The sequence below is a fragment of the Pinus tabuliformis genome, chromosome 6 (genome assembly GCF_031772625.1).
Source record: "Pinus tabuliformis cultivar Carrire ecotype Pingquan chromosome 6, CPIR1, whole genome shotgun sequence".
In the NCBI taxonomy this organism is placed as follows: Eukaryota; Viridiplantae; Streptophyta; class Pinopsida; order Pinales; family Pinaceae; genus Pinus; species Pinus tabuliformis.
Window position 1 is genome coordinate 1,263,837,786 of NC_142292.1, and position 144,179 is coordinate 1,263,981,964.

The window sequence follows — 144,179 nt, forward strand, 5'->3', positions numbered from 1 at the left end:
CCCATAAACCCCTCATAGTCCATTGAAATTGATCAATTAAGCATTATAATTGTTATTTTACATTAAATTTAATTTGTGGATTTTTATGTTAAAAATTAGAAATTTTCAACAAAATTACGGGATGTCATGACTTCCTGTAATTGGTTTATGTTGTGACACGTGGCATGGCAGGAAAATCAAACAGAGGATAAGGATGTGATCACAGATGTACATACATGGTGAAAGATCTATTCAGCATTGCATCTGGAGCTCCTGGATACATGGTCAATGCTGGTCAAACCCAGCCTTTTTGGTCATAAAAGCAGCAAAAAGCCAGAGCTACCTAAACTGATTTTGTTTTGTTTTGGAAATCAGTTAAGATTAGAAAAAAAACAAAAATTGCCTTTTTGACTGTAAAAGCAGAAACATCTGCGTGATAATGTATGTACATTCTATTGCAAATAGGATTGCGTGATAAGAGACATTGAGCGGACTTAGGACTGCGTATTGTATTGTATTGTATTGTTACCAGAACTCTGTTCTTGCATGTAATTGATTTCCAGACTTTAATCACATGCAGCATTTCATCATTCCAGTGTTTTATGTGTTAACGGTTTCATCATCTGAAGTTTTCTAAGTGTACCATCAACGTGTGGACAAGCCCTACGTGGGGACTGGTATACTTTCATTTCATTTTCATAGCATTTATACTTCAGATCTGAATAGTGTTTGATGCCATTTCTTTGCTTGTGAATTAATTAATTCGATTAGAAGTTCTTGCGAAGTGTTATTGTATGATTCATGGTGATAGTTGAAACTTCAATTGCTAAATTATTGAACAAGATCTTGTAAAAGATTTAATTGAGCACTGAATTTCGAAGTATCTCTGTGGACTCCATTTTCATGCATTTGAGTTTTAGTATGCTTAAAAGAGTCTTTAGTTTTCATGAATTTGATTGTTAGGATGCTTAGTGTGTTACTGAGAAAGAGTTTTTGTGAACTATCCTTGTAATAGGATTGAAGACTCAGACTAGTAACACTTTGTTTTAGAATAGTTAATTAAATTAGATGATCTGAGTGTTTAGAGTGTGAAAGGAAACATATTCCAATCTCTTGTAAAAGAGTGTTATAGCCTGTCACAGTAGACACTTATCTAGGTAGATGAGATCCTTTTAGGTCTATAGATTGTAGACACGTGCCTCTAAGTTTACCTACCTTGGTTGACATTAAATTTAGTCTAATCTAGACCCCTGGATTGGTCACTACAATGTTACACATGACAAATCTTAGTATAACAATTGTACTAAAATGGAAGATAATACTCACAATAAAATATGACCATTCATCCAAGCACTACTCTATTAATCCACAAAAAGTTCCTCCATTCAAAAAATATCTTCCCCCGAGACAATTCGCCTCACTTGAAATATCCAAAGCCAAATTTAGAGGGAAAAATTGCATAAATTTCAATTTTCTATGGGAGTTATCCCCCAAAACTCCATGATAAAATGAGAGGAATTGCACCTCTATTTATATAAGAGGTGCTAGAATTCCCCCGTAGTAAAATATTATTTTTCAAAGCTAAAATCCATTAAATTAGCCTAAGGAGGGGTAAAAGGAGCCTCAAGGGTTATGTTAGGGTCCCACCCTAACCCCCTTATTTATGTAATGGGATCATGTCATAGTCAAGAGTCAATAAAGCCCATATTAATAATTGTAAGTGGTTAATCCGCAATTAATGACGGAACCACAGTTAGTTGCAAATGGGTCGTAGTATTAGATAGATGGTATTAATAAAACCCACGGTATTGGTCTGTGGTATTGCATGTATGAGTCACATATAAAGCATAGAGACTCCCTGCGAGGAGCATCGTGTCTTATTTTGTAATCGAGCTCTGCTCTGTTGGAGATTGCCCCCTCGAAGAGGCAAGTCAACATTACTCTCTGAATAATAAAATCATTGCTATTCTGTGATTCTGGGTATCTTTTCTTCGCATATTCTGCATTTGGGTATCATTTTGCAGGTTAAGTGCATAACAAGTGGTATCAGAGCACTTTCTAGGGCCGGTGGGATCTCCATTTCTTAGCAAAAAAAAAAATTGGCTAGAGACGTGTTCCGGCGTCTTTAAACCACGGGATCTTTCGTTGAGTGCATAAACCTGCAAATTTGGGGAGGCATGCACGCAAGAAATACAAGAGATGGTCACGTCTGTTGGACTCCCTTGTAACCCCTATGGGTACCACTTCGAGTAGTAGCGCATTAGACAGAACCACGCACGAACTGTCTTCCACGTACCCTCTGGGTATATCGGAAGCTCCCTAGGCTCCCTTGAAACCTCGCCATAGATAAACCGTCGGCTGTCTTGCGGCTACAGTACACCGAGAACAGCACTCGGAGAGATTACTCGCCCGTACGATAGGGTAGTCGAGTTGCACGGCTAAGGGTACGGTCGATCCTCCTTAGTTAGAGCCCTGAAACATTGGGCTGAGTACTACTGCCATACCCTTATGTATATTGCGATCTGTAGCACCTGACACTCCTCAAGACCATAGTTCCGTTTTCTATTGGGGGATCACACATCATCTCTTCCAGATCCGCTTGTGCAAAGGGGTGCAGCAGTAGCAGACATCAGTCCCGAAGTCTCGAGTTCGAAGATCAGCCATTCCGATCTATTAGATCCATCAGATCCGCAGAAGCAGTCTGTTCCGCCGCCCAGAGCTATCAGATCCGCCATTCAGATCTCTCAGATCCACCAGATCGGAGTCGTTGTGAAGGGTTCCTATACCGGGGTATAATTTTCGCAGGACTTTTGGCCGCATTGACATTTTGAGGATTTGGCGACTGCAGTATTGATAAGGAAGGAGTAAAACTCCGTTAGGAGTTTTTAGAGAAAAAAAAAAATCAGGACGACGAGCTGAGCACGGTGGTACCATTCACTTCTTAGTTGAATCTTTTTTTTAGGCGGTCCCAATTTTAAAAAAATCAGGTTGGTGTATGGTAGAAACTAGAGCTCAAGCGATGGCCAATGAAAGGATGGACAAACTTGAAGAATCAGTGCAAACCCTCCACATTCAGCTTAGTGGACTATGTAGCATGGTCGAGAAAATAATCCCGAAGGGCAAGGAGCAAGCCCACGAGGAGGAGTATAATGGCAATGGACACAATGAGGGTGAGTCTAGCCACTCTCCTCACGTCTGGCACACCCACCAACAACCCAGTCAGCGACCTCCCAAGTTGGATATGCATAAATTTGACGGTTCTCACCCGTTGGCATGGATAGCACAAATGGAGCAGTATGAGACTCAGCTTATGTTGGGGAGCATGTACTTGGACAATGAAAGGTGGCAATGGTGGGAATGGCATCAACGTTGCACTAGACCTTTTAGGACTTGGACCAAATTCACCAAAGCTCTTCAAGGTCGCTTTGACCAGGAATCATCTTTTTTGGGTCGTCTTACTAAGCTCCAGCAGACTGGTACAGTGGATGAATATATTACAGCTTTTGAAGCCTTAGCCTTCTGCACTTGGGGTCTCTTAGATGTGTTCTACACGGAATGTTTTATCAGCGGTCTTAAAGAAGCCATCAAAGCTAAAGTCCTACTGCACCACCCTCCCACATGGACGGAGGCTTGCAAGGTAGCTCGTAACGTGGAACGTGCATTAGCAGCCCAATACAGTCGCCCAAATTTCTCCGCTAAAGGTCGTTCCCCACAGGCTCACAACACGACTCAAATACTTAAGGTCCAAAAGGTGTCCCCTGCGGAAATGGCCGACAGAAGAAAGCAAGGACTATGTTACTACTGTGATGAAAAATACTCCCCAGGTCATAAATGCAAGGAGCCCAAATTTTTTCAAATTGATGCCACTGACTACAGCTCAACAGAGGAAGATCCATCACTTGAGGAACATGAGCCGCTAGAAGAAGACAACCAAAAGGACAATGTCTCTCACGAACCAGTTATTTCGTTGCATGCTTTGGCAGGGATTTCTTCCCCTCAAACTCTCAAAATCAGAGGTTTTATTAAACATCGCCCAGTAGTAGTCTTGATTGATAGTGGAAGTACACATAATTTCATCCATCAAAAAGTTGCAGAAGCAGTGCATTGTTTTGTACGAGCAGTTTCTAACTTCCAAGTTCAAATTGCAGATGGAGGCACAATGAAATGTGAAGGCCGTTGTGAAAATGTCAAACTTCAAATGGGGGATTATCAGTTGAAAACCCACATGTTTTCCATACACATGGGGGGTTGCGACATTGTCCTCGGCGTTGAATGGCTCCGCACTCTTGGGCCAATCACAATGGATTTCCAGGAGTTATATATGAGTTTTAAGCAGAAAAAATACACACATACCCTCCGTGGACTCCAGGTGGGAGCCCCCTCTATCATCAGCTCGCATAGGATGGAAAAATTGTTAAAAAAGGGCAATCATGGAGTTGTAGCTCAATTTAATGCCATCCAGGCAGTCGAAACCAAGCCTCTGCCAATTCATCCTGAGATGCAACAAATTTTAAATAACCATCTGTCGGTCTTTGACAAGCCTCATGAGCTTCCACCCTCGCGAGGGGAACATGATCATAGCATCACCTTGGTTCCAGGGGCCCAACCACCAAATGTTTGCCCATACAGATATCCGTTCACCCAAAAGAATGAAATAGAAAAAATCATCAAGGAACTTTTGGAAGCAGGTGTCATTCATCCCAGCATTAGTCCTTATTCATCCCCAGTGATCATGGTGCTCAAGAAAGATGGGGAGTGGCAGATGTGTCCCGACTTCAGGGCCCTCAATAAGTTGACAGTCAAAGATAAATTTCCCATCCCGGTGGTTGACGATTTCCTGGATGAACTCAATGGGGCTCAATTCTTCACTAAGCTGGATCTTCACTCAGGCTACCACCAAATTCGCATGAAGAAAGTCGACATTCCCAAGACTGCTTTCAGAACTCATGAAGGCCATTATGAATTCCTGGTCATGCCATTTGGTCTTTGTAATGCCCCCTCTACTTTTCAGAGCCTTATGAACCACATTCTCAAACCATATCTCAGGAAATTTGTCCTTGTCTTCTTCGATGACATCCTCATCTATAGTTGCACTTGGGCCGCACATCTTCAGCATGTAGATCTACTCTTGCAACTGCTCCGCAAGCATAAATTATTTGTCAAGATGTCTAAGTGTTTGTTTGGCATGGCAGAAGTAGAGTATTTGGGCCACGTTGTGGGGCGTGATGGTGTCAAGGTGGACCCCAAAAAGATCCAGGCAATGCAGGAATGGCCTCAACCTAAGACCTTGAAGAGCTTGAGAGGATTTTTGGGTCTCACAGGCTATTATCGTAAATTTGTCCGCAACTATGGTCGCATAGCGAAGCCCCTCACCCAACTCCTAAAGAAAATTTCATTCTTCTGGAATGAGGAAGCACAACAGGCCTTTACAGCTATAAAAAATATCATGTGTTCCACTCCAGTCTTAGCACTACCTGACTTCACCAAATCTTTTGTCATTGAATGTGATGCTTCGGGTACAGGTATTGGGGCGGTCTTAATGCAGGAAGGGCAACCGTTGGCCTTCACAAGCCAACAACTAAGTGGGAGGAATTTGGGCCAATCTACCTACGAGAAGGAAATGATGGCCATCTTACATGCAGTCGAGACCTAGCGACCTTACTTATTGGGGCGACGTTTCCAAATCCGCACAGATCATCATAGTCTTAAATATTTTTTGGAGCAACGCCTATCCTCCCCACAACAAAATAAATGGCTCGCCAAAATGCTGGGATATGATTATGAGATAATTTACAAGAAAGGGAAAGACAATAGTGTAGCAGATGCATTATCTCGCCAATTTGAGGAGGAAAGTACTCTGCTAGCAATTTCCCTCCCCATTCTAGAATGGATTGAAGAGGTTCGCAGGGAATGGTTTTCACACCCCGGGCTCTCCCAACTCATTTCTCAATTGCAGGTAGATCCAAATTCCACCAAGGGCTACTCGTGGCAGGATGATATTCTTCGCTACAAGGACCGAGTCGTATTATCACCAACATCCACCTTCAAAAGTCGCATTTTGGCAGAATTGCACTCATCTCCCATTGCAGGACATTCGGGCTTTCAGAAGACGTATGCTCGCACCAGAAGATCATTTTTTTGGACAGGCATGAAAAAGGACATCCTTACTTTCGTAGCAGAATGCGATGTCTGTCAACGCCACAAAGGGGAAACCGTCAACACACCAGGCACATTACAACCATTGCCCATTCCGGCATCAATTTGGACGGAGGTTTCTATGGATTTCATTACAGGTCTTCCTAAGTCAGGCAACAAGTCAGTCATCATGGTGGTTGTGGACCGACTGTCGAAGTATGCTCATTTCTGCGCCCTACCCCACCCGTTTACACCAACTTTGGTCGCTCAATCTTTCATGGATTAGATCTTCAAATTGCATGGCATGCCCACTTCTATTGTGTCCGACCGCGACCCGATCTTCACCAGTAATTTTTGGCAGGAACTCTTCAAGATACAAGGCACTCAACTAAAACTCAGTACTTCCTATCATCCACAAATAGATGGTCAAACTGAAGCCGTCAACAAATGTCTAGAAACCTACCTTAGGTGTTTCACTTTAGAAAAGCAACACCTTTGGGTATAGTGGTTACCTCTGGCTGAATGGTGGTATAACACCAACTATCATGCCACCACCAAAATGACTCCCTATGAAGCAGTATATGGTCAACTCTTGCCTTCACCTACTTCGTATCTCAAGGGGTGCTCAAAAGTACAAGCAGTGGATCAACTCCTACAACACCGCGCAACCATGCTCGCCCATCTTCGAGAGAATCTTCATCAAGCTCAGAACCGCATGAAGCAACAAGTAGACCAGCATCACTCCGAACGCCAATTTCAAGAAGGGGATCAGGTCTTTTTACGGCTACAACCATATAAGCAAACATCACTCAAAGACAAGGGGTGTCAGAAACTATCTCCCAAATTCTACGGACCATATCAAGTACTTTAGTGCATTGGAGAAGTGGCTTACAAGTTGGCCTTGCCACCTACTACAAAAATCCATCTAGTTTTCCATGTCTCATGCCTCAAGAAAGTGATTGGGAACAATTGCAGAATTCAGACTAGTCTACCTGAATTGGACGAAGAAGGGTCCATCTGGCTTCAACCTGAACAGGTCCTAGACACACGAGACAAGCAACTATGCGGCCGCATGATTAAGGAAGTCCTCGTCAAATGGAAAGACACCTCTCCGGAAGATGCAACTTGGGAACCAGCCACTATTCTTCAGCAGTTTCCGCAGCTTCAGCCTTGAGGACAAGGCTAGTCTTAAGGGGGAGGGAATGTTAGGGTCCCACCCTAACCCCCTTATTTATGTAATGGGATCACGTCATAATCAAGAGTCAATAAAGCCCATATTAATAATTGTATGTGGTTAATCTGTAATTAATGACGGAACCACAGTTAGTTGCAAATGGGCCATAGTATTAGATAGATGGTATTAATAAAACCCACGGTATTGGTCTGTGGTATTGCATGTATGAGTCATATATAAAGGATAGAGACTCCCTGCGAGGAGCATCATGTCTTATTTTGTAATCGAGCTCTGCTCTATTGGAGGTTGCCCCTTCGAAGAGGCAAGTGAACATTACTCTCTAAATAATAAAATCATTGCTATTCTGTGATTCTGGGTATCTTTTCTTCGCATATTCTGTATTTGGGTATCATTTTGCAGGTTAAGAGCATAACAGGTTAGCTCAATTGGTTAATTCCCATTGTTAAAGTGCATTTGCTATTGAGAGGTCACGGGTTCAATTCTTTCAACACTCTTGGGTTTAGGCTTCGTGGTTGAGCCAACAAGAAGTGGTACCTTCGTGTGCATCTGCTTGGTACAAATATTCTATGGATGTAGCGATGACCGATCTTCGAACTCCATGAACCAAAAAAAAAAAAAGAGGAGCGGAAAAAGGCCCTATCTGCAAAATAATTAATAAAAAATAACACAATCTGGGGCTTGCAAAGCCACGTGTACAAAATATATGGGTGCAATCCCTCAAAATATAGCCATTTTCCGCAAACAAAGGGAAAATAATGGGTGTTGAGGTAGATTCCATCTTTCAAAAGCCAATCAAATGCATGACTTGCTCCAACAATCTTCTAACCTGCCACCTAAAGCCTCTAAATTTGGGTACACAACCCCCAAATGGCTTCCAACATGGGTATAAGGGTTCCCCATCTTCCATACTCATCCCCACAAAGTGGAAACTCCACTAAATAATCTACTAGTGTTCCAAAGTGGGTGGAAAAGCCATCCATAAATGGTACAACATGCCTAAACAATGGGGACATGTGAGGATCCAAAATTTCCATGTGTCCAGTTTACCAATGATCAATCCCCTTAAACTCTTCATCGACCTTCCAAAAATGAAACGTGTGGTTACAGTGTGGGCCTACTAACCTTGAGGGCCAAGAAATAGCAAACCTCGTCTTACTAATATATATTATATCATTATATTGTTTTTCATCCATATTGATGTTTTTAGAGTGGAAAATTTGGAGGAATAAACTTAGAAGGCTATTTTAACTGGCAAGTCCTCGTTTAGTTAATTATGGTGTTAATTATTCTAGAGGTAATTTAAGGAATTTCCTAAAGTTTTGGTGATCCAAAAACTCTTGCTTCTGTGAGACCCCTCACTGATGTTCTATACTCAAATACCTTTCCAACAATGCAAGAAGGACCTCAAACAGAGTTTGTATGCAAAAGTTATGCCACTTAGAAGTTAACCTTCTTGTTTTGACCAACATAATTAGAGAGGATGCCATGTCAACCCCATTACTCATGGAAAAGGGGGTAGACATAAGAGGACGATGAAGAATACTTTGGAAGGGTCAATATTTTAACTCATTAAGAGTTGAAGGAGTCAAAATTAACTACCCATAGGTTATCAGGGCATGTTAAAATCAAGCCACTAGGAGGAAAATGGGTTCCATTCTATTTTAGTGCATTTTTCTCCATATATGAGCATAGTGGTTGTGAATGGATAGAGAGAGAGAAAAAGTATAGAGGGTTTATTTTCTATAGCATCCCACGGGCCATAGGTCTCACTCCTTTGTACTTGCATCCAATTTTGTTCAAAGAAAGAGAGAGTAGAGCAGGCTCACCTTCCAATTGGGTTTTCTCTCGTAAATTCTTTCCATAAAATATCTTGTGTCATTGTGGTTTGTGAGTGTTCATTTTGTTATGTTAATTCATTTTTTATTTTATGAGTTTTCAAATTTTTACCCTTCTATCCATCTATATATTTTATCAGATTTTTTGTGATGAATTATCTAATGGAATATCAATGATATTTTACAAATCGTATTGGTATCAGAGTTGGTTTCTTTGGGTATATTGTGGGGAATTGCAACATATCCAAATCGATCAAGTTGAAAGTGATAAAACCCCAACCATGGGTAAATCTATTGACAACCCTCAAGATCTGGTAGAGGAGAGATTTTCAAGGCTAGAAGACTAGGTCATATATATAGACATAATATGAACCTTCCCATGGCGGATCCGACAAATAAGCTTGGAAATGGAGAAGACAAAGGTTCCAACTTGGATGTTATGTCAGAGGGAAAATTTGGGGATCAAGAAGAAGGAACGAATGATGATAAGAGAGAACCTAAAAGAGAACAACCTAGTTCAAATAATATTAACCATTCATATTCTTATTTAAGATGGAAGAAAAGGTCAACATCGAGCCATATCAAGATAATATTGACAATTTGTAATTAAATTGTTGGTTGCAGTAGTTAGAGGTTTATTTGATTGTTAATCACATAGAGGAAGAGCAATAAGCTTATTTCTCCAGTTTGAAACTAGAGGGCCATGCCCTAACCTAGTGGGAAATCCATACCGAAACCTTGAGGTTGGAGGGGGGTCCTCTAATGACTAAGTGGGAGGATTCCAAAACTCTCATAATGTCCCAACTCTACACAATTAGGAAATTAGAGGACTAGTGGATCGAGTGGCATTACATCGAGTAGAGATAGGGGCAAATCGTAAAGGAGTACACCATACAATTCAGGAAGATTTCCCAAGAACCTAAATGTACTCCTCAAGTATCTAGGAGGTCTACACAACCATCTACTAAAGAAATCAATGTTGTTCAAACCCAAAATGGTGGATGAGGCTTATGTGTAGGAGCCTGGAAAATATAGGCCATAAGAAAGGGTAATCAAGCTGGCCGAAGTAGAAGGAACAACAAGATGCTTCCCAAGAAGGGAAGAAGAAATGGAAAGGAGGGAAGGAAAAAAAAGATAACAACGACAACACACTAGTGTAAATATCATAGCAACCACTACAACCATTGTAACATTAATGGTCATACACGATTAAAGCGTTGGAAACTACATTCAGAACTCAACCTAAAAAACTGAAAGAAGTATAGGAAGAAGAAAAATCTCATGGCCACAGACTCAAGTACTCAAGTGGAAAAAAAACTCGAATGTGGCTGAGAAGAGTGTTTTAACATCATTGCAGAAAGGGGTGAATTTAAGTATCCTTCAACAACAAGAAGAGAAGGAGATGACCAAACTCTTCCATATAAATATAAAGGTCAAGAAAACGAAAATCCATGCTCTATTTGACTCAGGATCATAGGCTAATCTTATTATAGTAGAGTTGGTCAACAAATTCAAATTGGAGGTCCATGAATATCCTAGCCCATATCCACTAGTATGGGTCAAGAGGTTGAAATAAAGGTAAACAAACAACATAAAATCAGATTTTCTATCAGCATTGGCTTTATTAATGAAGTAGAATTGGATGTAGTTACACTTTATGTATAGGGAATTGTGCCTAGAAGTCCCTATATGTACATGCAGTATGTTATCTTGATGCAGAGAGACAACCAGTACCAGAGAGCCTCATCAAGGATGAAAAATCCTTCATCATCAACTTGCACAATGGAAAGTTAAAGATCTTCAAGGTAAGTGCCAACTAGGCAAAGAAATGATAAATTCTAGCATGGAGTATTTTATGTTCTTTTTACGAGGAAAATAATTTGTATAAGAGTCAATGAGGGCCAAGTCATCCCTAGAGGGGTGTAATAAGGAAAAGAAAACAATAACTAGAAGAGTTACAACAACCATAAACTGGTGTGTCTTAGGATCCTGAAGGGATACCACCCAAGAGGGAAGTGGAGCATAAGATCTAGTTGTCTCCAAACAATGGGTCGTACATGAAATCCATCATAGTAGTAAACAAGGTGAAGAAGTAGTTGCAACAACTACTGGAACAAGGTGTCATTCAACCAAGTACCTCACCATGTGAGTCACCCAATATAATTGTGCCAAAGAAGGATGGGACTTAGCATATGTGTATTGATTACAAGGCCTTAAATAAAATTACACTCAAGAATAGGTACCCTTGTGCATGATAGATGACTTGTTGGACCAGTTGCACCAAGTAAAATACTTCACCAAGTTGGACTTAAAGTCAAGGTATCATCAAGTTTGAGTGAGACTAGGAGATACTTTGAAGATTTCCTTCAAATCCAAACAATGTATATATGAGTGTTTAGTTATGTCATTTGGCCTATGTATGCACCAACTACATTCATGAGATTGATGAATGATCTATTGCACCCTTTATAGATTCATTTGTTATTGTTTATTTGGATAATATACCAGTATACAATGTTACTTGGGAAGAGCACATCTCACATTTGATGGAAGTGCTTGCAATGCCCCATATTATCAACTTACTAAATAATAATAACAACAACAATAAAATAAATAAAATAATAAATAATAAGGGAAACTACAAAAATAGTAAGCATAAACTTATAGAAAAGTCATGTTAATATAAAGTAAAAAAATAAATAAGTAAGAGTGAATTATGGAAAAAAGTTAAGTTAAAAAAAATTAAGATAAAAACTATAAATTTGCATGATGACATATGGATTATGTGGATGAAGATTTTCCTTCCATTTTTTGAACAACTTGTTCTATTTAATTGATGAGAAGTAGGATGGGAGGCATTATTTTCTCAGGAGAATTATGGGATAAGAAGAATTCACTAGCATAAGCAGTTGATTAAGGACTCAACTATGGCCAAATGTAGAAATACATAGTGCACCTAAACCTACGGTTGGGTGAAGAGTTGTCCCAAAACATTGATTGCGGTCAGTTGGGTCAGAATAGTTCAACGATTATGGAATCTCAAGTAAGCTAAGTTTTTCATTCTGCAGGTAATGATCTCATGACTCATTACTCTTGTAGATTATATACTATTTACTTGAAATCTTCCTTTTGGTTGATTTTTAATGACCTAATTTCTATAAGTAATTTTGTATTTGTATATGTTTTAAGTTTGGGCCATTAGGGGTGGCAAGAGGAGGAGTGATACTCAATGGCCCTGAGGAAGACAAAGTGTTTAGGTACTCATGGGGTCTTGGTCATATGACAAATAATCAAGCAGCGATAGATGGCCTCTGCCAAGGACTTTTGCTATCCAAAGAACATCAGGTAGACACACTTGTGGTTATGGAAGATTCTCTCCTAGTCCTAAATCATCTAGTAAAAGGATCCTCCCCAAAGGAGAAATCTATGGAAAACATCATGAAAAGAATCATGAAAATTGCAGAAGATATCCCATCCAAAGCATATTTCCATGTTCTAAGAGACTTCAATAGAAAAGTATACAAGTATGCTAACGAGAGGTGTAAATTGAAGATATGTGAATTAAAGATTAATGGCAAAATTAGGTATGCTAGGATTCCCTAATGGCAAATGAAGTTTATTAAAATAAATTAGTTGATACAAGAAAATATAAAAATTTAAAATTAGGGGGCCCAAGTGACTTCATGACAAGCCCGAGGAAACACATGCTTGCAAACAAGCCATCATGAAATATTTCATAATCAATTATTAGCATTATGTGTTGTAAATTTTATTTTTTGTTGGGGCATTTTTGTAAGGTATTCACCTACAAAACCCATTTTTTGTCGCTTAGATATATTTTCCTCAAGAAAATAATGTATTCCTATTGGAAAGGAGAAAAAAATTGGAGTATTTTGATGAATTAGTTCTATAATGACTGATGTATTTACCGCGAACAAGACGTAGAATTATACAATACAAATACTCTTTCCAATGAAAAAAAAGAAAAGATAACACATGGTAACAAAATTGCAATTATATAAGATAACAACCATAAGGCCAATTTATTTGATGATCTTGTTGGAGCCCATAACCACGAGGGAGAATATGTAACATCTTATGGGCTAGAGACAAACTCAATCAACTACTTATGTCAATGTTTCTTTTGCCTTGTAGAACTCTGAATAGGTTACGGGACTATCTTGAGAAGGTTGAGTGCCTAATATTGGAGTTATGATGAAAAATTCTAGAAGTGGGATGTAGTTGTGAGTGGGACTTCGATGCTTAGGGTTGTAACTAGTAGGAGTAGTGGAGGGAGTATGGGTTGGCCTTTCAAAATGCTTGGTTACATGAGTACCAAACTGGATATCTGCCTTAGAGCGGATGAGGTTTGAGCCTTGCGGCTCTAGTATAAATCGATGGGGTTTAAACCTAGTTCCAAAAGTTCGAAAAGAAGAGCTTGAGAATACTCGTGCTTTCTGTAGAAATTTTGAATAATAAACACTTATTCACAAAGGTTATCCCGATTATACACTATTGCGGAATACATGCATAATACATAACCTCCTCTACGTTGATCATCAATTTAGCAGCATAAAAAATAATGAAACATCAATCGCATGCACACATTAACACAGTATGTAACCCGGGGAAAGCTTACAGCTGAAAACCCCACACTATCTGTATATTAATGATTGAGAACATGTAACAATACATAGTACAATACTCCTCATAAGTATCCAGCACTATCTCCACCTGTTACACAGAAAACTAGCTCAGATCCGAACAAGTCACAGGTTCAAATCTTCTCCAATGCTTTGCCTGCCTCCACTGCACAATACCTGCTGAGAATCACTCACATTGGAAATCACGTGAGCACAGGCTATTCTACTGGGCAAATACTACGCAATACTCATTGGCATAACTCAATCCATGCTTGTGCAAATCCTCATGCACAACTGATAGTCACAACTCACCCTTTCACTTACCTCTAACACCTGTCTCCGTTGAACTGTCCATGCACTGAGTTAACTAATGTATTCTTCAGTTACTTTATGAGTTAATAATTAGTGAATTGATTAACAATCAATTCACACAACTCATCACTAGTGTATTCTCCAGTTAGACTGAATACAACTAGTTCAACTGAACACAACTCCATCAACTCCACATCCAACTGCACAGAACTCACATGCATGAGTTCTAACTGAAGTCCTCCATGCAATAGCTCAACTAACACATAAGAAACCACGTGATTCCTTCTTTCAGTTGCATGTGCCACATCCGTAGCTCGAACTGAAGTGATCCAAGAGAATAAGATAATGTTTAGAGTCCAAATATTACTAAGGGCTAATAATATTTGACTGTTTCTATTTTTAGCTTGGCAGTCTAAAAATAGACTCTGATCACTCCGCTGTGAACCAAAAATAGAAGTCCATCTATTTTTCCCAACATGACCAATCACATAAACAACATCCTGCAACTCATAAACCATGATCCATATGTCTAAAAATAGACATGGTCTAAAAGTAGACTTTGCGCCAAAATTTGCCTACGGGCCCACTAAGTGAAGGCGACTCCTTTCCACTAAGCTCCATCATCTTGTTGCATTCTCAACACTTTCCATGATGATGCGACGTAAATTTTGATGTTTGCTATGGTCACTTTGGTACCCCTTATACTAGTTACAACAAAGGGTGTTGGATAGGAGAGAAGAAATGAATAAATAAATAAATAAATAACTTATAAGTTATATGATTAAACTTAACTTTGGGATGAAGTTATTTGAAGAATGGGAGTATGTAATGCCCCATATTATCAACTTAATAAATAATAATAATAACAACAATAACAACAAAATAAATAAAATAATAAATAATAAAAGTGAGAATAATAATAAATAAATAAAATGATAAATAATAAAGTGAAGTTGATTGAACTTGAGGAAGGAATTTCGCATTTTTGGGTAGCTTGAAACCCTAATGATGGTGATAGGGTTCGAATGTCTGCAGGGGAATGGTAGCGGAGGTTGTACGTTATGGTGACTGCGACACTTGGAGGTAGGTGTCAGGAGACAACAGACAACTGGTCAGTACCTGTCACCAGGTCTGGCTGCATCGGGAATGAGGACGGTGGTAAACAGGGGTTTAGGGAGAAAGGAAGATGGAGGAGTTTTTTTTTACTGTTTATTTTCATCTTGCTGCCGACAGTAAGCGACTGCATGCGCCCACAGAAGGAGTCTACAACTACCATTTTCTGGGGAGATTCCAAACAATAGACAGGGGGAGAAACCATGGTCAACCAACGAGACTCTGTTGATCTAGATCCCGAACTTGGAGACATTCTGTCGATGTGGGGCTTAGACGTCACAAAACAAAATATTGAGAAATTTATTCATCCAGTTGGGCTACCACGCGGGAAGATGCGAGGCTCGGGGGAGGGCTGGAGGCAGGGAAGAGATTTAGGGCTTATGGAAGAAAGTTTATGCATGACAAAACAAGAAGGTTGGGGAATAGACAAGGAACCAGAGGGGAGGTAGGAACAATTACTTCCATTGGCAGTCTGCATAGGAGGAAGCGGGTGGAAAACAAGTAAGTAATTTTCATCTAGTTTTTACAAAGACCAAGTTTTCTTTTCAGGTAGGCTAGAAGATATTGTCATTAGTTGTGGGATCAAGGGAAATGAGGGTTTGAAATATTTTCTGGTAGAGGATTTAGGGTTGTCAAAAGTAATAAGGGGGAAACGATTGGACAATACAACTACATGCAGGAGTCCATTGCATTTGCGGAGTGGGGAGACCACCCAAAAAGAAGGAAATCCCAATTCAGAGGTTTTAGGGGAAGTTAGTTGGAAGGAGGGTTTGAGGAGTTTTCAAAAGGTTTCTGAGGCCGAGTAGGGGGTTAGCAACGAGCAGTTTGGAGGGGAACTATTTTCATTCCTCTCAACAGATCAGTAAGGTTTCAATTAGACAATGCAACATCTGGAGGTGGGGGAGATAACCCGCTTTGTGGGAGAGGAGGGCCAAACATGGGAAGGTTTTTTCTCCATCCACTGAAGTAAATGGGCGGAGGGACGTTTAGAGCCACTCTCTATAGCAGGTACCAATGCGAAGGAGACCTCACTAGGGACTGGGGAAGGGGGGAGGAAAGGGATTATAAGGGAGAAGCAAAAGAAAAATAAGATGATAAAGAAAAATGAGATAAGCCTGAATCTGGTGTTGGGAGTAGACTTACAGATAGACGAAGCAATGGAGGTGACAAAAGTCACATTGGTCAGGAGGGACAAAGGTAAAAAATACTCAACAAATTACAACAAGGAATGGACTACAACGACTTGCAAGTAGGCACATGACCAATTTTTTGAGGTATCCACCCTTGCTAGGGGATGGTTCATGATAAAATTCAACAAGGGTGAAACCCTTGAATGGGTTCTAAAACATAATTGGTGTTTTGGGAAAAGCCCAATTTTATTTAAAAGATGGAACCCCCTATTTGATGCCCAAATAGAGAAGGTGGAGGAGACTCTGGTTTGGGTGAGGCTTCTAGGTTTACCTCCACCCTTCTGGACATAGTCAGTCTTCAGAGCAATTGGGAATACATTGGGTCAGTTTCTCGAGGCTGATATGTCCTTCCTGCATACCATGGATAAAGGATTAGAAAGAATTCTGGTAAGTTTAAACCCAAGGGAAGGGTTGGTAGAGGAAATTCACCTCAAATATAAGGAGTTAGCCTTTACCTAGATGATTGATTATGAACAACTGCCTTTCCGTTGTCATCGATGCCACATATACGATCATCTTACCAGAGAGTGCCCTTTGGGTTTTAGAAGAAGAAGAAGGTAGAGATGTGAAGTGGGAGTGGCAGAGAGAAATCAGGAGGAGGAGAAGGGAAAGGGCTATACAGAGGGGAAGGGGGATAGGAAGGAAGGGGACAAGATGCAGATGGAAGTTGAAGAATCACAGGACATGCAAATAGAGGAGAGACATGTTCAGGAACATGAGCATCTGGGGGAGTCGACTCAGGCAGAGATAGTGGAATGTGAAGAAGTTGTTTCTGTGCCTCAGTTGGAGGGTACGGTTCTGGAACCTATCCCTTCTTTTAATTCATCCTTGTTGTCTATGCTCAATTCAATTTTGAGGCCTGGTCCTTCCAGGCTTTTGAACATGGATAATTTACATGTTGATTCTGTAAATGAAGCTCTTGACAACATCATAACATCTATACCTGAGATTCATCTAAACCATTCTTTAGTTTCGAGCCTTGAAATCCCTAGCCTTTCATGTTCTCCTTTAGAGAAACCTCACTATAATATTAGGCCTCGAGAGAAGAAAATTATTCCCTGGGAAGTTGTGGGTGGGTTGGGTACCCATCCAATTTCGGTTGGCCCTTGCAAACCTAGAGGAAGGAAGTCAAATTTATCAAAGACCCAACAAAGAGCAAAAATTTACATTGCAGATGGGAAACAACTATCACTTTCATGGGTGCTTAGAGCATCACATAACCCCTTCCATGGTTTTAAATGATTATAATGTCCTTTAATTGTCAAGGGTTTGCTAGTGCCACAAAAAAACTAGCTCTAAAGGCATTAATAAAAACCTATGAACGTGATGTGATAATGCTACAAGAAACCCTTGGAGTTGGAGAGGAGATTAGTGGGGTGTTGAATAAAATGTTTCCAGGCTAGACTTTTTAGTCTATGGATGCTAAAGGAAGATCTGGGGGTTTGGCGACTAGAATCAAAGAAGGAAGACTGAAGGTTTTAAACAATTTAGGATTGGAACAATCTTTGGGAGTAGAGATATACTCGCTAGAGTTATGCTTGAACTTATTACTACTAAACATATATGGGCCTTGTCAGGACAAGGTCTCTTTCTGGAATAACCTTTTTTCAAAATATTTTATGGAGAGTCTGAACTTGGTGATAAGTGGGGACCTGAATCTCTCTTTGGGCCTTTCGGAAACCTAGGGACCCTCAGCTCATGCCAACCCTCTGGCATATTTTTTCATGAACAAGATCATCTCTAGGAAGCTTATAGAGATCAATCTGATTAAGTTAAGGCCAACATGGAGGAATAAGAGAGTAGGGGAAGCTAGGGTGGCAAAGGGATTGGATCACTTTCTACTTAAAGAAGAACTTGTGTCTAGACTTCCGATTTTTAGAAATTGGGTGGGGGAAGGAGGAGACTCGGACCACCTCCCTCTCCTGCTAGAGATGAAAGGCCAAAATAAAAAACCTAGCTCTCCTTTCAAGTTCAATTTGTTATGGCTCAAGGATTAATATTTTAATATCCTATTCAAATCCACATGGAGGCCAAGGGCTGATGATCAGGTCAGGGACAAAGTTTATTTCTTCATGGATAACCTAAAACATATGAAAAAGGCAACCATTGAATGGGAAAAAATCAAGAAAGTCTCAGAAGAAGCTGATCTAATAAAGATAGGAGAGGAATTAGACCTTCTAGAGAGCCCAAAAGAGGATGGATATGAATCAACAGAGAAGAGGGATAGGATTAAGCTGCTGGAATGTAATCGAAAAAAAATTCTCACTAATCGGGAAGAGCAGTGGAGACTAAAAAGCAGAGCAATTTGGTTGGCAGTCGAGGATGAAAACACAAAATTCTTCCAGAATTATGCCAGAGGAAGGAAAATATAAACACTATATGGGGCCTAAAATCGAAGGAAGGTGATACTGCAAATTCTTTCGAGGATCTGTCCCTTCTGGGAAGGAACCATTTCAAAAATATCTTTAAAGCCCCAACTGAGGTTTCTATCGATGAGGTGATTAGGGTTGCACAAAAATTCCCAAGGTATATAGAGGAGGAGGAGAATGATATTATCATGGGGCCAGTGACTAAAGGGGAGGTAGAAGGGATTTTAAGGTCAATGCAAAAGGATAAGAGCCCAGGCCCGGATGGGTGGACTGTGGAGTTCTTCCAACATTTTTTTGGGACCATCAGGGATGAACTTACTGGGGTGGTCGAGGAATCCCGTGACAAAGGATAGATATATGAACCTTTCAATTCCACTTTCTTGGCATTAATTCCTAGGACGGAGGATCCTTCATCTTTTTAGGATTTCAGACCTATCTCTTTATGTAATTGTATTTGTCAAATTGAAACCCATACTATCAAGGAACATTTCAAAAGAGCAATTTGGGTTTTTGGATGGTAGATAGATCCATGAAGCAGTGGGGGTAGCACCGGAGACCTTACATAGCATAAAAAGGAGTAAAAAAAAAAATGAGAAATTGTTAAAATCGATCTCTCAAAAGCATATGACAATATCAGTTGGCTTTACACTAGAATGCTCCTAACTCACTTGGGGTTTAACATTGGATTCATAAACTAGGTGATGGTATGTATCACAAACATCAGTTTTGCAGTCCTGATCAATGGGGTGGCTACTTCTTTCTTCTAGAGCCAGAGAGGTCTTCGTCAGGGCTGCTCTCTATCCCCCCTTCTCTTTCTCCTAGGAGTATAGGGCCTTAGTCAAATGATTTTAGAAGCAAGGAGAAGAGGTGATATAAAAGGAATTGAAGTGGCTGTCAACTTACATACATCTCACTTGTTGTTTGTCAATGACATACTTCTTTTCAATGATGGAAGTAGGAGTGATATCCGCCAGATAAAATCAATACTTGATCTATTTCTTATAGCCATTGGAATGTGCATTAATGCACAAAAATCTTCTTTGATCCTTGAAGGATTCACAAGGGCGGAAACTAGAAGGATATGAGAGGACCTCCCTTTCGAAACAAGAGAATGACAGGCAGTTTTAAATATATGCATTTCCATCTGAAGCCAGATACATACAGGATTCATGATTGGTTCTGGCTGGTGGCGAAAATTGAGAACAGGGTAAAGCACTCAAGCTATAAATGACTATCAAGAGCGGGAAGGCTGGTATTGATTATGTCAGTGATCATAGTGATCTCAGTCTACTGGTGCGCATTAACATTGGTACCCAAAGGAATACTCTCGCGAGTAAGGTAAGTTTGCAGTAGATTCCTGTGGACCGGAACAAAAGAAGACTCAGTTCTCCCATGGGTGGCCTGGGAGAAAGTGGTTAGACCTCAGTAATGGGGGGTGGGGTATAAAATACCTTTTAACATTTGCTCCATCATGGGGCACCTGGTTGGCTCGGAATATGAGTATTTTCAAGGATCTGGTTCCTTCCCATGAGCACATTACGGTTGAATGTGCATCAATCTATGAGAGTATCCCTTTACCAAATCCAAAAAAGAAAGAGAGGGATCTAATGGAAGAACAGATCAGGTGAGACATCCCTTGGGAATTTTTTGATGGTGACTCTGATCAACAGAATATATGTGGGGCACGAATAATTATCCATACAAATGCAAAAGAAAATTCAAATCCTCAGTGGGCCTTGGAGTAGGAACCAATAATTATGTTGAATTACAATCCTTAAAACTGTTACTATGCTGGCTTATACATTTGGGTTTGAGATCGGTTCAGCTATTTGGAGACTCACATAATGCTATCAAATGGTTTAATGGAGATTTCAGATGTCAAAACTATATGTTGATTCCCTTGTTAGAAGAAGTCTTGCTTTTGAAACAACATTTTAGTTTTATTATTGTGTGACATATTTACAGGGAACAAAATACTGACGCAAACCTCCTAGCTAAGGAGGGTGTACAACAAGCCGTGGACATCTAAAGTATAAAAGAAACATACAAGGATATGATCTGTATGTTCGATCAGCCACCTTTTGTGCATTGAAGTTTAAATATATCTGCATTTTCCTTTATATGGTTTTCAGTTTGTATCTCCATGCTCATACTTTGATCTATATGTAACATGGATTTTTAGGACAAACAATTAAAAATCTCTGGTTATATTTTTGTTTTTTTATTTTGCAACATGACACTTAACTGTTTTGGTTCCTGTTTGGGCTATTTTCCTCACAGATGAGGAGCCCGGGAACCAGCATAAAGTTTTTTTGCATATTTTGGGGTGTGGGAAGTATTATGTTTTTACTTTCAACCCAGATTTACACTCTATGTTTTTTGATGAACATACTGTTTATCGAATGCTTTAGTGCATATATTATGTAACTTTTTATTGCCTTAGTATAAAGTTCGATTTTTTCTCTGGAAAAAAATAGAGTGAAGTTCAAAATAAATAAATAAAGACAACTATAAAAGTAGTAAGAATAAACTTGTGGAGAAGTCAAGTTAAGAAAAAGTAAAACAATAAAATAAGTGAGAGTCAATTATGAAAAAGGTTAAGTTATGAAAAATTCAAGACAAATAATATAAATTTGCATGATGACACATGTGCATGAAGATTTCCCTTCCATTTTTTGAACAAATTCTTTTATTTAATGGATGTGAGACATTCTTTTCCTAGGAGAATTATGGTATATGAAGGATTCACTCGCAGAGGTAGTTGATTGAGGCTTAGGGGTGGCTAGTTGTAGAGAGACATAGTGCCACTAAGTCTTCGGTTGGGCCAAGGGTCATCCCTAAAACATTGGTTGTGGTAAGCGAGAACATAATAGCACACCAACGATGAAATCTCAAGTAAGCTAAGTTTTTCGTTCTGTAGGTAAAGATCTCATCACTCATTACTCTTGTAGATTATATACTAATCACTTAAAATCTTTAGTGTATTTGATGTTTAATGGCCTTGAATTTCTATAAGTAATTTTGTATTTGTATATGTTTTAAGTGTGGACCATTATAGTGCTAAAGAAATTGAAGAAGCACCAACTGTTGGCAAATCTCAAGTGTGAGTTTGTACAATAGTCTTTGGTGTATTTAGGATATGTGTTAAGTGGAGGAGAGTTGAAGATAGATCTTGCCAAGATGGAGGCCATAATGTAGTGGTTAGTACCTTCCAAAGTTCATGAGGTCAGGAGATTCTTTGGAGCAACATAGTACTTGAGGAAATTCATAACCTCATGTTCAACAATAGTAACACCACTCCACACCATCACAACGAGGGACAAAAAATTCTAGTGGGGAAAGGAAAATAAGAAAATTATTCAAGCATCAGTTATTGCATTGCTGAACTTGCTAAAGTGGATACAAATTCAAGTGGATATGCTATGGGAGTGTCCTTGACGTAGGGAGGAACGACTGGATGTTATCATTTCTAAGTGTTTCATGGGGTGGTTCTCAACTACCCGATATATGTTAAGGGGCTATATGCTCTAATGCAAGTTGTTAAAAAGTGTAAACACTATTTGATAGGAAAGGAGACAATAATCCACACAAATCACCAACTGCTACAATACTTGTAGGCCTAGAGTAAGTTTCAACAGACTAGGCATTACAAGTGGCTAGGGTTTTTACAACAGTTCATTTAGCAATCAAGTACAAGAAGGGAAACATAAACAAGTTAGTTTACATGCTTTCAAGGCCACACACATCAAAGATCACAGATTTGGGAATTGTGATACACATGGAGCCTTTCACCCATGATGCATATAAAGAGGCATGCACAAAAGATGAGGACATCAAGAGGTGACCAATAGTTGTAAAGCTAGAATCATGTATGTGATGGTGACAACAAAGTTGACTACCATATTCAGAATGGGTTACTTTGTAGGCTTGACAAGGTAGTTGTTCCTAAAGGTGAATGCTTGTAGCTAATGAGAGATGTTTACATCTCCAAGGTTGTAGGGCCTTTTGAGGTAGGGAAGACAGTGACCAAGTTATAGGAGTTCCTTTGAATGCCAAGGAGCATTATTTCATACAAAGACACAATATTTCTTAGTGCATTTTGGACTACATTGTGGGAGAAGGTGGACGCAAAGTTGAAAAGGCCTACAACATTCAATCCCCAAATAAATGGGAAAACATAAATATTCAATTGGACTTTGGTGTAGCTTTTGAGGGGTTACAATTAGAAGCATCCAAAGACTTGGGATGAAAATTTGGTATATATGCAACACTCTTGTAATAAAGCAATCCACACTTTTATTTGTAAGTTCCCATTTGAAACTTGTTTTGGATATTTTCCATCTTCACCTTTGGATGTTGCATATGGACAACGAGGAGGAGTGAGAGAGGATCTTATAGAGGATGCATTAAAGGTAGAATTTTTTTTGAGAATATCATGAAGATATAGCTATAGGCATAGGAGATGTTGTAAAATTCACAGGAAAAATACAAGGCTAGGCATGATTAACATAGAACAAAAATGTCATTCAAAGTGGGAGACAAAGTATGGTTACAGCTTAACAAGGAGAGGCCACAGGGTCTTGGTAAGAAAATCAAGGCTTTGTGATATGGTCCCTTTGAGATGTTGTAACTTTTTCTACCCCCATACATGCACATTTACTTGATGCTGAATGTAGAAAAATTGAAACTATATGAGCCTTCCATGTTGGATTATGAGGAGGAACATGTCCTACCTTTTGTAAAGGATTCAACACCAAATTCTCAGGGAGAGTTGACAAAGGATACATTTTTGCATAAGAGGTCCAAAACCATAGGACAAAGGCAACATGAGCTTTGGAAGATTGATTTGAAAGGACAACTTCCAATAAAGGCTAATGGTACTTCGAGGAGAAGGTATAAGAAAAAATTCCTCACCTTGTTTAGTAAAAGTTTTTGGAGACCAAAATCGTCCCAAAATTGGGAGGTATGGTTCAAATTGGATCATTATATCATTTTTTCATCCATCTTGATGTTTTCAAAGTGGAGAAATTGGAGGAATCATCTCATAGGGCCATTTTTATTAGTGGGTCCCAATTTGGTGAATTAGGATTTTGAACATTCCAGAGGAAGTTTAAGGCACTTCCTTAAGTTTTTTGTGGTCCAAAAACTCCCATTTGTGCTAGGTCCCCTAGAATCATTCTACACTTAGATACCTTTCCAACGGTGCAAGAAAGAACTCAAACGAATTTTGTATGCAAAAGGCATGCCACTCATATGTTAAATTTATTTTTTTGACCATCATGATTCAAGAGAATGCCATGTCATCCCCATTACTCATGGAAACGTGGCTAGCCATGTGAATGATTAAGAAGACTTTAGAAGGGTTAATATTGTAACTCTAGTTAAGAGTAGAAAGAGTGAAACTTAAGCACTGGTAGGCTATCAAGTTGTGTGTTATTATCAGGTGACTAGGAGGAAAAGGGGTTTCATTCTATTCAAGTGCATTTCGCTCCATTTTTGTGAGTGGAGAGAAATAGAGCGAACAAAGAGGGTTTGTGTTTTGTTGCAATCCACAGGCCATAGATCTTGCTCCTTTGTACTTGCATCCATTTCCATTCAAAGAAAGATAAAGTAGAGCAACCTCACATGCCAGTTGGGTTTTCTACCTTAAGGGTTTCCCAAAGCATATCGTGTGTTATTGTGGTTTGTGAGTGTTCATTTTTTGATTGTTATCTATTTTTTGAATTTAATATATTGCATGCATACACACACACTAATTTAATTAATCTGTCTAAGGAAAATTAACCCTCATAGTATAGCTTTTGGATTTTGGATATATTTTATCAAATTTGTTGTGACGAACTGCCCAATAGAATATCCATGACAATTTATGGATCACTTATAAGCAATAATTTCTAGTGGGGCAACCTAGGCTTAACAACATTCAAAGCTCTCCAAAGGGTAGAATTTCATCCCATAACATGGACATAATGAGCCTTTCAAGTTGGGGCGCTTCTTCAAACAAGTGGCCCTTCATGTTTCCTTTAGAACTTGGCCTAATAAATAACCCCCATCCATTTATTATACTTGGACATGTGGGTTCCCAATTAGCCAAATTTGGTTCAACCTTCAAACATGGACAAAAAGAAATCTTGTATTTTTATATGGGTGGACATGGGCTTTCAAAATGAAACCCTACCCTTAAACCTCCAAATGATGGGCCTTTCACACATTAATCATTTAAGATGGGCTTGTCCTCTAAGTTTCCAAATATTAATCATCAAATTGCAAGGACAGGTCGAGACAATTGAGGTCTATCTTATATAGGCCATAACTTAATGCCATACATGTCAACTCCAATTTAGAGTAGCTTGTAGACCTATACATATATATATATGTGTACACACACATACATATATACACATATATACATACACACATATGTGTGTGTGTGGGGGTGTGTGTGTGTGTGTGTGGGCACACACGTGTTATTTTCTAGGCGTTTTGTAATTTTGACCTCTTATTTAGGCCAAATTTCCATATGTTGGACAAACTTTAGATTTGCTTTGATTTAATGCTAACTCGACTTGCTTTGAATCTAAACCTGAGGCCTATTTCAGATGAGCTTCTAGGGGGAAAAGATGCAACTACATTTTGTACTACTCTGATAAAGGCAGTTGAGGGATTCCACGTGCACATTATAGTCTAAAAGATGGAAGGATTAAGCCCTTTCTGCCTTGCCTTTCAGTTATAGGCCAATGCAAAATAAAACATAATTCACCATGTCATCTACATAAGTGAAATCAAGCAAAATGAGGAATGGACTCTTACTAATGACATGGAGTGTGGAATATGAGCTAGTATGACTAGATGTAAGGTTAGAATTTACATGTCTAAGGGTGATTGATTACCAAACATATGCTAGGTGGCCTATGACAGACTCACTGAATAATGAAAACAAACTGGCGTAAATCCCCTTTTATGACGGTTTTTTTTTTTTTTTTTTTAACAAAAATCACGTAATTAATGAAGAGATCCTTTATCACAAGATAAATCATTTTTTATTTCACCAAGTTGCTGAAAATGACACTTCTTCAGTGATGAAAATGGGAAAGGGTAGAGCTCATTGTGGAGGATGGGACTTTTTTCCAGCACCGTGTCGCATCAAAAGGGACTTCTTTATTGACGTGTCACCAAGAAAGTAACTTCTCCAATAATGTGTCATCGAGAAAGCAACTTCTTAGTGAAATGGTAAAGAAGGTTGGAGATTGACGAAAAATGAAGCATGGCTAGCTTCTTATCCTAAGGTTGGCTTCACCAAGGAAGTGACTTCTTTTGCAGTGTGTCGCTACGAGAGTATATTTTTGTGTGTGATGTCACAAAGAATAAGTCTTTTCTGGCTATGTATCATAGAGAAAGCTACTTTTTAAGTGGTGATTCATTGGGAAAGAGTATTTCTTTACATTGTGTTGCAACAAAGGATATTTCTTGTGCACTGTGTCACTAAGAAAGAGACGTCCTTTGCACTCTATCATCGAGAAGTATCTTTTCTAGTGATGTATTACAAGAACAATGAATTTTTTCTTGTTTTATATTGCTTAACATAAAAAAAAGAAAAGAAAAGAAAAAAATAACTTAAGAGAATATTTCCTAAAAACACAGTTAGAGAGAAAAAATAAGTTCATTAACACCCAGAACATAGCCCAAAATAAAAATAAAACTTACAATAAGGAGAATCGACTTCAACTTTGATCAAAATAATCTTGCAATCCACCAATAAAGGAGCCCCCTTTACTATTTTTTAGATACTTAAAATACATCATTATAAAAAAGTAAAAGAAAGGTGTCGATGCCCACACAATAGTTCCCTATGGTCAATCTAGGTTCCAATAAACACTAGACCTAAGAAAGAGGCTACGTTTTTAGAGTGCACCATCCTCAACAACTAATAATAATTTCATTTGAGTTGTTGCCAATAGTTTGCAATTGTCATTGTGGGTCCTTAAAGCAACTCAATTTAGTAATATTCAATTTCTTTTATATCGATAATAAATCACAAAAATGACCACCAATAACTTTGGTGTTTCTCATGACATTTAACCTTGGTTAGTGTGTGTCTCAAACTCAGACAATTTACATCATTAAATAACCACCACATCACCAAGTAAAAAACAAAGTACACAATTTTGAATATAACATCATGACATTATTGTTAGTAATGTCATTATTACTCATGAGGTGTAGGTCACATGGTTTGTGTGGAGTTTAGTCCCCTTCAAGTCATTGGTTCAAATCTTATGGGAAGGTGTTGATGGTGGGAGACACTTGTGTGGGGTAAAAATTGTCCCACTGGGTGTTTAGGTTCAACCGAACCTTACACAATCTTGGTGGCAACGTCCCACATGTGGCTATATTGTTATTCCATCCAACATTCGCGTTGGTCTCGACCTAATTTTATGTTTATTTTTTAAATCACAACATTATTATTTATGAAATAAAAATGAATTATCAACCATTATAAATAAAAATTTAATAAATAATCATTTAAATTTTTTATAAGATAATGTTTATGTATTTATTTATTTTAAATATACCAAATTGATATAATTTAAAACACAATTATCATAAGATGTGAGATATATGATACTTATTACACTTTATGTTTGTTACTCATGAGGTGTTGATTAACTGGTTTGTGTGGGCTTTAGTCCCCATTATGTCACTACTTCACATCTTTTGGAGAGGGGTTAAGGGTGAGAGTCTCATGGGATGTCCAAACCCAACCGAGCTCCACACAATCATAATCCTTTGGTAAGTCCAACATTGAGATTAAGGTTAGCCTCAACCACAAACAATCATAATCCTTTGGGTATATTCAGCATTAAGACTAAAATATTAATCCTTTGGGTAAATCCAACATTGAGACTAAGGTTAGCCTCAACCGCAAATTGAGCTCCACACAATCATAATCCTTTGGGTAAATCCAACATTAAGACTAAGGTTAGCCTCAACCACAAACTAAGCTCCACACAATCATAATGCTTTGGGTAAACCCAACATTGAGACTAAGGTTAGCCTCAACCATGAATTGAGCTCGAGCTCCACAAAGTTTTTTTTTTTTTTTTTTTTTTTTTTTTTTTTTTTTTTTTTTTTTTTTTTTTTTTTTCAGAAAGAAAAATCAGGATAGATTATATTGAGAAAATATAAAGTTCTTGGGTACAAAGAAGGCCGAATGCCTCAACCTGTATATCTGATCATGGAGAGCAGAAAATGAAAGACCATATGAGCATAAGAAGCTATGCCACAGCCAATCTGAACGTGGTGCAGAAAATGTAAAACCATATGAGCGTAGGAAACTATACCATAGCTGCATTGTCGGAAGTTTTAGCACAAAGAAGGCCCGAAGCCTCGTCCTGTATAGCTGTGCATGGAGAGCAGAAAATGTAAAAGCATATGAAGCTATAACCACAGCCACAATGTCGAAATGTTTAAGATCCGCGCCAAAAGGAAAACGAGCCCCATAAGGAGAGGGCAGGTAAAAAAGCCAGAAGAGAAAAAGATAGATCCAAAGATACAGGAGCGCTGTTGACCATATGACAGAAAGAGAATGGCGAGAGGAGCCAATTAAATCGGAGTGGGCATAGACCCCAAAATAGAAGGAAGAATGGAGACAAGCGGCAGGCAGGAGGCCTGGAAGATGCGCCTGTTCCTCCACTTCCAAATGTTCCAGCATGTGAGGCAGAAAAGAGCCTGCCAAATGGGGCATTGAACGCCCCACCATGTAAAAGCTTCCTGAACAGAGGAAAACAAACAGTGAGGAAAACCATATAGCAATGAGAGTTCATACCAGATTGCAGAGGAGGCGGAACAGTGAAAGAACATGTGATAGTTTGTTTCAAACTCCGCAAGGCAGAGTTGACATCTGCCTGGACCGTGCCATCCTTTTCTTTGCAGAACATCCCAGGAGAGATTCTTATTGGAGAAGAGAAGCCATGAAAAAAGGATGGATTTGAGGGGGCAAGGGGCTTTCCAGAATTTGACAGGAAAGACAAAGGGGATAGGAGGGAAATCAGCGATTAAGACAGAGTATATGTTCCGGACAGAGATGGGATGAATAGAGTTGTCAGTGGACCAGATGAGGTTGTCTTTTGTGCCAAGTTGGAGAATCCCACGATGGGTGAAACGGGAAGTGAAAGAAAGCCATAGGGGACGGAGGAGGGGAGGGATGGCTAACTGAAGGTCAGATTTCCAGATTGGTTCAAGAGAGGACCAAGAGTCAATAAGAGTGTTCCAGGTAAAAAGGCCTCTAGAATGAAAGAAAGAGAGTAAAGAGGGGGGGATCATGGACTCAAGGTTGTATAGAGTGGGATCTATACCAATGAGGACGCAGGAACCAGAAAAAAAGTCCATTTTAAATTCTTCAGGAAGAAAGATTGGATCTTTTTGAAGCTGTGCCAAATGGGGGATCCATTCCTGATTCCAAGAGAAGACCTTTTGAACCAGTAAACCAAGGGACGGCCTTTAAGGTACTTTTGTCTGATCAAGGTGCTCCACGGACCGTGCCCAAATAAGCCCCTGTGCAAAGATTTGCAGATGAGCGCTTTACCAAAATGATTCATATTAAGAAGACCCCAACCACCCTTTTCTTTCGGCCTTGTGATTGTATCCATCTTGACAAGGTGAATTTTTGAGTGGAAGGGACGGCCACTCCACAAAAAAATGGCAGCAATGGACTTCATTTGCTTGATAACAGATGAAGGGAGAAGGAAAAGGTGGCTCCAGAACACCGCAAGTTGAGAGAGAACCGTTTGTACCAAGATATATCTGCCAGCAAGAGACAGGAAGCACATTTCCCAACGAGAAATCTTGAAGTAGAAGCGGTCCACCAGCCAAGCCCAGTCCAGACAACGGTACCCCTTTGCTTTTAGACGGAAACCCAAATAGGTGAAGCCATCCTTTATCTGGGCAAGATTGATCTCAAAGCGATCTGCAATCCACTGTGCTATAGCAGGGTTTGAATCGTTGTGATAAAGCACTGATTTCCCGCAGTTGATCGAAAGGCCTGTGGCAGCTTGAAACTTCTTGAAGAGCACATAAAGGCAGACCCAGGAGGGTTTGCACAGTAGAGCAAAAAGTAAGATATCGTCGACGAAGAGATTATGGGAGAGGGAGATGTCTCTGCAGATCCTTACAGGCTTGCATCTACCTTCGGCAACAGCACGGTTGATATGCGAGCTGAGACAGTTCATCACCAGAATAAATAGAAGCGGGGAGAGAGGGCATCCCTGGTGGAGCCCTCTCTCTGCATGGAAAAAAGTAGATGGAATACCATTTATGATTACAGAGTAGTGGACCGATTCCACGCACGCCATGATCCAGCTGATTGCCATGGGTCTTAAGCCAATTTTTGCCAGAAGAATTTTGAGGAAGCTCCAATCGACGCAGTCAAAAGCCTTTTTGAGATCGATTTTAAGAGCAGCGGCGTCCATTTTCTTGGTGCATATGGAGTGGAGGCACTCCTGTGCCATAGCAACTGCATCCATGATAAGCCTGTCCTTGAGGAAAGCGTGCTGTTCCTTAGTTATAAAAGAGTTGAGAACTTTCTTCAATCTTTCAGCTATAATTTTGGAAATAATCTTATATAGCGAATTGCATAAAGCAATCGGCCTATAATCCCCAAAAGAAGTAGATTTTTCTCGTTTTGGAATTAAAGCAATAAAGGAGGCGGAGAGAGCGCTGTTAATACTGCCGGAGAGACGGGATGCATCAACCATGCCGAGGAGATCTATTTTGAAGAGTTCATAGAAATGAGAAAAGAATTCCACCGGCCAGCCATCTGGCCCGGGGCTCTTGTCTTTGCTAAAGCTCTTAGTTCTTGTCTTTGCTAAAGCTCTTAATGGTCTCGGAAAGTTCGAGCTCCACACAATCATAATCCTCTGGGTAAATCCAACATTGAGACTATAATCTTAATCCTTTGGGTAAATCCAATATTAAACTAATGTTAGCCTCAACCACAACCACTTTATGTTAATTATACTAACTAATACCAAGCATAACACTTAAAATTCTAAAAGAAAACAAAACACTTTATTTTGGTTATTTTAAAATTCCAATCGAAAGGAAAAACACTTCATTTGGGTTATTTTTGCTAATAAGAATGAGCATAAGACTAAAAATTCCAATTGATCCATTGAAATAACCATGAATCACAACATAATTTTGACTGAATTCTCTCCGGATTTGAAAAGCGAGCTAACTTTATTGCTTCTTATCCCACGCTAGCTATGTAACTATGCTAATAAGACTAAGCATAACACTTCAAATTTTGAATGGAAAAGCAACACACTTTATGTTTGTTATTTTGTGCTAATGAGACTTAAGCATAACAATGAAAATTCCAATTGATCCATGAAAATAACTATGAATTCACATCATAATTTGAAAAGAGGTAATTTTAATGCTTTGCCGGATGCAAGTGCTTCTGGAATGAAGCTGGATTCCTGCTCCTATGAGTTCTCGTGTTGCACTCTCAGAATGCACCATTTCCCGTACTAGTTATATATATAAACCAAACTGAAATTGGAAATCAAATGATGAAATCTAGTTTCAGCTGGGGCCATGGGCTTCTCACAATTGTACATGCAAATACATCCCTGGCACTGCAATCAAATCAAGCCAGAGAGCGCAATATGTTATATCAGCTGGAATTATCAGAGATCCCTTAGACCCTACTTAAATCTCTCAACTGTCGAGGTACAATGAGAGGCGTTGGTCGTGTACTGAGAACTAACAACTTCCCCTATTCTTCTTCTACGGTGGTATGGAGTTCCCCATTTTCGTCGGGGACTGGCAGAGGTCGAGGATCGATCCCTCCAGGCGGCAGCAGCAGCAATGCCATCGGCAAGCCACCTGCAAAGCTAGGAGAGCAACAGCAAGAGGAAGACGATGATGAAGAGGAACCCTCGCGGAGCCAATTACCCGTCGGACGAGGCCACGGAGGAGCATTGCCGAGACAGCAGGCGAGCAAGGTTTCCGCTCGTGTAAGCCAAGGGAGAGGCGGAGGATTGGTAACCCCAATCCAGACGCCGGGCGATGGCTCCTCCTCTGCTCCAGAAGGTGCTGCATACAATCCTTTCAAAGCATGGGGAGCTGAACTTTCCCCTGCTTCCGGGGCGGGCCGCGGGCGAGGAAGCGGAAAACCCCCATCTGCAGAAGAGACTGAGTCAAGACCCCTGCAAGAAAGCCCTTCCCGGTCTCCCACGAAGGCCATCTTTCTCAAACGGTCGGAGCAACCCATAATGCCTAGCTCAGAAGAACCTGCAGAAGCGCTGCCTTCAGTGCCTGGATTTAGAGGAACGCCGGGTTATGGACGAGGTATGCCTGTTTCCCCTCGGCCAACACAAACTGGAACAAATTTAACTGAAGAAAATCGGCACGCCCGTCCTGTGAGGCGAGTCATAGGTGGGCAGCAGGCTAGGCCAGGCCCGGGGCCTGTGTCTGCCACTCCTAGACTTGTGGGCGAGGATGCTGTGAAACAGGCACTGAACATATTGACCAAGCGGGCGGAGGAAACCGGGATTACAGGTGGGCCTGGTGCGCCTGGCGGGCCTGGCGGGAGGGGCAGAGGCAGGGGCAGGGGCAGAGGTAGGGGTGCAATGCAGGGTAGGGGAAGAGGCAGGGGACGGGGCCGTGGCCGGGGCGATGCGGGGAAGATTTCTGCGGTTGATGATACCGGGGACCTGTTCCTTGGGGACGATGCCGACGGTGATCGGTTGGTGAAGCGGATTGGGGAGGAGAAGTGGAACCAGATTGCCGAAGCGATTGATAGTGTCAGTGGAGACATTGTTCCAGATCCAGCAGAAGATATCTACGAGGATGCGCTGCATACCAATATGATGGTAAGTTTGTTACATGATTGCAGATGGCTTCCCCCCCCTCATGTACCAGCCTTCATGTGTGTAGTGCTATAATGCATTGATAGTGTACGGATTTTTGTCATTTTTAAGGTTATTGGACACCCTTGTTTGGGGACAGAGTTTTGAGAATAGAGTTGAATTCAATGGAATTGAATAGTTAAAAAATGATAGCGTATTGCCAACATCTCTCACGAGAACACAGGCTGATAGGATTGGATACCCACGTACAAACACTGGCTCAAATCTAAACTGTTTACCTGAGCATCCACTTCCCACATACAAATGGCCTTTTACCGGCATATCACTACTACAAAATGGAATAAGCTAATTTTGCAAACGGATCCTCTTTCTGGCCACAAATCTAATAAGAATCCGGCAGAAATTTGAGGTTCTACTATGATCCAAGGCCTGTGCATAGTGGAACAATGTGGACCACTGGGGTTTTGCCCAATTCTGAATCGTCCTAGATCGTCAAAAAATTGATTAGAGTTCTGGATTGATGGAAACTCTAACTTTCTACATTTCTAGGTTCCAGCAACTGGAGGGAACTACAATACTAGACGGCTCTCTGTTAAACAATAGGGATATTTTTAACTAGCATTTGCACCACATGTTGCAAAGGAAACGCCGTAAGGCAATGCTATAAAAAACAATAGCATAGAAGAAAGAAGTCAAAATTTTATGCAAATGACATAAGAAACAACAGCATAGAAGAAAGAAGTCAAATTTTTATGCAATTTTGTTTCTTTACCGGTGTTTATTTGTTATCATCAACAAATGGCTAGATCATCTATTCATATTACCAAGTGCTTTCAGTTCATAAGGTTTATCCTAAGGTCCTTGATGGATGCCAAAACTGTCTTCTGACATTGCTTGATGAACATTTGACAAAGGATGAGAACAATGATGTAATTGAAATTCAAAGATTATGAATAAATAAGGAAGACCTTTATATAAGGGAAATTAACTCAATATGTTCATTTTAAAGATATGCTATCACCAATATTAATATTCATTAGGTTGGGGACAAATAGAAAATTAGCATTAGGTTTCTAACATCCAAATGGTCTCACCATTGTTTGAATTAAGCACTCCTAGTGATAAAAAGAGTGAAAATATGTTAAAAATTGGATTCTATGAGCTTCTAGAGGCCATTATGTTGTCAAAGATTGCCCGAGGTGAGAATTAATCAAGTGTCGGATACCCAAAAAACCAGCCATTGGATTTAGTAAATTACAAGTAAAGCTTGTTCAAGGTGTAAGATCGAATTTACCATAATGAGCATAGACAAACTAATTAGTGGACAGGTAGTCGAACAAACTATGTGCTTCTAAAGGCATTATGTCGTCAAATATTGCAGATGCCCCAACATGAGAATTAAACAGGTGGATGATACTAGAATTAGGTGGATGATACTAGAATTTGAATGTGTAACATCAAAGTTCCAAATGGCTAGTTTATAAAGAGAAAATTAGTAAGAAAGGAGTAGGGTAATCTTATATAATTTCATTGGCTTCACATTTGAACATTATGTTGTTCTAAACCATGATACCCTTAATTCATATATTAATTCAATGGAGTTGCCCTCTGTCAGGCTTGCCTGGGCATGTATTTATTTATGTGAGGTTGTGGCTAGTATCACAGTGACATGTCTCTGCCTTTCGTTTGCATGGATCTATGCTGGGCCCTGGCCGACCAGTAGTCTGCTCTACTTTCCATTGGTGCAACAGTGAGACAGAGCCTTGAACAAAAGTTCAGTCTGGTAACGTAATAGAAAAGGCATATGTTCTTGACTTAAAGGGATGGCCGGCTGGTGATCTCATATGTCGTTTTCCCATTTTCTGAGCATTCACATCCACCACTTCTTTAAGTATCGCTTGTGTTACAAGCGAAAGTTAGATTGCTTCTCTGTGTTGAATGTTCCACTCAGGAGATTAATTTGGGTGTTAGGATGTTTAGCCAGTTTATAATTGAAATCGTGTAGAAAATTAATGAGAATTTGAAATCACTATTTTATTTTTGAAACGAAAAAACGATTTAAACACATTAATTTTTTTCACCATATTCCGATGAGAACTGGGCCGTCGGGGCAAAATTGTAGTTTCAATAGATAATGCATCTCCTCAATCGCGTTGTCTAAACAAATCACAATTTTGCTCGAAAAAAAATAGAAATTCTAATATGATTTTGAGAAAATTTCACAGAATTTTTTGAGAATCTCGGATACCACTGTCAAGATTCAGGATTTTGGGGTGCCCTCCTCTGTTTTCAAAGTCTTAATTTATATTGGAGAAGGGAATGACCAATGTCTTTTTATTTGCATTTTTGTTATACACTAAAAGAACTACTAGTACCCTTTTATCCACAATTTCTCTATACAAGGAGCATAGATTTAAATTTCCCAAAAAAAAATAACCTGTTACAATTTTACAAAATGTTAAAAGACACAACAGCATGAATACAGGGTATGCCAGCTTCCTTTTAAAAGCTGTGCACATGAAATCGAGCTCGAAACCAGATCTGCATAATCTTATATAATGTGCCCATGATCTTGCAACTGATGCATGAACTCCCTCTCCTGGGTAACAAATCTGGCTAAAGCAAACTTCCCAGCACTTTTATAGGCATCTATAACTGCCTTGAACATGAATTCGTTTGACTGAAAACCCTTATGTTTCATTTTGTAAAACATTCTCCTAACACCGTCTACCAACCCTAGCTTCCCATAGCTAATTGTCATACTTGCATAAGTAATTGTATCTGGTTCAAGACCTTTGGCTTGCATGATCATGAACATGTTGTAAGCTTCATTAATCCTCCCTGCACTACCAAGTGCATATATAACAGCATTGTAAGAAGACACATCAAAATCCAACCCAGAAGCTCTCAGTTCATCACAAGCTTCCAAAGCTTCAGCATGCATCCCCACTGCAGAAAAGATTGTCATTCTCAAGGCCTGAATACCATGTGGAAGCTATACAAGGAGCATAGATTTAAATTTCCCAAAAAAAAAATAACCTGTTACAATTTTACAAAATGTTAAAAGACACAACAGCATGAATACATGGTATGCCAGCGTCCTTTTAAAAGCTGTGCACATGAAATCGAGCTCGAAACCAGATCTGCATAATCTTATATAATGTGACCATGATCTTGCAACTGATGCATGAACTCCCTCTCCTGGGTAACAAATCTGGCTAAAGAAAACTTCCCAGCACTTTTATAGGCATCTATAACTCCCTTGAACATGAATTCGTTTGGCTGAAAACCCTTCTGTTTCATTTTGTAAAACATTCTCCTAACACCGTCTACCAACCCTAGCTTCCCATAGCTAATTGTCATACTTGCATAAGTAATTGTATCTGGTTCAAGACCTTTGGCTTGCATGATCATGAACATGTTGTAAGCTTCATTAATCCTCCGAGTACTACCAAGTGCATATATAACAGCATTGTAAGAAGACACATCAAAATCCAACCCAAAAGCTCTCAGTTCATCACAAGCTTCCAAAGCTTCAGCATGCATCCCCACTGCAGAAAAGATTGTCATTCTCAAGGCCTGAATACCATGTGGAAGCCCACTTTTACGTGCAACATCGAGCTGCTCTACTGTATCCCTTGGAATGCCTCCTCTCTTCAGAAGAATGCCCAGTGTTTTATATGTATTCTCATTGGGTGAAGCCTTTAGTTTTAACATTTGATGAAAAACTTCAGCAGCCTCTCTCAATCTTCCATCTGCAATGAACAGGCTAATGACGCTATTAAAAGAAAGAACATTAGTAAGAAATCCCGTTTCTAACATTTCCTTTGCAATTTCAGTGGCTTCATTAAGCCTTCCATTCTTTTTGTATAAGGACAACATCATGGAAAAAGAAAATTCATTTGTCTGCTGCTTTTCCTTCAAGACTTTGAATACTTCTTGTGCTTCAGTCACCATATCAGTGCGAGCATAAAGGTCAAGCACACAGCCTGATAAAAAGGCATCTGGTTCAACACCCAATTTCTGTATGCGTTTGTACGTTTCTTGTGCTTCCTTCAAAAAACCACGTTTACTATAAACCTTAATCAAAGAACTATACACCACAGAGTTCCCTGCAAAACCAGCGTTTTGCATTATTTGAAAGTAACGTACAACTTCTTCCACACATCCAGCTTCAGCAAATGCATTTATCAAGGCACCATAAACAAAAACATCTAGCTCCACACCTGCGTTAACCATCTTTTCAAACATCTTCTCTGCCTCTGCAACTCGACCCAATCTTCCATAGGCGGCAATAACAGCACAAAATGATGAACCCTGGAGGTTGGGAGTGGATCATAAGCTCCCGGAAGAAACTTGGAAACTGAGGAGGCCAGGCTATAATGACACTGGGTAGCAGACCCCGCAATTACAAAGGAAAAGAACATACAGTAGGTAATGTTAAACGTATGTAACTGGTAAACAAGCTGCAATTATTAAACAGAGATCAGGTTGGCCGATACCACATATCCAAATCGAAGATTTATAACTCTTTATAACGTAGACAACTCCTTGAAATATGTAAACGATATAACATACGGGCAAACACGAGTAAGCAAGGAATTGAGTATACATCACATAATTATCTGAAGATATAACCGAAGACGCAAACCCCGAACTGGGTATACATATTTAGCAAAGATTCAAAAACAAATTTAAGCAAATGTGCCGTCGACTGCTGGCCATGGTAGCCATATCAAACCACAGAATAATTAACCGGCACAGCTCTATAAACCTTCATCGTCACAAAAGAGAATAACAGGAAACTACATAATTTCAGAGCAGAATAAGCTCTGGGTAACATCTGAAATGATAATCACATTGTCATAGCAAAATTTATTTACATTTGGGAAAAAACCCATTAAAAGCTCTAACCCTCTTCTAAATTGAGCTTTTTGGCTATGAAACAGGCATCCCATAGATGCAGAGAGCCATAACCACGCTTTAAGTTTCCCCTCCAACCAGGGCAAGTTCTTACCCATAACTGGAAACTCCGCCACTGTAGACACGTCGCCCTACCAAGCAGGTTGAGCCAGCTCCGAGTCCCAACGTCCTGCGTTGCATTTCAAATACAGGAAAACTGATTAGGGTATCTGATAGGGCTTGAACGCCTACAGTCACGAAGAGCAAGGAAATAAGAGCAGAACAAGAAAATAAGAGCAGAGAACCAGCTGAAAGATAAAACCAAAGATTTTACCTGTAAGCATTTCTGATCCACCGCCAGACCATCAAATAGGACCCAAACAGAGTTACCGACCACTGAAACAGCACTGCGGAAAATGGCCGCATCAGAGAAACCTTCGCGGGTGGAATGCAAAACAAATGAAGTCATTCTCTCCACAGTTGGAGATGAGGAAACTCTGGCAAAAGCTCCATCGTTTAAAAGACACAACAGCATGAATATAGGGTATGCCAGCTTCCTTTTAAAAGCTGTGCACATGAAATCGAGCTCGAAACCAAATCTGCATAATCTTATATAATGTGACCATGATCTTGCAACTGATGCATGAACTCCCTCTCCTGGGTAACAAATCTGGCTAAAGCAAACTTCCCAGCACTTTTATAGGCATCTATAACTGCCTTGAACATGAATTTGTTTGGCTGAAAACCCTTCTGTTTCATTTTGTAAAACATTCTCCTAACACCGTCTACCAACCCTAGCTTCCCATAGCTAATTGTCATACTCGCACAAGTAATTGTATCTGGTTCAAGACCTTTGGCTTGCATGATCATGAACATGTTGTAAGCTTCATTAATCCTCCCAGCACTACCAAGTGCATATATAACAACATTGTAAGAAGACACATCAAAATCCAACCCAGAAGCTCTCAGTTCATCACAAGCTTCCAAAGCTTCAGCATGCATCCCCACTGCAGAAAAGATTGTCATTCTCAAGGCCTGAATACCATGTGGAAGCTATACAAGGAGCATAGATTTAAATTTCCCAAAAAAAAATAACCTGTTACAATTTTACAAAATGTTAAAAGACACAACAGCATGAATACATGGTATGCCAGCGTCCTTTTAAAAGCTGTGCACATGAAATCGAGCTCGAAACCAGATCTGCATAATCTTATATAATGTGACCATGATCTTGCAACTGATGCATGAACTCCCTCTCCTGGGTAACAAATCTGGCTAAAGAAAACTTCCCAGCACTTTTATAGGCATCTATAACTCCCTTGAACATGAATTCGTTTGGCTGAAAACCCTTCTGTTTCATTTTGTAAAACATTCTCCTAACACCGTCTACCAACCCTAGCTTCCCATAGCTAATTGTCATACTTGCATAAGTAATTGTATCTGGTTCAAGACCTTTGGCTTGCATGATCATGAACATGTTGTAAGCTTCATTAATCCTCCGAGTACTACCAAGTGCATATATAACAGCATTGTAAGAAGACACATCAAAATCCAACCCAAAAGCTCTCAGTTCATCACAAGCTTCCAAAGCTTCAGCATGCATCCCCACTGCAGAAAAGATTGTCATTCTCAAGGCTTGAATACCATGTGGAAGCCCACTTTTACGTGCAACATCGAGCTGCTCTACTGTATCCCTTGGAATGCCTCCTCTCTTCAGAAGAATGCCCAGTGTTTTATATGTATTCTCATTGGGTGAAGCCTTTAGTTTTAACATTTGATGAAAAACTTCAGCAGCTTCTCTCAATCTTCCATCTGCAATGAACATGCTAATGACGCTATTAAAAGAAAGAACATTAGTAAGAAATCCCGTTTCTAACATTTCCTTTGCAATTTCAGTGGCTTCATTAAGCCTTCCATTCTTTTTGTATAAGGACAACATCATGGAAAAAGAAAATTCATTTGCCTGTTGCTTTTCCTTCAAGACTTTGAATACTTCCTGTGCTTCAGTCACCATATCAGTGCGAGCATAAAGGTCAAGCACACAGCCTGATAAAAAGGCATCTGGTTCAACACCCAATTTCTGTATGCGTTTGTACGTTTCTTGTGCTTCCTTCAAAAAACCACGTTTACTATAAACCTTAATCAAAGAACTATACACCACAGAGTTCCCTGCAAAACCAGCGTTTTGCATTATTTGAAAGTAACGTACAACTTCTTCCACACATCCAGCTTCAGCAAATGCATTTATCAAGGCACCATAAACAAAAACATCTAGCTCCACACCTGCGTTAACCATCTTTTCAAACATCTTCTATGCCTCTTCAACTCGACCCAATCTTCCATAGGCGGCAATAACAGCACAAAATGATGAACCCTGGAGGTTGGGAGTGGATCATAAGCTCCCGGAAGAAACTTGGAAACTGAGGAGGCCAGGCTATAATGACACTAGGTAGCAGACCCCGCAATTACAAAGGAAAAGAACATACAATAGGTAATGCTAAACGTATGTAACTGGTAAACAAGCTGCAATTATTAAACGGAGATCAGGTTGGCCGATACCACATATCCAAATCGAAGATTTATAACTCTTTATAACGTAGACAACTCCTTGAAATATGTAAACGATATAACATACGGGCAAACACGAGTAAGCAAGGAATTGAGTATACATCACATTATTTTCTGAAGATATAACCGAAGACGCAAACCCCGAACTGGGTATACATATTTAGCAAAGATTCAAAAACAAATTTAAGCAAATGTGCCGTCGACTGCTGGCCATGGTAGCCATATCAAACCACAGAATAATTAACCGGCACAACTCTATAAACCTTCATCGTCACAAAAGAGAATAACAGGAAACTACATAATTTCAGAGCAGAATAAGCTCTGGGTAATATCTGAAATGATAATCACATTGTCATAGCAAAATTTATTTACATTTGGGAAAAAACCCATTAAAAGCTCTAACCCTCTTCTAAATTGAGTGTTTTGGCTACGAAACAAGCATCCCATAGATGCAGAGAGCCATAGCCACGCTTTAAGTTTCCCCTCCAACCAGGGCAAGTTCTTACCCATAACTGGAAACTCTGCCACTGTAGACACGTCGCCCTACCAAGCAGGTTGAGCCAGCTCCGGGTCCCAACGTCCTGCGTTGCATTTCAAATACAGGAAAACTGATTAGGGTATCTGATAGGGCTTGAACGCCTACAGTCACGAAGAGCAAGGAAATAAGAGCGAGAGAAGGAAATAAGAGCGAGAGAAGGAAATAAGAGCAGAGAACCAGCTGAAAGATAAAACCAAAGCTTTTACCTGTAAACATTTCTGATCCACCGCCAGACCATCAAACAGGACCCAAACAGAGTTACCGACCACTGAAACAACACTGCGGAAAATGGCCGCATCAGAGCAACCTTCGCGGGTGGAATGCAAAACAAATGAAGTCATTCTCTCCACAGTTGGAGATGAGGAAACTCTGGCAAAAGCTCCACCGTTGGGTCGCATTGGAGCCACGCTCTAAATTTCCCCTCAAACTATGGCAAGTTCTTACCCGTAAGGAAACTCCGCCACTGTAGACACGTCGCCCTACCAAGCAGGTTGAGCCAGCTCGGGGTCCCAACGTCCTGCGTTGCATTTCAAATACAGGAAAACTGATTAGGGTATCTGATAGGGCTTGAACGCCTACAGTCACGAAGAACAAAGAAATTAGAGCGGAGAACCAGCTGAAAGATAAAACTAAAGCTTTTTACCTGTAAACATTTCTGATCTACCTTCAGACCATCAAACATGACCCAAACAGAGTTACCGACCACCGAAACAGTACTGCGGAAAATGGCCGCATCAGAGCAAACTTCGCAGGTGGAATGCAAAACAAATGAAGTCATTCTCTCCACAGTTGGAGGATCTGAATCTGGCATCTTCGTTCATAATCCAGTCCGTCCTCTGTCTGTAAGGGGATTTTCCTTCATAAAACGCGGGAAATTTCTTGTGATCGATGCAGGATTTCTCTTCCGATGGAGGAAATTTGAAGCCCTGAAGATCCATTGAAAACTTTGCCTGCAAAACCCTCACTGGAGATAAAAGCTCATCAAGCTCCAAGCTCCTAGAGTCGGATGCCCAGAGACGCTGCCTGCTCAGTGAGATTTGAAGTAGCGAAAAAAACTGTGCGGCGATTTGAAGCTGCGAGAAAAACTGTGCCGAAAAAATATAAAAAACTAACCTAAACTACATCCAACGGTTTGGAACGTTTCAATCCTCTAACATCTAATCTGATGGCTCAAACAAGGACACAGTGGCAATTAATCTGATGGCTCAAACAAGGACACAGTGGCAATTGGGGGAGTTGATTTCAAAGAGAAACGCCTTACGGCGTAAAAATGTGTATCACAAAAAAATTAATTATTTCATTATTTAATCAATTTATCTAATAAAAAGACTCAAAATTCATTACAACCCTAAATTCTAAAATAAATTTGGACTTACCTCTCAATGTTACCTCAAACCCCAAATTCTCAGATAAGATTAATTTGTTTCTCAATCCCCAAATTCTCCGATAGGATTAATTTGTTTTTCAATTCTTCTTCAAACTTTCGATAAAAAAACTCAATTATATGGAATAGTGCTAGAAAAAGGGAATAATGTTAGGAAGAGGTAAAACTAATAATTCATGTGCCTCAAAAGGTTAGTGTGAAATAAACATGCTTATTTTGATTCATTAACTTTGAGGTAAATAATACTTATTTGTTTTGATTCATTAACTCTGAGATGAATATTTCTGAAAATTACTCCAATGCAATTCTTTCCCGTACTTCCCTTTGAAAATACCTAATAAAATATATCGGGTACTTTTTATAACGTCTAAAAGTTTAAATTATTTTACCACAAAATCAACCCTGGTATCGAGTTATATGGTGGTGATAACCAGATGAACAGGGGTTTTTCAAAATATATCTTTGGATCCAAGATACTGTTCCAACGCTTACTGGCATTTATACATGTAAGGGGGAGTGGATTTGGAGTTGATAAAGTGAGTACCCTTTCCGTTTACAAGAACGGATCTACGAGCGCTGAGAGGATTGAAAATTTTTATTTGAGCCATCCTTCTTGATGACCATCAAATGAGGGTGGAGCCGAGTAGGGCAAATCGATTTCACTGCGTGTATAACGAACATGATCATAGATGGCTGTATGGTATACATTACCAATCAAATGAACTCTGAGATGTTGGACGCCAGTGTTTTTTTTATGTTTGTACACGCCACTTCCAACCGGGTATGAGTTTTTCTCCACTTTTTAAACATTTCCAAGTTCGGAGTTCCCTGGTGCATAGAAACCAATGAAAGCAATTCAATTAAAACTCCATACAAGACTTCCGCACAGTATTTATTACAACACCCACCTCAACAACAAATTTTACTCCACAAGTGCAGTAAGTGAAACCCTATCTAAAAATGAATCCCAAGTGGACATGGGCAACATTCCAGATTCAGAATTCATTCAAAATGTCTTCAAAGTGGTTATGGAGGGGACATGGAACTGTTTGTCCAAAGCCCAAATCGCCTCCAGGCTAAATCCCTGCATTATGAGCGAGATCCTTCTGCAGATTGGCAGGCATGATGGAAACCTGGCATGGAGATTCTTCAAGTGGGTTGCCTACTTGCCACACTACCAGCACGCCACCCGCCCTTACTGGACCATAATCCATATTCTCACTAAGAACAATAAGTTCAAAACTGCTCAGTCATTGTTACAATCCATTTCCCATAAAGGCTTCCTATCTTCTCCAGTAGTCTTAGATGTTATGATAAATGATTATAGCAATTTGGGCACCAATTCTGCAGTTCTGAGTATGCTGATCAATTCATATGCGCAATCCGGAATGACCCAAGATGCAATCCAAGTATTTAATCAGTTGGGTTCTTATGGAATCAACCCCACCGTACACTCTTGTAATATCCTTCTAAACAGTCTAGTCAAGGCCAAATTGCCAACTATGGCCTGGAAAATCTATAGGGAAATGTTGTGTAGAGGGATCGAGGCTGATTCTCGGACTTTCAATGTCATGATCCATGCCTGCTGCAAACAAGGTGATCTGCAAAATGCCGAAGAACTTGTAAATCAGATGAAGAAGCATGGATTCAATCCAGATTTGTTCACATATAATAGTCTTATTTCCCTTCTTTCCAAGAAAGGAATGCATTATGAAGCTTTAAGCATCCAAGACACGATGTTAGAGAAGGGCATTCAACCCGATATTGTAACATATAACACTATAATACACGGGTTTTGCAAAGAGGGCAGATTGAGGGATGCATTGAAGATTTTGAACGAAATGGGTGATCTGGTTATGGAATCAACCCCACCGTACACTCTTGTACTATCCTTCTAAACAGTCTAGTCAAGGCCAAATTGCCAACTATGGCCTGGAAAATCTATAGGGAAATGTTGTGTAGAGGGATCGAGGCTGATTCTCGGACTTTCAATGTCATGATCCATGCCTGCTGCAAACAAGGTGATCTGCAAAATGCCGAAGAACTTGTAAATCAGATGAAGAAGCATGGATTCAATCCAGATTTGTTCACATATAATAGTCTTATTTCCCTTCTTTCCAAGAAAGGAATGCATTATGAAGCTTTAAGCATCCAAGACACGATGTTAGAGAAGGGCATTCAACCCGATATTGTCACATATAACACTCTAATACACGGGTTTTGCAAAGAGGGCAGATTGAGGGATGCATTGAAGATTTTGAACGAAATGGGTGATCTGGTTCCAAATAATGTAACATATACTACCCTGATTGATGGTTATTGCAGAGAAAATAATCTGACTGAGGCTTTCAGACTGCGGGATGAAATGATAAGGAAAGGGCTGGTGCCAGGAACGGTGACATACAATGTCCTCCTCCATAAGCTCTGCGAGGAAGGGAAATTGGAAGAAGCAAATGATCTCTTGAATGAAATGGCGGAAAAGGGTCTTGAACCTGATCACTTTACATGCAATACCTTGATCAATTCGCAGTGCAAGAGAGGTAACATTTCTGATGCCTGGAAACTTCGCAACAAGATGTTACAAACCGGGCTAGTTTTTGATTTGTATACTTACAAGGCTCTTATTCATGGCTTTTGCAAGTCTGGGAAAATAGATGAAGCAAAGGATGTCCTGTTTGAAATGATTATTGCAGGTTTGTAATTTCCAACAAGATTTTATAATTAAAGAATTTTACTTCCTCTTATAATCCTGATTTTTACCCGCAACCATAGGTCTGGGTTTTTTTCATGTACAGTGACCAACTTCACCAATAGGATTTGTTGTATCCATTTCCGTTTGTGAGAAATGGGCCTGTTGCAATACTGAACATTGTATATTAATAAATCAGTTTGTTGTCTGTTGAGTACAGGTTTTATGCCTAATTTTAGTGTGTACTCATGGCTAATTGATGGTTATTGTGTCCAACACAATGAAGAGGAAGCCCTGAAGCTGCCTGATGAATTTGTCAAAAGAGGTTTATCTGAAGATGTTTTTCTCTATAGTAGCATCATTCGAGGTTTGTGCAGGAAAGCCAAGCTGAGAAGTGCCGAAAAAGCATTCAATAAAATGTCTAGGAGGGGTCTTGTTGGTGATGCCCTTGTTTATACTACTCTTATTTATGCATACTTGGGAGCAGGTGAGCTAAATAAAGCTTCAGAACTTTGCGAAGAAATGGCTTCAGAAAGGATTCTGATCAATCTTAAAACATTTTATGTATTTGATAAGTATTCTCTAGAGATGGATGGCAGACCTGAGGTGTTCTGGAATGGGATGATAGAGAGAGGCTTAGTTGTGAAAAGTGTTGCTCAGAAAGTGAAAACTATTGCACAAGCTTCCACTTCCAGTATGCTATTTTGATATGTAACATTAAGGCTCTATGACCTCTTTTGAGTAAAATATTTGAGGTCCAATAGCTTGGGATGCCTCTCTGGAATTTTCTGAATGGTGTTTCCAACACAGAAGGAAAGTGCTTGAATATTGTTGAAAAAAAAGAAAGTGGTTTAATGATTCCAGAAGGGAATTGTAAGTAATGTTGCACGCTTAGGCACTTTAAAGAACGAGATACATGAACTTGGGCTTCCGAAGAATATTAAAATAAGTCCGTGCCATCCACATCCATTTATCAGCATTTGACATGGGGCGCTTAGTTTGCCCTATTTTTGGTTAGCCCTGTTTTTCTGGTGAGTCTCATTTCTGCACATTCTGATCATGTTTTCAGAAATCCGACGTTCTGGGTTGTCTTAAAATTGGCCAAAATACCTAGGGCCTAGTTTCATGGACAAAACTCCCCTTGCAGAGGTAGTACTCGGAGTTCCAGGATAGTTTCAAGTTTCAACGAGATTTAGAGTGAAAATTAGCCGGAAAAGTGGGGTACTTTGAGTGCCAGATATCCCATGCTCCATTTATCAGTTTGGTATGTAGACATCTATGTGATTCAAGTTTACATAGAGGCTGATATAATGTTTGAAGTTCTCATGCTTGTGAAATTGTATTTCATGCAATGTATAAACAAAAGTCCCCTGGAAAAATTGCAGCATGCTCTTTGGGCCAGTTTTAATGTTTCTCTTGAGTTTAAAGGAAGCACTTTCAAAAATCCAGGAGGTTGTCACCGCAAAATATAAACTTCTTTCATGGTTATTCTGTGTATTTCTCTAATAGAAGAAATTGTCACCTGGGGGCAGGGGGTTGCACAGAACTTTGAAATAGACAAGATATTCTATAATGAAAGATCAATATTGTGAATAGACCAGTCTGTACAGAGTAAAACTACAGGGGAAAAAGCAACGGTTTATCTCACAACCAAGTAATTCCTGTAAAGTACAATTCAAGATCATAATGATCCTGATAATTCATCTGACAAAACCTTTCCTTCAGAAAAAATGATTTTAGTGGAGAAATTTCCTAGTTTCCATCCTTAATTTGCATATTGAGACCAGGAAACTCCTTGACCCACATAATTTGCAAACAGGATTAGCAGTGATCCAGTTGCAAACAGACACATTTGTTTTTTTCAGGAAACGAAAAAGCATAATTATATTATATAAGCTATATAATGAGCAGATAATACATTGCCAGATATAAACTTCATATGGGCAGAAGACGGACGCATGGACAATCCGTAGCAGAAGAGTCTGAAAGGAGGAGGGAGACTAGTCCCAAACAGAAAGTTTCTGGAGTTCATCCTGATAGACACATTTGTTAGGCTCACCTTTTCTATCGCTCTCACAGATTGTAATCTTGGCAAGGTAGAACTGACATGTCTAGAATCATAGTGCTTTCACAAGTTACAATTCTTTGAACATCGCCAATTTCGTAGCTCATTTCTATATTGGCAATAATATGTATATTTGAGCAATCTGTGACATTTTGGCTGTCATTCTCCGGTTAATGGTTCATTTCATGATTCCACACAGACAAGTTACACATTTGATCTTAATACACTAACGACGGAGGACGACTGATCTATGCTATACGAATCGTATTGCAAGAAGAAGTGCGCCACAAACAACCGCGCCACCATCACAACAATGTCTTGTTGTCTTTGCCCCCACACTGCTTGTTATCGGCGGACGTTTCATCCGTTTCGCGGCCGTTGGACCAGAGAACGTACTTGAGCATCTTCTCCCCTTCCGAACCCATGAACCGACGGGGCACAAACTCATCCGCTCTATTGAACAGCTTTGGATCCTTGGTCGCAAAAGACATGAAGAGTCTCATCGCCAGCAGAGCAGCCTGGCCTTTCATGGCCCATTATCATGGAAAAAAACTAATTTTCTATGAAAAGATAGATTAAACGAACGGCAGAAAACACCCCAATCATCTAACACACAAAATCAATGGCTCAGGATTGCACACGTCACATTTCAGGGATGTCTTTCTCAGAGGGAACGCCTTACGGCGTAATTAACCTTCACTTGTATGATGATAAAGTTGATTGAAAATGAAAACGATGACGTCATTTCAGGTTGATTAGTCCTCCTTGTTTCTTCCCTTGAAAATATGTTGGAGTTTGTTTGACATGTAAGTGTTTGGAATAGAGCTGAGTGAGCTAAGAAGGGTAGTTTAAACCGTTGTTGCATTTATTGCGATAATATCGGCAATATTGCAAGATTTTCAAGGTATGATAATATCACACACACAGATATATATATATATATATATATATATAAAAAAACTGAAACTGGGCAAATTATATTATCAAAAGGCTGTAGCAAAGCGAGACAACACTGTTACAGCATACTGAATGTCCATTGGTTTCAAAGAAGATGCAAAGGTCCTGAACAAAATACAAAATTACATGTCTGCTGGCAAACATTCTTAGTACTTACTGCTATTACCGATTCTATAATAGGTGCTTAATATATCGATAACTTTAAAAAACATTTACTTAATGAAATATATGATGGCTTGTGGCCTCTTGCAAGCCTATGTTGGTTCGAATGGTTTCTTGATCCCCAGTCTCCATATTCTCAAACAGCTAGTGCAGAATCCTCTTCCTTTAGAACCCCTTGACTTGAATCCACAGAGAGCTGCCAGTTGGATGTCCCAGAGTGAGCTTCTTCGTGCAAATTCACCATTAGGTTGTTAGAAAACCAGAAAGGCAGAAATATTTTCTTGTCTTGACAATTACTTGTGATATATTTATGTTCTTACTTACTTTCTTTATATTCTTCTTTTATCTTCTTCTCATCACGCAATCATCAAAATAGAGCATGAAGACCAAGGACACCAGATATAGGCATTTAGCCAGGGCTAAAACCCCTAAGAAGGGGAAAACCCAATCAAATTCTTCCACTAGTAGATTCAAATCAAACTTGAGACAATCCAAGACCTTAGACGAGACCAAAAGACGTTCCTCCTCCACCAAGAAAACCTTTCAAGATGATGAACCAAACACTAGAAGTCAACTTTTGTCAAACTGCTTCAAGTCAGAATTTCAGCCCTACTGCAGCCCTGCAACTTCGGCCCTCCTTCAGCTTCAGATTTTCACACATGTGAGACACAAGAGAGAGAAAAATAAGGTTCTTCTTTCTTTGTTGAGTTTCTTCTTCTTCTAGGCTTCTTCACTCATTCTTATTCCTATTTCACACTTCTTTTGTCCTCCTGCAACCGCAGATCAAATTGCTTGGATGTATGTTCAAAATGAGGTCGAGTTGCTGCCTTTATATAGTGGATTCTGCCTCCCAATTAGGCTGACTTGTTTAGGTTGAGGCTGAATTGGTGGAAGAGGCCTCAGTAACTTAGTTTACATAAAAATAAATTTCTTTCAAAGCCCAAGAAGGATCTATTACATGATGACATGGACAAAGACTCTTGACATAAACCCTAGAAGCCTACAATGGAGGCTTTAACCTATTAATCATTGACCCAAGCATGAAACCCATGCTTTAATAAGGTAATTTCTCTTACAATAATTTCTTTTTTCTTTCTTTTGACAAATAGATCACATTATGACTCAAATACAATTATGAAGACCAACACTAGTTACATTCTTCAACACTGCCTCTTAACTAGGGAGGTATTCATAATTACATATATACAAAAGTACATGGAAGATCTCAAAATGATATACTCTATGAAGAGTCATAGCACACGCAGTGCTACAAATTAGATACATGACTAGGTACCTAACCATGTGGGACTAAGTTGTGTTCCAAGCTTTAGCCACTCGAGGTACCATCAGACTTTAGCTCTAACACCAACGTAGGGATCTAGGTGCGTATCCAAAGTCAGAGCTCCAAGACCAATGCCACCCTCCCTACTTCGGGATCTAGACATCATAGCAAGCTGACCAGATGTCCTCCCAAGCATCTTGTCGCCCCAAGATGCTTCATCCCTCCTTATTAACTAAACTAGATATATCCACCAATCCAAGCATGCTTCAAACATTCAATCTTCTTATGGAGAGATCCTCTACAATCACAATCCCAATTAGCAACAAACTTTCAAATATATATACAAGTTAACACAAACCTCTGGGATCTTCAAATATTTGAATTGATGTTTCGAGCCATCCACTGTCGATTCAAATAATTATGGATGCGGGAACTCCAGAAGAAAACTACACACAGTACAAATCTCAGAAGCCTCAAAACAATAATCTTCAAATATACTGATGTTGCTTAGGTCATCATCATATAATCCAAACATATCTTCGTCAGAAACTATCTTCTTTAACTTCCTCAGCAGCACCCAACTCAGCTTCAACACTTATTTCAAAAACATCTAACTTTATTGATTATGAATAACCATTAATAGTGCTTAAGCTATTTTTCGATTGCAAACATCTTCATGGCCTTTTTCATCAAGTTATTCACTTCTCTTTAAGCTCCCTCTCAATTAGGGAAATATACACTTTCCTTTACCCAAGGACAAGTCCATCAACTATCTGATTCTTCTAGTCATACAAGCTCTTCCTTTTGAAACAACAATTCATTGGAGAATTTAGATCTTCCTTCACATGGCAACAAGATCATCTATCGAACTTTAATGTAATCGAGGTTCTCACAACTCCCTCTTTTCATCATGCTCAACATCATCATCAAATTATCATCAAATATGAAGTTAGTATCTTCATCATCTTGAAGACTATGTACTTGTAAACAAGAAGTGCAACCAAACACAAATATATATGTATAAGAGCATGAAGCATGTCATTATAATAGGAGCATAATAAATCAAATTTTAGACATTCAAGACCTAAACCTAGTTAGGTTTTATCAATCAAGAAATTCATCCATTAGTCTTCTTGTAGCAACATTTACTAGTGTTTCACCATAATCCCTAGATTTTATGATGAAAACTAGATCATATCAATAATAAAAAACATTATAATTCTAGAATTTCATTTTGATGCCCTAGAAAATTAACTACTAGGGTTTTATTAAAACCCTAGATTTCAAAAACTAAAACATGAATATCAACCATCAAGTTAGCATATTATCATTTCATCTCTAGGGTTCCATCAATACTTTCCAGAAACTTATATCAGTCTCATACTAGGCTCTTATTGTAATCCCATCAAACTCCATAATTAGATATACAATAAATCTTATCTAGGCTAGGGTTTCAATTATATGGAAGTACATATGCCCAGGATTTTCATTCGTAGGATTGACTATTGCAAGGGTTTAGTCATAATCCCTAATATACCAAACTCTAAGAAAACTAGGGTTTTTAGACATCAACAACAAACCCTAAAAGGCTAGGGTTTACCATAACATAACCAAAACCCTAATCATTAAGAGAGTAGGATTTTCGACAAGTGATAAACCCTAAGAAGATTAGGGTTTCATCATTAGCATACCTTAAGCATCGAAAGGCTAGGGTTTTACAGTGAACCCTAAAGGTTAGGGTTTCACCAAAATGAGCAAATAACAAGAGATAGAGTGATAAGGGTAGATTTAATCTAAAGATTAATCACCCAAACAAAGAATCCTTATGCTTCAAAAACCCTAGACATAAGAGAGTTAGTCATATATAAAGCAAATTTCAAACTTAAGAGCATCCATACCTTCTTCTGCAACAAATTAAATCAAATCAAACATACCTTGAGTTGTTATTTAACAAACCTTGTAGAGCTTCTTTAGCAACAAGCCCACTTTCATGACACAAGTCCTTTCTTGAAGTTTCTTCCACAACCTTTGTGTATTCCTGCAAGCTTTTCTACCAAGGAAAATACAAAGAAAAGATTATGAGTATACAATACAAATAAATCTAAGTGTATGGAGGAAATCAAACATGAAAAAGGAAACAAAGAACAATTTACTTATCTTTTGGTAAATTGGTGAAGGCTCCCTCTTAATCCAATATTTTTGAGGGATACCTATAACTTAACAAAACAAATCAAGAATTTATAACAAAACATATAAAAGACAAACTTTACAGAACTTAGAATAGTGATCTAGAAGGATATGCAAGGAAAGACTTAATATTATAAGTCTTTTACTTCGGGTTCCTCAGTCTTGTTCTTTTTTGGTGGAGCTTCATCAACAACATTTGCATGTTCTCTTTTTCTCTTTTTATTCCTTGGATTTTCAAGACATTGACTCTTGTAATGTCCCATCTTATGACAATTGTAACAATTAATCATTGATAGATCAACCTTCTTCTTGTGATTAGCAGAGTATGCATTGGAGGTGTTGTCCTCATCTTCTTCCTTCTTATTGTTTGCGAATGAAATGCGGGCTTCTTCTTGATTGCAAGCATTCCATATTTGTTCAAAAGATGGTGTGTCCTTCCAACTACTAATACCTGATGCAAATGAGCTCTATGATTTTGGTAGTCCTAATAGTGCAACAATCACAAGTTCTTTTTTTGGTATAGCTTCATCAATGGCTTGGAGCTCATCTCTTATTTAGGAGATCCTCACAAAATATGAAGAAACAATATCATCTTTTGTCATCTTCATTGTTCTTAGTTCATTATTGAGACTGGCTATTTGTCCAATGTTCTTGATGGTGAATAATTTGGAGAGAGCTTCATACATCCCTTGTGCAGTATCTATGTTGGATATGTAAGGGATTAAATTGTCCTTTACTCCATCGACAATTAGATTAATGGCCAAGATGTCAGTTTCCCTGTACTTTTCTTTTACTGCATCATTTGTTGGTTTTTAAACTTTCCCTTGAACAAATTTTAATACTTTATGTTTTGCAAGGATGAGATCCATCCTTTTCTTCCATGCTCTATAGTCGGTAGCTCCTTCTAACTTATTCCCCATCTTCATTGAAGTTGCCATAGATTTATAATGTTTTCCTTACTAGATAATAGGTCTTCCTTTTCTTATATGATCCTTCTCTATTAAATTTAGGTATGTTCTATGCTAGAGCAATTTATTTCAATTTTCACAGTTAGCTCAATATCTTTTCCAGATTAGTAATCACATTAAAGTAAACCGCAGATAGAACATAAATAGAAATCGCAGAAGACAAGCCAAGACAAGAGGACACAAGATGTGGCGCTAGCCAGAGACAAACCCCAATGTGGGGAAACCCTTCGTCAATTCTTCTTATATGATCTTCAATAGTTCAACAGAGAGAGAGATATATAGAGATAGTACATTTACAACAGAAGTCAACACTTTGACTTATCTAGATAAGAGCATAGATCATCTCCTAGGATGATGATACATGAGATCAGTTGAAGACATGTTGCTTCAACTGATTCTCCAAGGTGACTCCTTCACCTATCATAGTGCTGCATCTCGTCATCATGCTGCACCTCACCGTGTTGCACCATGCTGCACCCATCATCACAATGTTGGACCTCATGCTGCTGTTGTCCCAGTGTTTAGCACTGCTGTACATAGTGCCACTGCTGCACCATGCTTACTGCTGTCCCAATGTACTTGCTGCACTGTACTTGCTGCTGTCCATGCTTTACCATGCTGTTGCTGTCCATGATTCTTCATGCTTGCAGCTGTCCCATGTGTCACCAAGCTTGCAGCGGTCCCACTTGCAACTGTCCTAGTGTCATTGTAGTTGTCCCATGTATAAGCTTGCTGTATTTAACTGCTGCATGAAGACATGTAGCATCCAACCATGTAGCTGCATCATACATAGTGCTGTACTATGCATCATACCATGCTGCACCCTTTTTACATTATGCTGCATTGCTACCCATCACTATATGTTGATAGCACTATGCTGTACTATGTATACAACTGTCATATACTATGCTGTCTATGTCACAACATTCATCACATCAGGTTGCACTCCTTTGGGGTATTCAACACTCCATGTTGACCCAACATGTGGCTCCCACAGGCTGTTCCAAGTCTGATCCAAATCTGGTCAATATCCTTGACCCAATGCACCTCTAACATTGCTTCAAATTTGCTTGACACTTTGCTGTTCCTAACTGTTCTGTTTAGGGCACTTGGGCATACTGTTGCAGCCCTAAGTTCCTCTCAACATTCCTCGAACAACCCTCCAAAAACTGCGGACTAGGCAAGGAGAGATGCTCCTCCTCCACGTTGAAGGTAAGGGCTCAAGACAACCCTCAAATCTGCCCATGCTAGGTTTGCTGTAGTGGTATGGCATGTGGCCTACCACACAACACTACTGCTGCTCATGACACCCTCCAACAATGATACAAACCATCCGTTAGCCTTTAAACAAGCTAGCGTTCAGCTCCCAAGGCCTCGACCTAGCACAACAAGCATCACGACTTCCTACAACAGACTTCGGACTTTGTTCAACCCATGAAACAGTCCTCCAACCCATGCTGCCCTAGCCTCCCATGTTGTGGCCTCAAAACAGAGATCTCCCTTTAGACCTGCGGCTAGGGCTAGGGCTTGAACGCATAACAGTTTAGGGCATATAGTAAACCCTTATAGGACAACGAGGGAGCCTACTTCAATCTCCTTCATGACAGCGGTGACGGTCCCCCTTTGACTTGCGTAGAGCCTTCTTTGATTAACTGCGTTAGGGCTTCTTCATTAGGGCAACGTAGAGCCTTTCTCCATTAGGGCAGCGTAGAGCCTTTCTCCATTAGGGCAGTGTTATCCCTTAGGATCTTTTTTCCTACTAAAACCCAAAGACAAGTAGAGAGGAAGAGATCCCAAGTGTGTGTAGAAATGACTTGAAGGCCACCTCTATTTATACTAGAACGTTGAGCACAAGTGGGGTTTATTTGGTTGCTGGCCGACCTTGACGAATTGTCCCATAACACTAATAAATTCATATCTCCATGAATACTTATCGGAATCGAATGATCTTTAGATCAATCCTACACCTCTCGATGAGAGGGATCCAAGAAAAATATCAGTGGCCATTAATAAGATGACCCACATGGAGTTTGGCCCTAGGTGCCAATTTTAACACTCCCTCTCAACTAGGGAGAACTCCATATGCTGATCCATATGTCTGACTGTACTATCTCTGCCATCAGTGCCCTGCACTGCTTTGCTCTGCTCTGCTGAACCATGAAGAAGAAGAATTGATTGAGAATGTCTCATACCATTCTCTACTGACTTGAAGTCAGTTTCATTTGAAGAGAGTGTGTCATATCACTCTTACTAGCCCAAAGTCAGTTTTATTGATCCCAGATCAATATCACAAGAGAGTGTCTCAAACCACTCGTACTGATCCTAGATCAGTGTCATTGATCCTAGATCAGTGTCATTGATCCTAGATCAATGGAGTTCATCCTAGCATAGGGAGTACGGTAGATACAAGTACAATGATGCGTCCATCGATAGTACTACTATGGTCCCTAACCCCATTTCCCTGCTCATTGATCAGATGAGAGGTACTTCCTATGAGTCATAGACTACATGGGTAGGATGCCTGGACATGAGAACTAATCATCCTGTCCCACAGGAGAACTAATCATCCTGTCCCAAAGTCACCACGGGGTATCACAGGGGAAGGTTGAGCCATTTACCCTATACACAACGCACCATTAGGGGAGGGTGAGTTGCTCTATGGTCGTGTGTTGCTCCAGTAAGTACCCCAAGCCCCCAGAGCTCCTAGAGCTCAATGCATGCAACATGCATGACCCTTTTAAGAAGGTCTCTCAACGACTCCAAGTCGTTCGGGAAAGTCACAGGTATTGTAAAGTTTTGTAGATGTTCTATGCTAAGAGCAATTTCACTTTTCTCACAGCAATCATACAAGTAGATAAGTAAAATGCAGATAGAACATATAAGCAGATCTTATAGAAGACAAATTAGAAACAAGAAAAATGTATGTGTTCGTTTCGGCGGTCAGTAGGATGCTTCAACCAGCAAAGTCTCCTTTGGTCAGCCAGCCCAGCATGTGTCACAACAACCCTCTAACCAGCATGTGTCACAACAACCCTCAACGCTGGTCAAATTTCTGCGAAACCCTAGCAGCAGAAACCCTAGCATGTGAGTTGTGTTATCATCAAATTCTCTCCAACTTTACCTGTATATATATCCATCAATGAGGGTGTGTGACACATCTGTTGGGCATGTGAGCCTACATTACAAAACTGGCTGACCTAGCACATATAATTTATTAAGAATAATAAATTCAAAATATAAGTTCCGCTCATCGGATTAAGACTATTTTTATATGGATTTTACACCTCTCAGAAAGAGGAATCCAACAAAAATATTAGCCTCTTAATCTGAGCATCAGAACATGGAGTTTGGACCTAGTTGTCCAAATTTAACACTCCCTCTCAACTAGGGAGAACTCCATCTATTAGTGCAATTAACATCGTGAGTCATCCCGCCGAAACTTGCTTTGCTGGCTTCTTTATTTCAGAACAGAAGTGGGTCAGTCACAAAGACATCATTCCCCGACTGACATAATCAGTCTAGAGGTCCCAGACCTCACAAATCTTGATCCCAGATCAAGTGGTTGGACCATGCCATCCTAGATAGAGAGTACGGCAATCTCTGATGCGTCCATCAGTGTTTGCTAATAGTCTCTAGCTTTTCCACACCTCATTGGCCAAATGAGAGGTACTTCCCATGAGCCCTGAACTCAATGGGTAGGATGCATACGGGGCACAGATTAAATGAGTGGCGAACCAGCTCAATAATCACAAGTGTGGGGCAGAAGCATTATGAGTGCTTATAGCTCCGAGAAGCTATCCCCAAAGCCCCCCAGAGCTCCCAGAGCTCATCGTCCAACAAGACCCACATCATAGGGTCTTTCCACGACACCAAGACTCTCACGGAAGGTTAGGAACTTGACCTTCCCCAGGGGCTTAGTGAGAATATCCGCGACCTGCTCATCAGTTCCTATATGATCGAGCCTTACGGTGCCTCGCTGTACCATATCCCGGATAAAGTGGTACTTGATATCAATATGCTTGGATCGGTCGTGGAACACAGGATTCTCAGTCATATGAATCCCACTTCTGATTATCACAGAGTATTACAGTGGTATCTAGCACATGTTGGAACAGCTCACTAAAGAGCTTCCTCAACCAAACTGCTTCACAACAGGCCATACTAGCAGCAATGTATTCGGCCTCCGTGGTGCTCAAAGCCACCGACTTCTGCTTCCTGCTCATCCATGAGATCGAAGCAGAACCAAGATTGAAACAGCATCCAGATGTGCTCTTACGATCCACCACACTGCCAGCCCAATCGGCATCAGTATATCCTCGGAGTATCACACTCCGGCAGTGTATCTCAGCCCATGGTTTATCGTGCCCCGAAGATATCTCAAAAGATTCTTGGCACCAACCCAGTGAAAATGATGAGGCTCAACCATCTGTTGACTCAAAGTATTCACTGCAAAACATATGTCCGGACGGGTGTTCACTAAGAACATCAAAGCTCCTATGAGTTGACGATACTCAGTAGGATTGGCCAAGATAGGCCCTGCAGCACTGCCACTCAACTTCTTAAAGTTGAGTTCCATTGGTGTCGACACGGACTTACAGTCCACCATCCCAAATCTTTCCAGAAGCTTCACAATATACTTTCCTTGAGAAAGGAAAATCTCTCTAGGTCTCTGCCAGACCTCCAGGCCTAGGAAATAGAGCATCAGTCCTAGGTCTTTCATCTCGAACTCAGCAGCAAGCTCCCTCTTTCATTGATGAATGAGAGGGTCATCACCTGTCAGGAAGAGGTCGTCCACATACAGTACTAGAATGAGAGGCTTTCCTTCCACAACCTTAAAGTAAAGGTTTGGATCAGCATTGCTTCGAGTGAAGCCCAGCTTCATCAAGTAACTATCCATCCTCTCATACCAAGCTTTGGGTGCTTGCTTTAACCCATAGAGGGCTTTCTTCAACCTGCAGGCATAAGTGTCTCGATCTTGAACTTCAAATCCCAGAGGTTGTTCTACATACACCTCTTCCTTTATTGCACCATGCAGAAAAGCGGTCTTGACATCCATCTGATGAAGACTCCATCCTTGCGTAGCAGCAAGGGCTATGATGGATCGGATGGTGGTATATCGAGCCATAGGTGCAAATATATCGTCATAGTCAATTCCTTCCTTTTGAGAGAAGCTACGGACAACAAATCTTGCCTTAAACTTTTCAGCACTCCCATCAGATTCATGTTTAATCTTGTAGAGCCATTTAGCGGTGACAACAGATTTGTCCTTCGGTCTCGGGACCACATCCCAGACATCATTCTTCATAATAGCCTCATAGCATCCTTCCAGACTTCCAGGTCTTTCTTCATGGTTTTCATCAGATCTAGGAAGATCTACTACTTTCTTCAGGGAAGCATCTTCGTCAAAAGTGACATCATGGCTTATCTCTACTTCCCTTTGACCAGGTACATAGACTCTATATGCCTTAGAAGTCTCACTGTAGCCCACAAACATTCCTTTCTTCCCAGTAGCATCCAGCTTACTTCTCTTTTCTTTCGGCACATGAAAATAGACAGGACATCCAAAAATTCTAAAATGTGAGACATCAGGTTTCTTACCAGAGAAAACCTCTTCGGGAGTTTTGGAGTCCAAAGCGGAATGAGGGCATCGGTTTTGAATGTACACAGCAGTATTTCTTTCATTATCAAATTCCTTCATCCTTGTTTCATGTGTGGGGAAACCCTTGATCAATTCTTCTTTTATCTTCAAGGTTCAGCAGAGAAAGAGAGAGAGAGTACATTTACAACATAAGTCAACACTTTGACTTGTCTAGATCTGAGCATAGATGATCTTCTATAACGATGAGATCAGTTGAAGACATTCTGCTTCAACTGATTCTCCAAAGTGACGGCTTCACCTATCATAGTACTACATCTAGGTCCACTTGCTGCATCACTGCATATGACGCCATGCTGCAATAGTTGTGATTATCATCATGCTGCCCTATATATCATTGTCATGTCACAGCCATATAAATCACTGTCATACAAGAATCACTTCCTTACATCAAGAAACATTGTCCAAATATCACTAAAGTCGCTGCCCAAACATTATTGTCATAGGAACAAATATCTCTTCCATATATCATCTCCATTCTTCACTTGTCAAGAGAACAATATCACTGCTATGCATAACTGTCATAAGAGTAAGTGACACTACAATAAGTGCAGAAGATCACTGTCAGAAAACTATGTCATATTGTCATATTTCACTACAGAAGATAGGGTCTGATAATAAGCCCACTTGACTACCCTTAAGCTCTTCCATATATCCATTTTTAAGACTCCAAAGCATCTGCCTTCTAACAGCCCTTGTTGTCCTTCTCAAGGGACTATACTTGGAGCTTTACCAAGCATCTTCTTACAGCCCATTATACCAGAATTGCAAACTGTCTAATCTGGACCATAATATCTGGCAAATTCATCATTATAAAAGACAAGCACATACCTGTGATAGACGTCATATTTCTGTCCACAAATACATTTCGACCAATGCACAGGACCCTGAAATTTCGGCCCTGGTTAGGGCTTTCTGTGGCTGCTACGACAGCCCTACTATACAGCCTTCAAACTTCTTTTCAATAATACATGTACATGAGTATGCCGGCTAACACACGGCCATACTCATAACCAATACAACAAGGCACGAGAGGCCTTAATAATAATACATCAAAACTGCAGCTTTCTATGTAAGCGGGTACCCACCGAGACGCTTACATAAACCTGCACCAAACTGTGTATAAGACTGTCATAAACCAGTCTACAACCAAGGCTATAACCTGTCCACGTGTTATCTCAGCAAACCCGCGTTATCTCCTTCGCTGTTTGCTCCAAACGTCTTGTCACATATATATATAACCCAGCATATATATATATCACTGCCCACGTGTCTATCGCTGGTTCTGTAGTTATTCTGGTCCACGCGTCCACCGCTGAACTGTTACATTGAACCCAACAGTTGTCACACCTCCAGAGCTTTGCACGCTGCCCTACCGTATGCTTACTACTGTCGGATCCTTCAACAGATCTGCCACGTCGTTCGCTTTTATATGTTACTGATCTAAGTGCCCAGCACTTATGCGAACTTCACCATATAAATCCCCGTCTACGTGCATTCTTGGTAGACCCGCGCTGTATTGTAACCTCCGTCCACATGACAGTCTTCTGCACTGTATTACAGACCTCTGTCCGCGTGGCCGTTCCACAACAATCTGTATAAACCTCGCTCCGTTACTTCAGACATTCCACGTCCTCATAACACCTGCGCAATGATTCTTCGCAACTATCCAAGTGTCAGTCTTCTAACAGACCTGCACTTTCTTTGCTGCTAACCTTTACGCACCAGCTTACATATACGTAACCCCGTGACTGACCACGTGCCGCCTATATAAGCCTGCGTATTTTATTGCCCACGTATACCTGCGCTATTTCTTCAACGCTTCGGTATATATATATACCTGTATGTATATATTTCTGTCCACGCGTCTGCCTGTCAACAATCCGCGAATATCACCGACCCTTGTCCGCGCGTTGTTTCATACATAAACCTGTATTGTTTTATTTACTGCCGTCCACGTGACAGTCTCACAGTCATCCGATATGCCAATTATAGCTTACTGTCCACGTATACGTCCTGCGTCACTCCTTTAACGCACCGGTCTATATATATTCAAGCCCGCGTCCATACATATCTGTCCACGCGTTGCTTCCCGCTTCGACGTCCCAGCAGATGTATATTCAACCTGCGTTTATAATCTCTGTCAACCGTGTTCATAAACTGTCCCAATCGTGGCCTTAAAACAGCCCTCAACCGAGGCTTATGGAACAGTCCTCGATAGTCTCCGACCGTGGCAAATATCAGTCCACAAACGAGACTATACACTGTCCGCAACCGTCCTCAACCGAGTCCATAAGCAGCTCACAACCGAGAACATATAACACCCAGGTCGAACTGAAATATGCGCAGTCTTTTACAAAGCATACGCTGACTTCTTCAAGGTAGGAGCGTGCTCAACCTGCGCACAGAATCTCCTCCTCTTAAGCTTAGAGGAATCCATTTCCTTCGATGATGATTGCTATAGATAGAGTTTGTCTTCACCTAAGCTCTGATACCATGTAAAGTTTTGTAGATGTTCTATGCTAAGAGCAATTTCACTTTTCTCACAGCAATCATACAAGTAGATAAGTAAAATGCAGATAGAACATATAAGCAGATCTTATAGAAGACAAATCAGAAACAAGAAAAATGTATGTGTTCGTTTCGGCGGTCAGCAGGATGCTTCAACCAGCAAAGTCTCCTTTGGTCAGCCAGCCCAGCATGTGTCACAACAACCCTCTAACCAGCATGTGTCACAACAACCCTCAACGCTGGTCAAATTTCTGCGAAACCCTAGCAGCAGAAACCCTAACATGTGAGTTGTGTTATCATCAAATTCTCTCCAACTTTACCTGTATATATATCCATCAATGAGGGTGTGTGACACATCTGTTGGGCATGTGGGCCTACATTACAAAACTGGCTGACCTAGCACATATAATTTATTAAGAATAATAAATTCAAAATATAAGTTCCGCTCATCGGATTAAGACTATTTTTATATGGATTTTACACCTCTCAGAAAGAGGAATCCAACAAAAATATTAGCCTCTTAATCTGAGCATCAGAACATGGAGTTTGGACCTAGTTGTCCAAATTTAACAGGTATGACCTTTCCCCGGGGCTTTGACAAAATGTCTGCGACCTATACATCAGTCTCAATGCGATGGAGCCTCCTCGCTATCGACTTACCATATCCTAGATAAGGTAGTATCTGATGTCTATCTGCTGGAGCAATCATCGAATACGAGATTCCTCAACAATCTAATCCCCCCTGGTTGTCACAGAGGATCACAATGGTATTCGTCACGTGTACAAACAACTCATTGAAGAGCTTCCACAACCAGGGAGCTTCACACGATATCATACTCGTCGCTATGTATTTGGTCCCGACGGTGCTTATAGCAACCGACTTCCGCTTCCTGCTCATCCATGATATTGAAGCAGGATCCAAAGAGAACTAGCACTGAGAAGTGCTCTAGTGATCCTCCACACTGCTTGCCCAGTCAGCATTCGAACAATCTTGCAGCTTCACATTTTCAGCAGTGTATCTCAATCCATGAGAGATTGTGCCCCGAAGATATCTCAAAAGATTCTTGGCACCAATCCAGTGAGGCTCAACCAAATATGAGCTCACCATGCTAACTGCAAAACATATATCCGGACAGAAGTTCACCAAGAACATCAATGCAAATGAGTTTATGAAACTCAGAGGCATTTCCCAACCGACATCATCACCATATAACTTCTGAAAGTTAAGATCCTCGAGGTAGTCACAGGCTTGCAGTTTACCATTCCACATCCGGAATCCAACTCCCTCTTACTTCTACAAGTGAGAGGGTCAACACCTATCAGAAATAGATCGTTCTTAGAAGGTGCCGGTATGAGAGGTCTATCATCCACAACCTTCAAACAATGGTTTGGATCGGCTTCACTCTTAGTGAATCTCAGCTTCATCTGACAGCTATCAATCCTCTCATATCAAACCCGGGGTGATTTGCTTGAAGCCATAGAGGGCTTTCTTCCACCTTTATACATGAGATTCCCGATCATGAATCTCAAACTCCTTGGGTTGTTCTAAGCCCGTGGACCTGCTACATCAGGGGAATGGTCCCCTTGTAGGATTTTCCTTCCATACATCTCAGACATGTACCTTCATGCTCTTCTTGAATTTAGGCGTCCCTGTCACCATCTGACTCACATCGGGTAGGTCCCCATAAGCAGACCTCCGGTGTTATAGATGAGATATGTCAATTGACATGATCCCCAATGGACCATCCTCCAACTTGATACAAATTGCCAATCCTGAACCCATGAGAAAAAGAATCTTTTGAAAATTCTATTTTCAAACACGTACCTTTCCATCGAGGAATGCTTCCCTGTAACCTTTGACTTCCATTGCCAAAATGGACACCGGGTTCTTCTTGCGATCAGGTACATAAAAGAGATTTTGTAGATGAATCGAGTTACCCTCATTCAATTGAGGGGTAACATTTCCTACACCCTTTCAGGGATAGGTGGCACTGGCTCCAAGTATAATCCCATGATTGTTTCCATTTCTACCAAATTAGAGAGAGCAGCCTTCTATCTGATGGAGTGTCTTGAAGCACTACAATCAATACGCCAGATTCTCAAAGAATCTGAAGGAGAGGGTCAATACAAGATAACACTTCTTTATCTTATCAAAAACAACATTTGATTCTTCATACCTGGGGTTCCTTGCTTTCTCTGAAGAGTCCGCCGTTTCCTTGATGACCTGCATTACCTGTCATTCCTTTGATCATTGAAGATGTCCCTAGAATGATTTTTATCTTCATCAAGAGATGTGTCCCAACCATTTGGACACTCTTTCGCATAATGGCCAAACTTATTGTAAGCAAGGCATCTGCCTTTCCTTTCACCCTGAGATCCGGGCTTCCCATTGAAGTGATCTGTAGGTAGGCCTTTAGAAGCTTCCGCTCCGCCATAATATACTCTGCTTCAACTTCACCCTTGGTGAATTTGAAGAGGGATGAGGAATCCATTGATCCTTTTGTCCTTTCCCAACTGTCTTCGGTGATTGCTCTTTCACTTTTGCTTGGGCATTGTCTTCACCTCAACTCCGATACCATGTTAAATTTAGGTATGTTCTATGCTAGAGCAATTTATTTCAATTTTCACAGTTAGCTCAATATCTTTTCCAGATTAGCAATCACATTAAAGTAAACTGCAGATAGAACATAAATATAAATCACAGAAGACGAGCCAAGATAGGTGGACACAAGATGTGGCACTAGCCAGGGACAAACCCCAATGTGGGGAAACCCTTTGTCAATTCTTCTTATATGATCTTCAATAGTTCAGCAGAGAGAGAGAGAGATAGAGATAGTACATTTACAACAGAAGTCAACACTTTGACTTATCTAGATAAGAGCATAGACCATCTCCTAGGATGATGATACATGAGATCAGTTGAAGACATGCTGCTTCAACTGATTCTCCAAGGTGACTTCTTCACCTATCATAGTGCTGCATCTCATCATCATGCTGCACCATGCTGCACCCATCATCACAATGCTGGACCTCATGCTGCTGCTGTCCCAGTGTTTAACACTACTGTACATAGTGCCACTGCTGGACCATGCTTACTGCTGTCCCAATGTACTTGCTGCTGTCCATGCTTTACCATGCTGCTGCTGTCCATGATTCTTCATGCTTGCAGCTGTCCCACTTGCAGCTGTCCTAGTGTCATTGCAGTTGTCCCATGTATAAGCTTGCTGTATTTAACTGCTGCATGAAGACATGTAGCATCCAACCATGTAGCTGCATCATACATAGTGTTGTACTATGCATCATACCATGCTGCACCCCTTTTACATTATGCTGCATTGCTACCCATCACTGTATGTTGATAGCACTATGCTGTACCATATATACAGCTGTCATATACTATGCTGTCTATGTCACAGCATGTCAGGCTGCACTCCTTTGGGGTATTCAACATTCCATGTTGACCCAACATGTGGCTCCCACAGGCTGTTCCAAGTCTGATCCAAATCTGGTCAATATCCTTGACCCAATGCACCTCTAACACTGCTTCAAATCTGCTTGACACTTCTCTGTTCCTGACTGTTCTGTTTAGGGCACTTGGGCATTCTGTTGCAGCCCTAAGTTCCTCTCAACATTCCTCGAACAACCCTTCAAAAACTGCGGACTAGGCAAGGAGAGATGCTCCTTCTCCATGCTGAAGGTAAGGGCTCAAGGCAACCCTCAAATCTGCCATGTGGCCTACCACACAACACTACTGCTGCTCACGACACCCTCCAACAATGATACAAACCATCTGTTAGCCTTTAAACAAGCTAGCGTTCAGCTCCCAAGGCCTCAACCTAGCACAACAAGCATCACGGCTTCCTACAACAGACTTCGGACTTTGTTCAACCCATGAAACAGTCCTCCAACCCATGCTGCCCTAGCCTCCCATGCTGTGGCCTCAAAACAGAGATCTCCCTTTAGACCTACGGCTAGGGCTTGAACGCATAGCAGTTTAGGGCATATAGTAAACCCTTATAGGACAACGAGGGAGCCTACTTCAATCTCCTTCATGACAGCGGTGAGGGTCTCCCTTTGACTGCGTAGAGCCTTCTTTGATTAACTGCGTTAGGGCTTCTTCATTAGGGCAGCGTAGAGCCTTTCTCCATTAGGGCAGCGTTATCCCTTAGGATCTCTTCTCCTACTAAAACCCAAAGACAAGTAGAGAGGAAGAGATCCCAAGTGTGTGTAGAAATGACTTGAAGGCCACCTCTATTTATACTAAAACATTGAGCACAAGTGGGGTTTATTTGGTTGCTGGCCGACCTTGACGAATTGTCCCATAACACTAATAAATTCATATCTCCATGAATACTTATCGGAATCGAATGATCTTTAGATCAATCCTACACCTCTCGATGAGAGGGATCCAAGAAAAATATCAGCTGCCATTAATATGATGACCCACATGGAGTTTGGCCCTAGTTGCCAATTTTAACATTCTCTTTGACCCTTTTCAATAGATATTCAAGCTGCCTTTTTCTTTCCTCCACCTTAGCTCTGAAACCACGTTAGAAAACCAGAAAGGCAGAAATATTTTCTTGTCTTGAAAATTACTTGTGATATACTTATGTTCTTATTTGCTTTTTTTATATTCTTCTTTAATCTTCTTCTTATCAAGCAATCATCAAAATAAAGCATGAAGACCAAGGACACCAGATATAGGCACTCAGCCAGGGCTAAAACCCCTAAGGGGAAAACCCAGTCAAACTCTTACACTAGTAGATTCAAATCAAACTTGAGATAATCCAAGACCTTAAACCAGACCAAAAGACCTTCCTCCACCAAGTCAACCTTTCCAGATGATGAACCAAATATTAGAAGTCAGCTTTTGTCAAACTGCTTCAACCCAGCTTCAAGTCAGAATTTCGGCCCTACTGCAGCCCTGCAACTTCGGCCCTCCTGCAGGTTCAGATTTTCGCACTTGTGAGACACAAGAGAGAGAAAAATAAGGTTCTTCCTTCTTCGCTTAGGGTTTCTTCTTCTTCTAGGCTTCTTCGCTCCTTCTTCCTATTTCACACTTCTTTTGTCCTCCTGCAACTGCAGATCAAATTTGCTTGGATGTGTGTTCCAAATGAGGTCAAGTTGCTGCCTTTATATAGTGGATTCTGCCTCCCAATCAGGCCGACTTGGTGGAGGAGGCCTAAATAACTTAGTTTACATAAAAATAAATTTCTTTCAAAGCGCAAGAAGGGTCTATTACATGATGACATGGACAAAGACTCTTGACATAAACCCTAGAAGCCTACAATGGAGGCTTTGACCTATTAATCATTGACCCAAGCATGAAACCCATGCTTTAATAAGTCAATTTCTCTTACAATGATTTTTTTCTTTCTTTCTTTTGACAAATACAATACATTATGACTCATACAATTATGAAGACCGACACTAGTTACATTCTTCAACATAGGTTCCTTATCATGTTACTTTCTGCGGCAAGAATGGGAATTTGATGTTCCACCTGTACCAGAACATATTATAGATGCAATTTGCGTGAGATCCTGTTGTTCACTGTCATGAGCTTTGGAATTAACAAAGGAAATAGAAGTTCCGTTGCTTTGGTTCATTTCTTTGTGAGAACAAACAATCCTCTGGATTTCTTGTGAATCTCTGTAATCCATAAGTGCTAATAGAGAGACATAGTGATAGGGCCAGTCCACAAGGAAAAACCGTGTCTTGGTGGGTCAATGGACCCAAAACTCCAAACACGAGGTTTCCTTTAAGAAGCCAACAGTGAACTTAGAGGAAAGACGCCAGAGAACATAATACCAGAGCCAGAGATGTGCATATTCTTGGGGTATGAACTTCACAAACAGAACACCCACATAACCAGACTGCCAACCCGTACAATTAACAGATATTGTACCACTCCAGCTGAGACGTATCAGGCCCAGTGAACCAGAACCCCCAGCACTCAAAATTTCTAGGCCAATAGAACTAGAGACACTCACGAACAGAATTGCAAAGAACCAACCATGCTAAGAAGAACCAAGTTGAAAACCACAGCACGTTCTAGATGATGGCTGACCACGTGGGGAGTCTTCCGCTGCTTGCAGTATCACAATGCTCCATAATCTCTCACCTTGCTTGGGATACATTTTATTCCGGCATTCAAATTTCCAATTCCCTGAAAGCTTGAGCATGTGTGAGGGGAGCTCAGGTCTCATCGCGTTTATTATCTCACCTTCGTAGTGGGATTGGCACGTGATAGACATGTGGTATATTAATTTGCTAGTACTTTTCATTTAGTGCATGAGATTGATTAAGGTATATTTTCTGAGGCTAATAAACCATTCACTGTGAGCTCCCCCAATTTGAAACCAATAGCCTCATTAACAAGAGAGTTTGCTTGATGATTGTTCCCCCTTAGGACTTGATAACAAAATATTTTTGGAATTCTAGTGACCTCCTGTTGAGTTCATGCCAATATGGAGGAAAGTTTGTTCTCAGCTGGAAGAGATTGAATTCATGCATCCACTGCCATACACAATCCCTGTAATAATGCATATGCTTCTGCTTGGTTATTGGATGAGATTCCCAATCTCTAGTTGTAGGATATTACTGCTTTTCCTCCGGGATCAATGAGGATCCTTCCCACACCTGCTGCCCCTAATATATTGAGATACATTCAAAAATGATATTTTGTTGATATTTTACATTGTCTTTCGATAGTTTGTCGAATAATTTTATTGTTTCTAAGTTGGCTGATATTTTCCAATATTTTTCCTGAAATTGCCTCTAAGTTATTCCGGGCCCTTATATATGACCAGACATATGTATCCCAGCCACAAGCAAATGAAAACAGACAAACACACTGGCACCATCAAGTGTTGTTAGTACAGCAGGGTGGGTGAAATGTTAACACATCTGCTAGGGACTTGCATCTCAAACCTTGCTTCTGATTGTCCAAGCATTAGGTCCATGTTCCTCATGAATCATTCTCGTCATGTATAGAGTTTGAAAGTAGGACAACCACAGAGATGTTAAAGGATTTCCCTTCAAGGATAAATGTCTGATGATTCGTACATTGCTTTGCCTTCTCTGATACTTTGGCAATATCTTGATGCTCTTGTATGTCTATGTTTACTTGAATATTCAAGGGAAAATAAAAATGATTTGTTGTTATTTTCTACCTCGTGCTACTCTTTGGCCCTTAAAATATTATCGAATATTTCCCCCTGATCAGCAATGTAAAGGCGCATCAAATACTCTACAGTTTGACAAATTCTGTATGCTGACTATTTTATGTTTTACATGTTCTTGGATGCAGTTAGAATTTGAACCTGAATATGCGATGGAGTCATTTGGGAAAAATCCCGATATAGATGAAAAGCCTCCAATTTCTCTTAGAGAGTTTCTGTTGAAAATGAAACCCCTTTTGGTTGCGACAGAAGGAATAGAAAATGAAGAAGAATGGAAGGTATGTGCATTTTTCTGTAGTTCTTCATTTGTAATTTTATATTTGTATTGCATTTGAAAATTAGGTGCACCTTGTTTCCTGTTTTCCAGCAATGTTCTAGATGAAGGGTTGTGTTTCTGCAATGTATGTGACAGTTATTATAATGTATTTTTGTTTTAAAGGTAGCATCCTTTTTGAATAGAAGACTGAATATTCATAGTTGGAGGAGCAGCTTAAAACTAGTATGTGATTGAGGAAGGTAATAACTAATGAGGATATGCCCTTTGTATCTGAAGATTTTCTACTTATGAGTATTGTCTATCCATGTACCTGTCATTCTGGTGTGTTGAAATTTGGTTGAGTTGGTGACAAATCTCTGCCCTTATTTTGTTTGATCTTGCACATGGAGATCTGTTATTCTTGGTGTAAAGGAACTTGACATTAATCACATTAAAAGACATGACTATTGTTATCACCTTCTCCGCATCTACCATGAGAAGCTTCCACATTCATCTTGAAGGTGATTAGATTGAAGATTGAATGAGGACAAGGTTTGAGTAGGGGTTTGCTGAGAAATTAAGCTAATGCCAAGATTGCTTTCTTAAGATGACTTAGATTAGAAGCTAAACAATTACCCGTGAAGGCCTATTTTTAACACTATAAAGCTGAAAGCATCACCAAATCAAGCGCTTCTCAAGCATCACCAAATCGAATCAATGCCTGTTATTAGACTTTGTCACAATGTCTCTATGGAGGGGATAGTCAGCCTGCATATAGCCTTTTTTTGGGATCCATCTCTGCAGATTACCAGCGCTTTCCCTGGAGCTAATTCAATGTCTGAGTCAACAAGTACAGATGAAAGTTCCCATGACAAGAACTATAGCATCCACATCAATATTTGACAAGACTGGATTTAGCGCTTGAAGAGTTATTTTGGAGGGTGAAACTACGTCAAATGTGGTCTTTATCCCAAGATTAAATTTGCACATGAATGAGGTGTACTTTAGAGTAAGAGGGTTGCTTTCCTAAATAAAGCATGCTGCTAAATTAGCTTATGTGGGCGCTGTCATATCTGCTGTTAATTCTATGGCCAGCGGTGTTGAAAAATGTGTAACTAGGTTCGGCCTTCTTTAGTATGAAATGTATTCTTGTAAATGTAAAATGAAAAATAAATTATTATTATTATTGGAGCATGGATTTCATGCTCAAGTTCTTTTATTTTATAGGTCAAGCACCCATTAAGTGCTTCTAGGGTTTGTCCTAGGTATAAGAGTCGTTATCATATATGGAAGACCCTATGGGCACATTGTAAATTGTAAAGGGAAATTTATTTTGTCTTGAAAGTGTCAAAATACCTCCAAGATCAAGCCGGCCTAATGAGCTGTCAAGTCAGCCTAATACATGAAGAGCCACATCCACTCTTGAGGAAGCCGATATATAAGAGGAACTCGTCCTCCATTTGGATCACTCACTCTCTCATCTCTTATGCGAAGAAGACAAAAGAAGAAGATCGAAGAAGGAAGTGTGAAGGAGCGAAGGACGAAGAAGTCAAAGTGTGTGGGTCTCTCTCTATTCTTCTAGAAGTGCGAAGTTAGGGTTTCTGCGCTGGGATACTCTGAGGTTTGATTTTGGAAGCAATAGAGAAGGGAAGGTAAGTGAAGGTCTCTTAGGGCATCTTACTAGCCCTAGGACTCAAGTCAAGGTAAGCGAAGTCAAGAGGAAGGCTATTAGAAGGAGATCAAAGTCTCCTAGAGAAGCAACAATAGTTGCAGCAGTTGTTGGGGAGCAGAATTTCAGATCTACTGGGAGGTCGAAGATATTGCAACAGGAGGCCGTGGAAGACTTGATCTTGGAGGGTATTTGTCTGAGTCTAGGTCATGGTATTCGTTAATTGAAAGATCTGAAAGATAAGAAGAGATTTTCGGGTTTTCCCCTCAAGAGGAGGGGTTTTGGCCCTAGCTTGCAGCGTATATACTGTGTCACTGTTCTTACTGTTTTGGTAGCTGTTTGATGTATTGCACACTGGAATAATAAAGATCAAAGCTAATAAGTAAAAAGGTAACACAAATAGTTATCAAGAAAGAGAATTAACATATACATTTCCCTGTTGAATTTTCAACATGGTATCAGAGCTTTGGTTCTCTAAGGGCATCATGAAGATCTCCTATACTATGAAGAAAGCCATCAAGGAGATTGCAAGCCATCTCAAGAAAGGTATCGAAGAAGCACGAAGTTTCTTATTCTATTCAAAGAAGGTATCATTCAAAGAAAGAGATGAAGGTCTCTTCTCGGCTCTCTCTGGGACATTTCAAGAAGAAGACATCTGGGTAATTGATAGTGGTGCATCAAGACACATGACTGGCCACTCCCACCAATTGAAGACTTTATCAAAAGGAAAATCTGCTTACTCTGTGGAACTTGGAGACAACAAAAGCTATCTGGTGAAAGGCATTGGATCAACTTTCATAAATCTCGCAGATGGAAGCAACATCCACCTCAACAACATTCTATTTGTTCTAGGTTTGCACAAAAAATTTCTTTCTATTTCAAGCTTAGAAGACAAAGGAGATAGAGTAGTTTTCATTGATGGAAAGGTAGTTGTTTGGGCAAAAGGCTCAAGCATAGATCAAGTAAAAGTTATTGGTATCCGAGAAGGAAGGCTTTACAGATTAATATCTCATGTAAACCAAGCCCTAGTTCACACTGAGATTTGTCCATGTGAACTTTGGCATCGAAGGTTTGGTCATTTACATTTCAAAATACTTCCAACTCTAAGTTCCACAGTAGATGGAATACCAAATTTAAAGGAGGATCATGAAGTTGTTTGCAAGGGATGTGCATTGGGCAAGAATACCAAGAGACCATTTGGAAGCAGTGCTTCGTAGTCACAAAAAATCTTAGATCTCATTCACTTTGATGTGTGTGGCCTTATGACTCCAAAATCACTTGGAGGCTATCTATACTATGTTGCATTCATAGATGATCATTCAAGAAAGACCTAATTGACCTTCTACACCTGTCAAGAGAAGATTGTTTACATACAGAAGAATGATTACTAGTTCACCCTTAACAACCTTAATATAAAGGTTCGGACCAACAAAACTCTTTGTGAAGCCTAACCTCTGAAGTTATGCATCTATTCTAACATACCATGCCCTTGGTGCTTGTTTGAGGCCATATAATGCCTTCTTCTATCTGCAAACATATGCCTTTCAGTCTTTAACTTCAAATCCCAAGGGTTGCTCTATATAGACTTCCTCATCAATTGTGCCATTCAGAAATGCAGTCTTGACATCCATTTGGTGAATGTTCCATCCCATCGATGCTACCAAAGAGACCAACAAAGTATAGTTGTATACCTTGAGGTCGGAGCAAATGTCTCTTCATAGTCAATGCTTTCAAGTTGAGAGAAACCCTAGCCACAAATCTTGCCTTATACTTGTCAATAATTCCATCTTTTGCATGTTTGATCTTATAGATCCATCTGGAAGTTACCACAGATTTGTCATCGGGCCTAGGCACGATCTCACAGACTCCATTCTTCATTATAGATTGATATTCTTCATTCATGGCATCCTTCCATTCTTGATGATTGACAACTTCTTCAAAAGTGGATGGCTCTACTTCTATTAGTTTTGTAATGTAAGATGTATACCCATAATATCGATTGGGCTTCTTGCTTTCCCTGAATGAGCCCTGAGTTGCTCCATGACCTTCTACATCAAGTAGTGTTGATTTCAACCAATTAGGTCTCTTTCTTTATTTGGGGATGACCACAGGTTGAATAGGTTCACTGGGACCTTCATCTTCATGGTGAGATTCTTCTTCTTTCCTGTCAACTTCTTCTTCAAATACTGTAAGTTCTTCATCATCAAAGTCCATGGGAAGTTCCTTTAATTTCTTGAACGCAATACTTTCATCAAATATGACATCTCGACTGACTTCTATACGATGTCCTTCCTTTATGTAGATTCTATAGGCCACCAAATGTTCCTCTCATGTCTGACAGATCCAACTTCTTTCTTTTGTCCTTCAGTATATGAATATATACAGGACAACCAAAGATTCAGAGATGATCTACAGTTGGTTTCTTCCCAGTGAATACTTCTTCAGGAGTTTTGTTATCCAGTGACCTGTGGGGACCTTGATTTTGAATATATACAACTGTCTTCATGTCTTCTCCCCACAGAAATTTCAGTAGATCTTGATCATGCAACATTGCTTTTACACTTTCTTCAATGGATCGGTTCTTTCGTTCTGCAACTCCATTTTGTTCTGGATTATATGGGACTATTAGCTCCCTCTTAATCCTAGATTCCCTACAGAAAGCTATAATTTTCTTGCATGTATACTCTCCTCCATTATCGGATCTTAGTATCTTGATTTTCCTTTCTTTAAGGTTTTCCACTTCAGCTTTGAATTCTTGAAATTTTGTAAATACTTCGTCCTTGGATTTCATCAAGTAAACCTAATTTTTCTTTGAATGATCATCTATAACTGTGACATAATATAGATGAACTCCAAGTGATTTTGGAGTCATAGGACCACAAACATCGGAATGAATAAAATCCAAGATTTCTTTTGGCCGGGAAACACTGCTTCCAAATGCTCCCTTGGTATTCTTACCCAGTGCACATCCTTTGCATACTCCTTCGTGATCTTCTTTCAATTCGGGGATTCCTTCTACTATAGAACTTAGATTTGGAAGGATTTTGAAATGAAGATGGCCAAACCTTCTATGCCATAGTTCAGGTGGGCTGATTTCATTGTGAAAGAAAGCTTGTGCAAGAGGAGATATCAACCTGTAAAGCCTTCCTTCACGCGTACCAATTACTCTAGCATTCTCTATGCTTGAGTTTTAACTCTATACTACAACTCTTCCATCAATGAGAGCTACTCTATCACCCTTATCTTCTAGAATTGAAATAGAAAGTAAGTATCTTGGAGGGTATTTGTCTGAGTCTAGGTCATGATATTCATCAATAGAAAGATCTGAAAGATAAGAAGAGATTTTCGGGTTTTCCCCTCAAGAGGAGGGGTTTTGGCCCTAACTTGCAGCGTATATATTATGTCACTGTTCTTATTGTTTTGGTAGCTGTTTGATGTATTGCACATTGGAATAATAAAGATAAAAGCTAATAAGTAAAAAGGTAACACAAACAATTATCAAGTTAATGGAATTAACATATACATTGTCCTATTGAATTCTCAACATGGTATCAGAGCTTTGGTTCTCTAAGGGCATCATGAAGATCTCCTCTATTATGAAGAAAGTCATCAAGAAGATTGCAAGCCATATCAAGAAAGGTATCAAAGAAGCATGGAATCTGATATTCTCTTCATAGAAGGTATCATTCAAAGAAAGGGATGAAGGACTCTTCTCGGCTCTCTCTAGGACATGTCAAGATGAAGACATCTAGGTGATTGATAGTGGTGCATCAAGGCACATGATTGGTCACTCCCACCAATTGAAGACCTTATCAAAAGGAAGATCTGCATACCCTGTGGAACTTGGAGACAACAAAAGTTTTCCAGTGAAAGGTATTGGATCAACATCAATAAGGCTAGAATATGGAAGCAACATCCACCTCAACAACATTCTATTTGTTCCAGGTTTGCACAAAAATCTACTTTCTATTTCATGCTTAGAAGGCAAAGGAGATAGAATAGCCTTCATTGATGGTAAAGTAGTTGCATGGGCAAAAGGCTCAAGCATAAATCAAGCAAAAGTGATTGGTATCTAAGAAGGAAGGCTCTATAGATTAATATCTTCTGTAAACCAAGCCCTAGTCCACGCTGAGATTAGTCCATGTGAACTTTGGCATCGAAGGTTTGGTCATCTACATTTCAAAATACTTCCAATTCTAAATTCCATAGTAGACGGAATACCAAATCTAAAGGAGGATCATGAAGTTGTTTGCGAAGGATGTGCATTGGGCAAGGATACCAAGAAACCATTTGGAAGCAGTGCTTCACGGTCAAAAGAAATCTTGGATCTCATTCACTCTGATGTGTGTGGCCCTATGACTCCAAAATCACTTAGAGGTCATCTTTATTATGTCACATTCTGTTGATCGACAAAAATGACCTTTCAACATTTTAACGGAGACCACCCAGTCGGGAACTTAAAACAACTCCTTTTCCGTTGAAATGGTGGTTCTGACTGGTTCAATTGGGTCTAGTTACCCTCTCTCTAGAGTCTATCTCTACTAGCTTAAAGTATGACTTTCACTCAGATCGACTCTTCTTGCTGATCAAGCAAGAAAGTGATCCTTAAGCTGACTTGGGGCTCGACCAAGCCACAACTAAAGTTCGCTCTTGTATGAGGGGACTTCTAAAATGCAGTAAATAGAACTAAATGCAAAGTATAATCTAAGATGCATCTAATACTAAACCTATCTTGATTGAAGGAAGGATTAGTCCTTCTCTCAATCAAGAGCAAGTTAAAAGGAAAGGAAAAGAAACAAAAGTATGTTGAAATTAGAATAAGATAAAGGAAATAGATCAGGGAAATAGTTCACAAGATCTAATCCTTGTTAAAACAATTATGAACAACTAAATGCCTAATAAGTAGTTTCTAGACACCTAACTGTAAATAACTCCAATTCCTAATACAACAAATGCATAAGAACAAAAGATTCATGCCACAATACTGAAATAGTTCAAATACATGACATGTGGAAAGCGGGACATCTATAAGATTAAACTGTTGGATAGCTAGCAACTTAAGGAGATAAAGGTCTGTCTTTATGCAAGTTCCAGTTTCAAATTCTCATTTCTGATTAACCCTGCAAGATAGCTTGACCAGATTATAAATGAGCACTTTAGTAAATAGTCAACAATAGCGCTGAAAAACTACATACATATTCATACACCAGAAATGATGTCTGCAAAATGAAGCATTTACTTCCAATAACTGAGCAAGCAATAGTGCTATGCAATTACATAAATAAATATTATTATGAAGATGAATCAAGTTACAGAAAACAATAGAGAGTTACAATGGTGCAAGTCGTGTGCTGCCTCTAAACTCGATTTCCTACCTGCAAAGATGAATTGACTCTCGCTACAATAGTGTAAATGAATCACAAACTCCCTCCTTACAAACAGGTTATAAGCCCAAGTATTACTCTGCCTCTTTCCTCTCGGATTCGAATGCCCTTCTCACAATCAGAGATGGGTATTTATACATTTGAAAGCATAACAATTTTTCCCAATCTCTCAACCAAAAATTACATAAAAGGAAAGCCAAACAATACATTAATATCCAATGGATAATTTTGGCCCAATCTTAACAAATATCAGAAACTAACTCTGAATCCGATTCTAACATATTTTGAATAAGTCAAAGCATTGTTTTCAACAAATTCCCTAAATAGCCTTATCAACAACTTCCGTCTTTCTTTAGCGTTGAAGTAATTCAACTGTCTGATAAAATTTGGAAGTACAAGATCTCCCAGAATCGACCCCCTGGATTATCCCTGAAATCAGAATAAAACAGAGCAACAAGTGTTTTATTATAAATCACACAAATATTAACCATAATAACGACTCGAAACCTTAAAACAATGTCAGTATAGACTTTATAACAACAATCAAACCATAGTGTGACAAGTGGCAATCGTGGATAGGAATAAGAGGTCTTGATATGACACACTTTGTAAACTTGCGATATGGTGTCACCTCCGATTTTCTCCGATTGTCGATATGATATGCAGATGCGATAAAGATTTATTATAATGTTTTAATGTAAGGCTCAAGCATAAATCAAGCAAAAGTGATTTGGTATCCGAGAAGGAAGGCTCTACAGATTAATGTCTTCTGTAAACCAAGCCCTAGTCCACACTGAGATTCGTCCATGTGAACTTTGGCACCAAAGGTTTGGTCATCTACATTTCAAAATACTTCCAACGCTAAATTCCATAGTAGATGGAATACCAAATCTAAAGGAGGATCATGAAGATGTTTGCAAAGGATGTGCATTGGGCAAGAATACCAAGAAACCATTTGGAAGCAGTGCTTCACGATCAGAAGAAATCTTGGATCTCATTCACTCTGATGTGTGTGGCCCCATGACTCCAAAATCACTTGGAGGCCATCTTTATTATGTCACATTCATAGATCATTCAAGAAAGACCTGAGTTTACTTAATGAAAACCAAGGATGAAGTATTTATTAAATTTCAAGAATTCAAAGCTGAAGTGGAGAACCTTACAGAAAGAAGAATCACGATTCTAAGATCAGATAATGGAGGAGAATATACATCCAAAGAGATTATAACATTCTGTAAAGAGTCTGGGATGAGCTAATAGTTCTATACAATCTCGAGCAAAATGGAGTTGTAGAAATAAAGAACAGATCCATTGAAGAAAGCGTAAAAGCAATGTTACACGATCAAGGTCTACCTAAGTTTCTGTGGGGTGAGGCAACAAAGACAACAATCTACATTCAAAATCGACGTCCTCACAAATCTCTAGATAACAGGACTCTGGAAGAAGTGTTCATTGGGAGGAAGCCATCTGTAGATCATCTACGAATCTTTGGGTGTCTTGTGTATATTCATATACCAAAGGACAAAAGAAAGAAGCTGGATCCTACCGGTGTGAAGGGTATATTTGTTGGATATAGTAACTCATCAAAAGCCTATAGAATCTACATGAAAGATGGACATCACATTGAAGTCAGTCGTGATGTCATATTTGATGAGAGTATAACATACAAGAAGTCAAAAGAACTTTCTATAGATTCTGATGACGAAGAACTTCCGATATTTGAGGAAGAAGTTGATAAGGAAGGAGAAGGATGTCACCATGAACAAGAAGGGCCCGGTGAACCTGTTCAACCCGTGGTCATTCTAGAAACAAGGAAAAGACCTAATTGGTTGAAATCCACCCTACTTGATGCAGAAGGTCATGGGGCAACACAAGGATCATTTAGAGAAAGTAAGAGACCCAAGCGATATTCTGGGTATGCTTCCTACATGACAAAGTTAATAGAAGCAGAACCATCCACCTTTTAGGAGGCTATAAAACATCGAGAACGGAAAGATGTCATGAATGAGGAATATCAATCTATAATGAAGATTGGACTCTGGGAGATCGTACCTGGGCTTGAAGACAAATTCGTGGTTACTTCCAAACGGATGTATAAGATCAACCATGCAGTTGATGGAAGTATAGATAAGTGTAAAGCAAGATTTTTGGCCAGAGGTTTCTCTCAACTTGAAGGCCTCGACTATGAGGAAACATTTGCTCCAATAACAAGATATACTATGATTCGATCATTAGTCTTTATGGCAACATCGATGGCATGGAACATCCACCAAATGGATGTCAAGACTGCATTTCCGAATGGCACAATAGATGGAGAACTCTATATAGAACAACCCTTGGGATTTGAAGCAAAGTATAGGAAGACATATGTTTTCAGATTGAATAAATCACTATATGGCCTCAAACAATCACCAAGGGCATGGTCTGCTAGAATGGATGCATACCTACAGAGAATAGGCTTCACAAAAGTTCTGCTGACTCAAACCTTTATATTAAGGTTGTAAATGGTGAATTTGTAATCATTCTTCTGTATGTAGATGATCTTCTCTCGACAGTTGTAGAAGGTAGAATTGAAGAATGTAAGAAGCAACTGGTAGCAGAATTTGACATGAAGGATCTTGGGCTGATGCATTACTATTTGGGACTAGAAGTCTGGCAGGAACCGAATGAAGTCTATCTAGGTCAAGGAAAGTATGTGATCAAGATGCTGAAGAAGTTCGACATGATGGACTCTATACCTATGACCACTCTGATGATCACAAACCTGAAAAGACTAAGAAATTCTAAATCACGCCTCGTGGATCCTTCCAGATATAGAGGACTCATTGGCTCATTGATGTACTTGGTGAATACTAGACCTGATATATGTTTCGCAGTGAATGTACGCAGTCAATTCCAAGTGGAGCCGAAGAAAATCATTGGATAGCAGCAAAACATATTTTGAGATATCTGCGAGGAACCATCAACTATTGCTTGAAGTATGATAGAAGGAATGATGTGCAACTGATTGGTTATATAGATTCCGACTGGGGAGGCAGTGAACATGATGGAAGAAGCACTATGGGAGGATGTTTCAATTTAGGATCTATTGAAGGATCTAGGGCATGTGGGATTAATGTGATTCTTCTAGACTTGATAACAATTTGTGAAGTGTTTTTGCAATTTATCTTAGCTTGATCTTCTTCTTATTATTAGTGTGTGTGTTTGCTTCATCAAATTGCTATCAAAACAAAGAGACAAGAACCCAAGATGTTTGTCTTTCTGTCAGGGCCAAACCTCTCCCTCTTGGAGAGGAAAACCCGCACGAAATTCTTCTTATGGAGATATAATTGACTAACACCAAGACCATGAATGACCCTTCACCTACTAGGCCACTCCAAGATCAAGACACCCATCCTCTTCTTTCTGGTTGAGATCATTATCATCATTGTTACATCATAGAGATCTTTATAGTTGCATCTTGCTTTATTCACTATGTCAACTAGGTCTTGTTCCTGTTGCACTATAAAGGTTATCCCTGAGACTACTGTTGTTGCAACACTGTTGTACCGAGTCTTATGACAACATCCTCCTTGCACTTAGATCACAGTTGTGCTGAGAAGTTGTGTCACTGTAATGCTTGTCGGAGATCACAGTGATCCATCTGAAGTTGGTCTACTTATACGACTGTTACATTGTCTGCAATCTCAAAGAGGAGTCCGATGATATCACTGCAATTGTGACCGAGGTTTCAGAAGGATGCCGAGGCTTTGTCCTCACCCGAAGTTGCAAAGGTTTGTGTTTACTTTCCTGCACCTTATCCAAAGTCCTATGCAACCGTGCTTTGACCGAAACTTCAGAGATTTATGCGGAGATATCTCTGGTCGTTATTCGCAATTTTAGGATGTCCGAGATTCTGTGTATCCTTCTCCTTTGCTCATCCCCTTCCGAGATCATTCGAGGTGCTCTCCTTGAAATGTCACTCCATGCGTTATACATATGGGTCATGGTTGACATCCATTAGGCCGACATGTGAGCCCTAAGTCAGGCCGAGTTATCAAGGAGATCACTGTGTTTTCATTTAGCCGACTTGCAGTGCTTGTTAATTCATTTTGCTTGCTGCCTTCTTCAAGGAGATGGTGCTTGTCTTGGAGGGCTTTGATCTAGACACTAGGTTGACTCTTTTACATTTCATATAAGCTCAAGAAGAGCAATACATTGACTCTTTGAATTTCCTAAGAAATGAGCAAGAAATTCATTCTTATAATTCACAAAATAATATTTCTTTTTCTTGACAAGTACAAAGATCGAAATTACATTTGTAAATTCCGAACCTAGTTACGCTTTCTTCAACACTACCTCTTAACTAAGGAGGTATTTACAATGGTACTTGGCTAAGTTGCAGGAAACGTTGGGGAAGGGTCCGTTTCCTATCGAAAACAAAACGGAAACGAGGAAACTTGTACCATACGGCCTGGAAACTCGTTTCCGGCTGTACTGGCCCATTTCTTGAGGAGGAAATGTGGCCAGTACGGTCGGAAACACGTTTGTAGGCCGTACGGTGCAGTTTCCTCTTCTAACTTGACTTTGTCTTGTATTTTTTTTTGCTCCTAATTTTTTATTGGACGACTAAAATATCTTTTGGAGGCTTCTAGATGCCTCTCAAGTTATAAAAAGGAGGATTTTTTTGAGTGGGGCAGCATAATGTTCAAGCCTATGGCCCTAGTGTTGATATGCAGTGCATGGTAATGTTAAATTCTTAAAGTAAAAGTGACATTCTCCTTTATTTTTCATTTTCATCCTTTTACTTAAATTTTTAATATTACCATGAAATGACTTGGGATGTTTGAGAGTGGTTTCACCCTCATTGGATTTCATATGGAGAAAGTAGAATTTTAGATCTCACTCAAAATCCAACAGACTTATCTTTTTTTTTTTTGTTCAGGATTTTAGGATTGGGGGGATTGCAATGTTTCCATCGGATTTTGTCATGTACTAGGGTATGGAACTTGTATTTAATCAAGAGAACCAAGCCCTCTATGCAGGGGAGACTCCCAATAATCAAGAGTACTAGGGTATGGAACTTGTATTTAATCAAGAGCACTAAGGTCGTTCGACTATGTAGGAGGAGACTCCCAATCAAGTATGAGACAAGAAATTAGAAATTTCTCGTGGCTGATTTTGGATATTGCTATTTTCATTATGTGATCATTCATGAGTAAATGTGATGTAAATTTAGAGACTTATAGTTTATGCATTGACAATTGACAATTTAATTATAATGTAATAAATTAGAATGTATCATATATGCTTTATGATTGCACATATTTCTTAAATGTCCTAATATATATATATTGCATTTCCCCGTTTCCAAAATTTCGCGGGGGGGGGGGGGGGGGGGAGGGGGAAGTTTCGTACCCGTGCCCATTTCGAAAACTCGTACCCATTTCCTCGTTTTGTGCAACTTAGGTACTTGGTTATTCTCAATCTGAAGAATTTCTCATAAGAAGAATCAGATTGGTAATCCCATTTGTATAGGATCATATCAATCAGCATTGTCATAGTGCAAGGCCTTGACTAACAACTCCCATCTCTTTATGAGACCATGAGCTACAAGGCTGGCGAGACCAATGATTTATAGACACCTTCATCATTTTCTCTCAAGGTACATACCCACCAGGTGTTCACTGAGTATGACCTTCTAGTACTATTCTTATCTTGGGTTCCCATCCCTCAAAGAGTATTGGATGCCAGATGATTACCCAATCCTCCCATTCTGTCTTCCTAAGTGAAGAGAAGAATGTTGTGTCTATCATGTGTCTATATTTCCATTCATGGCCTTCATCTAGACTTATGATTGTTAGTCCTGGTCTAGTGCATAAAACATGACATGGAAAAACACAATTGTCACTCCTTTGTAATCAGGGGTGATCTTAATTCAAACTTCATCTTGATCAGGGACTTGTTAGAGCTCCCTCTTAGCTAGGAACTCTTCTATACATCAACAACTTCTTCTTCGTGGGTTCTTCAGCTGCTTGATCAACTTCTCTCCTTGATGTCATGAAATTTAGTTGAGCTTCTTCCTTGTAGGGCAACAACCATCGATCACTTTCCTTCTTATTCCGTCATGTCATTCCTTTCTTCATGGAAAGTGGCCTTCTTGGCATACATCTGGAACTTTCTTCATATGGCTACTTCTTTTCTCTCCATGCTCCTTTCAGGAATTTCCATCCACCACATAAATGCAAGTTGTACTTGTACTTACAACTTTTGTGTCAGTAGCCTTGCATGAATTCATCCAGATATTATTCAAGAAATTAAAACATTAAATCAAATTGTACCTTTCGAGATGGCTCTTCATCATGACATTTTCCTGTGGGTATCAACATCTTGCATACATGTTGACACATCTCCAAAGATATCTATTGGCAAGGGTCTTCATCTTTTTCAAATTTCCATCAGAGTCTTCATATCTTTCCAGGGGATTTCCTAGTCAAATCTTCTTGGTCTTTTGGATGTTGATTGCCTTCATTATGGTTTCATATCTCACGATCTCTTCCTTCCTCACACATTCCATTTCCAGGAGCTTTCAATCAGAGTTTCTTAGTCAACTACATCATACCTCATATGAGAACATATTATGTTGATTTCATCTAGTGCGACTTATGCATTTCTGCATCTTTTCAGAGGAGGAGATCCTTTTCTCTTGATCATGCTTCTTAAGATAGAAGCGATGATATATATTGCCTACAACCATACGACATGACATTATAAAATTAAATACACGCATATATACCTCATTTTATCTTTAGGTCATCTCGGCTTCTTCCAGCAGCTTCCTTGATTGAAGAGATCTTCAATCTCTTGATCTGCTTCATGTCATCACACTATTATCTCATGGATTCCATAAGTTGGAGTTCTTGTTGAAACACTTGCTTCCTCTCTAGATTGTGAACCCTATGATGAGGATTCCATCAGAGAATTTTTGAGGATCTTGTATATCCCCAACTGGCAGATGTTTCCTTTTTGACTTGATGTATGATGAGCCTTAGGTGACTTCTTTCTTTTCTTCAATGTCCACTAAGGTTCCCAAGAGCTTTATATCCTACATGTTTGTTTGCCATGAATTTTGTCCTTCATGACTCCCATGGCGATGTCACGATCTCTTGTTTCTAATGCTTCCGTGATGCCATGATGCATCTTATTATCATTGTCATATCTTATACTACAAGATTTAGGAGCTGATGATATGACCCTTTTGTGAGGGATATTATCTTACTCATAGGAGAGATTTGATTGATACTCCCTCTTTCGTTGGCCCTTTTCTTTAGCTCCCTCCATCTTTCAATGATATGATCTTCTTTACTTCATTTCAGAGAGTATATCTTCTAGTACTTCACATATCTCTTTTATGTCTCTTTTCTTGCTACACAGGGATGAGAGAACCTTAAGAGTTCCCTCCCACGAATTTAAAGGAGAGCTTGATATGTTCACTAACTTCTCTTAACTATGAGGATGATTACAATCCTCCTTTTTCCATTCAAGGACCTTTAAGTGATTTCATATGAATCCTACGAGTCTTCTTGATGGATTCAGATAATGTTTCTCCTTCATAGAACTTTTGTATAGACATCAATGATTTCTCTTTTCTATGAGGATTATGACAATCCTCCTTATTCTATGCAAGGACTTTCAATTATCTAACCAATTTATAAATCCCCTTGCAATCAAGAAATCATTTAACCAAATCTTATTATAGAATTGCAAGATACTTACTTGGCGTGTGAAGAGGAGATCTTCACCTTGATGATTCTTTTGCTTGAGCTGCCCATCATTAGTATCTTTTCAGCACGACTTCCTTGGAGGCCTTCTAGCACCATGACATCAATGGTCTTGACATCACCAAGACTGCTTCACGACCTTCCCAATTCATTTTTTTTAGGTATTTTTGACTTCAACATATTGTTGATATGTTAGTGATACTATGATCCGATCCGAGCACCATGCTATTGAGATCATAATCATAGACAGAATTCGAGAATGTGATAAGTATATTGGTATGGCATTGCACAATGATGTTTATGTGCATTGTGTAGAGAGGCAATGTACTGAGAGCCCAAACTTGTCCATGAATAACATAACTGTACTGTGGGTGGCACTGTATAGATAGACTGTCACATCACTGAAACCGCCTTGACGTAATAACTATACTGAGACAGTGAAGTAATCATGGATTGTAAGAGGTACTCCTTGGATTACTACTAAAATATATATACATACTTGAGACTCTTTTATGGCATGGACAAAGTTTAGTGATCAAGAAGTGAGGCTCACTGACATACTTCATCAAACAGAGCCAGTGTATGATTGTAATTATGACTGTTGTTGACCTGCTTATTGTATACTTGCTCCTTTAATTCTTTCAACCTTCTTTCATATCCTTGAAGACAGATCCTTGTATGTCTCTTTTCGCGCGAAGCACTCCACCTCTTGCAGGATGGAGTAATTGCAGAGCTGAGGGCCCGCGAGCACGGCACCCTCCAGGTGATCAGCGAACAACGGATAAACAACGAACATATGACTCTACAGAGAAATGCTGCCATTGCCGCTGAGGCCAAGGCAACCAACCAGAGCAAGAAGATCATGCAGGTCATGGAAGAGGCATGCAAAATGGTCCGAGAGTTGGCCATTCCAGAGGAGGAGCTAGTCGAGGTCCGCATCCACAAATTGGCCACAGGGGTGCGCGACACTCGGACAAAGATGGCGCGGGTTCAGTTGGAGATGAACCTACAGATTACAGAGCTCCAGTTGAGGGCCCAGCCTTCAACACCGCCAGAGGTAAAGGAACAACAGGTGGCCGATGTCACAGAAGCAGTCGTGGCGGTAGAGAGTGCAGTAGCAGACTCCACACAGTTGTTCGAGCAATCATTTATGGTCCTGACCAGCTTGTAGGATGACCCAAACATCCAAAGTCTAGAGACAGAAGTGCGCGAACTCCAACAACGCTATGATGAAGTTAAGGGCACAACGCAAACCGTCGCGCTGACACAGAGGTTAGCCAAGCTGCAGGAAGCCAAGCAGCTGAAGGAACAGGTGGATGCAACGTTGCACAAGGAAGCAGTGCTGAAGGCGCGACTAAAGCCTTGGCTGGAGGAAGCTTACGCAGTCATAGGAAACATTGAAGGCAAGCTTGCGACTCTACAAGCGATGCAACAACAGCTTCAGGCTGACAGCGCAGGAGCAGTAACCGAGAAGACAGTTGAAGATGCGAAGCAGGCAATAGCTCAGTGCACGACCGAAGTTGCGGTCATCTGGGTCGAGCTGGACGGGCTTCGCGCAAAGATCTCCGCGCCTACCGAGTGACTCGAGGACGAGTCACGATGTTTGTGTTGGGGGCCTGTTGGGAGCGAGATCCCCCAAGGGCAGTTTTGGGGCTAAAAGCCCATGTTTAAGTCAATTTTTGTAATATAATTCTAAAAGACTCCACATTTTGTGGTCGTGGAGCATGAAGGTGTATGTGTCAAAAAGGGTAGTCCACTCTTAGTTTTGTAAAGTAAAGTCGGCTGTAAGAGATCTACCCATGGTCCGTGGACCATGGAATTGTATAAAAAGAGCTAAGCTCTAAGTAGTTTAGACATCAATCAAGGAATAGAATGGCAGATCATGTAATAGAGTGATAGTTTTGAAGAAAAAGTTTAAGTCTTGGGTTGTAGCGTAGGTAGAGGCTTTGCAATTGAGTGCGCAGAGGCCAGGGTAGAAGTCCGTAGTTGAGTGCGCAAAGGCCAGGGTAGAAGTCCGTAGCTGAGTGCGCGGACACCTGCAGCTGTGTGCACAGGGTGGACAGAGTCTGTAAACACTTGGAAGATATTAATAAAAGGAGTTATTCTGCAATTTTTGTGTCTTTGTTCGGTTGATGTGTTTGGATATTTTATGTATGAAGTTCCTTTATTATGCTTATATGATGCGCGAATGAATGCAAGTGGGATTAATGTGATTCTTCTAGACTTGATAACAATTTGTGAAGTGTTTTTGCAATTTATCTTAGCTTGATCTTCTTCTTATTATTAGTGTGTGTGTTTGCTTCATCAAATTGCTATCTAAACAAAGAGACAAGAACACAAGATGTTTGGCTTTCTGCCAAGGCCAAAACCTCTCCTTCTTGGAGAGGAAAACCCGCACAAAATTCTTCTTATGGAGATTCAATTGACTAACACTAAGACCATGACCCTTGACCTACTAGGCCACTCCAAGATCAAGACACCCATCCTCTTCTTTATGGTTGAGATCATTATCATCATTGTTACTACTTCACCGAGATCATGATCATAATATCACAAAGATCCTTATAGTTGCATCTTGCTTTATTTACCATGTCAACTAGGTCTTGTTCTTGCTGCACTATAAAGGTTATCCCTGAGATTACTGTTGTTGCCACACTGTTGTTGCCACACTGTTGTACTGAGTCTTATGACAACATTCTCCTTGCACTGAGATCACAGTGGTGCTGAGAAGTGTCACTGTAATGCTTGTCTAAGATCATAGTGATCGATTTGAAGTGTTGGTCTACTGCATTCATTCGAGCTTCTTATACCACTGTTACTTTGTCTACAATCTCATAGAGGAGTCCGAAGATATCACTGCAATTGTGATCGAGGTTTCAGAAGGATGCCAAGGCTCTGTCCTCACCCGAAGTTGCAGAGGTTTGTGATTACTTTCTTGCACGTTATACGAAATCCTATGCCACTGTGCTTTGACCGAAACTTCAGAGATGTATGCGGAGATATCTCTGCTCCTTATCCACAGTTGCAGGATGTCCGAGATTCTGTGTATCCTTCTCCTTTGCTCTTCCTCTTCTGAGATCATCCGAGGTGCTCTCCTTGAAATGTCACTCCATGTGTTATACATATGGGTCATGGTTGACATCCATTAGGCCGGCATGTGAGCCATAAGTCAGACCAACTTATCAAGGAGATCACTGCCATAAGTCATGCCGACTTATCAAGGAGATCACTGTGTTTTCATTTAGTCGACTTGCAGTGCTTGTTAACTCATTTTGCTTGCTGCCTTCTTCAAGGAGATGGTGCTTCTCTTGGAGGGCTTTGATCTAGACACTAGGTTGACTCTTTTACATTTCATATAAGCTCAAGAAGAGCAAGACATTGACTCTTTGACTTTCCTAAGAAATGAGCAAGAAACTCATTCTTATAATTCACAAAAGAACATTTCCTTTTCTTGACAAGTACAAAGATCAAAATTACATTTGTAAATTCCGAACCTAGTTACACTTTCTTCAACGGGATCCTCCATGGTCTCATGGATGAGCAGAAAGCAAGACACCGTTGCTTTGAGTAGTGCTGAAGCTGAATATGTTGCAGCATGTGAAGTAAGCATAGAAGCAGTGTGGTTAAGGAAGCTGCCTTCTGACTTGTTTGAAGGACTGATGAACCCTACAGTGATAGTTTGTGATAACACCAGTTGTATTCGTTTGTTTGAGGACCCAGTGTTTCATGGGAAGACAAAGCATATCAACAACAAGTATCACTATATTCGAGAGCTAGTACAAAATGGTGTGTTGTAGCTACGATATATCTCCACTGATGAGCAGGTAGCTGACATATTGACGAAATCACTTCCGAACAAGAAGCTTGTATACTTAAGGGACAAGCTTGGTTTGGTGGATTTGTCCTCCCTAATTGAGAGGGAGAGATAGACACAACATTCTTGTCTTCACTTGGGAAGAAAGAATGGAGGATTGGGTAACCATCTGGCATTCGATACTCTTTGAGAATGTGGTAGGGCATTCAAGATAAGAGTAGTCATGGACCGATATTCTTTGAGGATTAGCTACCCAAGATAAGAATAGTCCAATGGGAGGTCATACTCTGTGAACACCCGGGTGGAGTATGTACCTTGGAGAGACAATGATGATGGTGTCTATACATCATTGGTCTCGCCAGCATTGTGCTCTGATCTTGTGGAGAGATAGAGCTGTTAGTCAAGGCCTTGCTATATGACAATGCTGGTTATTATGATGCTAGACAGATGGGTTACCAATCCGACTCTTCTTATGAGATCTCTTCATATTGAGAATGACCATGTACCTCTTATGAATACCTTCCTAGTTAAGAGGGAGTTTTGAAAGAAATGTGTAGCTAGGTTTGGTGTTCATTAATATGAAATGTATTCTTGTAAATATAAAATGAAAAAGAAATTTTTATTATTATTGGAGCATGGGTTTCATGCTCAAGTTCTTTTATTTTATAGGTCAAGCACCCATTGAGTGCTTCTAAGGTTTGTCCTAGGTATAAGAGTCATTGTCATATATGGAAGACCCTATGGGCACATTGTATATTGTAAAGAAAACTTTATTTTGTCGTAAAACTGTCAAAATTCCTCCAAGACCAAGTCGGCCTACATGAAGAGTGACGTCCACCCTTGAGGGAGCCTATATATAAGTGGAATTGGTCCTCCATTTGGATCACTCACTCTCTCATCTCTTATGCGAAGAAGACAGAAGAAGAAGATCGAAGAAGGAAGTGTGAACTAGAGAAGGACAAAGAAGTTGAAGTGTTTGGGTCTCTCTTTATTCTTCTAGAAGTGCGAAGTTAGGGTTTCTGCGTTGGGATAGTTTGGGGTTCAATTTTGGAAGCAAGAGAGAAGGGAAGGTAAGCGTAGGTCTCTTAGGGCACCTTACTAGCCCTAGGAATCTAGTGAAGGCAAGCGAAGTCAAGAGGAAGGCTGTTAGAGGGAGATCGAAGTCTCCTAGAGAAGCAACAACAGTCGCTGTAGTTGTTGGGGAGCAGAATTTTGGATCTACTGGGAGGTCAAAGATATTGCAGCAAGAGGTCATGGAAGACTTGATCTTGGAGGGTATTTGTCCGAGTCTAGGTCATGGTATCTGAAAGACAAGAAGAGATTTTCGAGTTTTCCCTTCAAGAGGAGGGGTTTTGGCCTTGGCTTGCAGCCTATATATTGTGTCACTATTCTTACTGTTTTGGTAGCTATTTGATGTATTGCACATTGGAATAATAAAGATCAAAGCTAATAAGTAAAAAGGTAACACAAACAATTATTAAGTTAAGAGAATTAACATATACATTGCCCTATTGAATTCTCAACAAATAGAAGATTCCATGCTTCCTTGATGCTTCTCTTGAGATGGCTTTCTATCTTTGAACACTTCTTGAAGAGCTTCCTCAATGTAGTAGAGATCTTCATAATGCCCTTAGTTAACCTTAGCTCTGATACCATGTTGAGAAATCTAAAGGGCAAGGATTATAGATATTTCTCTTTACTTGATAACTGCTTGTGATGTCTTTTTACTTATTAGCTTTGTGACTTAATATTATATGTGTGTATCATCAAACAACCACCAAAACAAGAAGAACAAGAACAAAGGATATAGGCTGGAAGATAGGGCCAAAACCTCTCCACTTGAGAGGAAAACCCGCAAATCTCATCTTCCTTATAGATTCTTCAATTGACAAATTCCAAGAGCTTAAGACTGACTTCAGAACCCTCCAAGACCAAGACCAACCTCTCCAGATGATGTGTTAACCTTGATCCAGTCAAACCCTTTCAAATCTCTTCCAGTAGCACTTCTTCGACCTCTAGCTGCCGAATTTTGGCCTTTACTGCAGATCTGAAATTTCGGCCCCCCTAACAGTCGCTGTTGCCACACGTGTGACCTTCAATTTGCCTTCTGAGCCTTCCTTTGACCTTAGCTTGCCTTTCCCTCACTTCTGGAGCTTGAGGATTACCCTTGGTGACCTTTGCTTGACCTACTTGTCTTATTTTCTCTAAGATCGAACTTGTAGATAGAAACCCTAGGTCTTGCTGCAGAAAACCTATTTCTCCTTAGCATGTGAGAGAGAGAGATAACCCAAACAAAGATCTTCTTCGTCCTCTTCCTTCTTCACTGCCTTTTTCTTCCTTCTTCTTCGCTAGAATGAGAGATGAGTGAGTGTGTCCCAAGGACGACGATTTCCCTCCTATATATAGGCTCTTCAAGGTGGAAGTGGATCTTCCTTTTAGGCCGACTTGCTAGCTGTGACGCTAACTTTGTCTTGGAGGGTATCTGGAAAATTTTTGAGACAAAAATTATTTTCTTTACTAGTTACAATGTGCCTGATGGGGTCTTCCACTTATGACAATGACTCTTTTGACTTCTTGACCTAGGAAAAGCCCTAGAAGCACTCAATGGGTGCTTGACCTAAAATAAAAGACCTTGAGCATGAAACCCATGCTCCAAAAGAATAATTTTTTCTTTTCTTTCATTTTACACTTTACAAGAATCAAAAGTTCAATTCATCTATATGAAGGCCGAACCTAGTTACACATTTTTTTGACAAGATCTTCCCTTTCGAGGGCCTCGATTAGGTCTTGAAGGTTGTCTTCATAGTTTTGAGATTTGGATTCCCAACACTTGATAAAATCCTTAATAAAACTGCTTTTGAAAGATATGCTCTTTTGGTGGCAAAAATACTTATCCCACTCTCTTTGATCTTCTTCAAATATTCCATAAATAATCTCATCAATGCATCTTTATAATCACATTATTTATCGAAGCATTTTCCATGAAACTTATCACGTGATCAATATTTGAAGAAGCAATGCAATTAAATTTGGGACAATTTTTGTAGCAATTTGGGCAAAGATGCTTTGGATATCCCGAATGTCCAAGGCAGGGTATTTCTTATGCAAATCCCAATGAGCCATTTCTTATCCCATAATATCATAATATGAAAATAGGGAGTCACCGGGGTGAATGCAAAATGTCTTAATAAATGCTCACTTCATCCTACAAGCATAAAACAGTGGAAGCTCAATTAAGAACTAGGGCTTTGTTCTTCCAATGGAGTCGCCAGACAAGTGCGTTTATCCTTGTCTACGGGATAAGCTCAAATAAGAGAATCCAACCTAGACTTAGGATCACAAGGAGGTGGACCCAACTCCTCCCTGAAAACAACACTAAAGACATTGCTGCAAAATCTAGTAGGCCTAGTGTAAAGCCCCACCAAGCAGAGTTAGACTTTATGGCAAAAAGAGAAAGGGTTGCCACTATCACCTCAACAACCTATCTGTTTCTCTTTAGTGTTGTTTGACCATAAGAGTCAAGAGAGGCTTCCCTAGATCATCTAAAGGATATTCTAATGCTATGGCTTAAGGTGAAGGATAAGAGATTTATAATATGTAATAGAGTATCGACAAATTCTAGATATACCTAAATATTCTATACCTCAATTCAAATTCTCTAGTCTAGGACCAAAGATATCGCTGCTATAAGTTAGGCTTTGATTGGTTTGCAATGATAGGGTGCACAATGTCATATAGCAACCAAAGAAAAGGCCTTTCAAGGATAATCAACAAAAGGGAGTGATGGCTTTCCAATAAACACCTAGGGTTAGGGTCACTTGATGGGAATTTAGGGCTGAAAAACATGCATAAGCAATAAATAAAGATGACATTTACCAATGCACGATGCTAGATTTTGCTTTTATGTGGCTTATTGATGCAATTCATAATTTCTGAAACATAAACATTCACCATAAATTCACTTTTATTCAATTTCAATTTTCTACCTTATAACCTTAGATGTCTAGGAACAAGGTAAAGAAGAAGAAATTTATTAAATTTTATGGATAATAAACACAATAATGATTAGTGCCTTATCCTAATTGGGAAAATGGAGTATTTTATAGGCCAAATCTCTGAGAATGACCTTGATGAAGGAAGGGGAGGATGTTTAGGGCATCCCGTTAATGCCTTAGCAATTTTCCTTGTGAGGGGAGAAATTATATATAATGAATGCACAATTAGAGTTTCAGGATTTCAACATAGATTTAGTATTTAGTCATGGCAAAACATAGAAACCCTACTAGCACAAATGCAATATGCAAAATATGAGATAAAGCATGAAACTTACAACATTCTCCTAGAAACAATTATTTCAATCCTAAGAAAAACATCTCCATACAAAAGACCATCTCTGTAAGGATTCACACCATAACAGAGTCACTTCTTTGCCCAAGTAGTGAAAAAGGATTAAGTGGTACTCTTTGCTAGAGAAGAGTTATAAAAATGTGATGAAGAAATGAAATAATGGGAACCTCTTTTTATATGAGGCTTAGAACCCTTATTTTTACAAAAATACAAGTAAAATCCTTATTACAAGTTTACTTGAGTGTTCAACAAGTGTGGGGTTACAAAACAACCTCATAATAGCTCGAAAACATAACAAATAATGCCAAAAGAGCCCACATGCATGGGAAAAAAGCCTCCTTCACTATGACATCATTCTCCAGAGGAGCTCAAAATGCCACAAATGACAAATAGGCTAATGTGTGCTCCATACTCCAAATGAGTAGCTCAAATTCCATTGGTATTTCGCCAAAGTGCCTCCAAACTAAGACGTTGTCACCGAAGTGCCCTACATCACCCTCTAAAGGGAAAGAGGGTGACATGGCATCAATATGCTCAAGCGTTTGGGTCAAATAGTGATGTGCAAGCCCTCCCCAATCATCTCAAGGATAACAATCATCATTCGAGCTTCAGAACAAGCAACAGACATCACAAACAATGTCAAGGTCAACTTGGGAGCATCCTAGGTCCATTTGGGCACATTATCAGTATATCCAACACCGAGCTTCATTGGCTTAGCGTTTCAATGTCTGGGTGTACTTCAAAGTGTCAAGTACCATTTGGAGCCATCACATAGCCTAATGCTCTGCTCTGGGTGGGCAATGCTGCATCAACAAGGTCATATGCTCTCTTGGATATGTAAAATGGCCTTTGGAATGCCACTAAGAAGGCTGATAATCATCTCTCAAAAGGCCTGTGCTACTGTAACAATACCACTTGACAAAACCTTACTCAAAATCAAGTGAAATCACCAATCATGAGGGACAATAACCATAAATGCATCATAGTGGGCCATACTTGATGTTGGGGGCATAGTAATTCTTCACTGGAAGCTCAACTTCAAATGTCCAACTAGATGAAGTTCCTTTAACATGTTATATCCTTATGATATGGATGGTTAGATGGATAACCATTTTAGGTGTTACCAACCCCCAAGGCAAAGTGACACATCCCAAGTTAACCCATCAATTCATAGGTGTGTGTGAGAATGGTGGTTGTAGAGTGGGAAAGACTTCAAGGCAAGGTGCCATAGCCATGTGACCAACTGATAGAGTCCAACATTGAGTGTATAGGTGTAAGGAGGGAGAAATCGTGAAGGCATGAGTTACCCCTTCCTCAGCTTGCTTTTTCCACTCCTTTGGTGCACCTTTTACTTCTTCTTCATGATTTATCTTTCTTTGAGTGCATAACTCAGGAGCCCAAACTTTTGATATTTTCCATTACCTCTTAAGAATGAGTCAGTTTATTGCTTACCAGGGTTGGGACAATACAAGTGTTCCTTTTTATGGATGAAGCATCATGTGCTTGAGGAAATGGGTGATGCTAATGAGGGGTTAGAGCTCATGCTAGGCTTTTGCCCACGCACTAATCAAATGTTCCAACCATCTTTTGCATTTTTCATTTATCTTTCATTGTGGCTTTCTTATGATTTTATCTTTCTTTTAGTTGCATCAACCTTTAGGGAAAAGTTTTCCAGGCCTAGACTCAAGGATGAGGATGAAAGGGTGATAATCCCAATGACCAATGACCACCATCTCGAGGAATGAAGATGAATAAAGGGAAAGATGGAAAGTGATAAGTATAGAATATCTTGGACATGCTACTTCAATTAGATTCTTCCCAATAGTGCACTTCCTAAAATCCTAAGGCCTTAGTGGAGGTCCCATCGGACTAGAGTCAAAGACCAATCTCCTAGTTCAAGCGAGGGAACAAGAATACAATCAAGATTGGTCAATCATCCAGTTTGCCCCTTGATCCATATTAGTATGCCCATAATATTAAGTGAAAGCACATGATTGCAAAAATGGTTAAAGTACCTGCCGATGGATAACCCACCTTTCTTCAAGCAAGATTACTGGATGGGAGAGAGAAATCTGACTTGAGCAAGAAGCGGAGGATCTTGGCATCATTGTCATGTCCTAATCATACAGGGTTGTTGGCTGGCTGGTTGTCCAAGGGGGATAACTTTTTCTCCTATGGGTTACACACTTTTTGGTGGGTAACAAGACCCAAAAGTGATGATGTGGCCTTCAAACAATGCTTAAAACCTAGATGTTTGGCTTTTTCGGGGGCGAATGTGGTTGAGAATGTAGTTGAGTTCACAAGTTTGTTAGGACGATTTGGAGGTTCTCGATTGTAGGTAACAAGGTGGTAATATCCTTGGATAGTGGCTCAACTAACTGGAAAGCTTTCGAAGTGTTTCTCAAGCTCTTGGAATTTCTCTTGCCCAATCTGGAACATTTCATTCTAGTACCCAAGTTCCTAGGTATAAGGAATGCTAGGAATGCGTTTTGCAAACTTCAAGAACTGTTCCTTTGCAACTGTGTTGTATATGTAAAATTTGATTTATTTCTTGTTGATGTACCCTTGTCCCATGTTTTAAAAGTGTTGTATAGTTACTTGTGCCCATTCTCACATACCCATTCCTTGTCAACCTAGCTCAAACATGACTTCTATCATGAATGGTGATTGGAATTCCCATGCTAATTTTGATTCTATAATGGCACTGTGTGTTATGGTTTGAATTTGCAACATCTATTCTTTTTACACTTTTTATATCCTTTTGTTAGGCAAATACTTTTAGTTCCTAGATAGACATCCCCTTACTTTCAGTATTGATCTAGGAGTTGCTTTTGCACCCCGACATTGTATTGATACTGGATTGCATCTTTCAGTATCATTGACCTACTTTTCTGGTCATTTGTTGGACATTAATAAACTTATCTTACCTATCATGAACCAAAAATGACACTAAATAGAACACAGCTCACCATTTTAATTTTTTTTACCATCTTAAACCAAAAATGACAGTGAACTGCATGCGGCTATTTTTTTTTAATTCCTCTGTTGTTGTGCCTTCATAATTTCTTTAAGAGTCAAGGACAGTTCTCTTTGTCATGTCTGTTTACCTCATGTCTCCTGTAGCAGTTTTGTGTTTTCTGTGACATTTACATGTTCATTACAAAAACAGCTTCGTGCATCATTGTTGTAGGAACCAAGCATGCTGTCAGGGTCTTTTGGAACCCTTTTCTGTAGTCTTGAGATTTGTCAGTTCTGCTAATAGCTCATTAATATCTTACTTACAAACAGGGGCACTCGTCCCATCTGAAAAGCAGTTTGCTGTTCAGGCCAAAATAATAAAGCTTAAACTGATCCACTAGCACATTTTCTTCCAAATGAAGCTTTGTTGCCCCAGATTTTGCTGGTAATTCGAAGCACAACGTTTTGTCTATGTTCTAGAGTTTCATTCTTTGATTTCCACCCATTTTACCATAGTCTACTCTTCATTTTTGTGGAAACCTTTGTGTCCAACCAAGCAATTACTAATCTCAGTAAAGAGTTTTTCTTGCCCAGCCTTCGGTCAACCAAGGTACCTCCATATGCAAGTGTTTACTGAATTCTTAAGCAGGATCAGCCTCTGAATGAAGTGGGTTTTCCACTGGACTCTACCAAGCTTCCAAACATTGGAGAGCTGTCTTACCTTCTGGAGTTAGTGATCCTGTTCTCTGATCCCATTCTTATCTTTGCTGTGAATCTTTTCTTGGGTTTTTGCCAGAACTTTTGAGGAATGCAATAGCCTGAATGAGTTCCTTTACTTTTTCTGCCATCTTCCATCTTCTATTTTATGTTGCAATTTACCATATTCTGGGAAGTATTCTTGTTCTATATTTGGATAAATCACAACATGTCACCAGATGACCATACTCTTGCATCCATGGGTCGTGGGGATGCCAGGAAACGTCCCCTACTGGCCCTGAGATGCAGGGAATGGCTAGTTGAGGTCTCAAGCCATATCCTGATTGAGGGGGCATCCCAGGGATGTCCCATTGACATCTCATTTTCCTTGATGGAGGTTGACTGACATTACAGTATCCTCTATGCTGTGGGGTGATTTCCTCACCAAAAATCCCTATAATATTTTACTATACCCTAATACCCATATTAAAGCCCTAAACCATTACATTCCTTCTTGTATTTTCTGGGGATCCTATTTGTCCTGTACCTTGTCACATGGGGGATCCAGGCCCCCAGCCATCCTCGAATCTTGCCTCATCCAAGAGGCACAATGTAAAGATACCCTGCACTTAAAGGGTATATTTTCATAATCCGCTGGCTCTTCGAAGTAAGGTTTGAGAGCTTAAGAGTTCCCGAGACTAGAAGTCATTGTGAGGATATTTAGACACTTGGGAGGTAGTCAAGATCAGCTTGAGCTAATGCATCTTTATGTATAAAGTGTGTTTCCTTAGTATGCATTTGTAGTTATCTAATATGATGGTCACAATATGTTCTAGATATAAACTTTAAAGCGATCTGAGGTTTCATAATCTCCTTAATACGAACGGCTATATTGATCTGTGGCTTAATGTTTGTTCTTTTGATCTCTATTTAAAGAGCATGGAGGGTCATCTGCTGTTGATATTTTCTGAGAAAGTCATGCATATTTTTCTTTTTCTTTTTGCATTAATATATTGTATCGAGTGGTTGCGTTGGCCTGGGCCATGGATATTTTTCTCTTTGAGGGTTTGTGTACTGGTATTTGATCTGCATGTGTGAGCGGTCGCTTAAGGTGTTCAACCTGTGTGGAAATACTCTGTTTATCAAACAGTCATTTTTCTTGTAAATTTAAGGGAATACAATCTGGCATATTGTAATTGAACCAGTTTTGTGTTGTGACTTATTTGTGAACTCTGAGATTGCAGTGCAGCTGCTCAGGGATTACAAATTGATTCAGAATTTCAAACACAGATTCATGCATGACTGCTAAAGTTAGCCTATGAAGCACAATCCAGACTGGAATGGTTTGGTGAGTGTCAACCATAGCCACAAAGCCTATCCTATTAGTTGGCATTCTATATAAAAGGATTGAGCGAACATCTGGTGCAAGTTCTATGGATTTGAAAATTTTGTTTTGGAAGATTTATCAAAATAGGCAATTTCTGAATATTCACCACTTATTTTATGTTCTGAGTTTATAATCTTTGTATAAGAAGTCTCATCTTGTGTTTGTATGATAATGACTGATAATTGTTACTTATATATATTTGTTTGGGGATTAGTGGTTGCAACTGTCACTGACCAGCTATGCGATTACCTCTGAGGTAGAAAAGTCCCCCCTGCAAGTGGGGAGATTTGTTTGGATGTATTAGTATTTAACAGCCATTACCTACGATAGACATTCACCATTTCTGATATCCTATTTTCTTTTGGATGCTCAAATAAGGTGCACATTCTGACTCCCACTAAGGTTGGTAATTATATTCTAGCAAGATAGAACAAGTTGATCTGTCAAGTGAATGCCATCGGGCACAAATAGTCCCTTTTTGTGGCTTCAGAAACAAATTTTCTTAGAAATATTGGCTTCCATGCTGATTGAAACGGCAATCTTGTATACCAACTGGCATTAGTAAAATTGCATTATTCTACTAATGATATTAATAATTAATGTTCTGTACATGATCATTAAATTTGTTTGAACTTTGGATGATTTTAGTAGTTGCCCAAGTGTGCATTTTAGAATGCTTGACAATTTTCAAATGTTAACAATTTATTTGCAACCTATATATCATAGTTGAAAATTTTCAATGTGCTTGACATGGTAAGGAAACTGACTTTGTAGAAATGTTAGTGTTACAAGCATTTCTCTGGTGGACTTTTTTCGCTTGTATCAGTAGTACAAGGGTACGTGGTGTATCCACACCTCAGGTACACTTTCCTGACAGGGATGCTATAGTTGGGATGTGGGTCATATCCCAGATGTGTCCAGGCTGTACTAGATTCGTTAGGGGATGCAGTGTGGTACCTCTCTGTCTGTAATCCCAGTCATCTTAACATGTGGACATACCCTGCAGGATGAGGGATGTCTACACATCCCTTATTTGTGGGTCATGCCCAAGGAAAGAAAAACAAAAAACTAAACCCTATTAACATCACCTGCTGTCTACTTATATAAATAGCTATTCAACTCATTTCTGCAAACCCTAATCTCTCCACATATCCTCTACTTTAACTCACTTCTCCGATTTTACCCTTTGCCTTTTTTTCCACAGTGCTGGGCATTTCTTAGCTGTTGGGCATTCATTTGGAACTGAAAGCTTGCATTGTTTTTCTGACTGTTTTCCTTGGATTTGACATTTATGGAGCTGAAGGGGCTCTCTTGTGGTGTTGGAGATGGATTCCTGTGGTGTACCGTGTTCTAGAGGACTTCACTGACTTTACACAGCAGATGTTGGCATGGATGATGTTGGGGTAGGTTTCAAGCACATAGATGATGGAAGTAGAAGACCAAGCATTTGAAATTTGTGATTCTGACTTTTCTTACTTTAATACATTAGAAACTTTTAGAATTATTAATAATTACTGTTTATGTCATTGTATTTCATTTTGATTTATTCTTTTTGGTGATAACTCATGAGTATGACATGAGACATTGTGAATTAGAAATACAACAATTCATTGGATATGAAATAACAAAATGTGCAAATGAAATGTGATTCATGAACTGTGATGTCATGATTTATCATGCTATTGCTTTCATGGTTTTCATTGTTCAATTGAGAATGATTAGTTTCAAGTTGAATGTTTAATTATCAGTTATTTAGTATATTTTTTATTTTTATATATTTGGGAGACGGTCCCCTATGTGTTGTACCTCTGCCCTTCCCTGTTTTTTTGGGGGGGCCTTCACACCTACTGGGTACATGTCCCAGCATCCCCACATAGAAAAACTTGGTGTAACACTGCTTTATATATTGAAGCCGCTCACCTCACTGACTTTGTTTCAATTATATGTTTTTCTTCTGTGTTTGTTTATATTCAGGGTTTGATTAAATTTTGTTCTGCTAATTTCCTTGTGTGTTTCCTACTCACTCCCACCATCTGAAAACTTTTATCAGGAGTACTTAGAGGAAACAATGGAGAGAGCCCCACATTTGAGGCAGCTTCTACATTATTACAGTGGTCATGGCAGAATGACTGCTCGACAGGAGCAGAAAGAACTGGAGTCTATTGGAAGTCACCTTCCTCATGAGGCCCATCCATCTGTGAAAAACTTTATGGATCGTGCTCTTTTATCTCTTCAGGTTTGCTTATTCATCATAAATTTTCTACCTAGTATGCTAAAGATGGATGATGCTTGCTAAGCGGTTCCTATATATATATTTTTTATTTTGAGATCTATCTGAAGCATTTGATCTTACACCGTTTTGTTTACCTATATTAGTTTTAACTAGATAATTTTATGCATTGTTGCATTCAAAATTGCTTGAGACTTTTTTTTTTTAAACCATAACTGGAAATTTTTTTTTATTTAAATCTGCAAAAGGCCTGCAGAAAGATTACACCAAAAGTCTGGTTTGAGTTTGGCAAACAAAAGACCTTGTCTGTATACAAAATCCCCAGAATTTCTGTACGCTATGTGTTTCATAACATAGACCTAATCTTCTAAGAACCTTGGAAAACATTCTATTTAGCAAAAAGCATGACGACTGGCAGATTCTTCCTGGCTGGCTTTTGGAGAGGCAGAGTACTGCTTTACTATTCCATATATTCAGCAAGCTGGTGCACAGTTTCATCTTCGAGTTAACTGACAATCTTTGACTAGATGTTTTTGATTGATCTCCCTTGGTCAAGTTTATCACCATATTCCTTAGTAGATTGCATTCCCAAAGTTATTCTTAATCACTCCAATTTGAGAATTGACTTGGCTGTCTTTCTCATGAACTCTATAGGTGACAGAGTATACAAATGACCTGTTGCATTGGAGTTGCTCCTCATGACTTCTAAGGACTCTTCTGATATCTTGTAGCTCTCTGTAATCCCTCGAGGCTGTGCCAATACCAGAATCCACAGCTATATCTGGATTCCTGCAACCTCCCAATTCCCAGATTCATTGTCACACATTGCATGCCCATGCTAACCCAGGTATCCGACTGCTCTAGAGTGATAGTGGACTGAATTCCAACTGCAAAGAGTAGGACAAAGATGAACAGATAGGTACTTGGATAAGAATGGGGGTTGCTATTCTCGAGGCTGTGTTAAGAATAGCTTGGAACGTCAGGAAAACTTCTTGCACAGAGCAATCTCAGAGTGGAATGCACCCCTGAAAACTGTTTACAGCTAGAAACAGAGGAATGAAGAAAACCACTCGTGATAAACAAAAACTTGTTCCAGACCACACTGTGTTCCTTCCAAACTTTCCACAGATGATTCCCTTTTAGAATTGTTTTATTCCCACTGCGATCAGGGAAATCACCAGTCTCGAATTCAAATGCATGTAAAACCATTACACCAGGCATGCGCAGGGGAGGATGGGTGTCTCATTACATAATTGGCACTGTGCTTGGTTTGATGCCTGCTGGTGTGAGTCATGCGAAGAATTAAACGACTGCTACTTGTCTTGGTATTCATGCTTAGGGAATTAGATGGTGGTTAATAACTCCATTAACATCGAGAACACAATTTTTTTAACAATAAGGCAATGTTAGCATACTGGTTGGCTTCACTATTATTCTCCTGCAGTACATGATAAAATGAAAATTTGGTGATGTATTCAACTTCTTGTTGAGCTCTAGCTATGATAGATGCTGAAGAATTGTCCCTGGGATTAGAGTTCAGAATCATATAACTTATGATTATTTTCGAATCACCAACCACAATTAGAGATTGTATGCCTGAATCTTTTGCTATTCTCAATCCTTTCAACAGAGCGCGGGCTTCTGCTTGATTGTTGCGTGACATACCAATTCCCTATATGAAGGATTTCCTATTGTTCCACTAGGGTCTATGATGAACCCCGCATGCCTGCCACTGTAATGTCCCGGCCCCCATGGGAAGCTTATGATGGAGTCCACTAGCCTAAAGTGGTTCTTGTAGGCTAAAGCGGTGAAATAATTAATAAGGGGACTTAAATTTGCCTAAGGAGACTTTATTAAAGAAGGAGAAAGGATGATATTTCCTAGGCAAGTTGGATGTCACTTTAACTTTATAAAGTGGAGTATCATAAAGTGACTTTATAAAAGTGAATTTAACAAAAAGAAAAAAAATAATAAAGAGAGAAAATGGAAGGTGAAGATGAAAAGACAAAAGGGAAGGTGAAGATGAAAAGACAATCCTAAACTCATTAAAGAAGGGAATTGAGGAGATTCTAATTCATTCGTGCATTGTGTGAGTTTGAAGAGAGAGCTCTTGGAGAGAGTGGGAAGAGGAAGCTGAGGGCTTTGGAGCCCTAGCTGCCATAGCAGACTTCGGTGTTGCAACGAGACCCCCTAGCTTGGATGTGAGAGTGAAGTCATTCAGATTTCACCATTGAGCTTGAATGGAGAGCAAGATTTACGAGAATAATTGAGGTACTCATGTGCTTTTAGTTGGTTTAAGAGTTTATTGGATATTCTCTATACATTTTTGCAGGTTGGGAAGCTTCCTTGCAGTCAGAGAGAACAAGCTCAGTTTTGGTACCTTGGAAATCGAATTCAAGAACAAACAGAGGTCAAGTCTGAGTCGGGGGAACACCACTGTCATCGTGGCCATTAAATTGTGAAGGGAAATGGCTCAATTTCTCTCTTAGGAAGAGCAGTTCGAGGACTTGGCTAAACCCACGAGCTATTTCATCTACTGAACGAATTTCTTGTGGACTGAGTGTAGGAGACTGGACTGAATAAGCTATTTGTGGGACCCATTCTCTGTCATACCCAGGTCGTACACCTTTCTGCTGGACGTGGGGCCTACCCTTGTGTGTAGATGCCAAATAATCAAATTTAGGGGAAGTCCGTGAGCATTATTTGTGACTTTGTTCAGACGTATTACCTTTGTGAAATGTAACTGAGATTACACTAATGCATGGAGATTACTCTTACTCTGTGGGGGTCATGAAATAATACTAAGTTGGCGGATATAAGTCTAGGAGACCAGCACTGCATGCTTTGCTGTGTATTTGCTTAGGAGCAGAGGTTTATCACTGGTTTTCCAATGCGTTGAGGACGTGGTGACTGTATATCAACTGGGAAAGGTCCAGAACGTGCCTATTGTTAACCCATGCAAACAGCAATCAACTCTGAGGCAGAAGCACAGTGAATATCAGTTATTAAATTTGTCTAGCTGAGCGTAGGAGTTACTGGTGCAAGTTCTGTTTGAATGAGGACCACTTGAAGGGAAATTATTGCTGCTAAATGAGTCAAATATGAGTTGATATGTGGAGCTGTTTTCTCATGAGGACAGCTGGAAAATTGCAGTCCACTTCACTGGAGCTACATTAAAAGGTTCCTCTAATCCATTGCATGTAGAATGTATTGACACAGTGATTAATGAAAAAAAAAATGGTTGCTGTTGTGTTTTTATTGTGAGGAGTTTTCATATTTCTGTCCTAAATGAAATTTCCGAGTCAATAGATATTTAATGAATCCATTGAGAGTTATTCTGAGGGCCCACTGTTCATAATACAGTCTTACAGAAGTTGAATGTATGAAAAGGCATCTACAACACTGCACATGTAAACTGTTTGAAGAAATTTGTCTATGGAGTTTTAATTGCAAACTCAGAAATTTATCAAAAGTTGGAAGGTTTTTTCTAAATAGGAATCTTACAGCCACCCACAGAAAATTGTTTGAGACTTTACCCTGTATATTTTAGTACTATGCAGTCAACTTCTACTTTTTCCCTAGCCAGATTGTTCAAATTCGAGGTATGGAATTGTATGTATCAATATACTACAAATTATTAAATGAACAGACATTTAATGAGTCCACTACAATTTACTTGTGCTCCCCGGAATGCTATGCTGTTGGAAAACCTAGGATAGCCTAGGAATTAAGTTGGAAGTTTAGATTGCCTCCTTTAAAGTTTATATATATATATATTATATATGGTTATACTTGCACGTACATAAAATTGCCATGCATTAGAGGTCATTACTATGCATCAGAGGTCATATTCAAATGAAAAATAGAAAAAAGTTATGATCAAAGGGTGTTGTATTTGAAGAACTTAAATGGATCGTTTTTCCAGTACATGTACTGTTTGTTGGTAAATTGGTAATAAATTAAAGCAGCTGGCACAATTAACAGCAGATGCCAAACAATGTTATCATATATTATATGTAATACACTATAATGTAAACTAATTTGAAGTATACTCAATGTAATATTCTAGGGCAGTTTTCGCGCTAGGGTGTTCTCTCAAATAGCTAGGGTTTCTCAATAAACATTTTTTGCCCATTGAGTATTGACACAACAATTCTTTAGCAGTACAGATGATATGAATCACAACAATATCACTACTCTTTTGACCACAGATAATGCAATAGTTCATCAATAGTTTTTGTAGTTCAGTCAATCAATAACCGTTTCCAATTCCAACAGAATGTAACCAATGAAATCTTATGCCCTATCTAATAATGACCTGGACGGTGTATACAAGTTCACAGACAAAATAGTGCCCAGCTAGTGAACCATTGCAGATTCTGGGCAGCAGAAATGGTGAATATCCTCAGGCCGAGTTTGCTACAAGGAGATTAACCAAGGGTCACTGATCACAGATAAACTCCTCAGATTGCTAGTCGATTCTGCTAATTCCATCTTCTCATTGCCTCAGGAAATCTTATTCTAAATCTGTCTCAGAGCCTGCGATTATTCCAAGAGATTCGGTCTGCCAAATCTCAAGTCAAACCACAAGAAACAGCCTCAAGGATATATGCTCAGAACTTCAGACTGCTTCAGAAAATGGCATTGTTCTGTATCAGGAGGATTCACAAAAGAACCAGAGAGTTTTGACTGTGGCTCCTGGGGCCCGGTAATTCACTGCTGCCTAAAATTGACCTAATTCCTTCAACGAATTCTCAGAGGATATTCTAGCATCAAATTCAGCCTCAAAGTCCTGTTCTCCTTCAGAAAGTCTGCCCCTTATTTGCCCAGCAGTGGAAACACACATGAAAATGGGGTGCCTGGGCATTTCCCTTCAAAAAGCTGGACGCTTGGGTGCCCCCTGAAGCAGGAGCACCTGGGTGTCCCGCATCAAAAAACCTGGCCCCTGGCTCCCTCCCAAAACAGGGAGTGGCCCACCTCCAAGGGCATAAAGCCTTCTAATACCCATTGCTCTCTCTAATACTTCATTTGCAGTCATTTTGTGTTTTCTATGAGAAGAGTGAGATACCATGAATCTGAATCAATGTATTTTATTTATGAATCCAAATTGTGTTTATATCATTTAAAAATTTGAATTTAGTATTTGCATTGCACTTGGATGAATTTATATGGGATGGATTGTTATTGTTTGGATATTTATTTTCCTTTTTTCTACTTTTAGAGATGGGCCCGACTATTTTAGGGATCCTGACATCTCCCTCTCCCCCATTGCTAAAATTTGGGGGCTGTCTCCATACATGCCCCATGTACATTTCCCCGCTCCCATGCTCTGGCATATCGAAAACATGGTGGGAAAGCTTATTTCATTGTGGTTGATCTGTTGCTTTTTTATATATAGCCATTAATTTGGATTTATAAATTATTGATGTAATGCTTCCTAAATGTTTTACAGAGCAATCCAGGATGGGGTTTTGACAAAAAATATCAGTGCATCAATCAGATTGTGGGGGATGTTACTCGGTATTACCAAGAAAAACAAAAGTAAATTGAATGTGAATAGCTAGCTTGTCTTGAAGAGACTATTGGTCCAAGATTCTATATAGGAAAGGTATTTCATTTCGAGTGTTCTCATTTGCAAAGAATGCAAGTATCGCTAATAAGATTCCACTTGATGGTGGTGATATTTAATGAGCCATTCTTTTCTGAGGCACCCCCTTCTTGTTTTTTTGGAATACTGACTATTTTAAAGACTGATCATCTTACTGATCAAGCTGAAAGAGGTATCTGGTCTACATGGGCTATGAAATTTCAGAGAGGAGTCCTGTATGGCAGCTATTTTACAGACTAAGAATGAATCACGATTCTTTTGGTGTGATAAGGCTAGAAAGGTTTCATGCTACAAAGGAGAGATTTTATTTGTCTTTCAACATTGAGAGATTTTATTCTTCTTTCAACATTGCTACCAACAGTTGTGATGTGATTTAACAAAAAACTGTAACTGTGATTCAAGAAATTACATTTGTTTTGCGAATCTTATGCTTCATTCTATGAATATCTAAGCCCATAATTTGTTTTTGTTCTTTGATGCACCTATCAGTTCAGAGTATAGGTATTGTTTTCTGTTAAATCATATTGAAAATCATATTAATTTGTACAGAGATGCCTTTGCAATAGAAGGGGTCTCAATTTTTTTTTCTTTTAATGGGTGAAGAGAAATTACTATTGCCACACTGGGAAATGGTTGAATTTGAAGAAAGACTTTCATGAGCTCTTTTTGTTGAGAATCATGATATTGTTCTAAGGTTCGTTGTTTCTTGCTGTTAAACCGTGATGATGGAGTTCGTTATTTTCCTTATAACTAAGAGAGGGAAATGGGCGAGATGATGAACAACCATTGAGAAAAAGCTTCCTCTTTTCTCTTATGCATTGAAAAGGGAGTTGAGGTTGGCTGGCCCTCCGATAACTAGTATGGCAATTGTTCAAAATAAGAATAAAGTAAAAAATGCAAGCTGTACGGATGGACAATAACAGTAAATACCAAACTTGTTTACTCTACTATTTTAGGGTCATTAGATTTTGCATGTAACAGGTTAGACGTTTTTTGTTGAAGGATCCTGTGTCCAAGAGACCAAAATTCTGGAAGTGGAAATGTTTGAAGAAATAAGTAGAACTGTATAAACCATTGTATTGTGATGTTCCAAATATGTGATGGCTATTATAGGATTTTTTTTGTCAATCACTTGGCCACTTTGGCGCTTCCGTACGTAAAGTAGTAGAACATTACTTGGGAAGTTTTGTTTGCCGATAAAATTTACTAAAGAGGAAAAAAGCTCAAGAAAATGAGTACACTATATTAAGAAATTACAGTAGCATGATAAGGTTTATTGTTTGTTTAAATTTCCACGGAGAACTAATGGTCTCTCATTTTTTTCAAAAGTAAATATATTTTACCTAGAAACAGAATATGATTGAATGCCAGTTAGGTCTTGCACGATGAGAAAATTTAGACACATGAAATAGGCTTGAACATCCGACCTTGTGTATTCAGAAAAAGAAAATGAGGTTCATCTTAACCAGATATGAAAATGCAATTATATACATTGAAAATATTGAACCCTCTGTATTCAGAAAAATAAAATGAGTTTCATCTTAACCAGATATGAAAATGCGATTATATGCATTGAAAATATTGAACCCACATATGGCAGACCTGGTTATACGATCGTATGCGTTGGGACAACCACGCCTTTTAAAACTAGATTTGAATATGAGAAAAGCAAGGCTATATTACCATTCATGCCAGTGGATGTAAGCAAATTTGTCAAAGGCAAAACTGCTTTTGAAGCTTCCAAACTCGAGAAAACCAATAAATCCTGGATATTTATTGGTTATCAATGAAGCTTGCAAATTTAGTGACTTTTAAAATTTATGTTCTTTATGGTAATTTAATTTTGCTAAGTCAATGTTCATAAGTTTGTCTTTGAACAGTTTCCTTCATGTTAGGTTTGTTCTTGGTCTTTAATCAAGAATTGTGAATTTTTACTTGAACTTGCTTTATCTTTCATTGAGAGATATGTTTATCTAAGAGGCGGTCATGGTTCAATAAGTGATAATTAATATGTATATATCATTCTTTGTATTCCATATCCTATTGAATTTGCTTTATCTTGAAAAATTTGTTGATCCAAAATGGCCAGTCATGGGTTTATACTTGATAATAATCAACTTTTGTACTGTGTATCTTAAATTGTATTCAACATCATTACAAATCTAGTTGCAACATTATATTTTCTCATTGCAACATAAATTGTATTCAACATCATTACAAATCTAGTTGCAACATTATATTTTCTCATTACAAGGAACGCACAAGAGGAAGGCAAACAACAAATCAGTTGAAACAAACAACAAAAGAATGATCACGTCACTCAAAAGTGAAGGGCAAGGAACCACTATATTTGTGCAAATATAATTTAATAACCTGGAGTGTTGCACAATGTTGAAAGGAAAGAGTTCTTGGTTCATGTTTGTGGATGTGATAGGGTAGCCAAGGAAAGGGCTCCTCACAAAATGGATGGAGAAGTCTCAGTCAAAGCAAATGCAACAACAATCTCAATGAATGGTTAACAAAGGCTTCATATTCATGGGGTAGAATTGTCCATTGAAGGCTGGACAACTCCATTGACCCATCAACACTACCATAATTGAGTAGGGTCCACTCTAAAATTTTCAGTGCATACTAGTGAGTTGAAAATTTTAGTAAGTTCATAGGACATTTTTTTAAAACATTGAATGAAAGATATATTATGAGAGAACCTTGATAATAATTGCATCTTGAATGTTGTGTCTTGTCCTTGAGCAAACTTACATGGAAATCCTACATGGAAATCCTTCGCTTGTTCAAGATTCAAAGTTTTAGAACTCAACTTCAAATTTCTATCATCGTATTTTGAGGGCCTTAATCCTTTTCTTATATGCAAACCTTGATGTCCTACTCATTGAAGGGCTGATAACTTTGGCAACACGCCTTAGGGAAGTATTTGTTGATTTTTTGTGGCATTGGGAGGTATTCCCGCATGCCCAAGTCAACCTAGAAGAATTATGAAGAATTAAATAAAATTTGATGTTTGAAATGACAAGTCAGCCCAGAATGTAGAAAATACTAAGAGGGGGTGAATCAATATTTCTTTTCAATTGTTATTTTACCCAGTTAATATCACTTATAATTAAAACACAAAATGAACAATGATAGAATAATAATTTTATTAATCAAGTATAATAATAATTAGGGCTCCAACCCTAGATGAAGACACCAATCTCCAATCCACCAAGCTCCAACTTGTATTTTGCCAAGCACCGACTTGGACTTCACGAGGCTCTGACCTCTAGGGTTCCAACCCTATCTTCCCAAGGCTCCAATGTCACTTTGAGGCTCCAACCTCTAGGGCTTCAAGCCTATCTTTGGTACAGGCACCAACCTGGTCTTTTTGAGGACTCCTATCCTCTAGGGCTCCAACCCACAACTTCAATCCATCAAGATAAGATCACCTCAAACTATCTCCAAGGAACTTAGCTCATTAATGACAACTTTGTCTTCTCAGATGGTGCCACCACAACTTGTCATGGTACCCAAACAAAGATCTCCAAGGTCACCTCATGATGACATCAAAAATGCATCATGGTCTCCAATAATGTTTCAATAGGCTTCTAGATGACTCTCCAAGGTATGCTCAAGATACGCTCCAACTTCTCTTCAACATCTACAAGATTCCAAGATCAATTTCTATTATGCTTCCAATTCCCTTTGATGGATCTTCAATGTCAGCTCCAAGGTACTCTCCAAGGTATGCTCAAGGATATCTCAAGACAACTCCAAATCCCCTTCAAGATGTATCTTCAAGCAAGTCTTCAACACTTCAAAGGTTCTTCAATATTGGTTCAACAAGGTGTCTACAATAAACTGCCCCAAGAACTCTCCAAGTTGGTACAAAAGGTCTTTTAGAATGCCTCTCAAGGTTTTCTCCAAGGAAGCCCAGAGGGTCTGTTCTGTTTAATAAATGTCTTTAAATGCTTCAGGGGTCCTTTAATAGACTACTCAACAATGTCACCAAGTTCAGCTATGCTCAAAACAATGTCTTCAACATCTTTGAATGTTCAAGAACTGCTTCTCAGTGGTGACTTCAAATCTGCTATTAATCTGTGATCTGTACTTCTACAAGAGGAAATCTGGTTTACAAATTCAAGGCCTTACTTCACCAAAGGAGGACTTGCTTCTAATATGAGGATAGTTCCAAAATTCTGAACAAATCCGAAGCTGACCTCTCCACAGATTTAATTTGTTGTCCAAACAATGATCCACGTGTTCTTCGTCCTCTTTAGCTTTAGGTTCCTTCAAATCCAAGTTTTGTGCCTTTGCTTTACTAAATTATCCTTAGTAGAGTGCCTTCAAAAATTTACCACAGGATCGAGGCAGAATATCATCTCAGGTGCAAGGATGATGTGTTATCGCAGGTTTGAAGTTGATGTAGGTTTGCACAGAAAAAGAGGGACTATGAAAAAGAACCAATTTCAGATCTTCACTTTTGTTCTATCTTCTCTGCACTTCCTCGCTTCTGTTCTGTTTCAGAACCGAGCTCATTATCTTGACCGAAAGTTCTGAGCTGAAATGGACAACCTCAGTTGGGTATATATACTTGTTAGAGTCTATGAAGAGACACGTCTCTTGGTATAATGGGCCGACATAACCATTTGAAAGCCAACCTGTGCTGTATTAATTTTTCTTTTTAAATTAATTTCAGGAATCAATAAAATAAATTATGGGATGTAGGTTCACCACCTCTGGGTGACATTTGATTTTTCTGAGAGAGAATGGTCATTGGGCTGATCTTGTAACTCCTTTATTTTGCCTTTCAAGCATAGTTGCTCTTTTTTTAAAACCAATTGTCCTCTTCCCAATTCAACATTTTTTCCTTGAAGGAATTTCTTTTGCCTCAACAAGGGATGAAAGCTGAGCATGTAAATCAGCTAATTATCTTCTTCTCCTTCACCATGTCTGAAAACTGAGTCTGTATATCAGAAATTTGACCATCTTTTTTTTTCAACAGCTAAGAGCTAATTCTTCAAAATAATTGTTTGTTGTTCAACTTTGGAAGCAAATTCCTTCATTTCTTTGAAAGAAGACTTTGTTGACAACAAATCTTCTTCAAGTGCCAAATTTCTAGAGAGTTGCAATTTCAGTTTCTCATCGAAAGCATCTTTTTAGTTTTAATCTTATTCAGATTGGCAGTTACTCCATATGTTAGCTTTGTTGCCACCAACTCTGCCTTCAAGAACTACACTTCAGTATTTAGCTCTTGTTCTTTAATTCTAGGATTCTTTGCTATCTTCAGCAAATCTTGTCTTTACTATAATCAAGTGGGGCAAGTTAAAGGGGGAACACATTCCAAAGTCATTGTTTAAGGTCACAATGCAACAAATATAGAGGGATTCCATTCTACCATTATTCCAATTTAGAGTCCAGGTTAACACAAGTTTTATAAAGTTGATCATTAGTATATAAAGCCCTTCTTCACCATGCACCTAGGGTTTCATTAATGCATTTGACACCCAAGGTTTTCTCCTAGGGTTTGTTTCACAGTGCATCTAGTATATTGACATCAATGACAACTTTGACCAACACAGAAAAGTTAAGTCGGTCCAGTTGGGTGAAGGGACATGTCCTTGGGTTATTTCACCCCATTCAACTTGTATTATAGATGATATGACATCTCATTTTTCTAACCGACATCTCATTTTTATAGCCAACGAAGAGAAAAAAATTGAGCATGAAGTTTGTTTTAGAGATCATCTTTCTATCTTTCTCTCTCTCAGCCGCGCGTGTGAAGGAGTCTTTGATTGAGTTCTTGGACGAGTTTGACCAAAATTTTTGGACAATCACACATGTGAATAGAAGGATGATTTTGAAGGCAATAGTTGACCGAGTTTGATAGTTAGACCGAGCTGATTTGACTGTAGTTTGATCGAAATCCGTACTGTAGTTGATCGTATGGTTGACTGCAGTTTACTGCAGGAGCTAAATGCAAGGCCGAACTTTGTCTGTAGGTTGATTGTTTGACCAATGTTGATTTTTTGATTTTTTTGGTTGGCTTGACTAGTGTTGACTTGTGTAGTTTTGACTTGGTTTGATTGGTATATGACTTGGATTATTGGAAAATGTTTCTAGACAAATTGTTGATTTGTAAACCATGCTAAAGAATAATTTTTCCTAAAGAAAAGTTGTTGGGTTTTCCAGGGTAAACTTCGCTGTCTCTATTGTGCATGGCCATATTTCTATGATCTTTATAGTTTCTGTTGCATTTACTGTTGATATTTTTGAAGTGTAATTGGTCAATGATATTAGTGGCATAAGAATATTGTGTGGAAATCAATAGGAAGTAATTATTTGGCAGAAAATAGTATTCTACTGCGCATACTGTAGAAAATTCAACATGGGATCAAAGCTTTGTTGAAAGAGCAACCTTTGAAGTCAGTCTAAGAGACACATGTTCAACAACGTGATTGGTTTTGAGATCTCTTGTCAAAATGGCACCAAGTCTCAGCATTGAAGACAGGGTAGATGGTGCCATCAACTTCAGATCTTGGAAGACCAGGATACTCCTTATCTTGGAAGAGAATGAGCTTCAAGATCACGTGGAGAAAGTCATTCCAGAGCCAGAGGGAGTTGAGGAGAAAGCCAAGCATAAGACAAATGAAGCCAAGTCAATGAGAATCTTGGTAGATTCCATAAAGGACCGCTTGATTCGTCATGTTGCTACATTGAAGACTACCAAGAAAGTATATGATGTTTTGGTAGGATTGTATGAGAGCATCAACACTAGTAGCAAGTTAACCTTGAGAAATCGTCTCCTTAATGTCATGGTGACTAGATCAGATTCTATTGTTGTATATCTTATGAGAGTTTCCTAGATCAAAGATGAGCTTGTAGCCATTGGAGTTACGATTGATGATACACAACTTGTTACAATGACTCTCAATGGATTTCCTTCCACTTGGGAACCATTTATTCAGGGAATCTGTGCACAAAAAAAACTGCCCAAGTTTGATAAACTATGGACTAATTGTGTCCAAGAGGAGACTAGATTGTTGTCCAAGAACAATTCATAGAATCCGCAGGATGAAGAAACTCAAACTCTTGTAGCTCACACAAGGAAAGGAAGAAGGAATTTTGGAAAATTTGATAAGAAGAATACAGGGAGAAGACCTGCTACTGTTCAGGATCAGAAGAAGAAAGATATGTCAAAGGTCAAGTGCTTCATTTGTCATGATTTTGGACATTATGCCTCCCAGTGCCTTGAGAAGAGAAGGAAGGGAAAACAACATGCATCAACAACCAGTGTTGATGATGATGAACATCCACCTTAAAAGAAGTGAAAGGAAATTTTCCTTTAGAAATTATTACCCATATTAGTGATGTTTGGTTTGCGAACAAGGCATATGATAGCTTTTCGAGACTCTCTTACAAATTTGTCAGAGAGGAAGTTGACAATTCCCTACAATTGTTAGATCAAGAGATAAGTAATTTGTACTTTTTCTCCTTTGATTATTATAATTATCTTTATTTTTATTTACTAGTCAACCTCTTGCCTCTTGTCCTTTGTATTTTGCTTGGTTTTTTTTTTTTAATCCATGGCCTCCTGAATGGGGGCATGAAGAACAAATCCATTGTGGAGGTTGTCAAGGCGATGATTCACACATCATATGTTGAATAAAAGTGAGTTTTGTGGTGAGAGGGTTCACCTAGAAAGAGGGAGTGGATTATGAGGAGATTTTTGCTCTGGTCACCAGATGACAAAGTTCTTGTATGGCCTAAGGGCTTGAGTATAAATTGAATAGGAAGTGATTGATGTTCGAGAGGGAGGATTGCACAGATTTTTGGGGCATCCAAGATTGTGTCAGATGACTGAAAGACTTCTAGTTCCAAGGAAGCAGACAATCAAGCGAAATAGAAGAACTACCTTTGAAGAAGATGTCATGGGTTGATATTTCCAGATAAGATGCTCAAAGACGAGAGGTCTCGAGCAGCTGTATGCCTTCTGTGAGGGGACCATGTCAGACAACAAAAGAAGCAACAATGGTAGGACTTGTTTACATAACAAAGGGAGCAACCTGTATTAGCACAAAAGGATCCCTCTTTAGTGTCAGAGGGAGTTGGCCTTAGAAGTTTGGGATGAAGGATCTTGGCTTGATACATTATTTCTTGGGATTGGAGGTGTGGCAGAGACCTAATGAGATCTTCCTCGGACAAGGGAAGTACATTGTTTAGATTTTGAGGAGATTCGGTATGATGGACTACAAGTCCATGGCTACACTTATGGTGACCAATCTGAAGAAGCTGAGTTATTCAGCCTCGTATTTAAATTTGGTGGATCCCACGATGTACATGAAATTGATTGGATCCTTAATGTACCTGGTTAACACCAAGTCATATATTTTCTTTGCAATGCGCACCTTGAGCCAAGTTTATGGTTGAGCTGAGGCTTGTACATTGGGTTGCAACAAAGCATGTGTTGAGGTACCTATGTGGTATAGTTGGATATGGTTTGAGATGTCTTAGGTGATAAAGTGAGGCTGTAGGAATGCACTGATTTAGATTGTGACGAGAGTGCAAAAGACATAAAAGTGCACCTTGGGGTGTTGCTTTATCGTAGGATCGACTATGATATCACGGTTTAGCAGGAATCAAACTTCTATCACACTCGGTACAACATAGGCAGAGTATATTGCAGCCAATGCCACAAGTCAAGAAGCAATGTGGCTTCAGAATCTACTTGCAGTTCTATTTAATCAAGCAAAGATAAAATATCACTTCATTCGAGATATGGTGAAGAAGGGAGCAGTGCAGCTCCAATACATTTCCACAGATGAGCATATTGTGGACATTCTCACGAAGTCTTTGTCTAGAGTGAAGTTTGTATCCTTCAGAGACAAGCTTGGTGTGATGCAAAATGTGTTCCTCGTTGAGGGAGTGTTGATGTCTTTATAGGATCGGACATACCATCTCTCGAGAAGCCATTCTGATTTGGTTGGGTCATGCTAATTTCACCACGGGGGATAGATACATTCACCTGAGTAGCCATGCTGATTTTGTTGGGTCATGCTGATTTGACCAAAGGGTGAATGACCTAGGGCAACTGAAGGATTGGATAGATCTTTTCTTGAGAAGCCATGAAGGACTTTTGCCAGGCCATGCTGATTTGGTCAGGGGTGAATGGTCTAGCAGTAGATCCTCTCTTGAGTGTTGGAAAAGAAACTAGTGTCGGTCTTCATAATGGAAAATTATTTAATTTGTTTATCATTATTTTCTTTTGTTCATTAAGCATGTTCATCATTCTTTAGAAGTAAAAAAGAGACAAAAAATTGTAAAAGAGTAGTCAAATTTGACATCTGTAAAGAAAAGAGAATAATTTTTATTCTTGTAAAATTTGTTAGTCAAACCTCCAAGTTGGCCCTGTGAAAATTTCAACTACTGAAATCCTATTGCAACAATTGGAATTATTTCTTCTAACTATGAATTAATTTGAAAATATATTGCTATGACAACAAAAAAATAACCACACTATAACCTTCACAAAAATGCTACGGAAAATAAAAGCGCTGGAAACTGAGAAATAATTTAGCACACAAAAAATGACAATTATTTTTAGACAAATGTCCCCAGAAAAACCCAACCTGGGAAAATAGGTGTGTTGTAGCTCTGATACCACTTGTTGTAGATCTGATCCAGAAATATATAGAAATATAAATAAACCCAAGAATAACCAGATCAAAATAGATAGAAATTCTTCTCTTTATTAATCAAACCCTTAAGGTAGGGCAACACCATACATTCACTCCTTAAGGAAGGTGAACACTCCACAAGCCATATGCCTGTTCATACAAGAATACTTCTCTTCATCTTCATCTGTGGAGTCTCTAGCCTTTATATAGGCCTCATACATACAATACCATGCATCATTACCATGGTTTCCTCATACCATCAACTAATACCATGAGCCCATTACATTATTATTAACTACTTGTGGTCCCTTACATGACATGGGTTAACCACCTTATTTATTACTATGGCCCATCCCATTATTACATTATTACCTTGGGTACCTCCCTTGGTACCCCATATTATCCCCCCTAGGTACATAACATTCCACCCCCCTAAGCATGTTTCGTCCCCGAAACATGGGAAGAACACAAATAATAAGATCTACTCAAAAGAGTAGTCCACTGATACCATGCACGTGCATCTAGCCATCCAAGAGAAAGGTGAACCCTCGATCTCGCTGGTGCCTCGCTCGCTTGAGATGGAAGTTGACCATGGCAGCTCTTCTGTGTTGATGTGTAGTAGGTGGATCTAGGCTCCTTGCTATCCATCATACGGGGGTTGTTGTCCTTGTGGCTAGTTGGTTGCCCTCTTGTTGGTTGTTTTCTTGCGGGGTGATGTGGGTGATGATATGTTGAAGTTTTAACCCACGGTGTCTTTTTCTTTAAGTCACCCTGCTGTGGTGCCTGTTGTCATGGCTTCTTTTCTAATATGACTTCAACCACTAAACCCTCGTCAGATGTGTCAGCACCTGTAACCTGTTCTGCTTTAGCCTCTGTTTGTGTTTGATTGTCGACCATCAACTGCTCATCATTTGATATGTCAGTCCCTTGAACATCTTCTGCTTCAGCCTCCATGTGCTCTACCTGTGTATGGATCGAAATATCCTGTAATGTAATTTTTTTCTTTTTATACCATAGCTTCAGGAATTTTTTCTGCACATTAATATTGATAGTACCCACGGATTCCATCCAAGGGTATCCCAAAACAACATCCATGTTATCCATATCTGAAGCATAAAAATCACCATGAAACACATACTTATCCATAGAAAACTTCAAATCCTTATAGATTTGAACATCCTTATCATCAACCTCTGTATGTTCAATTTGTTTTGCTGGAACTTGCAATCTTTTTGCCAAATTAACACTGATAAAATTATATTTACAACTAGGATTGATAGAAACAATGATCTTCTCTTTCTGAATCAATCCATGAATCTGCAATAAGGATATACCCGTAGAAATTAACCCCTTATGTGTCTCATTCTCCTTTTTTCTAGCCCGAGACCATTTGTCCAAAAAGACTTTTTCAAATTCTGCATCTGAAAGTTTGATCAACTGCTGGTAGTCAAGTGAAGAATACCATCTGTCAGCCTCTTCTGTCAAATTAAGCCGTATCATATCTTTCCAACATATCCAATGTTTGGACTTCATTCTTTGTATGAATTCTTTAATAGTAGGACCATCATCTTTTCCTGTAAAATATAGATCCTTGCTAGAAGCCATGAAGAGAGTTTTGAAAAAATTCACTTACTTGGCGAAAAGTTGAAATTGTTGTAATTTAGTCAATATGGCTCAGAATTCTTATTATGACCTGTTTTTAGAAATGGAGCAATCATTCTGCATCTGCCCATGTGATAGAAATTCTGATCCAGGCACTAGAATTCTAGATCTGCGCTGCTACTCTCCCGCCGTCACCCAAAATTTCTGCAAAAAGAGCTGATTTTAAATCAGCGATATCTCCTTCATCCGGACTCCGATTCGACTGATTTTTTTTTTGAAGTTGGGTATTTTTTCCCAAAGAATCCAGATCTGCAATTAGATTTTGTAGATCTTGTTCCAGGACGTCTAGATCTGCGCCGCAAAATCGCTGCCCTGAAAATTGTCTACAACCCCACTGATTTTTAGATCAGTGATATCTCCTTCATCCGGACTCCGATTCGACTGATTTTTTTTTTGAAATCAGTTGTTTTTTCCCAAAGAATACAGATCTGCAATAAGATTCTGCAGATCTGGCACCAAAACGTACAGATCTGATCTGCAAAGTCGCCGCCTCCGAAACCCTGCAAAAATGAAAAAAAAATCTCCACGTTTTGCCCAAGAAAGAGCTCTGATACCACTTGTTGTAGCTCTGATACCAATTGTTATAGCTCCGATACCAATTGTTGTAGATCTAACCCAGAAATACTATAGATCTGATATGAAATAGATCTGATACCACTTGTTGTAGCTCCGATACCAATTATTGTAGCTCTGATACCAATTGTTGTAGCTCTGATACCACTTGTTGTAGATCTGATCCAGAAATATATAGAAATATAAATAAACCCAAGAATAACCAGATCAAAATAGATAGAAATTCTTCTCTTTATTAATCAAACCCTTAAGGTAGGGCAACACCATACATTCACTCCTTAAGGAAGGAGAACACTCCACAAGCCATATGCCTGTTCATACAAGAATACTTCTCTTCATCTTCATCTGTGGAGTCTCTAGCCTTTATATAGGCCTCATACATACAATACCATGCATCATTACCATGGTTTCCTCATACCATCAACTAATACCATGAGCCCATTACATTATTATTAACTACTTGTGGTCCCTTACATGACATGGGTTAACCACCTTATTTATTACTATGGCCCATCCCATTATTACATTATTACCTTGGGTACCTCCCTTGGTACCCCATATTATCCCCCCTAGGTACATAACACGGTGCAACAATTGAGGGTTTCGATTATTATGTAGCAGTAAAATTCTGAGTACAAACTATGGAGGCCCAACTGGCAATCCAAACAATAAGAAAATATGGCAAAATTATCTAAAGGAATTTCCCTTCCTCCACAAGCAACCCTGACACAACTTTGCTTTAGAACTCGTCCTCCTCGACCCATCACGCTGCGGTCCATGTAGTGCTTGCACAGACCCTTTGATGTTTAGCCCAAAAATGCCTCTGATCAAGTCGTTTTTCCCGTCTCTATTGAGGAAAATGATTCTCTTGGCTTCTGGAAGACTTTCCAGGCCTCTCGAAGCTGAATCAATTTTTCCCACAGTGAAATCGAATTTCCCTTTGAAGCTGACTGTGTAGTCGTCTGTGCTGACTCATTGACAAGAACTCAACCTCTTGTTGTTGCATCTCTAGATCTGGAAAACTTCCTCCGAATCACTATGCTTGCCCCTCTCTATCTTTGCTTCCCTTCTGAAGCTCGAACTTTTCCTGGAACTGACTGTTTCTCTCTGGAAAATCGAAGTCTATGTGTATGTTCTCCATCTACCTATCAACATCTCCTTATAATATTTTGTTGAGAATCCAACGACCAAGGTTAAAACTTAATCAAGGGCTAAGATCATATCGAAGTCGATCCGTGTGAGTTTAGACTTAGGCAATAATTAAAAATAAGCTAATAATCTAATTGAGACACTTCTAGGTGGAATTTCCATAAATGAATTTCTGGTTTATGGAGAACTCTTGTGTTTTAGTCTCTCCACAAAGTTTTGAGACTAGAACACCTCCGATGCTACAAAAGCTAACAGTCCTTCTTAGTGAGGAAGGTGTTCTAGTGCCGCATCACTACTTCAACACCCTGTCTCTGTATCACCCTCTGTTGCGCTGCTGATGTCTGACCACTGTGACTGCCTGCCACTGCCCACCAACCACTACGCAACCTAATGTTGCATCTGTGCTGCGATTGACACGATTATACCATTGCCAACTTTGCATCTGCACTGCAACTCCCTCTCATCTGTTGCTGCTGCAACTACAACTACTACAAATGAGAAGCATCCTAAACATTGAATCAAATGTGTTCAAGATGATGCACCTGTCTCCTGAGTCTCTGACTGCTGCTAGCCACTACACTTCCTTCTGATAAATCTGCACTGCTACTGACTCTGCCACTGTGCCATTTTGCACTGTTTCCAATACTGCACTATGCTTCTCAACATCTGACTGCTACTAGTCTGCAACTCTCACTCTGGAATCTGACTGCATCACTGCCATTGATCATTCTGCTACTGAACACTGTGGCCCTTGTAGCGTCGCTCTGGGACTAAAGCTCTAGATTGCCCCACCTCTCTCTTGGAGGTATAGCTACAAACATTGCGAAATCTTCCTCCATCTTGGAGGACAACTTATCGATCTCAACAGCATGGGCCTGCTTCTCTTGCTTGTCCTTCTTCCTGAGAGGACACACACTGTAATGAACGAACTCACCACATCTGAAGCACTTGATCTTTGATAGGTTCTTCTTCTTTTCCCATTGCCCCTGACTGGGACCCTTAGATGCTAGGGCCACATTTTACTATTCCTTCTCACACTTCATGCCCTTGCTGCTGCTGTCACTGATGGTACTCTTTACAAGAGCCTACCTCAACTCCTCCTGCTGTAGATTGAACCACATCCTATCCCATTTAGGCAATGTGTCTCTGCCCAAGATACTTTGGACAAACACTTGCCAGTCATCTGAGACACTATTCAGTGCCAATTGTACAAGCTCTGTGGGTTGGGGTGCCTCCCCAACGACTGCAAGCTGATCTTGGACTTCCTGAATCTTGGTGAGGAAGCCATCTATGCTTTTTCCCTTCTGCATCCTTATGCTCCTCAACTTCTCTTGGAGAAACATCTTCCGCTTCTTGGAAGAACTCTGAAATAGCTCAGAGAGAGCATCCCACATCTCCTTGGCCATACCTTTGTCTTCCACATGTGAAACTAGATGATCTCAGACTCCATACATCTGCTTTGCCTTTGCCATTTCTTTTATGTACTCCTTGAGTTGATCGACATCTTGGGGCACTGCTACCACATTCTCCACATAGGCTTTCAAGCTATGTTGCAGGAAACGTGGGGCAGAAGGGCTTTTCTGTACGGAAACGGGTACGAAACGCTGAAACGCGTTTGGTACGGCCCTGAAACGCGTTTCAGGCCGTACTGCCACGTTTCACGAAACTGAAACGTGGCCAGTACGGCCTGAAACGCGTTTTAGGGCCGTACGACCCACGTTTCAGCATTTACTTGTTTTTTTTTTTAATTTTTTTTTATTTTATTTGTTTTCTAATCTATTCTTACGTTAGCCTAGTGACTTCTAGTTGCTTCCAGATGCCTGTCTAAAGTTATAAAAGTGAACTTTTGCCCTAGTGTTGATATGCAGTTCATGGTAATGTTAAATTCTTAAAGTAAAAGTGATATCCTCCTTTATTTTTCATTTTCATCCTTTTACTTAAATTTTTAACATTACCATGAAATGACTCAGGATGTTTGAGAGTGGTTTTGCCCTCATTGGATTTCATATGGAGAAAGTAGAATTTTAGATCTCACTCAAAATCCAGCAGACTTATCTGTTTTTCAGGATTTCAGGATTGGGGGGATTGCAATGTTTCCATTGGATTTTATCATGTACTAGGGTATGGAACTTGTATTTAATCAAGAGAACCAAGCCCTCTATGCAGGGGAGACTCCCAATAATCAAGAGAATGTAGGGTACTAGGGTATGAAACTTGTATTTAATCAAGAGCATTAAGGTCGTTCGACTATGTAGGAGGAGACTCCCAATCAAGCATGAGACAAGAAATTAGAAATTTCTCGTGGCTGATTTTGGATATTTCTATTTTCATTATGTGATTATTCATGAGTAAATGTGATGCAAATTTAGATACTTATAGTTTATGCATTGACAATTGACAGTTTTATCATAATGTAATAAATTAGAATGTATCATATATGCTTTATGATTGCACATATTTCTTAAATGTCATAATATATATATATATATATATATTCGCGTTTCCCTGTTTCCAAAATTTGGGGAGGTCGCGTTTCGTATCGCTTCCCGTTTCGGAAACTCGTACCCGTTTCCCCGTTTCGTGCAACCTTGCTTTCAAGCCATATTCATCCAGAAGGAAGGACATCCTAGCCTTCCAGATGACATAGTTGGATGATCCCTCCAACCTATCCTGATCTCTAAGCCTAGTTGTGTCCATCTCTAAATTTGGTCGAAAATCTCCCTCTTTCCCGCTGCTCGACTGCTAGATTTGTTACACACACTACCTTCTAGAGCGAGTAAATCTACTCACAACTACTACCAATCTGCAACTGGAAAAATTAGATATGTAAAACTCGAGATCCCCTGAGAAAAAAATTCCCTTTGTGTGTGCTATCTCTCTTCCACCCGACGCAGATTCTGCTACTACAAACTGTTGCAAAACCTTCTGTGCCCAAACAAGGAATCCGCTCAACGAAAATATGAGCTACTGCGGCTCCCTCTGCTCATTGAAATCACTAAGTCTGGAAAGTCAATTTTTTCTGCCAATCTTCATTGAAAAAATCAGACTTCCCTAAGAAATTCGTATTGCTTGGCTAGACACTGCGCAACTGCAGAAAATTTCGCCCTGCTGCTCCCCTTGAACAATGAATTCTTTTGTCTCTGCTTCTGAGCTTCCCCTCTGATCAATCATGCTCTGATACCATGCGAAAATTTCAACTACTGAAATCCTATTGTAGCAACTAGAATTATTTGTTCTAATTGTAAATTAATTTAACAATTTATTGTTATGACAACAATGGAATAACCACACTACAACCTTCACAAAAATATTGTGGAAAATGAAAGTGCTAGAAACTGAGAAATAAACTAGCACACACACATAAAGATTGACTATTATTTTTGGACAAATGACCCCGAAGAAACCCAACTTGGGAAAATCAGTGTAGTAGCTGAGGGTTTTGGTTATCAAGCAACTGTGAAATTCTGAGTACAAACTATGGATTCTCAACTGGCAACCCAAACAACAAGGAAATCTGGCCAAAATTATCTAAGGGAATTTCCCTTCCTCCACAAACAACCTCGACATAGCTTTGCTTCAGAAACTCGTTCTCCTGGACCCCTCACACTGGCTTCTACGTAGTGCTTGCGTAGACCCTTGGACGTCTAGCCTGGCACTGCCTCTAATCATGTCATTCTGTCTGTCTCTGTTGAGGAAAATGATTCTTTGTCGTTCTGGAAGACTTTCCAAGCCTCTGGAAGTTGAACCAATTTTTCCCATAGCTAAATCGAATTTCCCTTTGAAGCTAACTGTGCAGTCCTTTGTGCTGCCTCACTGGGAATAAATCAACCTCTTGCCGCTACCTCTCCGGATATGACAAACTTCCTCTGGATCATTGTCCTTGCCCCTCTCTATCTCTGCTTCGCTTCTAAAGCTCAAATTCTTCCCGAAACTGAATGCTGCTTTTTGGAAAATCGAACTATGTGTGTATGTTCTCCATCTACCCATAAACTTCTTATAATCTTATGTTGGGACTCCAATGACCAATATTAAAACACAATCAAGGAATAATATCATATCAGAATCGATCCATGTGCATTTTTAGACGATTCACACCTTATCTCAATTAATTATGATTAATTAACCCCTTTTCTTAAGTTTAAACTTATAGAATAATTAAAAATTGGTTAATAATCTAATTGAGACACTTCTAGGTGGAATTTCCAGAAACAATTTCTGGGTTATGGAGAACTCCCGTGTTTTTGCCTTGCCACAAAGTTTCGAGACTAGAACACCTCCGATGCTACAAAAAGTAACAAACCCTCTCTCTATAAAGTTAGTCCATGTGGCATCTTTTCACCATCCTATACAACCATATAGAGAAGTAACTTCGACCTCCAAGTAAGAGAAGACAATCCAATAACTAAGTACGATTTCTGTGATTGAGAGAGAAAAATGACAAGACAAGGAGAAAAGATAGAAGTCAAACAAAAGAAGGAAGACAATATCCTGAAGCATATATTTCACACATGTGAGTTCTCTGAAATTTTGTGACAAAGCCGAAAATCTGAGAGATCATGTAATCTCTAACAGGACCAAAATTTCTCTGAAGTTGTTAATAGGGTTGAGGTTTGAATTTTGTCGCTGGATCGAAGTTTGAAGAAGCTTGCCTATATTTGACTTTGACTTGGGAGGAGGGTTGACTTGGAGGAAGTCTTTGGTCTTGGGTTGGATATCTCATTTTGATTTGATTCTATAGGAAAATGAAAGTTCGTGTTTTCTCCAGTTGTGGGGGTTTTCCCTAGCTTGAAGCCTATATCTGGTGTTCTTTATGTCTTTGTGATCTTCATGTTTTGGTAATTGCTTGATGAAGAATAAAATCTAAATAATTAAAAGCCAACAAATATCACAAGTAATTATCAAGTAAGGAGAATCAATTCTAATCTACAAACACATTGATTTTCCAACATGGTATCAGAGCTAAGATTGGTAGGATGCCAAAAGATCACAAATTGTTGGCATTTTGGTAGGTTGCAACTCTCTTTTAGTCACTACTACAAGAAGGATTAGAAGTCTGCAAAATGTTACAAATACAAGTTTATCAGAGACTTTGTGGATACAATCCGAGCTACCTTCTGATGGACGAGTTTTTTGGATGACAATTATACAAGTTCTCTTCTGATGTGAATTAATACACGATCCAATTTAAGATGCCACAAGTTATGATAAAAGAATTCTAGGGTAAACGAAGGAATACTAAACCAAGGTATATCACAATAATGATGCGAGTTTTGGTTCAATCATGATAAGAGTATGCAACAATAGGTATGTAATGCGAGTTGCTTCAAGCACACACACACACACATATACAACTGCTATGTGTTGCAAGTTGACACAAGAATACCTACTTGCCTCAATGAAGCCAAATGGTTATACGAGACAATGCCCTAGATATCGATGGTTGACCTGACAATGATATGATAACCATAATATAGTATAACACCTTGACATGTAGTCACGACGGAGTTGGTTAAATACAACATGACATAAATGTGTCCTCTTTATATTGATAAATACAAGTTAGAATGGATCGAAGCAACAAAATTCTATGAAGCACAACCATGAGAAGCATCTATACAATATAAATGACATCAATAAAGAAAACCTACAGAAGGAGTGATCAAGCCAGTAGGCCAATTAAGGGTTGCTAGTAAAAATCCAAATTAGATACATCAAAAATACATTCATCAAGAGAAGAATAATCTAAGGAATTCGTAGACCTAAAGGTGCTCATCCAAAGTGAAAGAAGAAGATCAAAGGTTCTGATTTATTGTGTTTTGGATATGCCAAGTTAGGAGATCTATTGGACGAGTAAATTGGGCAGAGTTCTGGTCATATGCTGGGCACAAAATCTTTGTGTGTAGGCTACTTATATGTTTGTGTCTTGAAGGAGGGTCAATCCCTTGAAGGAGTGCTGAACAAATGTCATATGACATGTGGTAAAGCAATGATTAAGGGCCGACGTCTTCTTAAGGTACAATGCAGAAGGTAAGGGCCTTAAGAAGAGGTTTCTGCACAAGTTTGATGAGGTCTATGGAGGCTGAATTAGTGCAGTTGTGAGGTATTCATGAGCTCTAACAAAGGACTAGAAACCTCAAATTTTTGTGCATAGAACTGAGATATTCAGGGCTGCTAGACGAGACCTCTTGAAGAGGTATATGATTAGTTCTTCATGTGATGATTGCAAGGTTGATGTGGTCTAGTTTTGGACAACAGTTAGAAGTCCTAAGAATTTTGGTTGGTTATAGTTGTGTGGGATGGTTGTTTGTAGCCCTATAATCACCAAAATCATGTGTCAAGTTGTTGATATGTGGATTGCTATTTGAGTAGCATAGTACAATGAATAAAAATCTGTTCTGTCACTATTAAGAGAACAACCTTTGATGCTCTAAGCTCTATATCTGGTGTGCAAATTCACAAACGTGTGGGATGTGAACAAAGCCCTAGATTTGTCATCTTTGAAGGAGCAAAGAGGACTATGCATGGGCTGTTGATTATGACCTAAGATTAGTGAATTCAAGAAGGGATTCATTGGTGTAAGGGTAGCTGGTTGATATTATGCCCTAGTTCAGTGGCTTGGTGTAGAAAATCATTGATAAAAGGGCTATGTACAAGAAGCCCTAAGTCTGTCATTCTTGGGGTAGCCAAGGGATAGTAAAAGGGAAAATTTTGAAGACCCTAAGAGATAGATATTTTTGAAAAACGGGAAAAGAAACTGGAGGGAAAAATTATTTCAGTCTATGGAGCTGTTTTGACTGATAGAGACTGATTGAAGAAATGTATATTGGAAAGGTTAGCCAAATTTTTTGGTCAAAGTTGTCATTGATGTCTATATGGAATTGTTGGAGATGGAAAATATTCTTGTAATACATGGATAAAACTTGTTTCCCTAACCTCATGCAAACCCTAGGAGAAAATCCTAAGCATGAGATGATGCAAATTCCCTAGATATATATCCCTATCTATATGATGACAATTACCTAATCCTTATAAATGAAGAACACATGTGAAGAACCCAAGCCCTTGTCCTTAATGAAGATAATAATGGCATGGATGATTGTTGAAGGTTACATTTGGAGCTCTAATGAAGAAGCCTTAGATGCCCTAATTTTTGTTCCTTATGAAATCATGAAGCCCTAATCCTAATAGGCCTATTCCACGAATAAAGAAGGGGCTTTAATCTAAATGCTCATGATCCCTTAATCCTAATAAATGAAGGACACAGGTGAAGACCCTTATATTGCAAGTCATAATATTGAAGGCGTAAGAAGAAGCCCTAGCATGGAATTTACCTTAATAAGACACGGAAGCCCTAAACATTGTCTAAAACATAATGGTAAAATCCTAAAGGTTGCCATGATAAAATAATGATGACAATTCACAAATTTAATTTTATTTAAAGGAAAATGACCTCATTGAAGGATGAAATCGTCACCAACTTGTAGAGGACAATTTTCCCTTTCTAATGAGCTATCTATCACTCTCTAACTTTTTCTAGACTGAGAGAAAATGAATTTACAAGTTAGAATAATTCATTTTTTAGGCTAGCCGACATGAGCCATCATGACCAAGTCGACTCCTCCTCCAAGGGACACATCTTTTCATTTATGGTCAAAACATGTATAAATAAGGTTTCAGTCTCCTCAATTTGACATGGAATTTCGGTCAAGATTTCAAATAAGTACCAAACAAGCAGGACATAGGTCGAGGAGGACTAGAAGATTAAAAGTTTGGGCATAATTTATGTGTTTGGGTCATCCTTCCAGCTCGGACTACAAAACTAAGAGAACAATCCTTTTATATACTACAGACTGTTGAAGACTCGACTATTGGAGAATCTCGGACTTGTGAGAGGCTTACCCTGTGGAGGAAAGAGAAGAAGCATACTAAACTTGTGAATAATCACACTATTGAAGATCAAATTATATATATAACAGTCACCTGTAGCAGCTAGCCTCAACCTCAAACCTGTAGCTTGATAATGAAACTAAACATGTATCTCTTGTAGCATTGCAAAGGCTTGAAACTGAGATATACACCTCAGAAGAGGTATAACACAACTTGGATATGTAGCTCGTTTTGGAGATAGCTCAACCATTACAACTCGGATTTGTGTGAACAATCACCTTCAGACTTAATTTGTCGAGGCTCAAATCTGTGAGTAGTGGAGAAGTTAAGTGACATTGGATCTACAACAAACTTGACACTTATACCTCAGACCTTTAAGCTACAATCGCTTGCTTGGATTTTAGGCTCAATCACCCGTGAAGGTTCAATTTTTGAGATTGGGTAGTCTGCGTTTGGAACAGTGGACATTCACCTAAACTCGGTGCTCTAATATCAATACCTCAAACCTGTAAGAAGGTTGATTTTTGGAAAGGACACAAACTTGTGACACAAGTGCAGGAGCATAAGAAAGCTCAGACTTGGTTTGTGGAAGCTCAGATTTAGTCTTATGAAGATTTGATCTATTAGCCAATTGTGGCATCTTGAGGCCTATATTGTGTAGCACATCATTGGCATCATTTGAAGGAAAGATTAATATAATAAACAAGAAGAACATTCACCTGTTGGAGGCTTAATTGGATATTGATCTAAAGTATTGAAGCCATATTTGTTGAAGCTGTGTGAAGACATCCTTGGAGCAACCTATTGAAGACAGTTTGGGCTTTGCTTGACACATCACCAAAGCATTCCTTGTAGACTTGTTGAAGAAGTAATTTGAAGAACCTTGTTGAAATGTAGTGGAGCAGACTTTGGAGATCTTTCTTTGGGTACCATGAAGAGCTGTGGTGACACCTTCTGAGAAGACAAAGTTGTCATTGATGAGCTAAGAGCTTTGGAGATTGTTTGAGGGTAGTGATGAAGGTGAAGATATTGTTAAGGTTCGTTGCAGAAAATATTGGGAGCCATAAAGAATCATTAAAATTATATTGATGAATTGAAGCTGTGGGTTGGAGCCTTAGAGGATAAGAGTCCTCAAGAAGACCAAGTTGGAGCTTGTATCAGAGATAGGGTTGGAGCCCTAGAGGTTGGTGCCTCAAAGTGACAAGGTTGGAACCTTGGGAAAATAGGGTTGGATCCCTAGAGGTTGGAGCCTCGTGAAGTCCAAGTCGGTGCTTGGAAAAGTACAGGTTGGAGCCCGGTGGATTGAAGATTGGTGTGTTCATCTAGGGTTGGAGCCCCAATTATTATTGTACTCGATTTATTGTAAAGAGGATTGGAGTCCTTGTCGTTGACTAATAAAATTATTGTTTTATCATTGTTCATTTTGTGTTCTAATTATAAGTGATCTTAACTAGTAAAAATAAGAATTGAAAAGAAATATTGATTCACCCCCCCAAGTATTTCCAACAATTGGTATCGGAGCCAGTACCTTCACTCAAAGCCTAAAGCTTGAAGGTAGATCCTTAGAACACAAATGGAAAAGCCAAGGAAGAAAACCTCCTATCCTTCTAAAGATGTATCTTCTTCAACCATGAAAGTAGAAGATAATCAAATTAGGAAAGCTCCATTGTTCAATGGAAACTTTGATATATGGAAGGTTAGAATGAGGAATTTCTTAATGACTCAAGGTTTTGAAGTCTGAGATTCAATGATTTTTGGAAGTACAATAGAAGATGAAGAATCCAAGAATCATAATACAATAGCAATAAAAGAAATCTTGAGTGGGTTAACAGATCCTATAAAGGCCAAAGTGAAAAAATGTTAATCAACAAAAGATATGTGGGAAAAACTTCAAAATCTTCACTCAAAAGGAGCATTAACCATGACCTCTAATGACGAAGATGATGAAAATCAAGAAGAAATTCCAGAACCCATAAAGGAAGCTGAAAACAAAAGTGAAGACATCAAGACAAAGGAAGACCTAGAAGATGAAGAAAATGAAGAAGACCTCAAAGAAGATATCAAGGCAAAAATTGAAGTTGTGCTAGAAGAAATAAGCACATTGAATAAGGAAAATGAAGAGCTCAAGAAGCAACCACAAGAAGGTGACTATGAGTTTGGAAAGAGAAGGAAGGAAGTTGATATATTTACACTTCAAGTACAAGAAAGAGACAAGGAACTCAACAAGCTTAAGGAGGAATTTCATCAAAACAAGAAAAGGCATCATGATGAAGTCATATCCATGAAAAATGAATTGGATAAAGCAAAGAAAAAGGAACACATTTTTGAAGAAAAAATTGGTCAATACAAGGAAGATGTCTCTTCCCTTAAATCTCAGTTGGAAGAAGCAAAGAAACAAGCACAAGGAGATGAAAATGTGATGGAAGTTTTTGCCCTCTTGGAAGGACAAGTTGATGAAGCAAAAAAGGAAAGAAATGCCATGACATGCCAATTAGAAGAAAAGGATGAAGATATCATCAAATTAAAATAAGATATCACCTCACTTAAGGTCCAATCATGTGAAGTGACGAGGATGAAGGAGAAATGGAGAAACATCTAGAAAAGAAGGATGAAGAATGCAAGTTGATGAATGAAGAAATTGATATCCTAAGGAAATACGTTGATCATCTAAACAAGAGTCTAAAGAGCTCTCAAACCCTAGATGACATCTTAAGTCATCAAATATCTCCCCTTGATAAATGAGGTCTTGGTTATGTGGGTGAACCCTCAAACAAAAATGATGCAACGCCTAATGCTTCAAACAACAAGGATGCAAAGAAGCTTGGAATAAATATTGATGCCCCCAGTTCCAACAAAATCAAGGAGAAGAGTCAAGATGACATTGGAAGAAACCCTACTCCAAGAAGATATGTAGATGATGTCAAGAATGCAAAAAACAATGGATATCATCAAAGGATCACAAGGCAAAAATACTTCAGAAGTACATCAAGACAAGCTCCATCTTCCAGGTACCGAAGTATATTTTTTTCATTATTGCTATTCTTGTACAATTTTTGGGCACATGGAAAAGGATTATAGGGCATACCACAAGAACAAATATAATGGCCCACATCAACTCCCTAGAAGAAACTTTTCAAGAAGAAGTCATGATTCCTCATTGATGAACAATATGGAGTGCTTCAAATTTCATAACATTGGACACATGGCTCGTGATTGTAACTTGACTACCAAGTAAGAAAATAAAGTTACACAAGTATGGAGAAGGAAGAAAATTGGATTAGAAAGTCTCTTGAACACTCAAGGCATCAACTCACGTTGTTGATCTAATGAGTACGTCTTTGACAGATGTGATATTCCAAGTACCTGATGATGAAATTCTGCAAAAAAGGAGACCATGCATACTATTAGTGGGAGCATGTGATTCTTGACCGTTCTTACAGAAGCTTTCCATGAAGAACCCTATGAAACCTTTGATGAGTCACACATGGACAATCTTGATAGATCATCTCCAGGGAGTAACTCCATTGAAGAAAATCATGATATTGTGAAGATGTCTTCCACTTGATCACAAGACAACAATCTTTCTTTTCTTAAGAAAAATGAAGAGCTAGAGGAGTTTATGCACGCAGGGGGAGTTGGTTGATCATCTACCTCACCTATTTCTATGAAAAGGTTTAGGAGGAGAAATTTCACTAAAGAAGAGAAACATAACAAGAAGGAGCACCATGACAGTGGGAGAAACATATCTATCATGGATAACTATCATTTATGAATAAAATATGATGAAGCAACATGTCAAGAAGAAGCTTTATGGGGGGAGTACTTGGGCACCCCATTTTCCATTGATGTCAAAGGGGGAGAAATTGTTGAAAGGGAAAGAATATTTCCATCAATGACAAAGGGGGAGACTGTTGGTCAAAGTTGTCATTGATGTGAATATGGCATTGTTGGATATGGAAAATATTCTTGTAATACATGAATAACCCTTGTTTCCCTAACCTCATGCAAACCCTAGTAAAAAACTCTAAGCACGAGATGATGAAAATTCCCTAGATATATATCCCTATCTATATGATGACAATTACCCAATCCTTATAAATGAAGAACACGTGTGAAGAACCCTAACCCTTGCCCTTGATGAATATAATAATGGCATGGATGATTGTTGAAGGTTATTTGGAGCTCTAATGAAGAAGCCTTAGATTCCCTATTATTTGTTCCTTATGAAATCATGAAGCCCTAATCCTAATAGGTCCATTCCATGAATAAAGAAGGAGATTTAATCTAAATGCTCATAATCCCTTAATCCTAATAAATGAAGGAAACATGTGAATGAACCCTTGTATTGCAAGTGATAATCTTGAAGGCCTAATAAGAATCCCTAGCATGTAAGTTTCCTTAACAAGACATGGAAGCCCTAAACATTGTCTAAAACATAATGGAAAAATCCTCAAGGCTGCCATGATAAAATAATGATGACAGTTCACAAATTTAATTTTATTGATAGGAAAATGACCTCATTGAAGGATGGAATTGACACCAACTTGTAGAGGACAATTTTCCGTTTCTAACGAGCTATCAATCACCCTCTAACTCCTTCTAGATTGAGAGAAAATGAATTTACAAGTTAGAATTATTCATTTTTTAGGCTAGCCGACATGAGCCAACATGACCAAGTTAGCGCCTCCTCCAATGGCCTCGTCTTTTCATTTATGGTCAAAACATGTATAAATAAGGTTTGGGTCTCCTCAATTTGAAAAGGAATTTCTGTCGAGATTTTAGATAAGTACCATAGAAGTAGGACAGAGGCTGAGGAGGACTATAAGATTATAAGTTTGGGCATAATTTCTGTGTTTGGGTCATCCTTTCAACTCAGACTATAGAACTAAGAGAAAAATCCTTTTATATACTGCAGACTGTTGAAGACTCGAATATTGGAGAATCTTGTACTTATGAGAGGCTTAACTTGTGGAGGATAGAGAAGAAGCATACTAAACTTGTGAACAATCACCTATTGAAGCTCGTATTATATATATAACAGTCACCTGTAGCAGCTAGCCTCAACCTCAAACTTGTAGCTTGAGAAGGCAACTAAACATGTATCTCTTGTAGCATTGCAAAGGCTTGAAACAAAGATATACACATCAGAAGAGTTACAACACAACGTGGATCTGTAACTCGTTTTGGAGATAGCTCAACCATTACAACTCGGATTTGTGTGGACAATCATCTAATAACAAATGATGCTTCAGAGCTGAATTGTTGAGGATTGGATCTGTGAGCAGTGGAGAAGTTAAGTGACATTGGATCTCGAGAAAACTTGACACTTATACCTCGTACCTTTGAGTTACAATCACTTGCTTGGATTTCAGGCTCAGTCACTTGTGAAGGTTCCGTTTTCTAGATTGGGTAGTCTGCATGTGGAGGAAGAATGGACAATTACCTAAAATCGGTGCTATAACCTCAGTGCCTCAGACCTGTAAGAAGGTTGATATGTGGAAAGGACTCAGACTTGTGACACAAGTGCAGGAGCATCAGAAAGCTCAGACTTGGTTTGTGGAAGCTCAGATTTAGTCTTATGAAGATTTGATCTATTAGCCATTTGTGGCACCTTCAGACCTATATTGTGTAGCATATCATTGGCATCATTTGAAGGCAAGCTTAATATAATAAACTAGAAGAACAATCACCTACTGGAGGCTTAATTGAAGATTGATCTAAAGTATTGAATCCATCTTTGTTGAAGTCGTGTGAAGACGTCCTTGGAGCAACCTATTGAAGATAATTTGGGATTTGCTTGACACATCGCCAAAGCATTCCTTACAGACTTGTTGAAGAAGTAATTTGAAGAACCTTGTTGAACTGTAGTGGAGTAGACCTTGGAGATATTTGTTTGGGTACCATGAAGAGCTGTGGTGACACCTTCTAAGAAGACAAAATTGTCATTGATGAGCTAAGAGATTTAGAGATCGTTTGAGGGAAGTGATGAAGGTGAAGATATTGTCAAGGCTCATTGCAGAATATATTAGGAGCCGTAAAGAATCATTAAACTTATCTTAACGAATTGAAGCTGTGGGTTGGAGCCCTAGAGGATAGGAGTCCTCAAGAAGACCAGGTTGAAGCCTGTACCAAAGATAAGGTTGGAGCCCCAGAGGTTGGCGCCTCAAAGTGACAAGGTTGGAGCCTCGTGAAGTCCAAGTCGGTGCTTGGAAAAGTACATGTTGGAGCCTAGTGGATGAATATTGATGTCTTCATCTGGGGTTGGAGACCTAATTATTATTGTACTCGGTTTATTGTAAAGAGGATTGGAGTCCTCGTCATTGATTAATAAAATTATTATTCTATCATTGTTAAATTTGTGTTCTAATTATAAGTGATCTTAGCTGGTAAAAATAAGAATTGAAAAGAAATATTGATTCAACCCCCCTCTCAGTATTTCCAACAAAACTTTGTTCAAGGTTAACTAAACTATATATTGGCTAACCATGTACTATGATAATTAGTCAATTGAAAGACTATGTGATGGACTATATTGAAGCTAGGAAGCAGTGTAATGCAGGAAGTAGTGCTAGACACATTGAATGATGCCGCTGGTGAAGACCTCAAGTACATGATCATAGACTATTAGGAGGTTGATTTGGAGTCATAGTTCAAGAAGTTACAATATGATAAAACTCAATGATAAGAGGGTTTGTTGAGGAAGCTACAACAATTGCAGGTATCTAATGCAAGGGAAGTATGAGTACTTCAGACACAAGATGAGGCTTGTTGATGAAATCTCCCTATTTTGAGAGGGAGTGAGCATGGATTTATCCTTTCAGGTTGAGAGGGAGTAAGGTTGGACACTAGTTCTCCCTATTGTGCACTAGGTTAGGACTAATCGCCGCAAATCTAGTGCATGCATCACGAATAGGCAGAATGATGGATTGAATAAGCATGTTTTTCCTTGTGTTAGGTACTGTTATGAATTAGGACTGATATCCTAAGTAAAGTACATGGACATGGATAAGGAGAATGGTGGATTAGATAAGCATCTTGGACAAAAATTCTTGAGTCATGTACTGTGATGGATTAGGATGGATATCCTAAGTCAAGTACATGGACTTGAATAAAAAATGGTCTAGTGGACAAACATTTCTTTGAGGGAAATGGTCAAGTAGAGGACATACTCGGGGTATCCTAGGTGGAGTATGTTGAGTTTATGAGGCGGTGTGGTGTCCCATGGAATGCCTCCCAACATTGTGCCCTATCCTTGTGGAGAGATAAAGTGTACCTGTCAAGTCCTTGGTAATGCGACGATGTTGGCTATGATGACACTATCATCATTGATGCTTATCAATACAGATCCATTCTTATGAGAATATTTCAACTTGAGATAAACATGTTGAGTCATTATGAATACCTCCCTAGTTAAGAGGGAGTGTTGGAAAAATAAATAGTGTCAGTCTTCATAATGGAAAATTATCTTTAATTTGTTTATCATTATTTTCTTTTGTTGATTAAGCATGTTATTCATGCTTTAGAAGTCAACAAGAGTCAAATAAATTTTTAAAAGAGTCATGTCAAATTTGACATTTGTAAAGAAAATAATATATGTTTTATTCTTGTAAAATTTATTGGTCAAATCTCCAAGTCGACCCTTTCTCTATAAATTCAACCTATGTGGCATCTTTTCACCATCGTAGGCAACTATATAAAGAAGCAACTTTGACCTCCAACTAAGAGAAGACAATCCAATAACTAAGTGAGTTCTGTGATTGAGAAAGAGAAAAATGAAAAGATCGAAGTCAAGGAGAAAAGATAGAAGTCAAACAAAAGAAGGAATGCCATATTCTGAAGCATATCTTTCACACATGCAAGTTCTCTTAAATTCTATGCCAGAGCCAAAAATTTGAGACATCCTGGAATACGTGACAAGACCGAAAACTCTTTGAAGTTGGTAACAGGGCCGAGGTTTGAATTTTGCAGTTGGATTGAAGTTTGAAGAAGCTTGACTATATTTTAATTTGACTTGGGAGGAGGGATGACTTGGAAAAATTCTTTGGTATTGGGTTTGATATCTCATTTTGATCCGATTCTATAAGAAGAGGGTTGCTCAGGTTTTCCCCAATTATGGGGTTTTACCCTGGCTTGAAGCCTATATACGATGTTCTTTATGTATTTGTGATATTCATGTTTTGGTAATTTCTTGATGAAGAAGAAAATCTAAATAATAAAAGGCCAACAAATATTACAAGTAATTATCAAGTAAGGAGAATCAATTCTAATCTACAAACACATTGATTTTCCAACACTGAGAAGCCATGAAGGACTTTCTCTGGGTCATGCTGATTTGACTACAGGTGATTGATACATTTACTTGAGGAGCCATGATGATTTTGTTGGGCCTTTTTGATTTGGCCAAGGGTAAATGACCTTGGATACTCACATTTTCTACTCCAGGATGGAGTGATTTATAAATGTGCATGTGAGGAGTCACATTTCCTACTTTAGGATGGAGTGAACTATAGGCGTGCATGTGAAAAGGCACTAACTGAACATAGAAAACTCATGAAATTTTCTCCTGGAGAATAAATTTCAGTTTAGGATAAATTTGTTTGCAACCAAGTAGAATACCTTCCTTACTAAGAGGGAGTGTTGATTTTTTGTAGCATCAAGACGTATTCTCGCATGCCGAAATTATTTCTTTTTGTGTAGCATCAAGAGATATTCCCTCACACCAAAAGGCCCCCAAGTTGACCAAATAAAATTATGGATATGAAAAATTAAAATTAGGTATTTTTGGGCTTCATGTGGGCCCCAAATGGTTGGCTCAGACACACCATGAAGAGGTGTGAATTTTGGTAAAAAAGTCACCCATTTGAAAAATATCAAAACACATGTTGACCTTCTCATTTGGACCAATTCAAATCACACACATTCTTTTATTTATGATCCACATGTGCGAATTCAAGAGGAGGAAATCTGAAGTTTGACCAAGACAAAGAAGCTGACATTTGACTAAGTATGACCTGGTTTGTTTGATAGATAATATAATGTGTTTGACTAAGAATTTTAATTTGTTTGACCACAGAGAAAGGGCCAAGTTTGATCGCAAAAGAAGACTTTGATTGTATATTTGGGCCACAGCCAACCATAATTGACCATAGACCCTTTGAGCACAGGACCAAGCTTACCTCAGGCCAAAATTTTACACTGTTGACCAACACTAGTTTCTGTAATTTTTGGAGGTTTGCCTAGCATTGTCTATCTGGTATTTGACCAGGTTCGGATGGTATGTTGGACTTGAATTTGTGGGACAAATTTCTAGAATTCTCTTGAACTTATAAATATCGTTGAAGAACAATTTCTCCTAAGAAGAAAAGTTGTTGGGTTTTCCCAGGGTAAAATTGTTGTCTCTATTGTGCTTGGCTATCTTTTCATGATTCTAATTTTTTCATTGCAACACCGTTGATATTTTGTGTATAATTTCTTTATGATATATGTGACATAAGATAACTTTATTAGAAATCATTGGAAAGTAATTGCCATATCAAAAGATCAATTCTTAATGTGTATTATTGTAGAAAATTCAACATGGTATCAGAGCTTTGTTGAAAGAGCATCCATTGAAGTCAACCTTAGAGACAAGTGTTTAAGCAACTTGATTGGTTTTTGAATCTCTTGCCTATAATGACCCAAAATATTAGAGTTGAAGGCAAGTTGGATAGCGCCATCAATTTTAGACCTTGGAATACCAAAATACTAATTTTGGAAGAGAATGAACATCAGGATCATGTGGAAAAAGTCATTCCAAAGTGAGAGGGAGCAGAAGAGAGCTAATTATACAAAGAATGTAGCTAAGGCCAAGAGAATTTTGGTAGATTCCATAAAATATCACTTGATTCCTCATCTAGCTCAATTAAAGGATGCAAAGGAAATATATGATGCTTTGGTGAAATGGTATGCAAGAAGCAATACCAATAGGAAGTTAGCCTTGAAAAATCGTCTTCGTAATATCACAATGACTAAATCAGATTATGTTGTCTCATATCTTATGAATATCTCACAAGTTAGAGACAAGCTTATAGCCATTAGACACACCATTGAAGATCTAGAGCTTGTTTCAATTACTCTCAATGGATTTCCTCCCTCATGGGAACCATTTATTCAAGGAATCTATGCACGATCAAAACTACCCACATTTGATGAGCTATGGATTGATTGTGTTCAAGAAGAGTCAAGATTATCATCCAGAAATAACTCACAAATTCCATAGAATGAAGAAACACAAGCCCTTGCAACTCATACTAGAAAAGGAAAGGGAAGAAGGAACTTTGGAAATTTTGACAAAAAGGACTTTGGAAAATTTAGTAAGAAGAATTCAAGTAGAAGACTTGCTCACGCTCAAGATAAGAAGAAGAAGGACATGTCAAAAGTGAAGTGTTTCACTTGTCAAAATTTTGGACACTATGCATCCAATTTCCCTGAAAGAAAAATGAAGGAAAGGGAGCATGCATCAATAACCAATGTTGAAAATGATGATGATGAGCAACCACCTTAGAAGAAGTCAATTTTTTTTTTTTTTTAGATTTGTCAAGAAATTGACAAATCCCTGCTATTCTCAACTGTTTCTTTTATTAAGAATTGAAAGATGAGTATTTTTTCTCTCCCTTGATTATTATTATTTTAGTTAGCTAGCTTCTTATCTTTTTCATTTTTGTATGACCTTGATTCTGTTATCTCTTAGAGGAAACTTAGCTGTGGGAACTTCCAAGGTAACCTCGAACCTCTTTGAGGTTGAAAGCTAACGCTTCAACCTAGAGAGGGATCTCTCCCTAAAACTCAACTACTCTATAGCTTTTGCAATTGAGTTATGTGGCCAGATTGATCAAAAAATGAAGTTTGGTTGGGATATGTGAAAAATACTATCATTGGGCATGGAGTCTCTGATACAAAGGCACTAGCTACAAGCCATACAAATTAGTCTAACAGTGGTAAGATAGTTGCACGTTTCTTAGACAAATCATTAATGAGAGATGGTAGGAGACAATAGAAGTAAACATAAAAAAACAGAGCAACCATGTGAATTATGAAATTGACATTTAAGTTAGAAAAACATATAGGAAATTTGAATAACCCGAAATAGAGAATTTACCAATAATCCTATTTCATAACCTTTATTCAAATTACTGAAGATTAATGGATTCAAACTTTGACTAAGAAAGAGGAAAAGCACCATAAGAAACTGACTGGAAGCCTTCAACACATGAATCTCTGAAAAGCTAAATACTGCTTGCAAAAAGTTATATTAATATCAAAATAATATACACCAGGTATGATCTTTAAAGTATTCACAACCCCTCTTCATTACACAGTCCCTGTCTTTATAGAAAAGACAAAACTAACTAAAAGCAAGTTTCTAGAAAAACTTTAATTACAAAGTCTAAAAATCACAACGTACATCTAAAATACATGCATATAAAACTTTCCAATCCTATCTATATCTAAAGATCACGCTGTTGTTGGAGTCATCGCTGGAGATAAGGATCAACAAGTCAAATTTGGTGAGGTGGCATCCAAGTCAAGAAATGCCCATGAGCTTTTTTCTCATGAAATATTGAAAAATAGGGTCTAGTGATCCATTCGAAAATCTAAAACTGTGATAGATATTAGAAAATTGAGAGAGGTTTTTCTAAATGGGTATGTTGCAGACACAAACCTCTTTCGGTTTTGAAAAATTCATTCTAATTTGTCTGGAAAGCGTGCGTGCACATTTCATTTTTTATTTTAATAATAATTATTTTGTTGCTAGAGTGGAATGTGTCAGCGCATTTCAAAAATTGAATTTTTATTTTATTTTTGGCGTTGATATTCTCCCTATCAGCCAATACCTGATAATATTGACACTCCCGTTGTCAGCGTATTCATGTTAATCATTTTTCTGCAGCTAATAAACACTGATAACCCCATTATCGACATTCTCCTTTTTATTACAAATCGACGTTGACACTCCCATTGTCAGCGCTTTAACACCATTTTATTTACAAATTGACGCTGACACTGAAACCATCAACGCTTGTAAAAAATGATAACTAAAATTGTGATAACAACTAGCTTCATGGGGATGTTTTCGATCATAGATGGAAGTAAGAACCCCTATAGACCATAGACCTGATCCATTGGGATTATCTCAATCTTTTACCTAAAATCGACAACCTTATTTGCAACCAATTAACTCTACAGCTGAAAACCACACACTGCTGGACACTGCAAGCTGAACTCTGAAATTGAAAACTCATTGTTGAAAAACCAAAATCATTGCATGCCATTTCCTACTCTAAGCTACTAAAGTCTCTGCCCAATCAGGTGAAATAAAAAACCCATTGCAACCATGCAAGAAGTTGGATTAATGACTGAAATTTGTTTTCACTATTATGAAAAAAGAGAAACTTGAAAAATGGAAACTCAAACTCCAGCTAAAACCGAAACCCATGGTCCATAAACAACATAAAATCTGAATGTACTGATTACTCTAGTAGGCTTGCCAAAGGATCCTGGAAAACATACAAATTCACCTCTTCTTAATGATCTACCAACAAACAAGCATTCTTTTCATGATTAGATGTTGGTTGTTCCTGTTTTATATCTTGATTCTCAACATCATTCTCAAAAAATATGGTAGGAGGTTGTTCACCATTCACATTAGAAAAAGCCTCTATACATTCTTGAACATGTTCAAACAGAACAACCACATCCTGTGCATCATGTTGACACCTAATCCTTGTGATTGGGTGAATTTATGTAAATAGATAAATAAGAAATATGAACAGTCATCGGGAGATGAACTGCACAGTCTCTCCCTCATGTATATAATGAAGACCTACTTGATGGAATAAAACACACGAATCATTTTTTCCTTGTGGAGTTACTGCCTGGCCTGACATGGTATCAGAGCCAACACCCGAAATTAGCTATAACTCCCTTCTGCCATTTTCTTGCAGTCTGTCTCCCTGTGGAGTCTGTCTACTGCGCCCTCTGTCTGCCATATTCCATATATTCAGACCTGCCCCCTCCACAGTCGCTGCCAGGTCTAAACGCTGCATTATCTGCGTCCTCTGAGCTCTGTGTTAGAAGAATTTTCTTTTGAAGGGACAAGTCGTGGTTCTTAGAGTCCTTTGACTGTGTCTCAACCAGCTTGTTTCTCAACTGTTCCCTGCTAAAGAATTCATTTAATTTTTCAAACCTAGCGTTCTCTGCTTCTAACTCAACGTTCTTTTCTCTGATAAACTGACCGGCTCGGCCTATTAGCCTCTTGCACACTTCCAATTTCTGGCTCAAATTCACAATCTCTTTCAGCACAACGTCGTCTGGCATGAAATCTGGCAGCAGTTCACCAAAATACTTGACAAAATATCGGCATTCCTCTGCTTTAAGCTGCTCCAGGATATCCTCCTCGTTTGCCTTGGAAATATCAACCCTAAAATTTTTATCAGTTTCTTGCTTCCTTTTGTGTTTTCTGAAGCTTGGGTTGCTTTGAGAAGCAGGAGAGCTCTGAATCTTCAAATCGCTTGTCATCTTCAGTAGTGAAAGTTCGTGCTTTGATATGCGCTGCAGATTTGAATGCAGACAAGAGATGCTCCTCCTCTATTTTGTGCTTCGCTCACCAGTAATTCACTATTTCTTCCTTCTCATCGAAGTGTTGAAGTGAAGCCTCACTTGCTTAGCATCACGAATTGGAGAATCGACCAGTTTTGAACGCTGCCCCAAGTTACTGGATAGAACGATATGGTATATACGGTGAGCGTGGAGATGTGGTGACTTGCCACTCATGTTTTTTTTAGAAACACATTTTTTTAATATATATAATCCGACCATACATGGAACGTTGGTATATCACTAATATATGGTGGAGATGTGGGGTATCGCTCCATGATATATCACCGTTGTTGTAATACTGTGTTCTGGCAGTGGTATTTTTTGTGGTTGTTCTCGTTGTTGATGAGATTTTTTGGATGTATACACAGTGAATATATTTTTTCCGCTTTTGTTGGCAATACTGAGGTCCGTAATAGGTGAAGATTGATATTTGCGCTATACATTGAATGTATGCTCTCCCATGTATCAGTGGAGTGATCTTGTTTAACGCTGCCATATATGTGTTGTTTAAACACTGCCATATTCTATACTTTAACGTTGTGCAGATGAATGTGAATTGACATTTGAATTTGTTGTCCCATCATATTAGATGTATATTTTTTCCCATTAGGAGTAAAATTTTGCAGCAGAAGTTTTTGTTATAGAATGCATTCAACCATATCCATGGTGGGAATAGTTCTCATTGGCAAGGAGAACTATCCTGAATGGTCCCGGATGATAAAACACACCCTCATTTTCAATGAGTTGTGGAAAGGAGTGTGTGTCAGAGACGGAGACAATGAACCAGTACAACCTACCTCAGACAAAGAGCTCGTCATTTGGGAAAACAAGAATATTAAAGCTTATGCATTAATCGCAGCATCTATAAATGAAGAGGTGAGTCGCCCTATTTCGTCATATTCAACTGCCTTTGAAGCCTTACAAAAGCTGAAAGAACTCTATGACTCACATTCTGCACTTGAAGTTGTTCAACTCATGTTTAAACTCTTCACTCTTGAACTGCAAAATAATGATCCTCTTGCCCTTGCATATGAAGTAAAGTCTATAATGCATGATATCAAATCCACTAAGGTTGAATTGGATATTCCTCTTATCACTTTTCTCAAGGCACTTTATCCTACTCACTCCAATTATCTTGAGTCATTGCAAGCAAATGGAAATCTCAAAGATATAACCTTTGAATCTCTTGTGAAAAAGTTTGCTGAAAGAGAGAAAGCTTTTGGAAAGAAGACAGCCCCTGAATCTTTTGAAGAGGCTGTGTGCCTTGCTCATAAAGAAAAGCATCCTGCTCAAGATCCTACAAGAGGAAGAGGTGGTCGAAGAGGAAGAGGAAGATATTTCAGAGGCAGGGGGGCAGACATTCTCAAGGAGAAAAGGCAAATTTTCACTGCATACACTGCAAAAGAAATGGATCACATGATGCCTCTACATGCAAGCTACCATGGGAAAAAATTGAGCAGAAAAGAAACCAACAGAAAGGTAAAATTGGTGATACAGACAAAGGTAAAGCACCTAAATCCGCTCACTATGTTGTGGCACAATGTAACATTGGAGTAATGAAGATTTATTTAATGCTTCACTTGCTTCTTGGAAAAATGATTGGTTGCTTGATTCAGGAGCAACCTGCCACATGAATCATAGAAAATATTTTTTTGAAGATTTCACTGACAATGTTGATGGAGCAGTATACTTTTCAGACCAATCAAAAGTCAAGCCATCAGGGCTTGGCACAATCAGGCTTAAACTGCTTGGTCTTCCAGACTTTCTTTTGCATCATGTTCTATATCTCCCACAGCTCAAGAGAAACTTGCTGTCCTTGGTCCACATCCGCTAGCAAGGTCACTCCATTCATATGTTTGATGGCAAGCTTGAGGTAAGAAAAGCATCTGAGCACTCACTTGTCATGAGGGGAATAGACGAAGAAAGTCTTCTCAAGCTGCAAGGAACCTCTGCTCGTGCACAACATTTCTCATACAATTCTCATCATGAAGAAGGTACACTTCCATTGAGTTTATTATGGCATTCTAGATTTGGACATTTGAACTATGACAGTCTCCGCTTGTTGAAGAAAAATGGTGTTGCTGGTTTGCCTACAATTCCTAGGAAACTTAAGCAATGTGATGCTTGCATTCTAGGAAAGCATAGTAAACAATCTTTTCATGATTCACATTCAAGAGCACATACAAAACTTGAACTCATTCATTCAGATTTATGTGGTCCAATTCTTGTTCCTTCTGTAAATGGAAATAAATATATCATGACATTTATTGATGACTACACCAGAATGTGTTGGGTTTATTTGTTGAAGAACAAATTTGATGCTTTTCAAACATTCAAGAATTTTCATAAATGGATTGAAAATGACGCAAAATCTCATATTGGGTCTATTCGCACTGATAATGGAAAAGAATACACATCAATTGAATTTGAAAACTATCTTCGCCAACATGGGATCAAACATCAAACAACTGTGCCTTATAATCCCCAGCAGAATGGTGTAGCTGAAAGAATGAATAGGACAATATTAAATATGGTACGATCCATGCTCTTCTTCAAAAATGTAAAGATAATGTTTTGGGTTGATGCTGTTCTATGTGCTGTATATATAAAGAATAGATGTCCATCTAATGCTATAAGAAACAAGACTCCATATGAAATGTGGTATGGACATGTTCCTTTGGTAAAGCATCTCAGGGTGTTTGGTTCCACCTATTATTCCTTGATACCAAAGGTACATAGAAACAAACTTGGTGCTAGAAGTCGTAAGTGTATCTTTCTGGGTATTCAAACACCTCCAAAGCATACCGCCTCTATGATGAAGTAAATAAGAAGTTTGTTGTATCTAGAGATGTAATTTTTCTTGAATAATCCAAAACTGACAATGTTGTTGAGCGGTAACTTGATCGCTTGGATAGATTCGCAAAAGAAAAATCATTTCAAGAATGTGATAATCAGATTCCACATCTTGAAGGGGGGATTCCTATACTAGATCAACATGTGGAATCTTCTTATGAAGAACACTCTCCCCTGCATGAAACTCCAACAACGGATGATGCTTTAAGTGATGTGATTGATAGAATTGGGAGACTCAATCTTGATTAAGTCCCAACTCAATCAACGGAGCAGCCTGGACCATCTGAAAAATGCCCCCCCAAAGTGGCTAACAAAGACACTTGAAAGTGTTCATCCTGATGAAGTTGGAAAGACAGGAACTAGAAATTCAAACTGGAAAAATGGAGGTGATGTGGATGACTCTAATTCACCTGTTGATATGGATGTTTCTTATGATTTTGAATTGAACTTGTCTATAGATTTTGAACCAACTTCCTTCAAAGAAGCTGCTTATCATGATAATGGAAAGAAGCAATGCAAAAGGAGTATGATGCCCTCATAAAGAACGACACTTGGAAGCTGGTTGATCCTCCATTAGGAACCAAACCAATTGGCTGCAAGTGGGTCTACAAGAACAAGTATAAAGTTGATGGCTCACTTGACAAGCACAAAGCTAGGCTTGTGGCAAAAGGTTTTGCATAGAAGGAAGGGGTCGATTATGAGGAGACTTTTTCCCCCACAACAAATGGGCTACCATCCAGACACTCTTTGCACTAGCAGCTCAGAACGGTTGGAAAGTCCACCAAATGGATGTAAAAACTGCTTTCTTAAATGGAGATCTAAAAGAGAATGTTTTTATGTCCTAGCCTGAAGGATTTGCTGTGAAAGGACATGAACATAAAGTATGCAAACTGGTGAAGTCCTTGTATGGCCTCAAACAAGCACCGCAAGCCTGGTATGAAAAACTAACTGAGCATCTTCTGAAACTCAATTTCAAACATTATGATCTTGATGATGCAACTTTATTTGTCAAGAAAGTTGGAAAAATAGTTGTATATCTTGTGGTATATGTTGATGATATTTTGATGATAAGGAAAAATGAAAGCTACATTGCATCCATAAAGAAGGAATTGGGGAAAAGTTTTGAAATGACTGATTTGGGCTATGTTCATTACTATCTTGGCATTGAAGTAACCCAACATCCGAAGTCCATATTTCTTTCTCAAAAGAAATACATTGGAGATCTGTTGAACAGGTTTGGCATGATAGAGTGTAGTCCTCTTACTACTCCAATGGAACAAAACTTAAAGCTCACATCTATTGAAGGAAAAGAATTTGAGGATGCAACAAAGTATATACAGCTTGATAATGAAGAGCAAAAGGAATTTGAGTATGTATGACTTAGCAGTCAAAAGTATATACAGCTTAGTAGGAAGTCTCAACTACCTAACTACTACCAGACCAAACATTTCGTTTGCTGTTGGAATCCTCTCCAGGTTTATGAAAAAGCCTTGTGAGGGACATTGGTTTGCTGCAAAAAGAGTTCTAAGGTACTTGAAGGGAACTCAAGACTTTGGAATCAAGTATACACAGGTGGATGACTTCAGCTTGATTGGATACTCTGATTCAGACTTCGATGGAGACAAACAAATTGGGGTATCAACTTCAGGATATGCTATGAGTCTTGGATCAGAGCTGTCTCCTGGAGATCACGCAAACAATCAATTACATCAGATTCCACAACAGAAGCAGAATACATGGCAGTAGTTGAAGCAACAAAATAATTGTGTGGCTCAGGAAAATTCTTGAAGATTTGCAGGTAAAACAAGTACAATCAAGTCCACTTATGACTGACAATACCTCTGCAATAAAGTTTACCAATAACCCAAAGTTCCATGATCGAACGAAGCACATCAATACTAAATATCATCTGATTCGACATCATGTTGAGGCCAAAACAATCCATCTCCGTCATTGTTCCACAAATGAGCAAATTGCAGACATCTTCACCAAAGCCTTGGAAGAGAAAAGCTTGAACGATTCAGAATGATGCTTGGACTCACCAACATCCCTTCCGATTAAGGGGGGAAAGTTGACATGTAATCCTTGTGATTGGGTGAATTTATGTAAATAGATAAATAAGAAATATGAATAGTCACCGGGAGATGAACTGAACAGTCTCTCCCTCATGTATATAATGAAGACCTACCTGATGGAATAAAACACACGAATCATTTTTTCCTTGTGGACTTACTGCCTGGCCTGACACATCTAAAACATTTAAAATTGCCCTTTATTGTGATTCAATGGCACTGTTATCCAGGCCTTTAAAAAATTCTGCGTTTGTCATTTCCAAGGATGTAAAATCAAGAGTAGTTTCAGTGCCATTCAAGGAGTTTAAAACATCCTTCTTTTCTTCAATATTTCTTTACAACTATAGGTATCTATCCTCATGATTGGTTTCACTGATTAGAGTTTCCATGTGTGCACTTTCAAAATTCCGATTTTCACTAGTTCCATCATGAGAAAGAAACCCAGAAAATGATTGATTTAAACATATATCTAGATGGTTGTCCCTTTCATTTTCTTGGTCGTTTTAAGAATGTTGAAAACCTTGTTGACTATCTTGATCTATATCTTGATAAAACACTGGAAAAGCTGATGTACAATTTCATCAAACTGATGGAATGACGTATTACTATCATCATTACGATTTTTCTCAATTTGATTTTCAGCTAAGGGATAGATTACTGTTTGCTAAAAACACTCCTGAACCTTATGTAAACTAGTCTCTACTAGTTCTTCCTAATGAAAAGAAATTTCAAACATGGCTTCTTTGATTTTTTCATCCATCAAATTTTCATTATCAATGCCAATTCCCACATATTGAATAAATGTTTCAAAAGATTCAAAACATTTCTCAAAAAATGATGAATATTGGGAGCATTCTTTATAATTCTTAT

At 39.1% G+C, this 144,179-nt stretch overlaps 2 protein-coding genes across 2 annotated transcripts; both read left to right on the plus strand.

Annotated features, from left to right (window-relative positions):
• The first annotated feature begins 31,144 nt into the window (after positions 1-31,144).
• LOC149263257 (uncharacterized) lies at positions 31,145-104,251 on the plus strand. Its single transcript, XM_089425998.1, has 4 exons — positions 31,145-32,648; positions 67,827-67,976; positions 98,020-98,205; positions 103,652-104,251. Exons 1-4 carry the CDS (start codon positions 31,509-31,511, stop codon positions 103,742-103,744), a joined length of 1,569 nt encoding a protein of 522 aa, XP_089282124.1. The 5' UTR covers positions 31,145-31,508; the 3' UTR covers positions 103,745-104,251.
• On the plus strand, positions 42,515-45,513 carry LOC149263258 (uncharacterized). The gene is made up of 3 exons (XM_089425994.1): positions 42,515-43,633; positions 44,059-44,730; positions 44,947-45,513. The coding sequence occupies exons 1-3, from the start codon at positions 42,883-42,885 to the stop codon at positions 45,432-45,434; spliced, it is 1,911 nt and encodes a 636-aa protein (XP_089282120.1). The 5' UTR covers positions 42,515-42,882; the 3' UTR covers positions 45,435-45,513.
• Positions 104,252-144,179: the final 39,928 nt, after the last annotated feature.

Excerpts from the sequence above, each read along its gene's own strand:
- LOC149263258 (XM_089425994.1), top strand. The coding sequence starts at position 42,883 with ATGAAAGCAATTCAATTAAAACTCCATACAAGACTTCCGCACAGTATT. Across the intron at positions 43,634-44,058 it reads CCATGCCTGCTGCAAACAAG|GTGATCTGCAAAATGCCGAA; the intron begins GTGATCTGCAAA and ends GCTGCAAACAAG. Across the intron at positions 44,731-44,946 it reads GTTTGAAATGATTATTGCAG|GTTTTATGCCTAATTTTAGT; the intron begins GTTTGTAATTTC and ends TGTTGAGTACAG.
- LOC149263257 (XM_089425998.1), top strand. The coding sequence starts at position 31,509 with ATGAGAGGCGTTGGTCGTGTACTGAGAACTAACAACTTCCCCTATTCT. Across the intron at positions 32,649-67,826 it reads CGCTGCATACCAATATGATG|TTAGAATTTGAACCTGAATA; the intron begins GTAAGTTTGTTA and ends TCTTGGATGCAG. Across the intron at positions 67,977-98,019 it reads AAAATGAAGAAGAATGGAAG|GAGTACTTAGAGGAAACAAT; the intron begins GTATGTGCATTT and ends AACTTTTATCAG.